The sequence below is a fragment of the Fistularia commersonii genome, chromosome 1, assembly GCF_037954325.1.
Source record: "Fistularia commersonii isolate RoL2024-O1a breed Wild chromosome 1, RoL_Fcom_v1.0, whole genome shotgun sequence".
NCBI lineage: Eukaryota > Metazoa > Chordata > Actinopteri > Syngnathiformes > Fistulariidae > Fistularia > Fistularia commersonii.
In genome coordinates, this window is record NC_141284.1 from 5,460,693 (window position 1) to 5,588,532 (window position 127,840).

General features: G+C 44.5%; 14 protein-coding genes and 1 long non-coding RNA gene across 21 annotated transcripts; 5 read left to right on the forward strand and 10 right to left on the reverse strand.

The window, feature by feature from the left end:
* Positions 1 to 785: 785 nt before the first annotated feature.
* LOC147237226 (antiviral innate immune response effector IFIT1-like) lies at positions 786 to 7,564 on the reverse strand. Its single transcript, XM_086166647.1, has 4 exons — positions 7,391 to 7,564; positions 6,050 to 6,114; positions 5,501 to 5,724; positions 786 to 2,381 (listed from the first exon to the last, which is right to left on the reverse strand). Exons 1-4 carry the CDS (start codon positions 7,562 to 7,564, stop codon positions 1,174 to 1,176), a joined length of 1,671 nt encoding a protein of 556 aa, XP_086022773.1. The 3' UTR covers positions 786 to 1,173.
* Positions 7,565 to 10,960: 3,396 nt separating this feature from the next.
* On the reverse strand, positions 10,961 to 16,608 carry LOC147237227 (antiviral innate immune response effector IFIT1-like). Of its 5 annotated transcripts, none has more exons than XR_015106060.1 (3): positions 16,405 to 16,442; positions 15,975 to 16,189; positions 12,635 to 12,750 (listed from the first exon to the last, which is right to left on the reverse strand). XR_015106060.1 is itself a non-coding variant. In XM_086145398.1 (2 exons), exons 1-2 carry the CDS (start codon positions 13,629 to 13,631, stop codon positions 11,418 to 11,420), a joined length of 1,359 nt encoding a protein of 452 aa, XP_086001524.1. In that variant the 5' UTR covers positions 13,632 to 13,650; the 3' UTR covers positions 10,961 to 11,417. The 5 variants fall into 5 exon arrangements, 1 of the variants encoding a protein (XP_086001524.1); XR_015106051.1 differs by lacking the exon at positions 12,635 to 12,750 and adding an exon at positions 14,499 to 14,644; XM_086145398.1 differs by lacking the exons at positions 15,975 to 16,189; positions 16,405 to 16,442 and adding an exon at positions 13,606 to 13,650 and having other exon boundaries at positions 10,961 to 12,750.
* A 2,494-nt stretch (positions 16,609 to 19,102) lies between these two features.
* LOC147237228 (antiviral innate immune response effector IFIT1-like) lies at positions 19,103 to 21,618 on the reverse strand. The gene is made up of 2 exons (XM_086145696.1): positions 21,609 to 21,618; positions 19,103 to 20,784 (listed from the first exon to the last, which is right to left on the reverse strand). Exons 1-2 carry the CDS (start codon positions 21,611 to 21,613, stop codon positions 19,458 to 19,460), a joined length of 1,332 nt encoding a protein of 443 aa, XP_086001822.1. The 5' UTR covers positions 21,614 to 21,618; the 3' UTR covers positions 19,103 to 19,457.
* A 2,619-nt stretch (positions 21,619 to 24,237) lies between these two features.
* Positions 24,238 to 26,523, reverse strand: LOC147237229 (antiviral innate immune response effector IFIT1-like). The gene is made up of 2 exons (XM_086166773.1): positions 26,516 to 26,523; positions 24,238 to 26,021 (listed from the first exon to the last, which is right to left on the reverse strand). The coding sequence occupies exons 1-2, from the start codon at positions 26,521 to 26,523 to the stop codon at positions 24,689 to 24,691; spliced, it is 1,341 nt and encodes a 446-aa protein (XP_086022899.1). The 3' UTR covers positions 24,238 to 24,688.
* A 1,315-nt stretch (positions 26,524 to 27,838) lies between these two features.
* LOC147237230 (antiviral innate immune response effector IFIT1-like) lies at positions 27,839 to 29,964 on the reverse strand. The gene is made up of 2 exons (XM_086145747.1): positions 29,907 to 29,964; positions 27,839 to 29,302 (listed from the first exon to the last, which is right to left on the reverse strand). Exons 1-2 carry the CDS (start codon positions 29,909 to 29,911, stop codon positions 27,970 to 27,972), a joined length of 1,338 nt encoding a protein of 445 aa, XP_086001873.1. The 5' UTR covers positions 29,912 to 29,964; the 3' UTR covers positions 27,839 to 27,969.
* An 869-nt stretch (positions 29,965 to 30,833) lies between these two features.
* mrpl55 (mitochondrial ribosomal protein L55) lies at positions 30,834 to 33,215 on the reverse strand. The gene is made up of 3 exons (XM_086145784.1): positions 33,095 to 33,215; positions 31,833 to 32,025; positions 30,834 to 31,225 (listed from the first exon to the last, which is right to left on the reverse strand). Exons 1-3 carry the CDS (start codon positions 33,136 to 33,138, stop codon positions 31,073 to 31,075), a joined length of 390 nt encoding a protein of 129 aa, XP_086001910.1. The 5' UTR covers positions 33,139 to 33,215; the 3' UTR covers positions 30,834 to 31,072.
* A 32-nt stretch (positions 33,216 to 33,247) lies between these two features.
* ctns (cystinosin, lysosomal cystine transporter) lies at positions 33,248 to 38,849 on the forward strand. Its single transcript, XM_086145760.1, has 11 exons — positions 33,248 to 33,300; positions 33,867 to 34,070; positions 34,408 to 34,486; positions 34,990 to 35,080; positions 35,925 to 36,028; positions 36,318 to 36,455; positions 37,113 to 37,212; positions 37,368 to 37,487; positions 37,578 to 37,748; positions 38,194 to 38,311; positions 38,424 to 38,849. The coding sequence occupies exons 2-11, from the start codon at positions 34,004 to 34,006 to the stop codon at positions 38,567 to 38,569; spliced, it is 1,134 nt and encodes a 377-aa protein (XP_086001886.1). The 5' UTR covers positions 33,248 to 33,300; positions 33,867 to 34,003; the 3' UTR covers positions 38,570 to 38,849.
* A 532-nt stretch (positions 38,850 to 39,381) lies between these two features.
* trappc8 (trafficking protein particle complex subunit 8) lies at positions 39,382 to 57,754 on the reverse strand. 3 transcript variants are annotated; one of them, XM_086145705.1, is made up of 30 exons: positions 57,448 to 57,754; positions 54,873 to 55,082; positions 53,555 to 53,638; positions 52,154 to 52,243; positions 50,985 to 51,159; positions 50,241 to 50,394; positions 50,031 to 50,124; positions 49,452 to 49,702; positions 48,987 to 49,102; positions 48,747 to 48,897; positions 48,502 to 48,602; positions 48,223 to 48,328; positions 47,680 to 47,811; positions 47,368 to 47,592; positions 47,094 to 47,199; positions 46,096 to 46,290; positions 44,990 to 45,162; positions 44,811 to 44,885; positions 44,633 to 44,738; positions 44,326 to 44,480; positions 43,774 to 44,213; positions 42,303 to 42,459; positions 42,131 to 42,227; positions 41,969 to 42,037; positions 41,821 to 41,879; positions 41,501 to 41,707; positions 41,316 to 41,417; positions 40,841 to 40,980; positions 40,468 to 40,557; positions 39,382 to 40,317 (listed from the first exon to the last, which is right to left on the reverse strand). In XM_086145705.1, exons 1-30 carry the CDS (start codon positions 57,602 to 57,604, stop codon positions 40,068 to 40,070), a joined length of 4,467 nt encoding a protein of 1,488 aa, XP_086001831.1. In that variant the 5' UTR covers positions 57,605 to 57,754; the 3' UTR covers positions 39,382 to 40,067. The 3 variants fall into 3 exon arrangements, with proteins under 3 accessions (XP_086001831.1, XP_086001839.1, XP_086001846.1); XM_086145713.1 differs by having other exon boundaries at positions 50,049 to 50,124; positions 57,448 to 57,735; XM_086145720.1 differs by lacking the exon at positions 53,555 to 53,638 and having other exon boundaries at positions 57,448 to 57,745.
* Positions 57,755 to 60,261: 2,507 nt separating this feature from the next.
* Positions 60,262 to 66,445, reverse strand: commd2 (COMM domain containing 2). The gene is made up of 6 exons (XM_086145773.1): positions 66,257 to 66,445; positions 63,459 to 63,536; positions 63,036 to 63,118; positions 62,099 to 62,173; positions 61,894 to 61,992; positions 60,262 to 61,151 (listed from the first exon to the last, which is right to left on the reverse strand). Exons 1-6 carry the CDS (start codon positions 66,321 to 66,323, stop codon positions 60,942 to 60,944), a joined length of 612 nt encoding a protein of 203 aa, XP_086001899.1. The 5' UTR covers positions 66,324 to 66,445; the 3' UTR covers positions 60,262 to 60,941.
* Positions 66,446 to 67,211: 766 nt separating this feature from the next.
* cdca8 (cell division cycle associated 8) lies at positions 67,212 to 68,634 on the reverse strand. Its single transcript, XM_086145822.1, has one exon. It carries the CDS (start codon positions 68,588 to 68,590, stop codon positions 67,757 to 67,759), a length of 834 nt encoding a protein of 277 aa, XP_086001948.1. The 5' UTR covers positions 68,591 to 68,634; the 3' UTR covers positions 67,212 to 67,756.
* Positions 68,635 to 69,943: 1,309 nt separating this feature from the next.
* lmnb2 (lamin B2) lies at positions 69,944 to 80,586 on the reverse strand. Its single transcript, XM_086145651.1, has 13 exons — positions 80,196 to 80,586; positions 76,922 to 77,058; positions 76,666 to 76,822; positions 76,411 to 76,536; positions 75,810 to 75,908; positions 75,208 to 75,279; positions 74,902 to 75,027; positions 74,339 to 74,559; positions 73,648 to 73,867; positions 73,451 to 73,558; positions 73,242 to 73,361; positions 73,046 to 73,123; positions 69,944 to 72,927 (listed from the first exon to the last, which is right to left on the reverse strand). The coding sequence occupies exons 1-13, from the start codon at positions 80,406 to 80,408 to the stop codon at positions 72,892 to 72,894; spliced, it is 1,713 nt and encodes a 570-aa protein (XP_086001777.1). The 5' UTR covers positions 80,409 to 80,586; the 3' UTR covers positions 69,944 to 72,891.
* Positions 80,587 to 84,774: 4,188 nt separating this feature from the next.
* Positions 84,775 to 87,684, forward strand: rpl36 (ribosomal protein L36). Its single transcript, XM_086145664.1, has 4 exons — positions 84,775 to 84,839; positions 85,755 to 85,849; positions 86,516 to 86,650; positions 87,559 to 87,684. Exons 2-4 carry the CDS (start codon positions 85,757 to 85,759, stop codon positions 87,646 to 87,648), a joined length of 318 nt encoding a protein of 105 aa, XP_086001790.1. The 5' UTR covers positions 84,775 to 84,839; positions 85,755 to 85,756; the 3' UTR covers positions 87,649 to 87,684.
* A 2,348-nt stretch (positions 87,685 to 90,032) lies between these two features.
* Positions 90,033 to 104,485, forward strand: pde6d (phosphodiesterase 6D, cGMP-specific, rod, delta). Its single transcript, XM_086145678.1, has 5 exons — positions 90,033 to 90,295; positions 99,542 to 99,630; positions 101,064 to 101,189; positions 102,274 to 102,379; positions 103,170 to 104,485. Exons 1-5 carry the CDS (start codon positions 90,246 to 90,248, stop codon positions 103,249 to 103,251), a joined length of 453 nt encoding a protein of 150 aa, XP_086001804.1. The 5' UTR covers positions 90,033 to 90,245; the 3' UTR covers positions 103,252 to 104,485.
* Positions 104,486 to 105,998: 1,513 nt separating this feature from the next.
* phb2b (prohibitin 2b) lies at positions 105,999 to 113,070 on the forward strand. The gene is made up of 10 exons (XM_086145692.1): positions 105,999 to 106,113; positions 107,541 to 107,673; positions 108,897 to 108,981; positions 109,239 to 109,318; positions 110,511 to 110,695; positions 110,801 to 110,930; positions 111,656 to 111,759; positions 111,843 to 111,920; positions 112,031 to 112,110; positions 112,505 to 113,070. Exons 1-10 carry the CDS (start codon positions 106,000 to 106,002, stop codon positions 112,530 to 112,532), a joined length of 1,017 nt encoding a protein of 338 aa, XP_086001818.1. The 5' UTR covers position 105,999; the 3' UTR covers positions 112,533 to 113,070.
* Positions 113,071 to 117,802: 4,732 nt separating this feature from the next.
* Positions 117,803 to 119,097, forward strand: LOC147237240 (uncharacterized). Its single transcript, XR_015106079.1, has 4 exons — positions 117,803 to 117,836; positions 118,232 to 118,331; positions 118,467 to 118,580; positions 119,065 to 119,097. It is a non-coding gene; the product is annotated as an uncharacterized LOC147237240 (long non-coding RNA).
* The last annotated feature ends 8,743 nt before the right edge of the window (positions 119,098 to 127,840 follow it).

Consider the following 127,840-nt stretch of genomic DNA (forward strand, 5'->3'; position numbering starts at 1 on the left):
AATGAGGAAGATAAGAGAGGAGGAAGGAGCTCTGACAGAAACGGCTCTCATCCTCCTGTTATATCTGAGGGGTTGGGTAAGTTTACACTTCTGGAGAAACGAAACTGGTGTAAGGTGTGGTGATGGACATGACAATAATAACATCGCTATTCCTGTTGTTGTTGTGTTTGAGACAATGGAGTTAGGTGTGGGATGGAGAGCGAGGAAACACCGACACCTTCCTGCTGTGAGATGAACGATAACGGAAAAGTGAATCTCACCTGTGGAACGGTCGGAACCATCAGGATGTCACAGTTGTATTCGAACAAATGGCCTGCTGTTATTATATATTTATTGGCTTGATCTGCCACATGAACATGTGTCACTTCTGTGGTGGAGCATTCACCGTTGTGTTTTTCTTTGCACATTAAACATTATTTGATCTGCATTTTAAAATAAAAGCGTTTTAAAAGTTCAAGCTGTTTTCTATATGAGGGTAATAAAGCCTGAGAAAATGTATTGAAAAAGGATTAACTTAAAGTAATGTCTATTATCTATCTATTAATGTATCTACTTGTTTTTTGCACATTATTTATTATTGAAACTAGTTTGGGGTAAATATGTGTTGGCGTTTGACATGCGTTTGCAATCAGCACACACCACCTGAGTTGGATCAAAAATGCAAAAATGTTTGATTGACAGGAGTGCTGACTGCATGAGAATCATGTTGGTCCTCGATAGACCTATCGACTTCCTTCCACAACACACACACACACTATGGAGACTTTTGGTTCACAGGCTTTGGAATAGAACTTTATTAATTTCAAAGGAAATTCTTTTGCTGGAAAGCTCCAACATTAGATATATATATATTCACTCACAAAGTTTATTGGTATAAAGTCCTATGAACAGCGGAGGACGCACTTTTGCAAACGAAACACTGGCAAGAAAAAAAACTCAGAAAAAGTCAGTAAAGATAAAATTCAAAAGCAGTACTTAAGAACAACCCAATCATAGAATTATTCATCCTATTCTTGTTCACTTGTTGTATGTTTGCGGCTGCTATTTGCAGTTGTTTTCTCTTCGCTGTCTCTTTGATCCTCATTAATATTTTAAAAGCTGGGGGGGTTTGAATATTGGAGTTGAAATCAGGGATGAAACTGCAGTCCCTGCATGGGCTTCTGGGTGCAGACACTAGGGGGCCTGTGGCTGAGGCTCCTCGGGCTCCTCCAGGTTTTCCAGAAACTCCTGGATATCCTGCCATCCTGGGGTCGTCCCTCGTTCCACGAGCTTCCTCAGCATGTAAATGCTGCTCTTACGAAAGAAGGACTGGATGGGGATCTTTGCCGCCATCTGATGGTACCGGATGGACTTCTTTGTTTCCCGTCGCTCATAGAACAAGTACTTTGCGTACTGGTTGTAAACCACTTGCAACTCAGCAGGCTCCAGCTTCTTCTGGATCAGCTCCTGGTAGATCTGTTCAGCCTTGGGCATGTTGCCAGAGTTGGCGTAGATGTTTGCCAGATTTATTTTCTTGACCATACAGGAGTGGGGGTAAAGGGAAATGACCTCCTTGTGGAGGAGCACTGCTCTATCCACCTTGCTCGGGCTGAGGCGAGACTCCCTCCTGGAGACGATCCTCCAGTAGTAGCAAAGGGCAGCGCATCTCTTCAGGTAACGTTCATCTGGATGGTTTCTCAGAGCCTCCTCTGCCAGGTCGATGGCTTCATCCAGGAGCTTCAGGTTTCTGTAAACTCTCAGCAGGGGTTTCAAACCGCCGTAGCTGCTGACCGGGTTCTCCAGGACCCTGGCCACCATCTCCAGGGCTTCATCCTTCACATCCTCCCCTTGTTCTCCCCGTAGCTTGATGTTTTCCACAGCTATGCGTATGTTCTCTGGATCCAGCTCTAGAGCTCTTCTCAGTTTCTCCACGATGTCTGGATCCAGTGGTCCATCACAATGCTTTTTGCTTTTCAGTAAGAGCATTACCTGGCTGGTGTGGCAGTCCGGCAGGTCGGGTTGCATCTCCAAAGCTCTATCGAAGTATTCGATGGCCTGAAGTTGCTTTTCTGGACCAAACTTCATCAGGCTCCAAGCCTTTTCGGCACAGATCTCGGGATGAAGCTCACCCTCAGTTGGCGGAGGGTATCTGTCCAGCAGGGCGGCGACCATGGACAGGTACTCCTGACTCTCCTCTTCCTGTCCCTGGTGGTGGTGCAGCCAGGCCAGGTTGCCATAGTTGACTATCAGCCAGGGGCCGTCCTCTTGGCCGCGCCCAGCCCGGCGGAAGCCCTCGGCAGTCTCGCTGAAAAATTGGTGGGCGTCGTCATGGTGACCAAGCTGGTAGTGGATGTACCCCTGCAGGTTTTTGATGTGACCCAGCCAGCTGTTCCCCTCTTCAGTGCCGATATCCTCCAGATTTTCCAGGCGACGTCGATAATTTGCAGGATAGGAGTCCAGGTCCCAGTTGAAGTGGCACTCAAGGTCCTCCAGCTTGGGACTCGGGGTCGACGGGTTCTGGGTGGCACTGATGAGAAAAAAATCACAAGGCAGAAGGTGTCAATGACCACCAGGGCGGCACTGTGGGATCTAGGAGTTGGGAGGTTCCCCTTTCAGAAGAGGAGGACCAGGATGAGGAGGGTAGAACCAACAGCGTACTGAACAAACCAAAGAATCCAAATCCAGGCATGATCATGTACAGAAACCAGAGGCCGCCCAAATTAATGTGGAGCCCTAGAGCAGATTTTATTTGGCACTACCTCCCATCCGCCATTTTACATAAACTTACAAAAGATATAGAATAGAACTTTATCAATCCCGAAGGATATTTTTTTGCCCCTCCTTGAGCTGCCACGTGGTGAAGGGCCTTTAGCATCCCAGTGATCCTTGCAGCTATGTTGTCGGGGCTTTATGTCCCTGGAGGGTCACCCAAGGCAAACAGGTCCCCAGTGAGGGACCAGAAAAAGCATGACTCAGAAGACCCTCATGAAGAACAGCATAATTGGACCCACGACTCAGTACCTGCACATTGGGGTTCAAGACTGCAGACAAGAGGGTGTGCCCTAAGGAAGGCAATACCCACAGAACACACACACACACACACATACACACACACACACAGGAAAAGAAGTGTTTTCAATCCAAGGCAAGACAAGAAGGCAGGGAAGGAAATCGGGAAGGGGACAAAGAGGAGAGGGGTGTGCAGAAAAAAGGTAAGGAGGCAGGGAAGAAGGGAAAGATGGAAAAAAGGAAGGAAGGAGGGGGAACTGTACCGAGAAAGAAAGGCAAGAAGAGTGAGAGAGGAGGATAAGTGAGGAAGAAGGAGCTGTGACAGTAACAGGTCTAACCTCATCCTCCTGAGGCTTCTGGTCATCTGCCAGTCTGCGCACCTGCGACAATTTATATATGAGGGAGGGAGGCGGAGGGTAATTTTATATTTTGATAGAAACAAAACCAAAACTCAGAAAGGTGTATGCGTGCACACACGCACACATTTTCTTTTATAAGGTGTGGTTATTCAGACTACAATTATAAAATTGTTATTACTGCGAGGGGGGGGGGGAGTTTACACAAAATTGCCCCGAATGCCCTGCCTCTGGCCCAATGACAGCTGGGATCGGCATCCAGATGAATTCTAGAAAAGGCTCCCCCACAGCTCTGAGTGCATGAAAATGAAAGAGAGGCAAGGGTAGAAGAGGTGACTATTGTAGACCACAAAGTAGCACAAGTTAGTAAAAGTGAAGTGAGGAAGGCATTGAAGAGGATGAAGAGTGGAAAAGCAGTTGGTCCTGATGATATACCCGTGGAGGTGTGGAAGTGTCTAGGAGAGGCAGCGGCAGATTTTCTGACTCGATTAGAGAGTGAGAAGATGCCTGAAGAATGGAGACAAGGTGTGATGGTGCCTATTTTTAAGAAGAAAGGGAATGTGCAGAATTGCGGCAACTATAGAGGGATAAAGTTGATGAGCCATACAATGAAGTTATGGGAAAGAGTAGTGGAAACTAGACTGAGAGCAGAAGTCAGCATTTATGAACAGCAGTATGGCTTCATGCCTAAAAAGAGTACTGCAGATGCAGTATTTGCATTGAGAATGCTAATAGAGAAGTACAGAGAAGGCCAGAGGGAGCTGCATTGTGTTTTTGTAGACCTAGAAAAAGCATATGACAGGGTGCCAAGAGAGGAGCTCTGGTATTGTATGAGGAAGTAGGGGGGGCAGAGAAGTATGTTAGACTGGTGCAGGACATGTATGCTAGCTGTGAGACATTGGTACGGTGTGCAGTGGGGGTAACAGAGAAGTTCAAGGTGGAGGTGGGACTCCATCAGCGATCAGCTCTGAGCCCCTTCTTGTTCCCAATGGTGATGGACAGGCTGACAGATGAGGTTAGACAGGAATCCCCATGGACCATGATGTTTGCAGATGACATTGTGATCTGTAGCGAGAGCAGAAAACAGGTCGCGGAAAATCTAGGCGGGTCGGAGGTATGTGCTGGAAAGGAGAGGAATGAAAGTCAGTCGCAGCAAGACATAATATATGTGTGTGAATGAGAGGAACTCGGGTGGAACGGTGAGGCTACAGGGAGTGGAGATCAAGAAGCTGGAGGACTTCAGGTACTTGGGGTCAACAGTCCAGAGCAACGGAGAGTGTGGAAAAGGGGTGAAGAGACGGGTCCAAGCAGGTTGGAATGGGTTGAGAAATGTGTCAGGGGTACTATGTGATAGAAGACTATCAGCCAGAATGAAAGGAAAGGTGTACAAGACATTGATGAGACCAGCGATGATGTATGGCCTAGAAACAGTTACAATGACGAAAAGACAGCCGGCCCAACTAGAGGTTGCAGAGATGAAGATGTTGAGGTTCTCTTTGGGAGTGACCAGGATGGATAGGATCAGGAATGAGTCTATCAGAGGAACAGCACATGTTAGATGTTTTGGAGAGAAGGTCAGAGAAGCCAGACTGAGATGGTTCGGTCATGTACAGAGGAGGGATGGTGAATACTTTGATAGACGGATACTGGAATTGGAGCTGCCAGGCAGGAGGTCTCAAGGAAGACCAAAGAGAAGATTTATAGACGTAGTGAGGGAGGATATGAAGGAAGTTGGTGTGAGAGAAGAGGATACAGAGAAAAGGGTTAGATGGAGAAAGTTGATTTGCTGTGGCGACCCCTGAAGGGAAATGCCAAAAGAAGAAGAAGAAGTAACAGTATTACCTGGCTGCTGGGAAACTTCGGCATGCTAGGCTGCATCTCCGAGGCTCTATCAAAGTATTCGATGGCCTGAAGTACTATTTCTGGACCAAACTACATCAGGTTCCAAGCCTTTTCGGCACAGATCTCGGGATGAAGCTCACCCTCAGTTGGTGGAGGGTATCTGTCCAGCAGGGTGGCGACCATGGACAGGTGCTCCTGACTCTCCTCTTCCTGTCCCTGGTGGTGGTGCAGCCAGGCCAGGTTGCCATAGTTGACTATCAGCCAGGGGCCGTCCTCTGAGCCGCGCCCGGCCCGGCAGAAGCCCTCGGCAGCCTTGCTGAAGAATTCGTGGGCGTCGTCATGGTTACCCAGCCGGTAGTGGACGTACCCCTGCAGGTTTTTGATGTGACCCAGCCAGCTGTTCCCCTCTTCAGTGCCGATATCCTCCAGGTCTTCCGGGCGCCGTCGATGACTTTCAGGGTAGGAGTCCAGGTCCCAGGCGAAGTGGCACTCAAGCTCCTCCAGCTTGGGACTCGGGGTCAACGGGTTCTGGGTGGGACTGATGACAAAAAAATCACAAGGCAGAAGGTGTCAATGACCACCAAGGCGGCACTGTGGGATCTAGGAGTTGGGAGGTTCCCCTTTCAGAAGAGGAGGACGAGGACGAGGAGGGTAGAACCAACAGCGTACTGAACAAACCAAAGAATCCAAATCCAAGCACGATCATGTACAGAAACCAGAGACCGTCCGAATCAATGTGGAGCCCTAGAGCAGATTTTATTTGGCACTACCTCCCATCCGCCATTTTATATACACTTACAAAAGATATAGAATAGAACTTTATTAATCCCAAAGGATATTCTTTTGCCCCTCCTTGAGCTGACACGTGGTGAAGGGGCTTGTGCATCCCAGTGATCCTTGCAGCTATGTTGTCGGGGGCTTTATGTCCCTGGAGGGTCACCCGAGACAAACAGTTCCCCAGTGAGGGACCAGAAAAAGCGCAACTCAGAAGACCCTAATGAAGAACCGCATAATTGGACCCCCGACTCAGTGCCTGCACATTGGGGTTCAAGACAAGAGGGTGTGGCTTAAGGAAGGCACACACACACACACACACACACACAGGAAAAGAAGTGTTTTCAATCCAAGGCAAGACATGAGTGCGGGAAGGCAGGGAAGGAAATCGGGAAGGGGACGAAGAGAAGAGGGGTCTGCAGAAAAAAAGGTAAGGAGGCAGGGAAGAAAGGAAAGATGGGAAAAAGGAAGGACGGAGGAGGAACTGTACCGAGAAAGAAAGGGTGACAGAGGAAAATAAGTGAGGAGGAAGGAGCTGTGACAGAAACAGGTCTAACCTCATTCTCCTGAGGCTTCTGGTCATCTGCCAGTCCGCGCACCAGCGACAAATTATATAAAAGGAAGGGGGGCGGAGGGTACGTTTATGATTTGAGAGAAACAAAACCGAAACTCGGAAAGGTGTATGCGCGAGCACACGCACACATTTTCTTCTATGAGGTGTGGTTGTTCAGACTACAACAATAAAACTGTTACTGCGAGGGGGGGGGGGATACGTTTACAAAAAATTGCCTCAAGTGAGTGAGTAAATGGTTGTCCCTTAGTATACATGGTCCTGCGATTGAGTGGCAGCCAGTCCAGGTTGTACCCCACCTCCGGCCCAATGACAGCTGGGATCGGCATCCGGATGAATTCTAGAAAAGGTTCCCCCACAGCTCTGAGTGCAGGATAAGCTGCAGACGCTGGATGAGTGGACGGTGTGTTGGAGTTACACTCGTCATGCACTAGCAATCAGCGCACAACACCCGACTCAATCAATAATGCAAAAATGTTTGATTGACAGCTAGTGCCAACTTCTTTAGAATCATGTTGGTACCCGATAGACAGATGTAAGGAATAGTAAGGAAGTCGAAAATAAAGGGAGGCAGGGAATGAATTACGGAAGGGGAAAAAAAAGGAGACGGGTCTAGAGAAAAAACTGTAAGGAGACAATGAAGAAGGGAAGGGTGGAAGAGGAGGGAGAAGAGGAAAAGGGAGCTGCAGGGAGATGGAAAGCAGGAAGAATGAGGAAAATAAGAGGAGGAAGGAGCTCTGACAGAAACGGCTCTCATCCTCCTGTTATATCTGAGGGGTTGGGTAAGTTTACACTTCTGGAGAAACGAAACTGGTGTAAGGTGTGGTGATGCAGATGACAATAATAACATCGGTATTACCCTGGCGGTCATCTCCTGGGCTTCATCCTTCACATCCTCCCCTTGTTCTCCCCGCATCTTGATGCATTCCACAGCTATGCGTGGATTCAGGTCTACAGCTCTTCTCAGTTTCTCCACGATGTCTGGGTCCAGCAGGTCCATCACAATGCTTTTGCCTTTCAGTAACGGTACCATTGGTACTGACGACATACGGGGTACCAGTGGAAATTGGGCTACTGTGGGTCGAAGAATAAGAAGAAGAGGAGGAGTGCTTGTTCGCAATCAGAGAGAGAGGAGGGAAGGAAAGAGTCTGGGACCGAGAATAGGGACTTTGAATATCAGGACTATGACAGGAGAAGGTAGAGAGTTGGTCAACCTGATGCAGAGAAGGTGGGTGGATATACTGTGTGTCCAAGAGGTGAGGCTACAGGGTGGACGGGATGAAGCTCACCCTCAGTTGGCGGAGCGTATCTGTCCAGCAGGGCGGCGACCACGGACAGGTACTCCTGACTCTCCTGATGTGACCCAGCCAGCTGTTCCCCTCTTCAGTGCCGATATCCTCCAGGTCTACCAGGTGCCGTCGATAACTTTCAAGGTAGGAGTCCAAGTCCCAGGTGAAGTGGCACTCAAGGTCCTCCAGCTTGGGACTCGGGGTCGATGGGTTCTGGGTGGCACTGATGAGAAAAAAATCACAAGGCAGAAGGTGTCAATGACCACCAGGGCGGCACTGTGGGATCTAGGAGTTGGGAGGTTCCCCTTTCAGAAGAGGAGGACCAGGATGAGGAGGGTAGAACCAACAGCGTACTGAACAAACCAAAGAATCCAAATCCAAGCACGATCATGTACAGAAACCAGGGCCCGCCGAATTAATGTGGAGCCCTGGAGCAGATTTTATTTGGCACTACCTCCCATCTGCCATTTGACATACACTTACAAAAGATATAGAATAGAACTTTATTAATTCAAAAGGATATTCTTTTGCCCCTCCTTGGGCTGCCAAGTGGTGAAGGGGCTTGTGCATCCCAGTGATCATTGCAGCTATGTTGTCAGGGGCTGAATGTCCCTGGAGGGTCACCCGAGACAAACAGGTCCCCAGTGAGGGACCAGAAAAAGCGCAACTCAGAAGATCCTCATCAAGAACCGCATAATTAGACCCCCGACTCAGTGCCTGCACATTGGGGTTCAAGACAAGAGGGTGTGGCTTAAGGAGGGCACACAAACATACACACACACACACACACACACAGGAAAAGAAGTGTTTTCAATCCAAGGCAAGACATGAGTGCGGGAAGGCAGGGAAGGAAATCGGGAAGGGGACGAAGAGAAGAGGGGTCTGCAGAAAAAAAGGTAAGGAGGCAGGGAAGAAAGGAAAGATGGGAAAAAGGAAGGAAGGAGGAGGAACTGTACCGAGAAAGAAAGACAAGAAGAGTGACAGAGGAGGATAAGTGAGAAGAAAGGAGCTGTGACAGAAACAGGTCTAACCTCATTCTCCTGAGGCTTCTGGTCATCTGCCAGTCCGCGCACCAGCGACAAATTATATAAAAGGAAGGGGGGCGGAGGGTAAGTTTATGATTTGAGAGAAACAAAACCGAAACTCGGAAAGGTGTATGCGCGAGCACACGCACACATTTTCCTCTATAAGGTGTGGTTATTCAGACTACAACAATACAATTGTTATTACTGCGGGGGAGGGGGGGGGGGGACGTTTACAAAAAATTGCCCCGAGTGAGTGAGTGAATGGTTGTCCCTTAGTATCAAGGCCCTGCAATTGACTGGCAGCCAGTCCAGGTTGAACTTCCCTCCACCTTCTTCACAACACACACACACACACACACACACTCAGTGTCCAGACTTTTGGTTCATAGGCTTTATTGGCTCACACTTCTCAGAACAGCAGACGGCGCACTTTCCTCTTGTGGTTCTGTGTTAGAGAAGCCTCTCATACGTTGGCATTATGTAAAACAAACCCCAGGGTTTCCCCTGTTTGCTGGTTGTCGTAATCAAACTCTATTCTAAAGGGGATTATTCTGAGAGCAATTTAGATTGCAAAATTTGTTGCAAAACCCCAGTTTGCTATAGTAAGGAAGTTGAAAATAAAGGGAGGCAGGGAATGAACGGAAGGGGGAAAAAAAAGGAGACGGGTCTAGAGAAAAAAATGTAAGGAGACTATGAAGAAGGGAAGGGTGGAAGAGGAGGGAGGAGAGGAAAAGGGAGCTGCAGGGAGATGGAAAGCAGGAAGAATGAGGAAGATAAGAGAGGAGGAAGGAGCTCTGACAGAAACGGCTCTCATCCTCCTGTTATATCTGAGGGGTTGGGTAAGTTTACACTTCTGGAGAAACGAAACTGGTGTAATGTGTGGTGATGGACATGACAATAATAACATCGCTATCCCTGTTGTTGTTGTGTTTGAGACAATGGAGTTAGGTGTGGGATGGAGAGCGAGGAAACACCGACACCTTCCTGCTGTGAGATGAACGATAACGGAAAAGTGAGTCTCACCTGTGGAACGGTCGGAACCATCAGGATGTCACAGTTGTATTCGAACAAATGGCCTGCTGTTATTATACATTTATTGGCTTGATCTGCCACATGAACATGTGTCACTTCTGTGGTGGAGCATTCACCGTTGTGTTTTTCTTTGCACATTAAACATTATTTGACCTGCATTTTAAAATAAAAGCGTCTGAAAAGTTCTAGCTGTTTTCTATATGAGGGTAATAAAGCCCGAGAAAATGTATTGAAAAAGGATTAACTTAAAGTAATGTCTATTATCTATCAATTTCAAAGGAAATTCTTTTGCTGGAAAGCTCCAACATTAGATATATACACTCACCAGACACTTTATTAGGTACATCATGCTAGAAGCGGGTTGGACCCCCTTTTGCATTCAGAACTGCCTCAATTCTTCGTGGCATAGATTCAACAAGGTGCTGGAAGCATTCCTCAGAGAGTTTGGTCCATATTGACATGATGGCATCACACAGTTGGTGCAGATTTGTCGGCTGCACATCCATGATGCGAATCTCCCGTTCCACCACATCCCAAAGATGCTCTATTGGATTGAGATCTGGTGACTGCGGAGGCCATTTGAGTACAGTGAACTCATTGTCATGTTCAAGAAACCAGTCTGAGATGATTCCAGCTTTATGACATGGCGCATTATCCTGCTGAAAGTAGCCATCAGAAGTTGGGTGCGTTGTGGTCATAAAGGGATGGACATGGTCAGCAACAATACTCAGGTAGGCTGTGGCGTTGCAACGATGCTCAATTGGTGCCAAGAGGCCCAAAGAGTGCCGAGAAAATATTCCCCACACCATTGCACCACCACCACCAGCCTGAACCGTTGATACAAGGCAGGATGGATCCATGCTTTCATGTTGTTGACACCAAATTCTGACCCGACCATCCGAATGTCGCAGCAGAAATCGAGACTCATCAGACCAGGCAACGTTTTTCCAATCTTTCCAATTGACAGCTAGTGCCAACTTCTTTAGAATCCTGTTGGTACCCGATAGACAAATCAACTTCCCTCCACCTTCTTCACAACACACACACACACACACACACACACACACACACTATGTAGACTTTTGGTTCACAGGCTCTGGAATAGAACTTTATTAATTTCAAAGGAAATTCTTTTGCTGGAAAGCTCCAACATTAGATATAAATTCACTCACAAAGTTTATAAAGTCCTCTGAACAGCGGAGGACGCACTTTTGGAAACGAAACACTGGCAAGAAAAAAAACTCTCTTTTTTGTTGCATTTATTTCATGTATTAATTGTAGGTTATAAGTGATTAAATACAGTTATGTGAAAGTCAGTAAAGATAAAATTCAAAAGCAGTACTTAAGAACAACCCAATCATAGAATTATTCATCCTTTTCTTGTTCACTTGTTGTATGTTTGCGGTTACTTTTTCCAGTTGTTTTCTCTTCGCTGTCTCTTTGATCCTCACTCATATTTTACAAGCTGAGGGGGTTTGAATATTGGAGTTGAAATCAGGGATGAAACTGCAGTCCCTGCATGGGCTTCTGGGTGCAGACACTAGGGGGCCTGTGGCTGAGGCTCCTCGGGCTCCTCCAGGTTTTCCAGAAACTCCTGGATATCCTGCCATCCTGGGGTCCTCCTTTGTTCCATGAGAGACTTCAGGGTTGAAATGCTGCTCTTACGGTAGAAGGACTGGATGGGGATCTTTGCCGCCTCCTTATGGTACAGGATGGACTTCTCAGACTCCTTTGACCTGTTGAACAAGTACTTTGCGTACTGGTTGTAAACCGCTTGCAACTCAGCAGGCTCCAGCTTCTCCTTGATCAGCTCCTTGTAGATCTGATCGTTCTCGGCCCTGTCGGGAAATTTGGCGTAGAGGCTTGCTAGATTTTTTTTCTCGTCCAGACAGGAGTGGGGGTAAAGGGAAATGACCTCCTTGTGGAGGAGCACTGCTCTATCCACCTGTCTCGGAATGTGGCGATGCTTCTTCTCAAAAATGATGTCCAAGTAGTAACAATGGGCAGCGCATCTCTTCAGGTAGCGTTCATCTGGATGGTTTCTCAGAGCCTCCTCTGCCAGGTCGATGGCTTCATCCAGGAGCTTCAGTTTTTTGTAAATTTTCAGCAGGGGTTTCAAACCACCATAGCTGCTGACTGGGTTCTTCAGGACCCTGGCGGCCATCTGCTGGGCTTCATCCTTCACATCCTCCCTTTGTTCTTCCCGCAGCCTGATGTTTTCCACAGCCATGCGTGTGTTCTCTGGATCCAGCTCTAGAGCTCTTTTCAGTTTCTCCACGATGTCTGGGTTCAGCTGTCCATCAATATACTTTTTGTTTTTCAGTAAGAGCATTACCTGGCCGCTGAGGCACCCCGGCAGGTCGGGTTGCATCTCCAAAGCTCTCTCGAAGTATTCGATGGCCTGAAGTTGCTTTTCTGGACCAAACTTCATCAGGTTCCAAGCCTTTTCGGCACAGATCTCGGGATGAAGCTCACCCTCAGTTGGTGGAGGGTATCTGTCCAGCAGGGTGGCGACCATGGACAGGTACTCCTGACTCTCCTCTTCCTGACCCTGGTGGTGGTGCAGCCAGGCCAGGTTGCCATAGTTGACTATCAGCCAGGGGCCGTCCTCTGAGCCGCGCCCGGCCCGGCGGAAGCCCTCAGCAGCCTTCCTGAAGAATTCTTGGGCGTCGTCACGGTGACCTAGCTGGTAGTGGATGTACCCCTGCAGGTTTTTGATGTGACCCAGCCAGCTGTTCCCATCTTCAGTGCCAATATCCTCCAGGTATTCCAGGCGACATCGATAACTTTCAGGGGAGGAGTCCAGGTCCCAGGTGAAGTGGCACTCAAGGTCCTCCAGCTTGGGACTCGGGGTCGACGGGTTCTGGGTGGCACTGATGAGAAAAAAATCACAAGGCAGAAGGTGTCAATGACCACCGGGGCGGCACTGTGGGATCTAGGAGTTGGGAGGTTCCCCTTTCAGAAGAGGAGGACCAGGATGAGGAGGGTAGAACCAACAGCGTACTGAACAAACCAAAGAATCCAAATCCAAGCATGATCATGTACAGAAACCAGAGACCGCCCGAATTAATGTGGAGCCCTAGAGCAGATTTTATTTGGCACTACCTCCCATCCGCCATTTTACATAAACTTACAAAAGATATAGAATAGAACTTTATTAATCCAAAAGGATATTCTTTTGCCCCTCCCTGAGCTGCCACGTGGTGAAGGGGCTTGTGTATCCCAGTGATCCTTGCAGCTATGTTGTCGGGGGCTGAATGTCCCTGGAGGGTCAGCCAAGGCAAACAGTTCCCCAGTGAGGGACCAGAAAAAGCGCAACTCAGAAGACCCTCATGAAGAACAGCATAATTGGACCCCCGACTCAGTGCCTGCACGTTGGGGTTCAAGACTGCGGACAAGAGGGTGTGGCCTAAGGAAGGCAATACCCACAGAACACACACACACACACACACACACACACACACACACACACACACACACACACACACACACACACACACAGGAAAAGAAGTGTTTTCAATCCAAGGCAAGACAAGAAGGCAGGGAAGGAATTCGGGGAGGGGACAAAGAGGAGAGGGGTGTGCAGAAAAAAGGTAAGGAGGCAGGGAAGAAAGGAAAGATGGGAAAAAGGAAGGAAGGAGGGGGAACTGTACCGAGAAAGAAAGGCAAGAAGAGTGACAGAGGAGGATAAGTGAGAAGAAAGGAGCTGTGACAGTAACAGGTCTAACCTCATCCTCCTGCGGCTTCTGGTCATCTGCTAATCTGCGCACCTGTGACAATTTATATAGGAGTGAGAGAGGTGGAGGGTAAGTTTATGATTTGAGAGAAACAAAACCGAAACTCGGAATGATGTATGCATGCACACACGCACACATTTTCTTCTATAAGGTGTGGTTGTTCAGACTACAACAATAGAATTGTTATTACTGCGAGGGAGGGAAGATTTTACACAAAATTGCCCCGAATGCCCCGCCTCTGGCCCAATGACAGCTGGGATCGGCATCCGGATGAATTCTAGAAAAGGTTCCCCCACAGCTCTGAGTGCAGGATAAGCTGCAGACGCTGGATGAGTGGACGGTGTGTTGGAGTTACACTCGTCATGCATTAGCAATCAGCGCACAACACCCGACTCAATCAATAATGCAAAAATGTTTGATTGACATCTAGTGCCAACTTCTTTAGAATCATGTTGGTACCCGATAGACAAATCAACTTCCCTCCTCCTTCTTTACAACACACACACACACACACGCACACACACACACAATGTCCAGACTTTTGGTTCACAGGCTTTATTGGCTCACACTTCTCAGAACAGCAGACGGCGCACTTTCCTCTTGTGGTTCTGTGTTAGAGAAGCCTCTCATACGTTGGCATTATGAAATACAACTCCCAGGGTTTCCCCTGTTTGCTGGTTGTCGTAATCAAACTCTATTCTAAAGGGGATTATTCTGAGAGCAATTTATCCTTGACAAGCGTTTGTTACTTTGCAAAACCCCACTTTGCTATAGTAAGGAAGTCGAAAATAAAGGGAGGCAGGGAATGAACGGAAGGGGAAAAAAAAGGAGACGGGTCTAGAGAAAAAAATGTAAGGAGACAATGAAGATCGACAACTACCTCACAGGCCGGCCGCAGTACGTGAGGCTGGGGAACATCGCATCGGACACCATTGTGAGAAGCACGGGGGCGCCACAGGGGACGGTCCTGCCTCCCTTCCTGTTCACGCTCTACACCTCAGACTTCAGGTTCTCCTCGCAGTCCTGCCACCTGCAGAAATTCTCAGATGACTCTGCCATCGTGGGCTGCATCAACAGAGGCCAGGAGGAGGAGTACAGGAGCGTGGTGGACAGGTTTGTGGAGTGGTGTGGACTGAACCACCTCCAGCTCAATGTCACAAAGACAAAGGAGCTGGTGGTGGATTTCAGGAAACAGAGGACCCATCCGACCCCAGTCACCATCAGGGGTACAGAGGTGGACATTGTGGACAGTTATAAGTACCTGGGTGTCCACTTGGACAATAAACTGGACTGGACTATTAACACCAACGCCAGCTTCAAGAAGGGTCAGAGCCGCCTGTTCTTCCTCAGGAGGCTCGGATCTTTCAATGTCTGCAGGACCATGCTGCAGATGTTCTACCACTCGGTGGTGTCCAGCGTCATCTTCTACGCTGTTGTGTGCTGGGGCAGCAGGCTCAAGACAGCTGATGCTAACAGACTCAACAAGCTCATCAGGAGAGCTGAATCTGTCCTGGGCGTGCAGCTGGAGTCTGTGGTGCAGGTGTCAGAGAGGAGGAGGCTGAAGAAGCTCCTCAGCATTATGGACAACATCCATCACCCCCTGCATGCCACACTGACGTCCTGTCAGAGCTCTTTCAGCCGTAGACTGATACCACCGAGGAGCTCCACTGAACGCCACAGGAGGTCTTTCCTCCCTGAGGCGATCAGACTTTTTAATTCCTCTCCATTCAGCCGCCGGCAACCATAACAACCTATCTTTAACTTAAAAACAAACAAAAATGTGCAATATCTCATTTCTGTGCAATATTCAGAAACTGTGCAATATTTCATCTCATAACAGCTACACTGTGCAATATTTCATCTCATCTCATAACAGCTACACTATAATGTTCCCTTCTATCATACTATTGTGCACTCCTTACCTCACTTGTTACTAAGACACTTATAGTTTTATCACTGCTTACTAAGACACTTTATAGTTTCACTGAAACACTTTACAGTTTATAGTTTATTTTTATTTCTAATTCTGCCTTTCTTTTATTATTTATTACTGTTATATTTTCTGTAACTCTGGCACTGCAATTTCCTCCGGGATTAGTAAAGTTGTTCTTATTCTTATTATTATTCTTATTCTTATTCTTAAGAAGGGAAGGGTGGAAGAGGAGGGAGGAGAGGAAAAGGGAGCTGCAGGGAGATGGAAAGCAGGAAGAATGAGGAAAATAAGAGGAGGAAGGAGCTCTGACAGAAACGGCTCTCATCCTCCTGTTATATCTGAGGGGTTGGGTAAGTTTACACTTCTGGAGAAACGAAACTGGTGTAAGGTGTGGTGATGCAGATGACAATAATAACATCGCTATTACCCTGGCGGTCATCTCCTGGGCTTCATCCTTCGCATCCTCCCCTTGTTCTCCCCGCATCTTGATGCATTCCACAGCTATGCGTGGATTCAGGTCTACAGCTCTTCTCAGTTTCTCCACGATGTCTGGGTCCAGCAGGTCCATCACAATGCTTTTGCTTTTCAGTAACGGTACCATTGGTACTGACGACATACAGGGTACCAGTGGAAATTGGGCTACTGTGGGTCGAAGAATAAGAAGAAGAGGAGGAGTGCGTGTTCGCAATCAGAGAGAGAGGAGGGAAGGAAAGAGCCTGGGACCGAGAATAGGGACTTTGAATATCAGGACTATGACAGGAGAAGGTAGAGAGTTGGTCAACCTGATGCAGAGAAGGTGGGTGGATATACTGTGTGTCCAAGGGGTGAGGCTACAGGGAGGACGGGATGAAGCTCACCCTCAGTTGGCGGAGCGTATCTGTCCAGCAGGGCGGCGACCATGGACAGGTACTCCTGACTCTCCTGATGTGACCCAGCCAGCTGTTCCCCTCTTCAGTGCCGATATCCTCCAGGTCTTCCGGGCGCTGTCGATAACTTTCAGGGTAGGAGTCCAAGTCCCAGGTGAAGTGGCACTCAAGGTCCTCCAGCTTGGGACTCGGGGTCGACGGGTTCTGGGTGGCACTGATGAGAAAAAAATCACAAGGCAGAAGGTGTCAATGACCACCAGGGCGGCACTGTGGGATCTAGGAGTTGGGAGGTTCCCCTTTCAGAAGAGGAGGACCAGGATGAGGAGGGTAGAACCAACAGTGTACTGAACAAACCAAAGAATCCAAATCCAGGCATGATCATGTACAAAAACCAGAGTCCGCCCAAATTAATGTGGAGCCCTAGAGCAGATTTTATTTGGCACTACCTCCTATCTGCCATTTTACATACACTTACAAAAGATATAGAATAGAACTTTATCAATCCCGAAGGATATTTTTTTGCCCCTCCTTGAGCTGCCACGTGGTGAAGGGGCTTGTGTATCCCAGTGATCCTTGCAGCTATGTTGTCGGGGGCTTTATGTCCCTGGAGGGTCACCCAAGGCAAACAGTTCCCAAGTGAGGGACCAGAAAAAGCGCAACTCAGAAGACCCTCATGAAGAACAGCATAATAGGACCCCCGACTCAGTGCCTGCACATTGGGGTTCAAGACAAGAGAGTGTGGCTTAAGGAAGGCACACACACACACACACACACACACACACACACACACACACACGCAAACACACACACACACACACAGGAAAAGAAGTGTTTTCAATCCAAGGCAAGACATGAGTGCGGGAAGGCAGGGAAGGAAATCGGGAAGGGGACGAAGAGAAGAGGGGTCTGCAGAAAAAAAGGTAAGGAGGCAGGGAAGAAAGGAAAGATGGGAAAAAGGAAGGAAGGAGGGGGAACTGTACCGAGAAAGAAAGGCAAGAAGAGTGACAGAGGAGGATAAGTGAGAAGAAAGGAGCTGTGACAGAAACAGGTCTAACCTCATTCTCCTGAGGCTTCTGGTCATCTGCCAGTCCGCGCACCAGCGACAAATTATATAAAAGGAAGGGGGGCGGAGGGTAAGTTTATGATTTGAGAGAAACAAAACCGAAACTCGGAAAAGTGTATGCGCGAGCACATGCACACGTTTTCTTCTAAAAGGTGTGGTTGTTCAGACTACAACAATAAAATTGTTATTACTGCGGGGGAGGGGGGGGGGACGTTTACAAAAAATTGCCCCGAGTGAGTGAGTGAATGGTTGTCCCTTAGTATCAAGGCCCTGCAATTGACTGGCAGCCAGTCCAGGTTGAACTTCCCTCCACCTTCTTCACAACACACACACACACACACACACACACTCAGTGTCCAGACTTTTGGTTCATAGGCTTTATTGGCTCACACTTCTCAGAACAGCAGACGGCGCACTTTCCTCTTGTGGTTCTGTGTTAGAGAAGCCTCTCATACGTTGGCATTATGTAATACAACTCCCAGGGTTTCCCCTGTTTGCTGGTTGTCCTAATCAAACTCTATTCTAAAGGGGATTATTCTGAGAGCAATTTAGATTGCAAAATTTGTTGCAAAACCCCAGTTTGCTATAGTAAGGAAGTTGAAAATAAAGGGAGGCAGGGAATGAACGGAAGGGGGAAAAAAAAGGAGACGGGTCTAGAGAAAAAAATGTAAGGAGACAATGAAGAAGGGAAGGGTGGAAGAGGAGGGAGGAGAGGAAAAGGGAGCTGCAGGGAGATGGAAAGCAGGAAGAATGAGGAAGATAAGAGAGGAGGAAGTAGCTCTGACAGAAACGGCTCTCATCCTCCTGTTATATCTGAGGGGTTGGGTAAGTTTACACTTCTGGAGAAACGAAACTGGTGTAAGGTGTGGTGATGGACATGACAATAATAACATCGCTATCCCTGTTGTTGTTGTGTTTGAGACAATGGAGTTAGGTGTGGGATGGAGAGCGAGGAAACACCGACACCTTCCTGCTGTGAGATGAACGATAACGGAAAAGTGAATCTCACCTGTGGAACGGTCGGAACCATCAGGATGTCACAGTTGTATTCGAACAAATGGCCTGCTGTTATTATATATTTATTGGCTTGATCTGCCACATGAACATGTGTCACTTCTGTGGTGGAGCATTCACCGTTGTGTTTTTCTTTGCACATTAAACATTATTTGATCTGCATTTTAAAATAAAAGCGTTTTAAAAGTTCAAGCTGTTTTCTATATGAGGGTAATAAAGCCTGAGAAAATGTATTGAAAAAGGATTAACTTAAAGTAATGTCTATTATCTATCTATTAATGTATCTACTTGTTTTTTGCACATTATTTATTACTGAAACTAGTTTGGGGTAAATATGTGTTGGCGTTTGACATGCGTTTACAATCAGCACACACCACCTGAGTTGGATCAAAAATGCAAAAATGTTTGATTGACAGGAGTGCTGACTGCATGAGAATCATGTTGGTCCTCGATAGACCTATCAACTTCCTTCCACAACACACACACACACTATGGAGACTTTTGGTTCACAGGCTTTGGAATAGAACTTTATTAATTTCAAAGGAAACTCTTTTGCTGGAAAGCTCCAACATTAGATATATATATATTCACTCACAAAGTTTATTGGTATAAAGTCCAATGAACAGCGGAGGACGCACTTTTGCAAACGAAACACTGGCAAGAAAAAAAACTCTTTTTTGTTGCATTTATATCATGCATTAATTGTAGGTTATAAGTGATTAAATACAGTTATTTTAAAGTCAGTAAAGATAAAATTCAAAAGCAGTACTTAAGAACAACCCAATCATAGAATTATTCATCCTATTCTTGTTCACTTGTTGTATGTTTGCGGTTGCTATTTGCAGTTGTTTTCTCTTCGCTGTCTCTTTGATCCTCATTAATATTTTAAAAGCTGGGGGGGTTTGAATATTGGAGTTGAAATCAGGGATGAAACTGCAGTCCTTGCATGGGCTTCTGGGTGCAGACACTAGGGGGCCTGAGGCTCCTCGGGCTCCTCCAGGTTTTCCAGAAACTCCTGGATATCCTGCCATCCTGGGGTCCTCCCTCGTTCCACGAGCTTCCTCAGCGTGTAAATGCTGTTCTTACGGTGGAAGGACTGGATGGGGATCATTGCCGCCATCTGATGGTACCGGATGGACTCCTCAGACTTCTTTCGCCCGAAGTACAAGCACTTTGCATACTGGTTGTAAACCACTTGCAACTCAGCAGGCTCCATCTCCTCCTGGATCAGCTCCTGGAAGATCTGTTCAGCCCTGGGCATGTTGCCAGAATTGGCGTAGATGTTTGCCAGATTTGTTTTCTTGACCATACAGGAGTGGGGGTAAAGGGAAATGACCTCCTTGTGGAGGAGCACTGCTCTATCCACCTGGCTCGGGCTGAGGCGAGACTCCCTCCTGAAGACGATCCTCCAGTAGTAGCAAAGGGCAGCGCATCTCTTCAGGTAACGTTCATCTGGATGGTTTTCCAGAGCCTCCTCTGCCAGGTCGATGGCTTCATCCAGGAGCTCCAGGTTTCTGTAAACTCTCAGCAGGGGTTTCAAACCGCCGTAGCTGCTGACCGGGTTCTCCAAGACCCTGGCGGCCATCTCCTGGACTTCATCCTTCACATCCTCCCCTTGTTCTCCCCGCAGCCTGATGTATTCCACAGCCATGCGTGTGTTCTCTGGATCCAGCTGTACATCTCTTCTCAGTTTCTCCACGATGTCCGGGTTCAGCCGTCCATCAATATACTTTTTGTTTTTCAGTAACAGCATTACCTGGCTGCTGAGGCAGTCCGGCAGGTCGGGTTGCATCTCCAAAGCTCTCTCGAAGTATTCGATGGCTTGAAGTTGTTTTTCCGGACCAAACTCCATCAGGTTCCAAGCCTTTTCGGCACAGATCTCGGGATGAAGCTCACCCTCAGTTGGTGGAGGGTATCTGTCCAGCAGGGCGGCGACCATGGACAGGTACTCCTGACTCTCCTCTTCCTGACCCTGGTGGTGGTGCAGCCAGGCCAGGTTGCCATAGTTGACTATCAGCCAGGGGCCGTCCTCTGAGCCGCGCCCGGCCTGGCGGAAGCCCTCGGCAGCCTTGCTAAAGAATTCGTGGGCGTCGTCACGGTGACCTAGCTGGTAGTGGATGTACCCCTGCAGGTTTTTGATGTGACCCAGCCAGCTGTTCCCCTCTTCAGTGCCAATATCCTCCAGGTTTTCCAGGCGACGTCGATAATTTGCAGGATAGGAATCCAGGTCCCAGGTGAAGTGGCACTCAAGGTCCTCCAGCTTGGGACTCGGGGTCAACGGGTTCTGGGTGGGACTGATGAGAAAAAAATCACAAGGCAGAAGGTGTCAATGACCACCAGGGCGGCACTGTGGGATCTAGGAGTTGGGAGGTTCCCCTTTCAGAAAAGGAGGACCAGGATGAGGAAGGTAGAACCAACAGCATACTGAACAAACCAAAGAATCCAAAGCCAAGCATGATCATGTACAGAAACACAGCCCGCTGAATTAATGTGGAGCCCTGGAGCAGATTTTACTTGGCACTACCTCCCACCTGCCATTTTACGTACACTTACAAAAGATATAGAATAGAAATTTATTAATCCCGAAGGATTTTCTTTTGCCCCATCTTGAGCTGCCATGTGGTGAAGGGGCTTGTGCATCCCAGTGATCCTTGCAGCTATGTTGTCGGGGGCTTTATGTCCCTGGAGGGTCACCCAAGGCAAACAGTTCCCCAGTGAGGGACCAGAAAAAGCGAGACTCAGAAGACCCTCATGAAGAACTGGACTAATTGGACCCACGACTCAGTACCTGCACATTGGGGTTCAAGACTGCAGACAAGAGGGTGTGGCCTAAGGAAGGCAATACCCACAGAACACACACACACACACACACACACACACACACACAGGAAAAGTGTTTCCAATCCAAGGCAAGACAAGAAGACAGGGAAGGAATTCGGGAAGGGGACATAGAGGAGAGGGGTGTGAAGAAAAAAAGGTAAGGAGGCAGGGAAGAAAGGAAAGATGGAAAAAAGGAAGGAAGGAGGGGGAAGGGGAACTGTACCGCGAAAGAAAGACAAGAAGAGTGACAGGGGAGGATAAGTGAGGAGGAAGGAGCTGTGACAGAAACAGGTCTAACCTCATTCTCCTGCGGCTTCTGGTCATCTGCCAATCCGCGCACCCACGACAATTTATATAAGAGGGAGGGAGGCAGAGGGTAATTTTATATTTTGATAGAAACAAAACCGAAACTCGGAAAGGTGTATGCGCAAGCACACGCACACATTTTCTTCTATGAGGTGTGGTTGTTCAGACTACAACAATAAAATTTTTATTACTGCGGGGGAGGACGTTTACAAAAAATTGCCCCGAGTGAGTGAGTGAATGGTTGTCCCTCAGTATACATGGTCCTGCGATTGAGTGGCAGCCAGTCCAGGTTGCACCCCACCTCCGGCCCAATGACAGCTGGGATCGGCATCCGGATGAATTCTAGAAAAGGTTCCCCCACAGCTCTGAGTGCAGGATAAGCTGCAGACGCTGGATGAGTGGACGGTGTGTTGGAGTTACACTCGTCATGCATTAGCAATCAGCGCACAACACCCGACTCAATCAATAGTGCAAAAATGTTTGATTGACAGCTAGTGCCAACTTCTTTAGAATCCTGTTGGTACCCGATAGACAAATCAACTTCCCTCCTCCTTCTTCACAACACACACACACACACACACACACACACTATGGAGACTTTTGGTTCACAGGCTCTGGAATAGAACTTTATTAATTTCAAAGGAAATTCTTTTGCTGGAAAGCTCCAACATTAGATATATATATATTCACTCACAAAGTTTATTGGTATAAAGTCCTATGAACAGCGGAGGACGCACTTTTGCAAACGAAACACTGGCAAGAAAAAAAACTCTTTTTTGTTGCATTTATATCATGCATTAATTGTAGGTTATAAGTGATTAAATACAGTTATTTTAAAGTCAGTAAAGATAAAATTCAAAAGCAGTACTTAAGAACAACCCAATCATAGAATTATTCATCCTTTTCTTGTTCACTTGTTGTATGTTTGCGGTTACTTTTTCCAGTTGTTTTCTCTTCACTGTCTCTTTGATCCTCACTCATATTTTATAAGCTGAGGGGGTTTGAATATTGGAGTTGAAATCGGGGATGAAACTGCAGTCCCTGCATGGGCTTCTGGGTGCAGACACTAGGGGGCCTGTGGCTGAGGCTCCTCGGGCTCCTCCAGGTTTTCCAGAAACTCCTGGATATCCTGCCATCCTGGGGTCCTTTGGTCCATGAGAGATTTCAGGGTTGAAATGCTGCTCTTACGGTAGAAGGACTGGATGGGGATCTTTGCCGCCTCCTTATGGTACATGATGGACTTCTCAGACTCCTTTGACCTGTTGAACAAGTACTTTGCGTACTGGTTGTAAACCGCTTGCAACTCAGCAGGCTCCAGCTTCTCCTTGATCAGCTCCTTGTAGATCTTATCGTTCTCGGCCCTGTCGGGAAATTTGGCGTAGAGGCTTGCTAGATTTTTTTTCTCGTCCAGACAGGAGTGGGGGTAAAGGGAAATGACCTCCTTGTGGAGGAGCACTGCTCTATCCACCTGTCTCGGAATGCGGCGATGCTTCTTCTCAAAAATGATGTCCAAGTAGTAACAAAGGGCAGCGCATCTCTTCAGGTAGCGTTCATCTGGATGGTTTCTCAGAGCCTCCTCTGCCAGGTCGATGGCTTCATCCAGGAGCTTCAGGTTTCTGACAACTGTTTGTTGTCAAGGATAGATTGCAAAATTTGTTGCAAAACCCCACTTTGCTATAGTAAGGAAGTTGAAAATAAAGGGAGGCAGGGAATGAACGGAAGGGGGAAAAAAAAGGAGACGGGTCTAGAGAAAAAAATGTAAGGAGACAATGAAGAAGGGAAGGGTGGAAGAGGAGGGAGGAGAGGAAAAGGGAGCTGCAGGGAGATGGAAAGCAGGAAGAATGAGGAAGATAAGAGAGGAGGAAGGAGCTCTGACAGAAATGGCTCTCATTCTCCTGTTATATCTGAGGGGTTGGGTAAGTTTACACTTCTGGAGAAATGAAACTGGTGTAAGGTGTGGGGATGGACATGACAATAATAACATCGCTATCCCTGTTGTTGTTGTGTTTGAGACAATGGAGTTAGGTGTGGGATGGAGAGCGAGGAAACACCGACACCTTCCTGCTGTGAGATGAACGATAACGGAAAAGTGAATCTCACCTGTGGAACGGTCGGAACCATCAGGATGTCACAGTTGTATTCGAACAAATGGCCTGCTGTTATTATATATTTATTGGCTTGATCTGCCACATGAACATGTGTCACTTCTGTGGTGGAGCATTCACCGTTGTGTTTTTCTTTGCACATTAAACATTATTTGATCTGCATTTTAAAATAAAAGCGTTTTAAAAGTTCAAGCTGTTTTCTATATGAGGGTAATAAAGCCTGAGAAAATGTATTGAAAAAGGATTAACTTAAAGTAATGTGTATTATCTATCTATTAATGTATCTACTTGTTTTTTGCACATTATTTATTACTGAAACTAGTTTGGGGTAAATATGTGTTGGCGTTTGACATGCGTTTGCAATCAGCACACACCACCTGAGTTGGATCAAAAATACAAAAATGTTTGATTGACAGGAGTGCTGACTGCATGAGAATCATGTTGGTCCTCGACAGACCTATCGACTTCCTTCCACAACACACACACACACTATGGAGACTTTTGGTTCACAGGCTTTGGAATAGAACTTTATTAATTTCAAAGGAAATTCTTTTGCTGGAAAGCTCCAACATTAGATATATATATATTCACTCACAAAGTTTATTGGTATAAAGTCCTATGAACAGCGGAGGACGCACTTTTGCAAACGAAACACTGGCAAGAAAAAAAACTCTTTTTTGTTGCATTTATATCATGCATTAATTGTAGGTTATAAGTGATTAAATACAGTTATTTTAAAGTCAGTAAAGATAAAATTCAAAAGCAGTACTTAAGAACAACCCAATCATAGAATTATTCATCCTATTCTTGTTCACTTGTTGTATGTTTGCGGTTGCTATTTGCAGTTGTTTTCTCTTCGCTGTCTCTTTGATCCTCATTAATATTTTAAAAGCTGGGGGGGTTTGAATATTAGAGTTGAAATCAGGGATGAAACTGCAGTCCCTGCATGGGCTTCTGGGTGCAGACACTAGGGGGCCTGTGGCTGAGGCTCCTCGGGCTCCTCCAGGTTTTCCAGAAACTCCTGGATATCCTGCCATCCTGGGGTCCTCCCTCGTTCCACGAGCTTCCTCAGCGTGTAAATGCTGTTCTTACGGTAGAAGGACTGGATGGGGATCATTGCTGCCATCTGATGGTACCGGATGGACTCCTCAGACTTCTTTCGCCCGAAGTACAAGCACTTTCCATACTGGTTGTAAACCACTTGCAACTCAGCAGGCTCCATCTCCTCCTGGAGCAGCTCCTGGAAGATCTGTTCAGCCCTGGGCATGTTGCCAGAATTGGCGTAGATGTTTGCCAGATTTGTTTTCTTGACCATACAGGAGTGGGGGTAAAGGGAAATGACCTCCTTGTGGAGGAGCACTGCTCTATCCACCTGGCTCGGGCTGAGGCGAGACTCCCTCCTGAAGACGATCCTCCAGTAGTAGCAAAGGGCAGCGCATCTCTTCAGGTAGCGTTCATCTGGATGGTTTCTCAGAGCCTCCTCTGCCAGGTCGATGGCTTCATCCAGGAGCTCCAGGTTTCTGTAAACTCTCAGCAGGGGTTTCAAACCGCCGTAGCTGCTGACCGGGTTCTCCAAGACCCTGGCGGCCATCTCCTGGGCTTCATCCTTCACATCCTCCCCTTGTTCTCCCCGCAGCCTGATGTATTCCACAGCCATGCGTGTGTTCTCTGGATCCAGCTGTACAACTCTTCTCAGTTTCTCCACGATGTCCGGGTTCAGCCGTCCATCAATATACTTTTTGTTTTTCAGTAACAGCATTACCTGGCTGCTGAGGCAGTCCGGCAGGTCGGGTTGCATCTCCAAAGCTCTCTCGAAGTATTCGATGGCCTGAAGTTGTTTTTCCGGACCAAACTCCATCAGGTTCCAAGCCTTTTCGGCACAGATCTCGGGATGAAGCTCACCCTCAGTTGGCGGAGGGTATCTGTCCAGCAGGGTGGCGACCATGGACAGGTACTCCTGACTCTCCTCTTCTTGACCCTGGTGGTGGTGCAGCCAGGCCAGGTTGCCATAGTTGACTATCAGCCAGGGGCCGTCCTCTGAGCCGCGCCCGGCCTGGCGGAAGCCCTCAGCAGCCTTGCTAAAGAATTCGTGGGCGTCGTCACGGTGACCTAGCTGGTAGTGGATGTACCCCTGCAGGTTTTTGATGTGACCCAGCCAGCTGTTCCCCTCTTCAGTGCCGATATCCTCCAGGTTTTCCAGGCGACGTCGATAATTTGCAGGATAGGAATCCAGGTCCCAGGTGAAGTGGCACTCAAGGTCCTCCAGCTTGGGACTCGGGGTCAACGGGTTCTGGGTGGCACTGATGAGAAAAAAATCACAAGGCAGAAGGTGTCAATGACCACCAGGGCGGCACTGTGGGATCTAGGAGTTGGGAGGTTGCCCTTTCAGAAGAGGAGGACCAGGCTGAGGAAGATAGAACCAACAGCGTACTGAACAAACCAAAGAATCCAAAGCCAAGCATGATCATGTACAGAAACACAGCCCGCTGAATTAATGTGGAGCCCTGGAGCAGATTTTATTTGGCACTACCTCCCACCTGCCATTTTACGTACACTTACAAAAGATATAGAATAGAAATTTATTAATCCCGAAGGATTTTCTTTTGCCCCATCTTGAGCTGCCATGTGGTGAAGGGGCTTGTGCATCCCAGTGATCCTTGCAGCTATGTTGTCGGGAGCTTTATGTCCCTGGAGGGTCACCCAAGGCAAACAGTTCCCCAGTGAGGGACCAGAAAAAGCGTGACTCAGAAGACCCTCATGAAGAACTGGACTAATTGGACCCACGACTCAGTACCTGCACATTGGGGTTCAAGACTGCAGACAAGAGGGTGTGGCCTAAGGAAGGCAATACCCACAGAACACACACACACACACACACACACACACACACACACACACACACACACACACACACACACAGGAAAAGTGTTTCCAATCCAAGGCAAGACAAGAAGACAGGGAAGGAATTCGGGAAGGGGACATAGAGGAGAGGGGTGTGAAGAAAAAAAGGTAAGGAGGCAGGGAAGAAAGGAAAGATGGAAAAAAGGAAGGAAGGAGGGGGAAGGGGAACTGTACCGCGAAAGAAAGACAAGAAGAGTGACAGGGGAGGATAAGTGAGGAGGAAGGAGCTGTGACAGAAACAGGTCTAACCTCATTCTCCTGCGGCTTCTGGTCATCTGCCAATCCGCGCACCCGCGACAATTTATATAAGAGGGAGAGAGGCAGAGGGTAATTTTATATTTTGATAGAAACAAAACCGAAACTCGGAATGGTGTATGCGCGAGCACACGCACACATTTTCCTCTATAAGGTGTGGTCATTCAGACTACAACAATTAAATTGTAATTACTGCGGGGTGGGGGGGGGGGGGGGGTATGAGTGAGTAAATGGTTGTCCCTCAGTATACATGGCCCTGCGATTGACTGGCAGCCAGTCCAGGTTGCACCCCACCTCCGGCCCAATGACAGCTGGGATCGGCATCCGGATGAATTCTAGAAAAAGTTCCCCCACAGCTCTGAGTGCAGGATAAGCTGCAGACGCTGGATGAGTGGACGGTGTGTTGGAGTTACACTCGTCATGCATTAGCAATCAGCGCACAACACCCGACTCAATCAATAGTGCAAAAATGTTTGATTGACAGCTAGTGCCAACTTCTTTAGAATCCTGTTGGTACCCGATAGACAAATCAACTTCCCTCCTCCTTCTTCACAACACACACACACACACACACACACACACACACACACACACACACACACACACACACACACACACACACACTATGTAGACTTTTGGTTCACAGGCTTTGGAATAGAACTTTATTAATTTCAAAGGAAATTCTTTTGCTGGAAAGCTCCAACATTAGATATATATTCACTCACAAAGTTTATAAAGTCCTATGAACAGCGGAGGACGCACTTTTGCAAACGAAACACTGGCAAGAAAAAAAACTCTTTTTTTGTTGCATTTATATCATGTATTAATTGTAGGTTATAAGTGATTAAATACAGTTATGTTAAAGTCAGTAAAGATAAAATTCAAAAGCAGTACTTAAGAACAACCAAATCATAGAATTATTCATCCTATTCTTGTTCACTTGTTGTATGTTTGCGGTTGCTATTCCCAGTTGTTTTCTCTTCGCTGTCTCTTTGATCCTCACTAATATTTTAAAAGCTGGGGGGGTTTGAATATTGGAGTTGAAATCAGGGATGAAACTGCAGTCCCTGCATGGGCTTCTGGGTGCAGACACTAGGGGGCCTGTGGCTGAGGCTCCTCGGGCTCCTCCAGGTTTTCAAGAAACTCCTGGATATCCTGCCATCCTGGGGTCCTCCCTCGTTCCACGAGCTTCTTCAAGATTGAAATGCTGCTCTTACGGTAGAAGGACTGGATGGGGATCTTTGCCGCCATCTGATGGTACCGGATGGACTCCTCAGACTTCTTTCTCCCGTAGTACAAGTACTTTGCATACTGGTTGTAAACCACTTGCAACTCAGCAGGCTCCATCTCCTCCTGGATCAGCTCCTGGTAGATCTGTTCAGCCCTGGGCATGTTGCCAGAATTGCCGTAGATGTTTGCCAGATTTATTTTCTTGACCATACAGGAGTGGGGGTAAAGGGAAATGACCTCCTTGTGGAGGAGCACTGCTCTATCCACCTTGCTCGGGCTGAGGCGAGACTCCCTCCTGAAGACGATCCTCCAGTAGTAGCAAAGGGCAGCGCATCTCTTCAGGTAGCGTTCATCTGGATGGTTTCTCAGAGCCTCCTCTGCCAGGTCGATGGCTTCATCCAGGAGCTCCAGGCGTCTGTAAACTCTCAGCAGGGGTTTCAAACCGCCGCAGCTGCTGACCGGGTTCTCCAAGACCCTGGCGGCCATCTCCTGGGCTTCATCCTTCACATCCTCCCCTTGTTCTCCCCGCAGCCTGATGTATTCCACAGCCATGCGTGTGTTCTCTGGATCCAGCTCTACAACTCTTCTCAGTTTCTCCACAATATCTGGGTTCAGCCGTCCATCAATATACTTTTTGTTTTTCAGTAACACCATTACCTGGCTGCTGAGGCAGTCCGGCAGGTCGGGTTGCATCTCCAAAGCTCTCTCGAAGTATTCGATGGCCTGAAGTGCCTTTTCCGGACCAAACTCCATCAGGTTCCAAGCCTTTTCGGCACAGATCTCGGGATGAAGCTCACCCTCAGTTGGCGGAGGGTATCTGTCCAGCAGGGTGGCGACCATGGACAGGTACTCCTGACTCTCCTCTTCCTGACCCTGGTGGTGGTGCAGCCAGGCCAGGTTGCCATAGTTGACTATCAGCCAGGGGCCGTCCTCTTGGCCGCGCCCAGCCCGGCGGAAGCCCTCGGCAGCCTCGCTGAAGAATTGGTGGGCATCGTCATGGTGACCTAGCTGGTAGTGGATGTACCCCTGCAGGTTTTTGATGTGACCCAGCCAGCTGTTCCCCTCTTCAGTGCCGATATCCTTCAGGTATTCCAGGCGACGTCGATAATTTGCAGGGTAGGAATCCAGGTCCCAGGTGAAGTGGCACTCAAGGTCCTCCAGCTTGGGACTCGGGGTCGACGGGTTCTGGGTGGCACTGATGAGAAAAAAAGAAAAATCACAAGGTGTCAATGACCGCCAGGCTAATGCTGTGGGATCCTGGATTTGGGAGGTTCCCCTTTCAGAAGAGGCGGAGGGGGAGGAGGACATGTGGTTCTGCGCCCCATCTGCCATTTAACACACACTTCCATCGATTTTAATAGTTTTTGCCATTGTTTTTAATTTGGCCATTGTTTTACATTTGAATCTATGGGAGATATTACATTTTAAGAGGTAATAGTAATAACTAATTATTATCTCAATCAGAATCTCTTTAATTTCTAAATGTACACAGAAGTGTGACACAGTATGAGAGCGCCATAAAATATAATTTAATATCATTTTATTGAAGTTGAATTTTCTCTACTTCTCAGCACTCCCTAGAGGCCACAACACATTTAGCATTTGCCCATGTGACCTAATGGGCCGACCAGCTCTGCAGGGAATGTGCACAGAACACACATCCACACACACACACACACACACGGGAAAATAAAGAAACATTGGAAGCAAGGAAAAAGGGAAGGATGGAAAAGAGAAATGGGAAATACAGAGAGAAGTAAAGGAGAGGATGGAGGACCTGTGACAGAAACAGCTCTCACCTCATCTTCCTGCTGCGTCTGGTTATCTTGCCCTCTGCACATTGGTAACCCCTTATATCTGAGAGGGAGGGAGGCGGGGGGAGTTTATATTTCTCGAGAAAAGGAACTACAAAACCTGGAAAGTGCATGTGAATGTGCACACGATGGCTTTCAACAAGTCGTGGTTAAGCAGATGTTAATAATAACATTGTTATTATTGTTGTTGTGTTTGAGACAACAGGGATTGGATGTGGGATGGGGAGAAGGCCCAGTGAGAGCCCAGGCAGTGAAACACTGACACCCTCCTGCTGTGAGGAGAAAGATAACACAAAGTTGAGTCTTACCTGTGGAACGGTTGGAACCAGCTGTATTTTAACAGAAGTTAACACAAGTTTAGTGGCTTGATCTGCAGGAAGAAATTTATTGGTCACAGCAGCACAACAATAACAATAAATATGAATAGATATAAAAATAGGAGAGAAAATTAAAAGGACAAAGAAAATAAGGATAAAAATAGATAACAGAATGAGGGGCAGGGTTTAGGCCAGGGGTATTAAGATCCGAGGAAGTTGACTGTCAGTTTTGTGTTGATGTTCAAGGAATAAAGCTAGAACTCACCTTCACCTCCACGATCCCTCCTTCTCAAACACTCTTCTACTTTTATTTATATTCATATTTATTGTTATTGTTGTTCTGCAGTTACAAACAGATTTCCCCTATGGGGTTCAATAAAGTATTATCTTCAGTTTCCATCCACACTAAGCATGCCCACCCACAGTGCCGATGAACCTTTAACTCCACACAGTCTGAACCAAAGATGAACTAGGAGAGGAACATCTTCAAGAGACTAAACAAATTTAGCTGCTGTATGAACTTAATGATGCATCTTTAATTCATCAAATTCTTCAATTTCCCTCAAAGACAAACTTTCAGAGTCAATCACACAACTTGACATGTTGAAAACTATTTAATAATTGAGCTTTTCTACCGATAATCCGTGAGAGGGAACAGACTGGGAGTTCATTGAGGCAGTGGTTTCCCTGCTGCCCCATAGATCACTGATATGCATTTCAGAGTCCACTTCAGTGGAAATGATCCAAACTCAGCGCTGTCTCTGAGGTCAAATTCAGAGCTGAACAGAAAGAGTTTATCCAGGACGCTGAGTGTGCCACGCTCTATGGTTGAAGTTACTTCTTCTTCCAGAATTGGCTGTACTTGTCGACCTTGAAGTCATCTTCATAGTGTTCAGCTCCCGTTGTCTTCTTCGTCTTTTTCACTTCTCTCTTCTTCTGCCGAGCTCGGCGTTCTTCCTCCGACAAAGTCGATAGATCGACCGGCATCTTTCTCACACACACACACAATCACACACAATCACAAACACACACACACACACACACACACACACACACACACACACACACACACACACACACACACACACACACACACACACACACACACACACACACACACACACACACACACACACACACACACACACACACGACCCAAAACTGTTAAATCAGGCCCTGGCAGAATTGTGACAGAAATTAATGACATCCATTTTTTTTTTTCATTTTAAGGGTTCTTTTTCTGACTATTGATGAGTTCTTGCTGATACAGAGAACGTTTTTATTTCTTTTAATTTTGTATCAATAAAGTCATTTCATGCATCATTTTCAGGTAGTTATTTTTTATCTTGATATTTTAGAAATATTTTCATATAATTTCCTGTTCCCAGATAATCAACAAATTGTCAGGTACTTCTATGCTTATTTTAAAGGGAATTTTTGAACTAACATGAGATAATTTCACTTCTTTATGTAATATTTGAATTCAAATCTTTGTCCAGGACAGCACGACATTTTAACATGCACCAAAAGATATGTGAACTCTTCACTGGGCTGACACTATCTCCGGCAAAAGGCAGCAGATACTGTCGCTTACCATGAGGATGCGCCTGGGTTCCTTGTATCGGATGTTGATGGTGGATCCATCTGGACGGACCAGCATCACTGGGTAAAGCCTCTCATACTTTTGGCGGCTATAGCGGACCACCGAGGTCCTGTTGGAGTTCATCTGAGGAGTGTGTGTGTGGAGGAGGCGTGGGGAGTGAGGAGGAAGCAACAGGAAACCACACCTACCCGGCGGATGTAAAAACAAAACAAGAGTTAGCAATCAACCATAAAATCACAGTGATCCAAAAATGACACATGCGGAATGAAGGTTGGGTGCAGAGAGACCGAAGATGGGAGGGAACAATGAGGTTACAGGGAGTAGAGAGAAATAAAGTGTAGGATTTTAAATTCCTAGTCAACGGTGCAGAGCAACGGAGAGTGTGGAGCATGTCAACTATCAGCCAGAATGAAAGGAAAGATGTGAAAGATAGTAGTGAGACGAGCAATTTTGTAAGGTTTATTGGAGACACAGAGCAGAGGACAAGGGGCAGCATAGATGAAGGTGTTTAGGTTCGAGGATCGATCGGATGAGGAATGAGTCCATCACAGGGACAGCTAATGTAAGATGTTCTGAAGATGAGGTCAGACTTAGATTGTTTATAGAAAAGGGCAGTTGAAGATCTGGGTAGTAGGGTTGAGGTTTCAACTTCAAGAATAAAATTAAATTAAAAAAAAAAAAAAGTCTGAACAAATATCACTGACAGAACTTGAATTTTAAACAATCACAACCACTGTGCATTGATAATTGTATAAGATTCTCAAAATGTTATATTGTTCAGATAATTATTTTTCTATTTACTTGTCCAGTATTAAATATTTATATATATTTCAAGTTTTTTTTTAATTTTTTTGTCGATACTAGCACACTATTTTCCTTATTTTACAAATTATATTTTAATTGTGTTTCTTTAGTGCATCATATTTCAATGTTTTTCATTAAATAATTTATTGTAATATTTTGATTAAATGTTTATATCTATCTTCCCCTTTGATTATTATTTTTATGTCTTTTACCTATCTTTCCCTTGTATCTTAATTAGCATGTATCCTCTAACTTACCGGTAGCATGTAAATTAGAGGAGCTATGTAGCTATATTGAATTAGCTCTCTTGTGTACGCTAGCTGTATTAGCTAACTTGCTCTTAATAGTGTGCCATTACGCGACAACTGAACCACACCTTTAACACGATGAAACACCGTGAAAAGTAATACAATTGTAAATAGTCAAATATTTTTTCCGCAAAGTCCTACCGTGACAAGAGATTCCCGGGACCTCTGAACATCGTTAACCGCATATTGACATAGAACAGCCAGGCGAAGGTGGACCGGAAGCCGTAAGTTGAAACCGGAAAGGGTGGAATTAACGTCCGGTCGAAACAGCATAAAGTGCAGAAGCGTTCCGTTCCTACCTGTCATGTGACCGGCAACACGGAAGACGAGTAAACATCAGTGGACCGGTAGGTGCTGATTTTTTTTAATAATTTATTATCTTTAGCGTCAGACAAATTAAATTGGCGCATTCGAGATTATGAAGCAGCAACACGGAATATATGATTTGCTGGGTTCCGTCCCAACAAAGGGATTTTCTGACAAACCGTACATTTTGTTGTCGTTGCTCCCAAATGTCTGAAATTACTAAAAAAATATATTGCTAATTGATTTGAGGGCAAACGTCTGTAGAGGAAAACACTGAAATCTCGATTGTTTAAATGTTTCATACCCCTATTGGTACAAATACCGTAAGGTTGTTTTTCTGTTGCTGAGAGACATTTAGTTATTTGGCGAACCTTCCAGTAACCCTTAATGACTTTTAAAAATACATCTGTGACGTTATACAATTCAGAAGAAGCAGAGATTGCTGTATCAATTACTATAGGCCTGAAAAAAAATCATCATCCCTAGCATGATATTTTGGGAAACTGACATTATTTTCTTTGTTTGTTTACGTCAATCTCACACCTCCTGGACATGTTTCCTGACGTTTAAATGAATCTTCTTGTTCTTGACCTGCTGCTGCGACTAGAGGCCCCAGATGTCCCAGCAACAGGGTGCATTGTAAATCTGGCTTCACGGTGACCTCCTGTCATTTTCGTGTGTCTGTCTGTGGACGTGGTGCACGAAGGCCTCCCAGCAGGTCCGTGGCGTCATCGGCCCACCAAGATGGCAAGGTTGCCGCCTCCCGCCTGGACCCTGCTGATGCTGCAGTGGATGCTGAACGGCATCGCAGGTGACCGATGGACTCTTGAGACTGTTCAGGGATCAAACTGTGTCGTAGGAATTCCGTCATCAACAACTGGGGGAAAAAAATACTCATGATGTACCGTGGAAGTTTGACCTTTCAGAGCACTGGTGGTAATATTAGAATATTTTGTCATTGCTTTTGGCAAGCTTTTCAGATAATGAATGAATTATGAGTGTTTGCATTTCCTTTTTAAAATTGGGAAAAACTAAAGCTAAAAACCACACCAAACACCCCATACATTTTTCTATAAGCTATCAAAAAATAGCCTAAAAAGGAGGATAGAAAGTTTTAAATAATATACATTTCTCCCCCCCCACTGTAGAATCCAGAGTGCGTTTGGTCACACCGGGCATCGTCACACTGGAGCAGAATTCGACGGCTGATGTCACCATCACATCCAGGTAGTGATCACACCACGTCCTTCGCTCTGTGTTGTTGCGTTCAGCAGTCTGTTGTTGTCCTTGTTGTTTTTCCTCGGTCCCGTCCTTACCTGTCTTCTCTTCAGCATTTTATTTATTAATGAGTGCTCATCCCATAACCCTGCAGCAAAAGCACACAGTTACAAAGTAAATACACACCTAAAAATATTGAAATTCAGATCCTGGTAACTTTGAATATTATCAATTAGATCATTCATAAATAGATATGACTAAGCGTTTGATAAAAAAAAAACACCTGACAGTAGTATAATTTGCAGCTACAAAGGGTAAGATGTTGCAATAAGAATGGGATTAATAATGTCAGTTATGTTATATTAAGGTATTCTTGATAACATTGATAGTCTTATTTGTTTCAGTCATTATAATCTCTCTCGACATTGCATCATAGTCATGGAACAAGTTTTTTTTTTTAAAGTGTGTGTGTGTGTGTGCGTGTGTGTGCGTGTGCGTGTGTGTGTCATCAGTTCCCTTCTCAACCAGTCAGCTGTGATTCAACTCAATGTGACCTACAGCTCAAAACCCAACATCTCTTCCATCATCGCTCTGCCAGAGCAGGTAACGGGGTAAACAAATGCAACTTTGGTCTCTGTGGAGGGGAGAGGAAAACGAACATTCTGAAAGTAAACCAAAAGTCTTTATTCTTCTTTTTTTTTTTTTACATATGAAGATAAGATAAGATAAGAACAACTTTATTAATCCCGAAGGTTACAGAAAATATAACAGTAATAAATAATAAAAAGAAAAGGCAGAATTAGAAATAAAATAAACTATAAACTATAAAGTGTCTCAGTGAAACTATGAAGTGTCTTAGTAAACAATGAAAGCCAGTGAACCCAAGACGTCTGCCACTGGCTGCCATTTTTTGTCAAATTTCAGGATTTGAAATGTGATATTTCTTGGTAATTGTAAGAGAATGTCGTGATTGAAGTTATTTCTTTTTTATAAACAAATAGAAACTTGTTTGGGTAAAATTCCTCAGTAAAACAGACAAACAAACAAACAAAAATTTTTCCAAGACTTGTAACCTGTTGCGTTTTAGAAGTTTAGGCCTTTAAAAATCCAAGTTATCAAAATATTGTCATAAAACAATCAAAAACACGCCTTCCCACTGACATTAACAACACCTGGGTTATTTAAAAACCTGGGATATTCGCTCGTTGTTTGCTTGAAAATCCTGAAAATAAATCAGTTACTGAGTAAAAAGTTTACTTTTATTCTGTTTATTATATATACTTGTTTTTTTTTTTTTGCACCAACAAAGAACAGAAGTTTGGTATGACTCTGTGGCGACCCAGCTGGTAATCCTTGTCATAGCGGAAACCCAGTCTGAATGCGTCAAGCGTATTTTCAGATTTTACGTTGAGGGAAAGCAGTTAATTCTCTCCCTTCTTCCCCTCAGCTGTTGCTGCCGGTGGAGAAGACCTCCGTCACTTTCAGCGTAAAGGGCGTGGGCGTGGGTCAGGTGACCGCGTACCTGATCAGCAACCACACCGAGATAAGCAGGTGTGTGAGCGTCACCTGCGAATGACAAGACTTTTCTCCATGGAAAAAGAGTGATTGCGGCATTTTTATCTTCCATAAGAGTCATTTGTTGTTTTCTAATTTTTTTTTTAAATCTGTTAAACATCTGATAATCGCATGCTTTTGAGGCCCCGCTTTCGGGCTCCAAGAGAGATCCACAGACAGACCATGATTCTTTCAGATTATCCCAGCAACATAAGAGAGTGTTGATTTCCGGTCTATTTCAGTAAGATAATATCACTGATAATTATTTGAAATTTCTCTCTGCCAGTTTCCAAACGAGGATCCGCTTCCTGGTCGTCCGTAGCAACATCCTGTCAGTGGTCAGCGCAGTGGTCGGCTGGATGTACTTCGTGGCCTGGTCTGTGTCCTTCTATCCGCAAGGCTGGGAAAACTGGAGGAGGCAGAGGTGCTCTTCTCTTCATTATAAAGATTTATATATTTGCCATTAGCATTTTTTTCTTTTTAAGTGTTTGTGGAAAATGAGCGCATGCGTGAGTGGAGCCAATTTGAGCCAGTGCTCTGATAGCTCCTAGGTGAACGTAAGAGGAGGCTCGGAGCTGCTTCGGTAGCAACTTTTAATATGGACCCCATGGAACGCAGATCCAACAAACCCAGATTTGCACTACTAGTGTGGAATATCAGTGATTGGATTAATAACTGGGTGTCCAACTATTTCTAAGCTCTTCAAATTGGGTGTCAGATTTGCTTAACTTCCATTCTTTCATATTCTATACCACTTATTCTTCAGTAAGGGTCAAGGGGGAGCAGGAGCCTATCCCAGCTTTTATTTGGTTCACCCTGGATCAGGTCACCAGTCACTCACAGGGCAAACATAGATACATACAACCATTCATACTCTTCTAAAGAGACGTGTCTGGGACTGTGGTAGCAAACTGGAGAACCCAGAGGAAACTCAAGCAGACACAAGGGGAGAACATGCAGAAAAGCTCCCAGGAATTGAACCTGGTTGCTGTGAGGCTAAGCCGTTAACAGCATCGCCTCATTTGCTAAACAAAATAAAGCAATTACCGATGATGCTGATGTTTTGTTTGTTTTCGCTCAGCGTTGTGGGTCTCAATTTCGACTTCCTGGCTCTCAACACAATGGGCTTCTTCATGTACAGTGTCTTCAACATCGGGCTTTTCTTTATCACAGATATAAAGGTACGTGTCAAAACATCGCCTGCGGCTGCAGCGGGAAATTTCAGGAATTCAAAAGATGCGCTTTCCTTGAAAACTTCATGACAAACCAACAGAGCTGTAGTACTGCCTTAGACCACCGGGAGGTCAGCTCTGTTTTCTCTCTTCCTCCTCTGCAGGAGGAGTTTTTAAGGAGTAACCCGAACGGAATCAACCCCGTCCAAGCCAACGACGTCTTCTTCAGCGTGCATGCCCTGGCACTGTGTCTGGTGTACGCCCTGCAGGCGACCATGTACGAGGTGAGCACCCCCCACCGAGCAACCCTCGCATAGGGAGAATTTGTATTGGGATAAACACAACATAGATTATGGTTTGCGTCTGTGCTCCAGAGGGGAGGTCAGAAGGTGTCACGGACAGCCCTGATCCTGCTGCTGATCGGCTTGTTGTTTGCCCTGGTCAGCCTGTTCGTCGCTGTCGCCAAGGTGATCACTTGGCTGGAGTACCTATACTACTTCTCCTACATTAAACTGGGTGTCACGCTGGTCAAATATGTACCGCAGGTGAGGAACCGCCCTGGTGTGACAGCGAAACTGTTCTGAAACTCACTATTCATATTGCTACAGCTCCCTACACCAACTAGTGGCTGCAGCATGTTTTTTTTTTGTTTTTTTTTAATAGACCTTCATAAATGGCCATAAGAACATATATCAGTACTATAGAGTTATAATGTACAAGTTCTCTCTTTGTTGGTTGTCCATCTTCATCCCACAGTGCAAAGAACAGGCTGTGGGTTCTCTGAAGACTTTGTCCGTAGGTGTGAATGAGAGGGTTACCAGTTGGATGAAATAAATTCACCGCCCTGATACTTTCCGCTGACCGGCCTTATGCATTTCATTTCTTAATTCTCAAACATTCCTCCGACCGCTGTTTTAAGTTCACCTTTGTTGCGCTCTTGAATGTCTGCCTTTTTCTATCTGATGTAAATAATGGCTGACGCTGTTCCAGGCATACATGAACTACAAGAGGCAAAGCACGGAGGGCTGGAGCATCGGCAACGTGCTGCTGGATTTCACCGGGGGCGTCCTGAGCATCCTGCAGATGATCCTGCAATCCTACAACAACGGTGATCACCGACCCTCAGTGCTTCGATTCCACAGAATCATCCTCTGACACACTATGTGTGTGTGTGTTTTGCTGTAACGCCTCTCCGGTGTGTGTCTCCCCCCCTCCCCCAGATGAGTGGATGCTGATCTTCGGGGATCCTACCAAGTTTGGCCTAGGCCTTTTCTCGGTGTTCTTCGACATCCTCTTCATGGTTCAGCATTACTGTTTGTACGCGCAGCGGTCACCGTACCAGCCCCTCCCGCAGGAGCAGAACTGACGTAGAACCAACAGTCCAAGTGCCGTCTGACGCCCCCCGCCCCCCAAAAATGAAGAAAACTTAAAATTTTTTTTTTTTTTTTTAAAGATACATCTCTTACTGGGAAGACCAGAGAAGGGACTCTGGGCTCTTTAAGAGCCAGATTTAATCATCCAGCACAAAAAAAAAAACAAAACCTTGGATTGTTGGGTGTGAGGAGAATGAAATCTGTGTATTTTTGTAATGACAGGGGCATTTTTAGAGGAAATGGAACACGAATAAATAAATACTGTAAACCATCCTGTCAAATCTTATTTGGTAAGGTGGTCTTTCCTCCATGGAGAAGTTACTGCTAGGGTGCGAAGCTTCATCATGGTGCCAGGAGATGAAACAACGTGAAGGTGACCATCCTTGTATGCTTTGTTGAAAACCACTGCGTGCGCCTGGGGGGGGTTGCATTGGAACGAAGTCTAGAAAAACACCCTGGTGCTATTTAGAAGACTTCCAGGCAAGCCAAAAGCAATCATGTTACTTTGTCCAAAAGCATTATTTCTTATCACTGGAGTCTTCACAGTAACACTGTTCAAGGTGGGTCGGGTTCTCCAGGTCCTGTCTTCCTCCCACAGTCCTAAGACAAGTCGGTAAGTTCATTTAAGACTCCGTATTGTCCACGGGTGTGGATGGCTGGATGTCTCCGTTTGACAGCTGACCCATCCAGGTGAATCCTCTCCTTCAGCCCCACTAACAGCTTGAATTGGTTCCAGGTTGGACTGAATGACTTCCGAACCTGTTAACCAGGCACCTGCTCCGAGACATCAGTCTTAACTACCTCCTGAAGTATTAGTTATATTTTTATTCTCTATTTACATCAGATTTGTTATATAAATATAATACATCATTTTCAGAAAAGCATATCAGAACTTGATCGTGATGTAAGTGAAGGGTCAAATCACGCGCGTCAGATGCCGACTGGAGAAGATCGACCGCGTGCAGGCGAGTGCGCGTTAGCGTCCCTCGAACTGAGTGACGGGCGGGAGGGCGGGGGAGGGGACAGTCTTGTTCTCCCGTCCCGTCCGAATGGCGCCACGGTGAAGTGTACAATATTCAGGATGTAAACAGCTCGTTCCAGTCAGAGTAACTGATATTTTGGAGTAAAACTAAATCATCTGTCCGTTGTGAAGCCGGTCCCACCACGCCCCCCACCCCCTCCAGAGTTCAGAGGTCGGATTCATTAAAACAAACATGATATCAAACTGAAGGCCAGTCTGGTTGATGTGATGTGATGTGACGTGGACACGCTCACACACACGCACGCACGCACACACACACACACACACCCTGTACAGACCCGGCGGGTTGTCCTTGTCCGTGGCCGCGGCGCGGCTGGCGTGAAACGTTCTGGTTCCATCCCGTGCATGGAAACTCGCAGGTGATTGGCTGATGAATCTTAACACTCCTATTAGATCTGCGACGATGGGGAATGGGTAACCTGTGGCTGTATCTCCCGGGCTGCGGCGGCTCAGGCGTTGTTGTTGTTGTTGTTGATGATGATGATGAGCGCGGGGCTAGCCGCCTGCTGGATAATCTCACCAATGGCGTCCTGCAGGGCCGGCTTGGCAAAAACCCGCGGCGTGTTGAGGTTGTAGACGCCGGCCTGGAGGAAGCAGGCCCGCAGGCTCAGGCACAGGACCTCACGCGGCTGCAGCTGCAGCGTGTACTGAGTCTGACCCACCCAGGTGAACGAGGCGTGGGCCTCCGACGACTCGCCACTGGAAGAGGGAACGAACGTAAACCACACTACGTACAGCAATGGGGCTCGGCGACATATAAACATGAAATACACCATAAACCTGTGTTGGATACTGATGAGTAATATGTAGTGTGTGCTAGAACCCCACCAGCTGTCAACCAGTCCTCACCTGCCGCTTTTGTGCCGTAGGTCAATTATGACGTCGACTTGTACCAGTGAACAGTTGGACAGGATCAGGGAGACGGGGACCACGCAGAGGCTGCGGATGAACAGAAGGAGGCAGTTCACCCGGGATTGCTTTGACTTCCGTAATCCGTCTGCGTAGGGTGTGTTCCGGAGCTAGTCTCGGCACACATTTTATTCAACAATTTCCTTCGGGATAAATAAAGTTTTTCTTATTCTTATTTCTCAACTCAACATAACCAGCAGCAGCTGTCAGTCTCACAGGGTTTATTGAGATCATCCTGCCACAGAATTTAGAATTTCCTCCAAAAGGAGGAAAGGCCTCACAAAACCAATACTTCTACCCCCCTTCCCCTCACCTCTCCCGGACAAATGAGTGCGTGTAGGTCTCGGGATAATGCATATTGGTTTTGACCAGCTGAGACAGTTCAGCGGAGGGCACGATGGCCGGGGGAGGCAGCTCCGACTTGAACTTGAAGAGCACCATTTCCTGAGCTTCCTGGAATGACAACGACACACACACACACACACAAAATTAAACAGGGAGACATGGCAACTCATGAAACAGAGGTCATCTATCGTTAGGTTTGTCTAACATTAGCTCTTCTGTTCAGTGGGTGGGCAGTATGTTAAACCCACCTGTCAATCAAAGGGACTGCCCAACCATGCACTCTCCCAAACCTTTTGCAATGATATAATTTAGAACTGTTTTTTTTTTTTTTTTTTTTGAAAGAGAACTGTAGCTTAGCACATAGTTAAAGTTGCGAAGTAATTTTCCAGATCCGGATTAAGCTTAGTCCCGGATTCATCAGAGTTTCAGGCCTCAAATGGTACCTCCTTCGGGGCCAGAGACGAGGCCTCCTTGCCGATGGTCTGCAGGGCTACGTGGAGCTGACCCTCCAGGATCAGCTGCTTGTTGTCCTCCACGACATACGCCTGCACAAACACACGGTTAAACTTCAGCCCTGGCTCATAGCCTCCGGCCAGCTTGCGGCTAGGGCCGGCTCCATCGCGCCTACCTTCCAGATGACGATGATGTTGAGGTCAAGCTCGTTACACCTCTTCACGATGCCGGTGACGTCGGAGGACCTGTCGTCCGCTGGGGCGGAGCCCTGACCCTTGGCGCCCTGGGGCGTCCTGGCCAAAGCCGCATCCGTCTGCTGTGATTCTTGTGGCCGGCGGCAGCGGAAGAAGAAATCCCCGCAGGGTGTTGCCGAACTGATGATCTGGAGAAGAAGACGGTATGCGGGTCGGTCGGGAAGAGAGAGTCGCAAGACACGGCGTCAAGATCGTTTGGTTGGATCTTCAGAGGAGGGAAAAAAAATGGTGTGAAACCTACTCGTTCGTTCCCCAGATTCAGGTCCGCGAAGGTATACTTCCTCAGTGTGTCGGAGGTAGCTGGAATGAATCAGGAGGAGCAAAAAAAAAAAAAAAATCAGGGAAAAGACCGAGCAAGGAGGAACATGTGTGTGTGTTTGCTGCGCTACCTTGGAGGGGTTTGCACCGCGTGGCCCTGAAACACAGCTTGGCTCTTTCTCTGCTGGTGAGCTTGCAGTCTGTGGGTGGGTGGGGGCAGAGGCAGGTTATCCATCCATCCATCCATCCATCTCCACACACAGACAGAAATGAAACAACACACACACACACACCTTTGTCCTTGGCGGGGTTGATGCACTTGTGGAGACGCCAGTGTTGACTGCTGCTGGACACCTGGACGATGTGGAACTCGCGCACGCCAGCTTCACTCTGAAGATCGAAGAGGAGCTCAAATTACGAAATTCATATGGGAGTTGGGTGGGTGCCGGATGCCCAGTCTCTCACCGTGTTGATGTTTTCCACGTCGATGAAGATCAGCGTCCCCCCGCTGTCCTTGTCGTCCAGGCCGTGATGCGGCTCAGCGCTGCTGCGGCAGGCCGACGCCTGCACGCTCAGGGAGCGGCTAGCGCAGATGAACACTGTGTGGCGCAACACCCGGTGGCTTCATGTGGATAGAGGAAGAGACAAAAAGACGAGGGGTGACCACAGTGAAAGAGCCGCGCTGACTGGAGGGTCACGCCACAGGCCGACGCCGAAGAGGAATTCAGAGTACGATTTTCATGTGGAATCCCAGTTTTTGTCACTCGGCTGAGAGGCCTGGTTAAATCTGGACGAATCACCTGGCAATAACGTAGCCACATATACAGACATCCTACCGTTCACCAAGGTCAGGGGTCGGCAACCCGTAACACTCAAAGAGCCATTTGGACCCGGTTTCATCAGAAAAGAAAACACTGGGAGCCGCAATTACTTTTTGAGGTCTAAAATTAAAAAAAAAAAAAAAAAAAGGTACCACTGTATATATTGCTTTTTTATTACCTTTACACTTTGTATAAATAAGTGTGTAGTGTGTTGCTTCTGAAATTCACAAAGTATTACAGAGAAAATTAAATCTTATTTATGTAATGAACTCATTTTGAGCTTTGGGCTTTCAGAGTGTTTAGTGGAGCCTTGACCAGAATTTTAAAAATAAATCGGGAAAAAAAAAATCACTGTGTCAGTAAACAATAAAAAATAAATATTTGCAAAATATCTTCATAAATATCTATTTTATCTGGTTTATGGGACTTCTGCTCCTGAACTTCTGCGCACAGCGTCTGCAAATCGGGACTTTACCGGCTGGCGGGTCTGCCGGCTTCGGCGAGTGTGACGTTATTTTGAGCGGCGAAAAATAATAAATATAATTTTATTTAATATTTCAAGATCACAATAATCTTCCAACTTAGAACTAAAAGTTAAAAAAGGAATTAACACAAATGGAATATACCTCAATCAAATATTTATCATTTATTTTCCCAAGCCACTCGGAGCCGCAGTGTAAAAATGAAAGGGCCGCATGCGGCTCCGGAGCCCCGGGTTGCCGACCCCTGATCTAGGTCATCCCCTCTACTGACACGCTTCAGTATTCCTCCAACATCCCTCCAATCACTGAAGGCCTGTGCCTGCTGCACCCTTAAAAATAAACATCCCACTAATGATATGAGATTCAGAAGCCCTGCTTTTACTTTCCAGAATAAAAAATGAAGATAGATAATTTCACGGAATTTCGAGCTGATTTTTAGGGAAATGTTCATGCAAATCTGAACAGATTTCTGACAGATTTTTTCAGAAAGGAAGAAATACTCGAGCCGGACAAATGTCAGACAAAAAAATTAACAGGATTATTGCCGAACCGTGACTCGATAAGAGGTTTACAGAGCTACTAGCTACTAGCTATTGGCGCCCACCAGCTGTGTATGTTCCCTGGTGTGTTTACCTGATTTGTAGCCCTTTCTCCGCGCTCTCGTAATAAAACAGGAAGTTGATTTCATGGACCCCCTCCTGGTCGGGCCCCCGGAGCCAAAGGGGGAGCTGCGTGGACTCGCCCGGCAGCAACGTGTTGCCCTCTATTGGGATCTCCACCACGCCTGACACCTGGCTGAAGTCCTCCGCCGAGACCAGCACCTCGGACGCCACTGAGCCAGGCACCGCCCCGGGGGGCGTGGCCAGCGTTTTGTAAGCGGAACAGTTTTCCGCCGAGGTGGGGCTGACGGGCGTAAGGGGCGTGGTTGCCTGGCTGCCGAAGGTGAAGAAGTCCGGATGCGTGGATGCCACCCTCAGGCCACGCAGGGCAACGCCGCTGACGTTGCAGAACTCCACGTAGGCCTTCCGGATCTCGCCGCATAGTAGGGCAGTGGGAAACTGCAGGAAGAACACCTGTCGGGTGCGCGCACACACGCAAGCACGACATCTGATTATTCCTGCCTGTCGGCAGATCATAGTTACATATAATATCGTCAGGTGTAGTACTGTAAGTCATGGGTAGTACCTCCATGAGGGGCATCGGCAATGTGATGATCGGCTCAAGGCGCCGATCGGGGCCATGCCGCACTGACATCTTGTCCTCTTTGGTCTGGTTGAGTCGGGGGCCCTGGATCTTCAGGTCCTGTTTGCCGCGAACCATCAAGTCCAGCTTCTGCTGTCCTGTGAAAAGCAGAGCAACGTTTCAAGCGGGGGCCGATCTGTTTTGTACGTCCCCTCACGCGAACGTATGCGGGAACCCTCGGGTCCAGGAAATATGATGGAACAAAACACGCACGAAACGATGGGCATATCGGACGCAAATGTGCATTTACCGTCACCGCTGGGAGCCGTCTCTCCAGACGACGCGGCGGCCAGGTCGTACACCACACCCACCACGTTCAGCTGGCCGGTTCTGTGCGGCAGCAGCCTGAGTCGAGCCTGGGGACACACACCGGATCACATCCAGCTCCACACCACTGAAGGTTGAGCGCGCTGCTGAGGTGCACCTACCGTTTTAGTTTCCTCGAAACCCAGATGGAACTCGGGGATGGTCTCTGTGGTGACGGTGTCAACACTCTGCGTCGCCTGCAACATACAGAGCGCGCTCGGAAAAAAGCTCTCCTCGCTCCGCGCCACCCGGAAACATCAGAAATCGTACCCCCCCCCCCCCCCCCCCGAAAGCGCCTCACCCCTTTCGCCAGGGTCTCCTCGTTGGTGACGACCTCACACTCCGGCTCCTGGGTCGCCTTCACCTGAGACGGAGAGGTGGCGTCGGCGGTGAACCGCCACTGGAGGGACAGGTTGGACAGCACCAGGGGAACCTTCAGGGGGTTCCTGAACACCACCTCAACGATGATGGGCTCTGCCGGCAGAGACAGGGAGAACGCGGTGAACGGGGCGGATCGTTCCAACTGTCTAGACAAGTGTTAATAGCGACTGGCTTCTAAAGTAGAGATTCCCAAATCGTCGGCCGCAAGGTGATTTTCCGAAATCTCCTGTCTGATGATCTGGCCGGCACTTAGTTTGTCCTGCATATTTGACAGACTGAACGGATTCAACACGTCATTGCAAGTTGTGTCATTGAATGATAAAATATGCCGATTCAAAAGGAAAGAGGAGTCTTTGGACTGCGCAAGTCGAGAAGGGCGGGATTGACACGTTTCCTAGGCTGGGGGAGCTCATGGAGGAAAAATGATCCGATCCACCACAACCCACCTTCAAGCCCCCCTGGGACAAATGTTTCCCCGACTCAAAGACTCCGGAAAAATATGACTGGGAAAGATTGCGAGTCACTGTAACGGCCATCCGACATGGTAGACGTCCTAAGACAAATTTCAATTCTAAGGCACTTCCTGACTTCTGGATTTCAGTCATCAGCCATCCAAGGTCACGCTGAACGTACTGATGCTGCTTAGCTCTACATACCAGGGCGAAAAGACACTTTAACGACACTGACATATATAAAAAGTAATAAAAACAGAATGTGAAAGATGATCTCCGAGTGGCCGTATCCAAAACTAAACCCCTGTGCTCCGTGCATATTGCCCATCCATCTCATTAGGTGAGATAAGCCCTGAAGCATAGACAAAATAACAAAATGTAAATTTTCACTGTAGCGATGTTCACATGTTTACGCAGTGCTGCAGTTTATTGCTATTCCTTGGACTGATTGTTATGCTAACATGTAAAATCATATCATGGTTGACAGGGCTGATTTGTTCTTTTGTGCTGTTGTTACGTCCCTAATTGTTTACGCTTATAAGAGTTCGTGAACCCCTGCTTGGAGACCTGTTACCTTCTACCACCGCCAGTGGGTGGCGCAGGTTGTCCGTCTGGCTGTTTAGGTAGCACTGGGTGGGTTGGAACGTCCCTGGGACCATCCCCCTATTGGCTGTGGCCACCAGCTGCTCCTCCAGTCTGCACCACATGGCGGCCAAATCCTGGTCGTACTCCTGGTCCAGGGACACGTGCGTGGCGGCCTGCTTCTCACCTGCGCACATTGGATCGATCAAATTCAAAACAGATGTTTGAACATGCCGGGAGAGGTTGTTCTCATCAGAACTACGAAATTATCTACAACCTGTTAGCGGCCCACATCGATGTGTCGGTCATGTGACATCACCAAAAACCTGACCAATCCGTGATGCTGGGTTCAAATACAAGCTGTGACATCAGGGTGTGTGTGTGTGTGGTTTTGATGTCGACGACACACTGTTTGGTTATTAACCAGATCAGTGGTTCACTAAGTTTTTAAACCAAGATTCACCTCATAAAAAACTTGATTCTCTAAGAATCACCATGATAACCAGTGTAAAATAATTAGGTAGGTAGGCCAAAATAGTCCGTATGCGCAGTTCAATAATGAGTTTTTATTCCTGATTTGTACAATTAATATTATCATCTGTCATTTTAAACATCATGAATCCTACATGGTGCTACATGGTGTAGCATCAACACACAAGGAACCACACTTCTATAAATAAATGCTACATTTATGTATCTATATTGTAAACTGTACGATAGACTGTACATTGGGGGGGTGATTTTGATAATAAAACATCTGACCGACATTTTGATTCCTAGCTGAAGTAAAATACTGAGTGAGTTAGAAAGGAACATGGCACAACTCTGCCCCACAAATAAAAAACAGTGTAACAGATCCCAAAGAACCTGGGCATTCGTCAGTTCTGCGCTGTCAATCCACATGTGTATGTATGTGTGTGTGTGTGTGTATATCCAAAAAAAAAAAAAAAACCTTCTCCACGCTGAGTCGTGCACGCGTGGCATCCGTACCTTCAGCCTGGCGCCGTTCGTGCCCGAAGTAGACCCTGGTGGCCGAGCTGTCAATGCAGGGCAAAGGTAGGTCGGGGAGGCCGGCTTCGTTCCCCCCAAGCACGCTCTGGAGAGAAAGAAACACACACAAACACACACAACTTTTTTTAACCCACTTGACAAAATACAATGCAGGGATTTTACAGAGTTAGGATTATTTTCTTCAATTCGAACAGAAATGCATGGCCTCGATTTTCTGGATGCGGGGTTTTACTGCTCGTACAGAGCCGCTCACCTTGTAGACGTAAAGATACTCTCGGAGAAAGGCCCCCTGCTGCGTGGCGGTCTGCCTGCTGTCGTTGGTTAGAATCTGGCGGAAGGCCGCCACGGCGTTCTCCGGCTGGTGGAGTGTGAAGGACTGGCGGCCGATGGTGAAGTTGATGTGGTCCTCGGCCAGTGTCCAGGAGCGGCCCTGGTACACCTGCATGGCCTGGCAGTAACAGCGCAGCGCGTGCCTCCTCTGTGACGAGGAAAGACGAGGAAACATCAGGAGGAGGAGGTGGAAACCTGGAGGTTTTCTCGTTCAGCCTCAAACATCATCGCTCACCTGTCCCGCTTTGCTGAAACGGTGGCCGGCCAGGATCATGTGGAAGGCAAACTTGCGCAGCATGCGGTTGCGCATGTTGATAAAGCAGTGGGCGGCCTGCTCCAACATGAGGGCGCTGCGCAGGTCCGAGTCCTGGGGGCAAAAATCAATTTTCAAATTTCCACAGTGGATTATTTTCAATTGATTTCTAGGTTTTATTTGTGTTTTTAGCAAACCACTGAGAACAAATGCGTTCCAAGCAACTTGCTTTTTAAGGATTTGTTGTACTACCCACTGTGAGCACAAGGTGGGTCCAACACCATCTCAAACAGATGCAACTCCTATGACTGAAAATTCTACATGGACGTTTTCAAGAGATGACTAAAATAAGGTCAGAGAACAAACAAAAACAGACTACTAAGACTATGTACATGGAAAGTAATCAATGCAGTGATCAAAACCTTGAATAAATTGGTTACTCGTAGCTGTGTATGTTAGATGCAAACTTTTTTTTTCTTGAAAGACTCGTCAGGCGAGCGGAGTGCCTCCTCTGGTCTCCCTCACCTCGCTGGTCATCTTGATGAGGAGGGTTGCTGCCTCGGAGTATTTGCCCTGACTCTTCAGTATCTCGGCACTGAGCAGGGCGCAGCGTTCGGCCAGCACCATGTTCCTGAGGAACGCAGAAGAGGGAGGGGTTAAGACGTCCGGCACATGTCCATGAAAACTCGTGGGCTTCAATCAAGGCCTCGGAACCCCAATGTATAATCCGACCGGTGGCTTCAACGGGACCGACTGAAATGTTTTGCAAGGGGTTAAAGCACATATAATGTGATGATGCCGTACTTGCAAACATCTCTGTAGGTCTGGATCGCCGTCTCCATGTAGTGGGCCGGGTACTGTCTGGGAGCTGCGGCCTGCAGGAAGGCCGCCACCGCTGCCATCTCCTGCAGGTGGAAGGTCGGGACGAATGGAGTGGTCGGGAAAACCAAATGGATGGAGGACAATGAGAGTCGCGCTCAAGGTTTGGTCTTGTTTAAACTTAGATTATGTCCCTTTCTGTGGAAAATAGAACAGAACTGCACGCTCACCAGGGCTCCGGCTGCGTACAGCATGGCCTGGTCTGACAGGAAGTCCTTCTTGGCGGTGTGGTAGCAGCTGTAAGCCAGCTCGTAGTGCTGGACCAGGAAGCACAGGTCGGCCATCTTCCTGATCTGGAGCTCTGGGGCTTCTGGAGGATACCTGGGAGGGCGACCGAGGCCAACAGGTCATGCATTTTGCCCTGCAGTATCAGTGAAAAAAACTACATGCGAGTTGTCCCCGGTGCTTACAGGAGGCCACATGTGCTCTTTGGCTCACTGATGCTCTTCTCCGGAACCTTCCCCCCGCCAAACCACTTCTTGGTCGCGGTGAACAGGGAGCGACTGAGGCCCTTCCTCGAAACCAGCTGCGCACAGAGAAAGGTCGGCTGAGGTCACATGACACGGGGTTGAAAAGGCATTAATCATGGTCCAATCAAGGCAGGACGTTCTGAGGTTTGGTGTGACTTCCAGAGGTTTTTTAAACTTCTTGTCTGAAGCCCAATGTAATACATTACAACTGTAATGCAGGTGACTTGGCGCCCAAGAGTCCGTTTTAGGTGCAGCAACAGTGCCCTCTCCTGCCAATATGAGGAAACCACAGGATGCGTCGACGCATTTGGAGCGTTGTCGTTTCAAAACCGCCCGAAATCCGTGTTCTGCTACCCTTCACCGTGCAACATACAGGTCCGTCGCATCATACGCAGAATGACGCACCTGGTCATTCAGCTGCCTGATGTTCTTCTCTATGTGGGGCAGCAGGCCTCTGAAGGTGAACTCCTGAACGAACTGCCTGATGTGGTCATGGTCGGTCAGGGTCAGGCAGGCGCCGTGGCTCCCCGCGCCCCCCGCCTGACCCTCTGGCTCCCTTCCGGATTTCTTCGGCTCGCTGCTGATAGCGCTGAGGGAGTGTAAGCCCTCCGGTTCCAGCTGGAGAGGGTGGCTGTCGAGGCTGTTCGGCACTCCGTCTTGGCGGAGAAAGTGTAGAAATGAATCCCATACAATCGCAGATTAACACAATTTGTAAATCCTCAACCTACGATTTGATTGCTAACGCACAGAAATATGGTTATCGTTTACTTTAGAGGGAAAGTGTGTGCCACGACACGAGATGAACAGACTTGGAGGGATCGAAGACAATCCAAGGTATCATTTAAGTGAGAGTTAGGGTTTAACATGGACCAGTCAACTGTTAATCTATCGAGCTATCTATCAATCAATCGATCAGTTAGTTGAGGCTATGACTGGTTGTCGAACTGGGATAGCATAGTTTCTTGAGCTGTCTAGTTGACAGACCTTTGTCTGTTAGGTTACCATCTGTGTCAGGCGCGCCCAAGTCGTTCTCCACGCAGGTGGCGTTTGCCGCAGGACCCAGATCATCCAGCAGATCCTGCAACGACGGACTCCGTGTCATAACACCCGGCATGCTTGGCGAACGGGGCAGGAGTGAAACCAAACCAACAAAGAAAGTGACGAATTTGCGGATGTTTTGATTCAAAAGCTGACCTGGCTGTGCAGGTCGTTCCTGTGCAGATACTGACTCCAGGGGTCCGGGATCTGCTCCTGCTCCTTGGCTGACAGGGTGCGAGAGTTCATTTTTAACAGGTAACAGCCCTGAGGGCCGTATCTCTGTTTCATATCCTCGTACACTGTGTCGGCCCTGGGTGGGGATAGCGAGTGAACAATTAGCATAATTTTGAAAAGTAATATATGTATTTACATATACTGCATTTTTTTTTTTTTTCTTTTTGACTTTTTTTTTAATTTTACTATTTATGTTCACATGTTCAAAATTTTGATGCTGCTACCCCATGTGCCCCCCAAATGCCCCTCGGGGACAAATAGTGTTTATGATTCTGATTCTCTTCTAATGACTAAACATGTGGCATCACAGGACTGTTTGAAACAGTAATTCCTTATTTAATGAGAAATTATGTTCTTTCTGATAGGGAAACGGGGGGATGTCTGAATTATCCTTTTCCACTTAAAAAAAAAAAAAAAAACTAAAAATCCACATTGGAATTACCTTGAAATGAGTGAAGCCTTGCCTAAAAACTGATAACCAATTACCTACAATCCCCCCCCCAAAAAAGATCAAGCAATGACCTGAAAGTCAGCATGAAAGATTTGCACAAAACAAAAAAATGTCGAAGAATTTACAGACTATTTAACAAACAAAAACAAAAAAACCCCGAACCCAAAAGACCCCAAAAAGGTCCGCCATAATTACGCCACGACTGGGGCACATACCTCTGTTCGTTGCCCTCGCTCATGTCGTGCAGTAGGACGTAGTATTTGAGCGTGTTGGGGATGAACCACTTGGGGTTGGTGTACTCTCCGCTGTGCTGTATCCGGTGCTGCTCCTGGGAGAGCTTGAGAAACTGCTCCACAGGAACGGCCTCCGTGGAGGACACCACCAGCAGGCCTGGGCGATTCGGTCATCAAGGAAACACTAAAGTACTGGAAAGTTCCATCTTAATAACGCGCAGCCGTCCGGAATAGCTGCGATAATCTGGAAATTCAATACTGGGTAAAAACTAAGCCCTGATAGATTAACCATTTCTGGTCATTGGCCACTGAGGAGCACCAGAAGCGACGCCTTTTCAAAACAGCTAAATCCCATGTAAGATTTTGTTGTTTCTTTTTTTACTTAATTGTGATAATTTAACGATCAACTAAGAAAAAAAAGATTTTGTCAAAAAAATAAAAGAAATGAAACAATGTGCTGCATCCTGTTTCCCATGCCTTTTTGAGAATTTCACAGACCGAAAGATTTTGCTTGTGCAGCAGATCATTAGCTTAGCATGAGCCCTTTACCAAATGTAATTAATCAATCCACTGAACACACTGCTGAGCAGGGAAAATCCACTCCCACTCTGGGATTTTCAGCTCCCAAAAGTGAGCGTTCGGTCCCAGGCGTAACCGGGTGGAATTATTTGAGCCCCCCCAAGAGATCCAATACTGGGTGTTGATTCGAGAAAACAGAAAAAACAATAAAGACAAAATCAAGGGAGAAACTGATGAAGACAGATTTTGTCTTCATCAGTTTCTCCCTTGTTTCTCCTGCCACTGCAATTAGAAGAAGGGGGGGCAATTTATCACCTGGAAAATAACAACCAAGCAGCGAGCAAATTGCGGTCGTGTGCGTGAGATGCCTTGTCTTGTCTTGTCTTTCGCTACACGGTCAAAGTGAAATTAGAGGTGATCGAAATACTGCGGCGTTAAATCGTCTATTTTGGCAGTGAGTGTTGCAGACAACGTGCAGCATTATGTCGTAAAAACCCCATCGTTGACAGGTTTTTTTTCCCCCCACAGAGGGCGTTACAGATACTTCCTAAGAGATTAAAATGGAACCACTGCATGCTGCGTGACTCCCTCCCCTCCTCCTGGCGTTCTCCTAGAAGTGCGAGGAAGGATACAGGCGAGGTAGTGATTGAGGAACTCGTGGTCGGAGGCGGGCATCGACTGCAGGAAGTTCTCCCTGTAGGTCTCAAACCAGGGCGTGGTGGCTAGACATGGAGGAGGACAGCAAACACCAACAGTCAGCAAAGTTGTTCTTCATGATTTACTGATTTGCCCACAAATCATGGAACACCTCGAGTCTTTCAATCCCACTCGCTGCTAAGTGGAGTCACTAGACCAGGGGTCGGCAACCTTTACCACTCAAAGAGCCATTTGGACCCGTTTCCCCACAGTATGGAAAATACCGGGAGCCACATAAACTTTTGAAACTTAAAATGAATTAACACGGCATATAAGGTTTTTTTTTTTTTTTTTTTTTAGGCTGTACACTATGTTTAAATAAAATATGTGTTGCATTTTTTTAAAATCAATGAACAACTGCAGAGAAAACAAAATTGCATTTCTGCACGCGGCAAAACATTTTGAACTCAGAAAAAAGACGTTGGGTTGAAGGTTACTTTTAAGCAAAATACTCAATGTCTATTTGAGTCCTTGTATTTATACAAAAACGAAAAAAGCCAAACTTAAATTATCCACTGCCGGCAAACCAAAAGTTCCATCCTTTTGCTGCATCCTGTCATCCTTTAACAGGTGCATGCAGAAAGAGCAAAAAAAAAAATTTATTTAGATGTTGCATCAAATTTAAAATTACTTCTGATAAATTAACAAAATAAAATACATTTTAATTAAATACTCAATTGTTTTCAAAAGCCACAAGGAGCCGCATCAGAGGGATCAAAGAGCCAGGGGTTGCCAACCCCTGCACAAGACCATCGCTCGCTGTCTGAGCTAAATCATAAGCGAGCGCTCCAAATGAATTTCAAAACAAGCTAAAATGAATGAGTGACTTCCAGGTTGTTCATATTACTGCCATTATTCCCCAAGGGCCTTCAATTGCCAGGCAAATAATAGCTTTTACCTCTAATAGGCCGATCTAGAAAGTTCCCATCCAATAGGAAAGAGGCCTTTAACAGGAGGTTGGTTAGGAGTGAGGAAGTCCATAGAAATGTGCTGTCATGTGGTTTCCCCCCAAACCATGATGGAAATTTATTTAAAAAAAAAAAATTGAAATTGAAAAAAAAAAAAAAACCACAAAGTGCCGGCCACTCAAACAGAAATAATCGGTCATGTGGCATCAGGGGAAATCACCTGGGGAACTAGCACAGATGTTCTACAGTGATTGACAGGGGATGTGATTGTGCTTTCACACAGTTGGGGGGAAGGAGGATCCACCACCGCTTGAGGAGGAAGCAGAGACACCCGGCAGGAAAGTGCAGCTAAGTGGGATCTAGCGGGGGGAAAGGGGGGGAGGAGGAGGTGTCGCAAGAGGACCAGCACCCAGGACCAGAGGCAGATACCTGTGAGGTTCTTGGAGGTGCTGAGTTCCAACAGTGTCTCTCTCCAGGCACTGTACCACGGCGTGCTAGCTTTAAGAGAGTGATCTGACAGGTGGAAGCAGAGAGCCCGCGGCTGGTGTTAGTCGTGTCGCGGTTCTGCACTCAGCACAGGCGCTTAGAGATGAAGGTGGGGTGGTGGCGATAGCAGGGAGCCGTGAAGTGATCAGGTTTTGCAACAGTGATGCCTTATTTTAAAGAGAAATCACACCGTGGAAAAAAGGTCGTCCCGGGTGTGCAACCTAGAACACCCTTAGGAGCGATAACTGAAACTGTTCACGCCGAGCCCCTAATTCTCACTGCCAGGCTACAGCAACCTGTGTCTCGTCTCTCGGTTCTAGTCAGCCACCCTTGTTTTTAAGTGGCCCAAATATGCTGGGTTCAAACAGACAGAGCTATGGACTATTTGCACAGCGTCGCTCCCACTTGGTGGCAAACCCGACCGAAACTTGCGGAGTTAAGAGTCAGTCAGGTCACTCGATAGACAAGATTAGAATGTGTGCGGTAGCTAGTACCCTTAGAAGGTTCACAGTCTGATTCACACAATTGACTTAAGTTGTTGTCTGCCTAGAATCTCTCCAGGCATTTTCTCCCCCTATTGACACTAAATTTACCGTAGGTGTGAATGAGAGAGCGAATGATTTGGGTGTTCCTCTCTTTGGCCCTGTGATTGACAGGTGACCCCCATCTGGGTTAAACCCCACCTCTCTCTCGAACACCAGCGGAGATGGGCCCTGGCGCCCCAATGAATAAATGAATGGATTACATGTTAAGTTAACTGGGGATTCTTTACCTACTTTTGAGGTTGTTTCACAGTAGCAGAGCAACAGGGGGAGGAAGAGAAGCAACAGGATGTGAGGACAAACAACCAGCCTCTCCGCTGTTGAGGGGTATCCCCTTTCCGCTGAGATTTAAGGGCAGTGACAGATTATAAGATGGCTCTTATTCCCAAAGTTTTCCCAAAGTGGGTGAAGGGTAGAAAAAAAAAAAATGCGCACGGGAAATCAATAAAGTGATTAAATGGCGTATTATAACAGTACAACATTCACCAATCAGTCTGGATTTTGCATCTAATAAATCAAGGAGTCAGACGGTAGCACCAAGAGACATGTCATTCCTGTGTCATGAACACACACACAAACACTCCTCCAAGCGTTAAATGTCAGGTTATTAATAAAATCAGCCTTTTAAAAACTACATTTGTCCAAATGGGTTCCAAAAGGTGAATCCCGCCGAAGTGTGGCCAAGTGCCGGGCCAATGCGTGCCCCCAGAGGTCCTCACCGTTGAAGTGGAGCTCGTACTCTCCCGCCGAGATGGTACTGGCCACGGCGCCCTCCTGCGGCTGGCAGGACAGCACCACCTCATTGAGCAGTTTGCGCTGGGCGGGGCTCAGGGCGACCGTCGCCGGGCTGGGGTTCGTCACGATGTTGTTGATGCAAATGCGCAGGTTCTTCACTGCTTGCATCTGGTTGCTGGGGTCTCGGATGTGACCTGGAGGACGAGACCACGGGATGCTGTCATTTTTGAAAAGAATGACTTGGAGTTGCACTGATTCATGACCAGTGCCTCACATAGGTTTTCTGTAAACAAACATCACTTCCTTCCTGTGATCAAGAAGAACTGTGTGTATGTAATCATCACAGATAAAGATGTCACTGCTACAAACTGCGATCGATCGTTTTTATCCAGGATGAATGCTCTTAAATAGAGGTTTAACCATTTTCCATGACATTTGTTTATTTTAAATGTATGTTTTTCAACACTTTGTAAGTACATACACTTAGTACTTTCACACACTTAAAACATAGCTGATACCAGAGATGATTGATTGGGCTCCCCTTTCTTCACCAGTGACTCAAGGCATTGTCATTTTTTTAATCTATTTTTTTTTTTATAAATCATACAGATATAAACTGGGGACGCCATTTCGAAATTTCCAGCGTTTTGGGGCATGGCATTTAAGACCCCGGCAGGCCTACATGAAAATTATGCTCCAAAAGAACTATGATGAAAAGTGCTCGCACCCAGATTGAGATCTGTGTGAATTATTTAGAAAAGCCGGTGACTTCGGCCACAATCACTGAAGCATCATAACTATATTCAGGCAAGAGAGTTTAAACTGTTTGGAAGATGATCTGATTAGACCACACTCTGATTTTAGATGAGTGTTCTAAAGGAAAATAAAAAGGGATCATCCACATCACACATAGTCGGAAATAGAAGGCAGCCAGCTGAACACGCTGTTGTCTTGGCAACTGGGGACCTGACCCATCTGCCGGACACACGTCGGCACTCTTCAGACATCCTCGAATTTGCGTCTTTTTGTCGTAATTCTCTTACATCTACTGAAGTACAATACTTTAATTCCCCCTTTTCTTTTTACCAGATGAATCGTAACACCTGCTCAATCACTATTTCGTGACCACAGATTCATGTGACTAAATCGAAAGATATATATAAGCGACAATGGTTGCGTTATGCGATCAGCGCCGGCGTTGCTTCAAGTCAGTGATTTCGGGAGGGGGGGGGGACACACCAGGAGGCAAAAAGTTGTTTTCTAATTTAATCGCCTCGAGAAAAAAACAATAAACAAAAAAAACAACATCAAGCAGTGAGGCGAAACAGGCGTCGAAGCTCGACAGCGAGCCAAACCTTGAAGCCCGCAGAGAAAAGATGGTTCAGCTTCACCCTCTCTGAAATGCCCCGGCAGCTTTACCTTTCAGCAAAACCACTAAGGTCGGGCAACCCTTAATTTGTTTTTTTTTTTTTAATCTAAAATCCACATTTAAATTGCATTGGGATTGAGATATTATGCAACCAATCAACTTACAGTTATCATTTCCAGCTTATTCTTTTGCACCATCCAAGATTTGAGCCAACTTTTTTTGTTACTTGCACCCTGAATAGCATCTGCAGGCACAAACAATATCCACATTTTCACCCTGACCTCACGCCAATGGCGCCGTATGGTACTCTCATATAAACTATTATGCTGTAACGGCATGGATCCCAAATCTGACCTGCCTAATTCGGACAGGCGCTTCTAATTTAAATAAACCTGCAGCACCCTAATCCACCTTGTTGTATATTCACCAGTGGGAGTGGAGGCCTTTGGAAGGATTTAAGATTTTTCTGGAAAGTTCTGAAAAGGAGGGGCTTTGTTTTGTTCATCAGGGATCAGTGTGATATCAAAATATTGAAAATGTCCCATGACTTTGCTGCCAATATGTAAACAACCTGTTTCCTATACCTCGTCTAAGCACTGGGGTTAACCTGATTATCAATTACAGAGGTCAGCACCTAGGTCTTATTTATTTATTACACAGTGATAATACAATCGTTAGGATGGCAAGGTGTCACCATATCTGTCTGAAGCCAGACTCGGTGGGTTTCAAAGTGCACAGTATCCAGATTACAATTTAACTCGCTTCTTGTCATCAATTCTGTGGCGCCAAATGTCACACTTGTGGAAAGAGGAAGTGACTGTTTTGGGTCGGACCTTGTTCGATACCTCGGCTGTTCCCTGAGCCCCGCGTATTACAGTCCGGTTAATCCGAGATTATCCGGTAGGTAGGACAAGGGCGGGGCTGACGTGCCGGGACTGAAAGTTTGCCGTGGAATCGCTCCACGGCAGCGGGAGACTCGCCCCTGCGGACTTTATTGCCCACTTGTCAACACTCAGCTGCTTAGTCACAACCCAGTCTGCTAGCCGAGTCTGTTAGCATCGAGCTAATGTCAAACGGAGCCCAGCCCCGAGGCATCGGCCGGCCGCCCCGGCCCCACCGGGCCGAGCCCCACCGGCTGCGGCTTCCCCGCGAGAGGTTCGGCCGTCAAGACCAGCCGGTCACGTACTCACCTTCGGACTTTAGCCGACAGAAAGGCCGCAGCAGCTCAGCGAAATTCAGGTTGTTCTTGCGAGTCGCCCTCTCCGCTTCTTCGCTACACAAGACAGCCACCATCGGGACGAAGGAGTCCTGGACGAACTCCTGCACGGACTGGGCGCACTGGGCCATGGCGAACCGGCCTCAGAAGCTGCTGGGACACCGAACGAGATCGACCGCGCCGTACTTTCCGGTAAAGCCCGGCTGTTACATCGCTGGGGATGAGTCCCGTTCTAGCAGCAGATGACGGCCATATTGAATTCGCCAACCTACTTCCGGTGTGAGTGAGAGGGTCAGGTGACGCGTGACACCGGAGACACACTGAGGCCGGACCGGGATTTGGTGTGGGGAAATAAGCAAACCAATAAATGTAGACAAATAATTGAATAAATATAGATAAATAAGTTAATAATCAAATACAAAAAAGTAAATCAATACATATAAATAAGTAAAGAAATATATAAATTAATAAAAAAAACTAATTAATAAATAAATATAAATTTATAAGTAAACAAATAAATAAATAATTAAATAGATATCAATAAATAAGTAAACAAATAAATAAATAAATAAATAAATAAATACATATAAATAAATATGAATAAGCAAATAAATAAGTAAATAATTGAATATAAATAAATAACTAAATAAATACATGTTAATAAGGAAATCAATAAGTCTAAATGAATAAGCAAATAGATAATTTCAATTAAAATTGAGCATGTTAGGAGCCCAGTCCTTGACGATCAAGGTGACAGAACATCATATAATAGATCTGAAACACACAGAGTCACACTCTCTCTCTCTCACACACACACACACACATACACACACACACACACACACACACACACACAAGCTCTCTCTCTCTCTCTCTCTCTCTCTCTCACACACACACACACTTAAACACAAACACTCACACAAACCTCTATACTGCGTGATATTGGCAATGTGAGGTTTTTGGGGAGGTCTTTGTTTTTCACATTCATAAATGAGTTTCATGACCCTCATGTGTATCTGGGTTGAGGGACATTTATTAAGAATTTTAATTTGAAAAGTTTCAGGTGAGAAAGTCCTGAATTGACATCGAGAATGTTGTCAAAGTTCTGACAAATGTCAGGAAAGTTGTTCGTCAGAATTACAATTGATGTAGACACAATAGGTTTCAACGTGGAAAGTCAAAAAATAAATCCCAATCCTGGGCACATTTTGACAAAAAGTTCAGAAATCTGAGTTCATGTTGAATGACATATGAGCTTTCTATAAAAATTTATCACAGGAAAAAAAGGCAGAACTCAGTTTTCGGAAACAATTTTTCTTTCAAAGACTTTTCGGGGGGGATTAATTATTCAAAGGCATCCTTATGAGAACTTTGACTGCGCCAAGCAAGGAGGCAGGAGAAGAAAAGAAATCCTACAGCACTGTGAGATTTCTTAAGTAAGGGTAAATATATGACTGACACATAAATCATAGGGATGCATAACAAAGCTATTTGCATAAAAAAATTATGGATAAAAAAAATAAAGTATGAAGTACACTGGCAATGACACTGGACTTGGAAGGGCATTATCTGAACCCGAATAGTGTTTTGTTATTGGATTTCTGTGCTCATCACAGCTTGTCCATAACAAACACCATGTTCAGGCATAAAGGTGTCCATATGTGCACTTGGCACCAACACACCTTAGGCCACAGTTCCTTGATCGACCTTGTGGTCTTGTCGTCGGACTTGCGGCCACATGTCCTGGACACTTGGGTGAAGAGAAGGGAGGGGCTGTCAACTGATCACCACCTGGTGGTGAGCTGGCTCCGATGATGGGTAAGGATGCCGGTCAGACCTGGCAGACCCAAACGTAATGTGAGGGTCCGCCGGGAAAGTCTAGCAGGGTCCCCTATTAGAAGGAGTTTCAACTCCCAATTCCAGTAGAACTGCAATCACGTCCCGAGGGAGGCGGAGGACATAGAGTCCGAATGGGTCAAGTTCTGTGCTTCCGTTGTCGAGGTGGCAGAGCGGAGCTCCGGCACCTGTTGGGGTGGCGACTCTCGAACCCACTGATGGACTCCAGCGTCGAGGAGATTGTGCTCCATCTACACTATGTACAGTGGGAGCAGGGCGTTGCTGATCTCAACGTGAGACGTTGCAGATTGGTGGTAGGAATACTTCCGAGACCTCCTCAACCCCACTGAAATGCCTTCCAATGAGGAAGCAGATGCGGGAGACTCACCTATTTCTGGAGCTGAAGTTGCTGAAGCAGTCAAAAAGCTCTGCAGTAGCCAGGCCCCAGGCTGGATGAGGTCTGCCCTGGGTTCCTCAAGGCTCTGGATGCTGTAGGTCTGTGCTGGCTGATACGCCTCTGCCGCATTGCATGGATGTCGGGGACAGTGCCGCTGGACTGGCAGACCGGGGTGATGATCCCCCTTTTTAAAAAGGGAGATTGGAGGGTGTGGTCCTGCTCTAGGGGCATCACACTCCTCAGCCTACCAGCAGGAGTCAGATGAGGTAGTTCAGGCATCAGGTCAGGATGCCTCTTGGACGCCTCCCAGGGGAGATATTCTGGAGGAGACCACGGGGAAGACCCAGGACACGCTGGAGAGACTATGTCTCCAGGCTGGCCTTGGAACACCTCGGGGTCCCCCTAGAGGAGCTGGACCATGTGGCAGCGGAGAGGGAGGTCTGAGCCTCACTGCTACAGCTACTGCCCCCGCGACCCGACTCCGGATGAGCGAGGGAAGATGGATGGATGGAAATAAGCAAACCCAGACAGACCACTTACAAAAGATACTTAAACTTGTTTTTGTAAGATTTTAATAATACCTGGACATGGTTAGAAATGTAATCAACATTATGAAGAGTTCAATAATGGCAGAAGTCCTTGGGGGGGGGGGAAAAAAAAAAGAAAAAGAAAATTTATGTTTCGTTTTATGATTAAATATTGATGAAGGTCTGGGTGAGGTGGGGGGGGGCTGGCACTTCAGTCTTCCTTAGAGGCAACCGCACACATACATGCCAAAGGTAATAATTTCCTTGACTTTCAGCGCTGTTTGTTAAAACTATAGCCATTTGGCTCGTCCGGGAAACAACTTTCTAATGACGCATGGACATTATAAAAGAAATTCATGTCTGCTGGAAAAATATAAAAATAATACAAATTTCATGGTTACAGCTCCCAGTTGATCATCTGACCTGTGTTTTGTGTGTTCGCGGCTGTAGCAGAGACCGATGTAACTGATTTGGCGACATTCATGTGTCACTGTATATATCTATTATGCAGAATTACAAAACACTGAATCTTGACTTTTGACTTGTTGGGACACAGACACCCTGAACACAGAGTCAATCAATGTCAGATTGTTCTTTGTAAACACCGGTAAATGTCTCTCGTCTGATGGGTGTCAAGTCACACACCAGCATCAAGAAACTCCATCCTGGTCACATAGGCACATGCTAACTCCATCTGCAATATCAACATCACTTGATGTTGCGTAGGATGCGGCGAGCGTGGCTGGTCTTCATGGCGTCCAGAGCGGCTTCCAGTGTGGAGACCAGGTGCAGGAGGGTGCGGAGGTCTGCCTGTAAGACCCTGCTAGTGCGTTCGGGTCCTGCATCGCCATTGCTTGTAAGGAGAAGCCGCATCGTCAGCATGGGGATAACTTGATGATGTAAAGAGCGGCTTGCCAGCTGGGAGGGAGGGGCCATGGGAAAGAAGTCACATGGAGAGAAAAAGAACTGTTAAAACTATGAATATGCATAAAAGCAGCCAAGATGTACTTGGGGATAACTTTTTTTTTTTTTTTAGCTGCTTTTTTTAGCTGCTAGTCGTACAGTTTCTAAAATTCATCAGCCAGGGGTAACAATATTCGGAGGCATGAGGAACAACTCATCAATCACAAGCCTATGACACCCTATTTTCAAGCAAGATTATCTTTTTTTTAAGGAAAATGTGATAATTGTTAGGCAATCTGACTGGATGACTGAAAGAGAGTGAGTGATTGACTGCCTACTGTGCACGATTCACTTTGAACAACAGAGAGCGGCGGCATGTTATCAGGTAACATGTTTATAAACACACAAACACACGGAAAAAGAACGTCTCGTTGCCAATGAGGACAGATCAAGCTTATCAGAGTTAAAAAAAAAGTAATCCAGAAAGCTTGATATCAAGGGCGATATGATGGTTTAGAGTTCAACGCTGTCGCCGTAGCATCAGAAGGTTCCCAGTTCATATTTGTTGGTGGATTGGGTTCAATTGATCAATGCTGCAGCGACTGAGATTTTTTTATACATGGAGTTATACACACAACCTTTCCCATAATTCATATAAGTACTTCAAGTGACAGAGCTCAGCACACATCCATTTTGCATTCATGACACAGTCCTTTCTTTTTTTACGCAAGTATATAAACCTGGAAAGCACACACACCTGTACATCTAGTCTCCATTCAATGTTGTGATAGGCGGGCAGGTTGGAGGGCAGCAGGCTCAGGATACTGCGGATCTCACGCTGGTGTTGCAGGTATGTCTGCACGGTGACAAACACTCTTAGGACCGGTCAGGAGGGGAAGAGATCTGGTTCGAATTCTGGTCGGAATATGGCACTCTGTCACTGCATTGGCAAAACAACTCACCTGTAACAGGATCTGGTTCAGCTCTTCACCGAACTCAAGAACCAGGAGCGAGTCCAAGAAATCCTGTTCAGAAATCTACAAGCACACACACAAATGACACAAGATTATGGGTTATTTATGTAGGGTTTTTGTTACCATTCGAAAACTATATTAATAAACACTGTAAATGTCTTCTTAACGCTTCAGTAAATCATTCAAATGTTCCAAATCATACAAATGGTCCTCACTTAACGCCGTACTCTGTTAACGACGACTCAAGAGTTACGACAGGCTTTGCGATAAAATTAAAATACCCGCGGAATGCGCAGGCAGCGGAGTTGTGAGTGAGTATGTATTGTACGCGCTTACCCACGCTTATAATTGGCCTATATTCATGCAAATATAAACAAAGGGAAAAAAGGTAACTAGCACGATACAAATGGCCGATGTGTATGGAAATACTGTACCATAGTACGGGAGAAACGGTGTAGTGACAAACTCGCTTCACAATAGACCCCTTGGAACATAACCCCGTAGAACCCCGAAGATTAAAATATTATAATGTAGAAATATTTACCTGCCTTTACCAATTTTACTTTCCTTTTTTCCACCATATCCCGCTCACTGTTAGGGTAATTTCAAGTTGACTTTAGTGGATTCATTCTGAACATTTTACAAATTTTCTTGCAAATACTAATAGTAATTCATTACCGTTTTACTGCAAACTTTTCGGCTCCGTCCTACTTGTTTATAGGTAATTACTTGCCAATTCTCAGGGGAAATTACAGGTCAATTTTAAGTTAATTAAGTTTTTTTTTTCATATTATTCCATGTTGCGATACATAACTTCTGAACTGGAAGAAGAATTATTCTTGGTATTCAAAACTGACCATGAATTACCAAAAATTATAGAAAACTGGAGTGTGTGTGTGTATATATATATATATATATGAGTCACCATGTGCTTGGAACACTCGGTCATCAGGTACATCAGGCCTTCCACACCATGCTGCACCATTTCCACAGGAACACATAGCTTCCCTGTAAGCAGCAATGGATTATTTGCTTTGTAATCGATAAAAGGTGTCAAGTGTTTCGATCACTTGCTCAGTCCTGTTCAAGAATGTCACTTTAAAAGACTTCCTAAGTCTAAGTGCTGTGACAATGTAATAGTCTGGCACTCTAGAAGAAATTTTAAGCGCCAATGGGTCACCTTCCCGTCCTCTTCCTCTCTGCCTTACCAGGTTAATTCCTACTAGTCTGACCCTGAATTTTAATGACTAACAATCTGCCATCATGTCATGCAGTTATTTTGTGTTGCAGTGGCTTGTCGTAGCGGGGGTGTATTTGGTGGTATTGGTCGTGGGGAGGTCTGTCTTACTTGCTGCCCCCTCATAAATCTTAGGGCTGGTTCCTTTCCGCAGGAACTCCAAGGCGATGCGACCGAATTCTCCAACCACTGGAAATAAAACACACAAATAAGACCAGTCTTTTCAATATATCCTCACGTGACATCTATCTTTCAGATACACGTCATTATCAGAGAATAAAATGTACAAGTCAATATTCCATATGTAAAATATCATATAGTCTTCTTAAGTAACTGATACCAGCTGGGATAATTAGTTTATCAATTCATTCATTCATTATCCATAACATTGCACGGTGGGATCACGGGAGGACCGGAGTCCCAGCTGGCCTTGGGCTGAGTGGAGGGGTTTAACCTGTATGGGTCACCTGTCAATCAGTGCGAGACTTCCGACCATTCACTTTGTCATTCACACCTATTGACTGTTTTTGGACCGTGGGAGGGAGACAGGGAACCTGGAGAGAACCCAGTTAGGGAGAACATACCCTGAGAGAACCCACTGGAATCGAACCATGTGACTTCGGTAATACTCTCTTACTGGTCCGTCTTGCCCGATGATGACAATCCTGCCTCTGCTACTTGTGTCTTACTGTAGCTGTAGAATCCAATCCTTGATCCACACTGTCTGCCCCAGTCAGAGCAGGTGAATCCACAGGCTGGGGTTGTAGATAGAGTGCTGGCTTCATGTCTCCTTGCGGGTTTCTTCATCCATCTATCAGTTCGGTCTTCTTCGAGTTTGCACACCTTGTTGGCAGAGCCTCCTCCAGTTGGGTTGACTTCAGGCTGCACTTCTTCGGTTGGTCTTTGTATCGCCTTTTCTGGCCACCAGCAGAGCGGCGGCCAAGGTGTAGTTGGTCATAGAGAACTTTGCGTGGGAGGCAATCTTTGGGTATCCTGATGACATGGCCAACCCAGTGGAGCTGGTGCTGGTTGACTGTGGCCTCGATACTGACCCAGTTGGTCTTGCGGAGTATCTCCTTGTGGGGGGCGCGGTCACTCCAGGATGCACTGTAGGCATCTGATGTGGAAGGCCTCGTGCGTACAGTGTCCATGTTTGACACGTGGAGAGGAGTGTTGTTAGAACTACTGCCTGGTAAAGAGATGCTTAGTGTGGAGGTGTTTATTCTGAAAGACCCTTTGCCTGAGTCGCCCAAAAGAAGATGATACCTGACTGATCCGTCGCTGGAGAGGAAGCTGTCGAGGTATTTAAAAGATTCTGTAATTGCAAGGGGCTGGTCTGAGAGGTTAGTGGGTGAGGTGGGGGAGTAGCCTTCCACTGGCACAGTATCTCGGTCTTTGCTACATTTACAGAGACCCAGTCTTCCATCGGCACTTGCAACAGCTGTGAGAACAGCTTGAAGTCCATCATAATCCCACTGTCCTTCTTGATTTCATGTAGCAGCAGCGTCACAGATAGCAGGAAGATATTAAAAAGTACTGAAGCAAGGATACATCCCTGACACACACCAGTACAGACCCTAAAAGGGTCAGATTCCTGGCCTCCAGAAGTGACACGTGCCATCACTCAAGTGTGGAACTGTCAGAGGAGTGTAACAAATTTTCTTGTGCAGCCAAATTTCAGGAGGACACTCCATAGGAGCTCCCTGTTGACAGTGTTGAAAACCTTTGTGAGGTCAATGAACGCCATGAAGAGGTCCTGTTTTTTTTCTCTGCACTTCTCCTGAAGTTGCCTTGCTGTAAAGACCATGTACACAGTGCTTCTGAATCCAGACTGTGATTCGAGCAGCTGCTCCTAGATGTTATCCACCAGTCTGCAACATGACTTTGCCGGCAACCAGAGGTAGTGAAATGCCACGGCTGTTGCCACAGATGGACTTATCTCCTTTTTCTTTGTAGATGGTGATGATGGTTGCGTCCCTCCACTGTTGAGGAACTGTTTCTTGCTGCCAGATGTCTGCAATAAAGAGGAAACCTCCATATTTGAAGATCTCTGCAGAGGCCTTGTTGTTCTTCAGCAATCTTATTGCACATCCAACCTCCTCAAAGGTTGGTGGGAGATCGAGGTCTTTAATAGTGGGGTGATCAGGTAACTCATCCAACAGGGAGGGGTCTGTTGAGGAGAGCCGGTTCAGGAGGGCTTCAAAGGGTTCTTCTCATCTGTTGATGATGATGAGCTTCTGGTCTTTGAGAAGGGTTGTACCATCAGAAGCCTTCAAGGCAGAGACTGAGCAATTTCTTGGGCCATAGATATTTTTCACAGCATCATAAAAGCTGTGCATATCTTTGTTATTGGCATTGTATCTCATTAGCCTTGGACATCCACCACTTACTCTGCAAGGCACGCAGTTTTGACTGCAGCTCTCTCCAACATGTCTAAAGTATGGATCACCTGACAATCTCTGCGAGACATCCAACCATTCACTCTGTCATTCACACCTATTGATTGTTTTTGGGGTGTGGGAGGGAGTCGGGGGAACCAGGAAAGAACCCAGACAGGGAGAGCACACACTAAGAGACTCACTAGAAAGTAACAATGTGACTTCTGTGAAACTGACCACACATGACTGTCAGTAACTGCTCCTTCGTCGTGCTATTAGCCAAATATTCTCCTTCCCTCAGCTATCTGGATCGGAAATGACGTATGTCGGCTCGGCTCGCTTGATATGAAGACTTATTTCTTTAAAGTTCCCGTAACTGGTTTTTGGTTGTGTTATTTGTGTCAATATTGCAATATTTCCCCAGAAAAAAAGCATAGTTGTCCTTTTCTGTACAGTGAAGCGACAGAGCTTCACCCCCCGAGTCGAGGTTCGTCGGTCGTTACCGACTACGTTGCCGACAACCGCGTTTACCTGCTCCGTCGACTTTGGGCAAAAATGACAGGTGTTCTTTATGGTCCTCCGACAAAACAAGCAGCATCTTGAGCGGGGGTGGAGGATTTCACAATGTGAGTAATAAACGGCTAAAAAAAACCAAACAAAACAAAAAAAAAATCACCCCGGAAGCAGAGGTGATCCGTTTTGCTCGCCCCGCCCACACGCTCTTCTTCGGCGTATTTCTCCCACCGCTGGTTTCTTACGGGCTTTGTCGCCCCCTGCTGGAGAGATGGCGAATTACAACATGCGTTGTCGTAGGCCCGCAAGGTTTCCCGCAAACCTCTTTCCGCGTCCTTGCGGATTAATAGTTACAACAGTTAGGTTATTTCTACCTACCACCTGTCAGACTAATGTTTTCTTTTCCCTGCTTTTCTATGCGTCTGGAAACTTTATTGTGTCCAATGAGCTGTTTCCAGATTCATATTCAAACACTTGAAAATGTTCAAGTAAAAATCCAGGCGATTCATAGATAAGATTTATGAATTACAGTAATTGTTGGCACAGGCTGTTTGCACAACAGACTGACTGAGCTGGAACAGTGGAGTCAGTGCAGGAGGGGATATATCTGCTGATGTGCTTGGTAAGCCCATCCATGTCCTCTCCATAGGGCTCATAAAGTGCAGGCCAGTCTCTTGGATCAAAAACAATTCTTCAATATCTCTAGGACATTCTCTGTCCACCAACGATGTCTTTAACTTAATAGGAAAAAGGGGTTATAAGGGTGTCTTTGCACTTTTCCAAATTTATTTTACTCTTAGGTTTCCCTTTTTCCGTTATCTGAAATAGACTTAGACTTATTTGCCTAGGACTACACTGATTTGTGGTAAAAAAGAGCTAGCTGTTTACTATGCAAGTGCACTTTACTGACAATTTCCTGCACTCAATAAATGTTGTTGAAACCATATCGAAAAGTGGACATAGGGTAGGTCAGCAATAGAAACAGATTGGACTTGGGTTCGGACCTTTTACTTGGAGGACATTTAGTAACTGGACTTGGGTGACTTAATTGAATACCCCTAGTTTACAGCATTTCGTATCAGACCAGCGGGTAAAAGTCAAAGTTTGCAATTAAAACAGCATTGTTCAAAGAGCCTCTTCATACCCGTATAAACAGTAATTCTAAGTAATGAACATTCTTCTAGTCATCCAACTCCCAGGTGTCAAAATGAGGCCATATGAGCTTCAGAACACATACATAATTCTGCTTTCAAAATAACCATTCCTTGAGGGTAAAGAAAAACTTAAACAGACCCACAGAAACCAAACTTAAGAATACAAAGAAACCTTTCTGACAGGAGAGGTTACTTTAATTACTGACAGTCGCTAAAGCACAGTCACTAATATTGAACATGTGGAATGGCAAATAAAGTTTGAACAGTTTTAATAGAATCCCCAAAAGTCTTAAAAAAAAGAAGAGGCTGAAAAATATAAGTTCTCAAAGGTTCTGTACAAGGTGACCTGTAGGGCGGAAGTCATTCAGGGGGCTCCGAACAGAGACGTAAGGCGGTTCTGCAGCATCCGGATCCCCCTGACGGCAGCTTTATCCAGAGCCTTCAGGTCCACGGAGTCCATCTGGCTGGCCAGCAGCTGGATGCTCTCCCCGGTTCCGACTGGGACGTAGACGACGATATCCTCAGCGTCGGCCTCGATGGGACAGCCGTTGACGGCGATGCTGTAGACTCGCTCCTTGTGGCGGGGCACCCTCGCGGCGGGGGTTTTGGGGAGCCGCGGGTCGAAGCGCGGGGTGACCAGGGGCGTGGGGCCGATGATGGAGGAGTCCAGTGCGCTCCGTGCCGGCGTGATCAGGCGGTAGCGGCTCGGACGGCCCACGGAAGAATTCCGCCTGCAACCCGATCTGGCCGTGGTCCTCTTGGAGGCGGTCGGGGGCTTCCGCACTGCGCGGCTCTTCTTCACCGTAGCCGGGGCGCCTCCGTCGTCGGACGCGGACTTGGTTCCGGCTCTTTTCCGCGACGACTTCTTGACGGATTTAAGCAGCACGGCGTGGTCCTCGGCCACGACGCTCTCCACCGCCGCCGCCTCCTCCTCCCTCCTGGCGCTGTCCACCTCCGCAGCCACGGGCTTGTCGCATTTGTAGTACTCCATCCAGTTCATGAGGCGCACCGCCCTGGGCAGCTTGATCAGCGCCATGTTGTAGCTGTTGTCCACGTCCTTTTGGAGCTGGTTGGCCCTCTCCTTCATTTGGCCAACTCGGGCTTTCACCTCGCTGTCGAAATCGTCGAGGAAGGCCTCCAACTTTGCCGTTTTGAGGTTCTTCTTACGTTTGACGGAGGTGTTTTTCCTGGGCGCCATGTTTTGTTACCGCTGTCAACGACCCGGCTCTGACTAGCAACGGCGACGGTTAGCGGGGAGATTTCAAACTGCGCGCAGGGGGCGGGGCCAACATTCAAAGACGGATTTCTCTTCCGGCTACATCCGGTTGAGGCCTTCACTGCCCATTTTTCCGACTGGGAAAAAGCTAAACTATCACATTTGCGTCCAAAATTTACAGTCTATTTTACCCTTCGGCTACTTTTTCCAGAGGTTGCCCCAACAAATCAACTTCCTCCAACTAACCATATTCTCTGTATCCTCCTCTCTCACTACGTCCTTAAATCTTCTCTTTGGTCTTCCTCTACACCTCCCATTGCAGCATCAGTCTACCAATACATTCAACCATCTCAGTCTGGCTTCTCTGACCTCTCCAAAACATGTATCATGTGCTACCCCTCTGATGGACTCATTCCTGATCCTATCCATCCTGGTCACTCCCCATGAGAACCTCACATCTTCATCCCTGTGACCTCATGCTCTGCTGTCTGTCTTCTCCTCAATGCCACTGTCTCCAAAACTTACAGCATCGCTGTCTTCACCACTCTTCTACACCCTTCCTTCCAATCTAGCTGTTTCTCTTATCTCACACATCACTCTTGCTCTCACCGCGGATCACGATGTGTTCTGCAAACATCATGGTCCATGGAGAATCCTGGAGAATATTTTATTTAAGGTGCCTTGCTCGACACTCAATGACACTGTATGGACATATATACACAAAGCAAGGATTAAAAAAACAACAAACATATCATAAAAGTGACAAAGTGGTAAAAATAAAAAAGGAAGTGACAAAGCAAAGCAGTTGGTGTTGGATAGAATTGGCAGCTTTTAACAGGTGTTTTGAAGTTGGGGGTGGGTGACGAAAATTAATGTTTGTATTGTGTGAATTCATTCACACTTCCTCTTTCAACTGATTATAACAGGAAGCTGTCTAAAGGAATTGAACAGATATCAACTCACTCCTGTGCAAAGTTTCACCAGTTTATTCCAAACAAGTAAACTATGAACAGCGTAGGTTTGCAGTGGATAATTTTTTATCTCGTCTTTGCTTCTTTACTACAGCTGTGTCGAATAAGGCCTTTCAGGAAGAATCTACGAGATACATACATACAAGTATGTTGACTTCGTTGTTTGCATTTACCAACAGCACCTGAACACCCCATGACTAAGACTATATATTTGAACCTTTACCATGTGACACAGGAGTGCTGACCCCTGCGCCACCATTTGGAAAATCGAGCAGAAAGTATTTTCATCAACGACAGAACCTTGATTCTCCGGGAGGTTCCCAGGAATCAAATAAATAAATAAAACAAACACTCATGGCCCAGATGAATATATGTAAAACATTTATTGTGGGTACAAAAAGTAGTTCAACAGTTTATTATGAATGAAAACTGACCCCACCCGCCTCAAAGACGAGCAACACGAAAGTCTCCGCTCCAGTGATTAAAACGTGGGTGCCTATGAACGTTTCAATATTCGTTCAGGAACATTTCCAATATTCACATTTGTCAGTTCCTCCTTTGGTTATTATTTTAATGCGAGGGTGTTTGGGATTGGAGGCAGCCAGTTGATTTGACTTTTTCCTTTTTTGTCTCCACCTTCTACAGCTCAAATGCTATCTACGAATACAATACATTTCAAGAACAATCTAAAGACCATGCATACTAATATGCAACAACTTCTGGAGTGTTTTTCTTCTTTTTCTTACAGTTGAAAGCTCTCAGTATTTAAGTATAAGAACTGAAAGGTTTCTCAGTCAAACACACAACATGTGTGTCTTACTTTCCCAGTCAATCTGAATTTATCAGCATCGACCTTACACAGTATGTCAGCCCCCCACCCCGCCATTTTTTAAATTGGGCCGACGGGTCGAGGAAAAAGTAAAGCACCTGGGACAACCCTACATTTCAGGCCCGGGAAAAGTCCATTACCTTCAACACCCGACTTTTTAATCACCCGAGAGATCCTAATGCACAAAATATATGAAATAATTACTGTAAACAAACTGATTACATTTTCAAAAAGACTATTAAAAAAATTACAGAGGAACGGCATAAACACAGAACAGAGCGGCCCAAGATGGCACATGAGCGTCATGGACAATGAGCAACACTCGCACAACAGCGACCCCTGTAAAAGTGTCTGTCACCGCTTCACTTGTGTGTGCAAGAAATTAAAAACAGAAGAGGAGGTCAGTTTCATATTTCAGATTGGCGGAGGACAGGAGAGGGGGGTATAAAAAATAAAAAGTGAATGTGAGGGTTGATTTCATTGGTGATTCTGGAGCCAAAACTGGGGAAATCAAGGTGGGACAAGGAGTGCTCCTAAAGGCAGACTTGTCCTGTCGTGATCCCTTGACGACTGTGACCTCACAACTGAGGTGTGGATACACAGGAGCCTGTTCCACAGCTGGAAATCTATGTTTCGGCGGCACTCTCTATACAGGAGGAGCGCCCGGATCTGCGCTTTGCATCACATGATCAAAGTATAGCTTCCTGTTGTTTTTCGTCATCAGGACTTTTGTGGTCTGATCTAGAACACGCAAGGAACGAGAACTCTCAGCTGATTTGATCAGCCTTTCACAGATTAATTGGTTATCAGTAGATGAGAACCTTTCCCGATGAGTATTTCACACGTGAAATATCCAATCCTAAATTCCCAGCTGGACACCGACATTTGGTTGAATGTCAGTTTGGACATTCAATGAACGCTTCGCACAATGCACGGTATGTTTTTTATCTACCTCCCTCAAACTTATGTCAGTGCCCACGGTGGAGGTCATTGTAGGACCCCGATGTCTGGGATATAGGATTTTAGTCAAACAAATATTTTTGTTCGCAGCTTGAACCAACAGTCCATCAAACGTCTTTTGCGATGTTCGACCGCCATCTGGTGCCACTGCTGGTCACAAAACATTCATCAGTATTGTGTGCTCAAATCAGCTCAAAGTGGCTAAAAGACATCTGTAAGTTATACAAATGTTTTTATTTTACTCCCAAATAACTCCCAAATATCAGTATCAGCCTCCGGAAATTAGTCAGGCTCCTGCAGCCCTGAGCTGGCAAATATCGAACTGAGCGTTGACGGGAGCAACAGAACAGCAGTTCCTGCAATGCATTCGCCATAAAAGGAAAAACCTGAGAAGTCTTAAAAACAGACAATACTGATCTTTCACCACCTGACGGCCGGAACAACCAGGGGACTGCTGACCAGCTCTGTGTGCTGCCCTTTTTTATTTTATTTATTTATTTACTTTGCGGTGTGCTATGTCTTTCATACATTTATTTTTTTCCCCCCAAGAAGAAATCCGACAGACTCGGCTGTCGAATCGCGCAAAAATGCCAACAAGGCCATGTGGCAGAGCTTCCGGCAGGTTACAGTAAAAGAGATACAGACTCTGTACGTTCACTATCAAAGATAATCATTCAAAACTAATCTGTAGTGTTCCTCTTGAGAAGGCCGGTAAAAACACGCTGGAAAAGACTCAGGCTGGCAGACGTGCTTTCGGACAAGCTCACATTTGGTGGTTGCCGTCTTTCGCAGAGCGAAGAATAAGCGTTGAGGAATATGAGCAGGGTTCTGCGGCTGGGGTCACGCGACCCTTTGCCTGGACTCATATCTTCAGTCACAGGCTGAATTTGAAAAGCTGAAGGAGAAAAACGCGTACTGTATTCCAATCCAATACCTATGGGAGATAAACCTGTGCCCAGAGAAGCTAGCTGGACCAACCTTGAAAAATAAATATCTTTAACGCCAGTTTGTTTTTACGAAAAAGAAAATTTGTTCATGCCATTATTTCAATTTTTGACGGCTGGATGTTGGAAGCCCTTTTGTCACAACCTAGCAAGTTCACTGACATTAATTGTGCAGCTTTGTGATACTAATCTGCTGCCAATGAACAAGAAATTCCAAAGTCTTACGGATGAAGGAGTTGAAAAAGTGAATGCCCTCCAGTAACTGGCGCTCTGAGCGACGGTGGAAGGGGCAAGGGGAGTTTTTGGTGAACGCCTCCCCTGTCCGGCTTCACGGGGTCCACAGATACCGACATTGCAAAATGACTGACAGGTTTGACTCTTTGAAGTCCAGAGCAGTAAAAACAGTCCATTCAGCCCAGAAATTTGTAAATCGTCTTGGAACAATAAAGTTGGGGGGAAAAAAAAACAAACAAAACAAAAATGAAATGACAAGGAGAGGGACAGGATCAGATCAGAGTGGCTCTGAGATAAAAATGTGTAAATTACTGGGAATTCAGAGTGAAGATGACGAGGAAGTCTTCACATGATGGCACACTCTCTGGAGGACACCTTGCCCTGAAAGCAAACACAAAATGATTTAAAAGGCCTTTTTAACAGAAATCAACAACAATCCAATGGCCAAAGGGAATCACTCAAGGCTTGATGCAAAGGAATGAAAGGCAAGTGCACTCACGGTTTGCTCCACCTCCTCCTCTTCCTCTCCATTCTCCATCTCCATCTGAGTCTTTGTAACGGTCCTGCTGGCGACATCCTGAGCACAACCAGCACATGCACGCACAATCAAACACACGAGCGCGCGCATTTCAGATAGCACATCTACAGCCAGGATGGGTTTCAGAAGAAAAATCAAAATATACAGATGCCTTTACCTCGCCATCAGCATTGGTCAAAGTGGTGATGATGTCACTTCCTGTGCCCCAGGAAGCCTGGCTCTTCCACAACAGGTCAGTTGGTGGACTGTGAGCCACACCAGCATCGGCAGACCACACCTGGACACGCGCGGAGTAGCAATTCAACACATCAATATAACAGGTGTTTTGAATCTCTCTTACGCACACACAAACAGCAAATGCCTTACTGTGACTGTCTGTCCGGCCTTGAGAACAAACTTTGGGGAGAACTTGTAAACAACCTCTTCCCCACCATCAACCTGCCTCTTCAACCTCCAGTTGCCCAAAGGCTGGTCCTGCAGCAGAGGAACACCAAGTGTGAAACTTGAAACGGACAAGCTCGAGATGGGGCTCAAGCCAAGGGAATAAAATAAGACGGAACTACCTTGTCGGTGTCGTTGGCCAGAGTGACGGCGTTTCCGTCCATGTCGGTGGGTGAGATGGTCACGGCCCCGCTGGACGTGGCCTCCTCTGACACCAGGAGCTGCTCCCCCATCTCGGCCACATCTGCTCCCTCAACCCTCTTCCTCTTGGAGCGAGAGGACGAGGAGCCCGTTACCCTGGAAACCGTGACTCGGGCTGTCGGGCTGGGGGACAGCTTGAGCCTGATAAGGAGCACACCCAATTGTTTTATTACTGAACAAAAATACCACCATTCACCATTTTTGAGCTTAACGACCCTGATAGCACTCAGTCATTAAATCTTCCATAGAAATTATGTCAAAACACCTATTTCTTCTTAAAGCTTGGGACTTGGTACCAAACAAGCTAGTCTAGAGCCCCTAAACTTTTCACTGATTTTTTTTTTCTTCTTTAAATACACTACTGACTACTGCCTCCAACCTCAGTTATTCTCCCATTCAGTATACAAACAATGTAACTATCAAATCCTAATTTCATCAGGATGGAGCGGAGGTGCTCAGAATGAACAATGCTCTATGGCGGTTAATGGGCCAAGAAAGGAACAAGATAAACAATAGGTGCATTCAAACAGAGTGAAAGTGACACTAAGCAGTGGTGTGAGCCAAGACGCTACTCTGTCCGTCCAATGGAAAAAGGAGGTTGGTGTCAGGTACCTGTGCTCCTCCCCCTCCAGCAGCTTCCTGTAGGCATTGATCTCCATGTCGAGGGCCAGCTTCACATCCAGCAGCTCCTGGTATTCACTCAGCTGAGCATTCATTCTGTCTCTCAGCTCGCTCATCTCCTGCTCTTTCCCTTCGATGATGCGGCGGTGGCGGTCTCTCTCTGCAGACAGTATGTCCTCCAGCTCTCGTATGCGATCCTCAGAGGCAGTCGCCTGCAGACACATGTAACCGGAGAAAACAGAGTGCCGCAGGGGGGTTAGAAATTGCCGTCCGGGGAACCAAACATTCCTGGTTTGATTCCTGCTCCTTCCTGTCCTGTTGAAGTGTTCTTGAGCGAGAGACTGAACCCCTAATTGTTCCCCCGGCACTGTTACTTAGCTGCCTTCTACTCATGGTGCATCCATTATGTATTAAATGCAGTGGTCAAATTCCACTAATGGTGTGCTCCATGAATAACTATGTCTTCTTCTATAGTGAGTGAATCAAGAGTGAGGGACAGCGACTTGGAGTAGTGTGTGAATTGGAGATGGGGAGGGGGGGACACAGGACCATACCTGTTTCTGCAGGGCGCTCAGCTGATACCCCAGGCTCTCGATTCTTGTGCGAGACTCCTGCAGCTCCTCTCTGGCAGAGCTCATTGCCTTGTCATTGATCTCTGAGGACACCTTGGCATTGTCCAGCTTGGGGGAGTGGGGAGGCAGAGTGTTTAAGCATTAAGATAAGATAAGATAAGATAAGATAAGATAAGATAAGATAAGATAAGAACAACTTTATTAATCCCGAAGGAAATTGTTGAACAGGAGGGAAAACACATGCGTGAGCGCACAGACACACACGAACTGCTGATAATCATTAATTACCTTGGCCTGGAAAGTCTGCTCAAGTTCACCCTTGTAAACGGAGACTTGTTCATCATGTTGCTTCCTCAGGTCCTAATGGGTGTAAACATACACACGCACAAACACTTGTTCATGCAGATTCTCCAATAAAAGGCTTGAGGCCAAATGCAGACCGCATATTTCCTTACGGTTGAGATCAGTTGTCTCAAAAGGTTACCTTAAGAGAAGCTACATTTCCACATTTTATCTAAACTGTTTTAGGCGGTTCACTGCAAATAAAATAAAAAACATGCCCTTTTTGGTGGGATGGAGATATCAATTGTGGGTATGATGAATGTTAAATATTAGGTCTAAAAAGGGATTTTTTTGCTGTTATAATTTCTTCAAAAATATATGAAGGTGGAGCGGAGCGGTTTCCTTTTTTTTTTTTTATACAGCCCTATTTCTAATGAATTCTTGTCGTGCCTGTTTAGTCTCACCCCAATCGAACTGATGCTGTGTACTGACACTATTTCACATACGTTACAGACACGTGTACATATTGGTACAATTTTCCATCTGTTTTTGACACGGATCTTTTCAAGCAATGACAATGGAAATGTTCATTTTAGAGCCTCCTGTACCTGTAGAGCCTGTGCCAGTTTGAAATCGTAGTCCTGTCTGACTCCTGAGTCCACTTCCACAATCCTCTGCTCGTGTCGGCGCCGAGACTCTCGCACCTCCTAAACATACACACGAAGAAGGGGAATTAGAATGTGAGTTTAAGTGTATATCACATATAATTCACAGGATGTGTATTTTGTAAAGACAGCTTTTACTGAAATTGTGTAAAGAGAAAACTCAAGTAACATTTACTTGGTCATTTCAAGCAAAAAAAAAGAAGAGGGGGCCTTTTAAAAACTTTTTCCCCATCGAGTGCGAACTATGTAACGGGGTCATATTTTGTGCATTCAAGGGGGGGGTGGAATATTATTGAGAATATCATTCTCCATCCATCAGATGCTGTTTATCCTGCACTCAGGGTCACAAGGGAAGAACATGCAAACTCAACACAGAAAAGTCAGAATTGAACTAGGGTCCTGCATGCTGCAAGGCCGAGGCGCCAACCACTGTTCCACCGCAACCCCGAGATTATCATTAAATTAAGCAAATTGAGCAACTGAAATAGACCATTGCGTGTTTTGTTGTCGGACTATGTGAGCAGGCAGAACAAGCAGGTCGTACCTCTTCAAACATGCTCTTTCTGAACTCCAGCTCCTCACCCAGCGACTGGCAGCGGTTTTCCAAGTCAACACGCATAAGAGTCTCTGCCTCCAGCTGGCGCTTGGCAACACCATGGCTGTCCTCTGCCTTTAAAAAAAAAAAAAAAGGTACATAAGCACAATGAGCACACAAACTAAAATGACATTGCCAAATACTTGGTATCATTCAAAAACTGTTTTTTGGGCAGTCCTCTGATTTTTCAACACATGCACGAACCTTGGCCAGCAAACTCTTGACATCGGCGAGCTCTGAGGATAGAGAGGCGTTCTGGCTCAGCGCTGTGGTCAGGGCTGCTTCACTTTGATTCAGCTGGCCTTCTAATCCAGTGGCCCTGGACAACGCTGCAGCAAGATCACTGTCCTTCTTCTTCCCACTGAAACACGTTGATGGAGAATAAAGTGACTGTCACCAGCGACTGAGCCGCTCCCTGGCCTAATCTGACCTTGCACAATGTGATCCGTGCACTAATTACCTGCGTGTGGCTTCTTCGAGCTCAGCCTGAGCCTTGCCCAAGTCAATCTGAAGTCTGGCTCTTTCCTTTGCAGTTTCATCCAAGACCCGCCGGGCGTCAGCTAACTCTGCCTCGTACAGAGCCTTCAGACCCGTCACCTGGAGAGGAAGACACCAGAGCAATTACCAGATGTCCTGCCTTACATAAATTATTGTCATAACTTGCAGATTTACCTTCTGGAGTTTCAGAGAGAAGACAAGACTATACAGAGCAAACAGAAAGCTAAGCCCATGGTGAACCAGGGTCTCATTTTAAGTTGTTTTTCTCAAAGTGCAGTGACCAAGACTGTTGTATTGAACCTGAATGACTGATCTCGTGCAGGGGTGCCCACACTTTTTCGCCTTGTGCGCTACTTTTTAAATGACCATGTGAAAATGATCTGCATTGATCTGGAGAACTGCGCACAAAGCCTGACCCCCCCCCAAAAGTTATTTAGAGTTCTTCCAATCAACATGAATATATCACAAAATTGTCCTGGCTATGGAATCTAATGTCACATTCAAAAGAATATGGCTTCCCCGGACTCAAAAAAAGGGGGACTGTTTGGTATACTACTGATAACTTATTCATCTCTCTTTGCTTCCTATTCATTTTTAACATATCTGATTATTTTTATATGTTTTACGGAAGGTTTAAAATACATGTTTCTAACCAGACATGTTGGGTTTAAGCTACATACATATTCACACACACATGCACACATTTTTTAAAGACATTCTGTTCCCCTAATACAACATTATAATGTATTTCTGAGAAAAGTATTACTGTGCTATGAATGAGCTGTTTGTTGTGGGGCCTTTAGGTTTATTACCAGCACACAACCTCCGGTCACGGTGTCAGTTGTTCACTATAGAAGATCGGTTTAACGCGTCAAGAACTGTAGTCCTGCTACGTACATGCTGTGCAGCTGTTGCTCACCTGTTTTTTCCCCACATCCAACCACGAAAATCTAATTAGAGACATTACTGCTTGGATGTCAGTGATCTGGAGAACTTTCCCCACTTTTTATCCCTGCCGATACCGGGGTCGATTCAGTGCATGGCTCACATGAGTTACAAGTTAACAGAATTATTATGTGATGCAGATTCCATCAACACAACATCACAGACCCATACGGTTTACAGATTTACAGCAGCAGACGCTGTGACGTCACTGTGTCTTTTTCCTGAGGTGTTTGTGGCCCTATGACATCTCGGCTGCAATTGGGATGGGCCTATGGTGTTAACAACTCATTTTGGCCATTATGACATCATAGCTAAAGGTTGAATTGGGAGCAATGGCGAGGTTGGATCGTTCTGCTGGAGGGTGTATTGGAAGATAATGCAACAAAACGCAGAGGCACATAATCAACATTGTTGATAAATAATCACGCAGACAAGAGGAGACACTATGTTTTAACTGTTCTACTGATAAATAAAAAGTCCGGAGTGTGAAAACACTACCAACTTGTTTTCATTCGATCACAATTGCGACTTTCTTTTGCCTCCTCCCCCCATCAGCGGCATGTCCGACATAGCTACCCACATCACAGGAGAAAATCACAGACCAGCATTCTTAAAGTGGGAGTTTCTGTGGAAATTATCCACACTTATTTTTGGCATGTTATACTCAAACAAGGGTGTAATTTCCAGTCATTCATTCAGTCCCTGCGTCCGTGGGTTTTCCTTTGACCATAATCAGGTTTGCTGCATTCCCTCTACTTCACACCTCTGGCAGGGAATGCGGCAAGAGACTCAAATCTTGACAGTGCAAACCCTCCCCTGGTATCACATGACGGCAAGGCTCTATAGCGAAGGCCACAAAATGGATAGTTGGCTGTCTTTTGCGATTCAATTCTTCAGAAGGTTACAAGGGACTTTTTTTTTTCATAACTCTGGCACAAATTTGCAAAACAAACATGTTTGTTTCTGCTAGTAGTTAGCAGAAATCTATGCGGTAATTCTTCTTCCAAATATTAAAATGATCAAATCCTTGCTACTTTCTCCATAGTTTTATAAATCATGTCTGAAGTTTTGTACACTTCACTGTTTCCTGACCAAAAAAACTTTTAAACTAATCTACATCAGGGGCTGTGCAAGACAGACTAGCATTTTTTCAAGTGACTAAATTCAAGAAAGCATCCCTGATGTGACCTCAAAATGTAATTTAAAAAAATTAAAAAATTTATGGACATTAATCCTTTTTTCCCAAAATCTCCACTGGTGATACTTAGATTCTTAGTTGAAGGATATTCTGGGGATGACTTGTTTTTGGTAGTCTTTAATTTCACAATTCTTACATGTTGTCTTGCAGACTTTTAAAATCAAATAGTAATAATTTTATTCACTTTCTATCTTTCAAATACTTTCTCATCAATGATTTACTAAGGATAAGAAGTGACCAAAGCAGTATTTCTGGATATGTTCCTGATCTGAATCAGCTCATTTGCATTTGACACAAAAGACTTCACTGACACATCTCACATTGTCCCCTTAACAAAAAAGAAAGTATCTGAATCATCTTGAAACACATGGTAAAAAAGTGAATCAATTAAGTTTCAGTATGATTATCTTCACAATTTTGAACAGCATTATCTCTCCGATTCACCCTTGGCTTTGCCAGCTGACTTACTTGTGTCAGTTTGTTGTTTTAATCTACCTTTTGCAGACTCTTTATGTGAAGTTTGGGAGGCCAGCTATCCTGCTGGTAGACCCAAACAGGTGTGGCTGCAGGGTACAGTACCATAACAAAATTCGGAGCGGTGGGAAAACACCCCACCAAACATTTCCCCCGAGTTTTCAATTAACTGTATCGTTTTCTTAATCAGTTTTAAAGTTTAACGTTTAGCGAATATGAGATCAGTGAAGATAACCGTTGGCCATATTTTCAGATTGGCGCGCATGATCCACCGCTCGGTCGTCACAGCCAGATAACATTTTGAACACGAGTCCGGGAATGAGTTAGCCACATGGCTAACGCTGCCAAACTTTTCCACGGCAAAAGACGGCGGTAAGTGGGGTTGAACGCAAACTAACTTCATGTAGTCAGGGAGCGCGATATTTGAAATGGCTAGTTAGCTTATTTTATGGCCGGTTGCCAGTCACACTGGTGCCAAAATTAGCCTGCCGGAATCCGGTTCAGGTTTTCAACCGCAAAGCACAAAAAGCTAACAACCGAACTGTGTGAAGGGGACTCATAATGCTTCGTGAGGCTAATCGAATGTTAACCGGCAAGCGAGTGTTTGACTTCGGCTCACCTCTCTCGTGGTCACCTCCTCTTTCTCGGACACTTTGACCATCAGTCGGTCATTTTCCAGCTCCAAAGCGCGAACCCGGTCGATATACACGGCAAGTCTGTCGTTCAGATGCTGCAAATCCTGTTTCTCTTGCAAGCGAGAGATGCGGGTCGGGGAGAGAGGTGTCGAGGCCGAAGATCGGCCAGCTTCACGGCTGGGGGGTAGAGTCGCCATAGCGGCTTTCTTTAAACAAACCGGGGTTCACAACTTTTTCGGCGGTAAAAATAAAAAAAAAATACTCGCTCTGCCCTTCTAAAAGCGGAACCGGTGATGCTAAATGGGCTCAATTAACTGCGCGAATCAATGAATGAGTCGTACGGTCATGCAGTGTCCCACGGAGTTGGGAAAAAAACCCAATGCTGTAGTTCCAAGATGGCCGACACAGCGGCCAAGACCCCGCCAAAAGCCGATGGAGCTTCCGGTACCGCAAAGGACGATGGGAAAGAAAGAATAAAAGCCACATCGAAAGAAATGAACACGTTTCTCGCCACCATCACTTTTGCCAGTATATATATCTTAATATATTGTAGATAAATTAATGAAAAGTACATGTAAATTAATGAAAATTTGAGAAATATTTGAAATACGCTGGTGTCTGATGAATGATCTATTTTTTTATTCATTTTGTTATATGCATTCTCTGCACTGTTTAGAGAAAACAATGTCCTATTCTTTTTTCTTTTCATAATTTTTATTGAACATATCAGTGATGTTCTATTGTAAGTCGCGTTGGATAAAAGCGTCTGCCAAATACAATGTAATGTAATTCAATGTAATGTGCAGTCAGGGGAGGCAAGAGAGGGCGTGCCTCACTTGCCAGTCTTGGAAAGAAAAAAAATGTATAAAATGAAAAAAAAATTCAAGGGTTGTATTTATCAATTTTATATAAATATTATATTTTTTCAAATTTGCTGCATTTACTGTTTAAACACTGAGAAGAGATGTATGGTGAGGCCGCCGACTGTTGAGCATGCTTACTGCTGGCATGCTCTGCACCATTGACAGTAGACAGTATTGCTTTCTCTTTGTATGTCGCTATTAAAATGTTTAAACACTTTCCCCATATGAACTACATTTTCAACGGCTTGCGGTGTTTTTTATTGACAAATGTATGTAAGTTACTACTTTCTTGTGCAAAGGGATCATAAAATGTCTCAGAAGAGCCGCTAAGTGAGGCACGCAGTTCTCCTGCCTCATGGTTGGGGGAGCTCATGATTCCAGGGCTTCTTCTTGCGGCTCCTTGGCTGGGGAGTACAGTGCCTCACCAGCCATGAACCTCACCGCACGTCACTGGAACACATATAGTATAAACAGACAAAACACATGAACAAACAAACATGGCTAAATAGACTCGAATGTCAATTATATAAATAGGCATGAGGAAACATAAGAACATTCATTTTGTATGCAATCAGTTAACTGTTAGAGTAAACAGGATTAAAGGCCTGTGAGAAATGTTTAATTCTAGAAATAAGGGGACAAAAAATTATAAATTAAGATAATAACATTAATAGTAACAATAAAAAAAATGACAAGGTGAATGCAATATGTATTTAACTCAGTGGATCTAACAGAATATCAGTCATTAAACTATGTTTTTTGGATTTTTCCATAAGTTTTAAGGATTTTTATATAACAATGTCATATTTGTATTGCTTATAAGTTGTTTTTTTCTGTAAAAAATAACAGGGGCAAGTTTAACATTAAGTTTAAAGTTTAACATTAATCTTTTCAGAACAGCCATGCCAAAAAAATTTGAAGATGAAATCAGGTGCAATGGCCAGCTTGTTTTGTGTTTTTTCTTTTTTTGTTCATTTGTTTTTGGTCAAGTCCATGGCCATGAGTTCAATCCTTGATACTTTGTGTTACGTTACCCCCATGGACGACAGACACATGGACTTGCATGTGGGGTTTATTCAAGGGTGTAACTTGAACGAGACCGGACGCCGACTGCAACCATGGGTCCGACTTAAATACTTGCTTGGTTAGTTGAATTCCTTTCTGGTGTGGCGTAGTCTCCAGGCGCAGAGGATAATTGCTGTGATTACTTTGCCGCTGGTCCAGGGACCCAAGGAATCGTGACACTCTGCTTTGGCATGGCAATGTGTTATAACCAAACTTTTTTTTTCTATAAATAGTCTTTCAATTCCAAAACCGTCACAGTGTTTAAAACAATCAAGAGTGTGGCCAGATAATGTATTTGTATGTGGTAATGTTGGGTTACCTCAGAATTTTATTATTTTATTGATTTCCTTTTTTCATTGCAGGGATTGATGTGTTAATGTTTTATGATAATGCTTACTGTGATGTTTGATTCAAAGGACTATGAGTGCGTTTTAGCACCTTGGACTGACAATGAAATATAAATAAGCACTGAATATAAAGAGGATATGATATTAAGTTGCGAGCTTGGAGAGGAAAGTGACTCACACAGGAAATGAGACAGAACAAATCTGCTGAAACAGCAGTCAGTAGATTGATCTGGGCAGCAGCTAGCCTGAACCCAGCATCCAAGGGGGTCCATGTGTGCAGCACCTGGCTTTGTTGGGCTCTAAAAGGACTGTTGGCAGAGTAGTATCAGGTACCACATGGGCAAACAATCACAAAACAAAGGCAAAAACTGTGTGGAGTACACATTTTCATGTACACTTGCCTTTAACATGCAGTTCTTTATTTATAAACACTATAAACAAAAATATATTAAAACATTGCTATTGTGAAGTATGGCGCTTGAAGACTGACTTGAGTGTGATCTCACTTGAGAGTGAGGTTGTTAAATTAGGAGAGAGATGCTGTATTCATGGCAGAGGAGATTCTCCAACCTTTCCCATAATACAATGGGTTATGACAGCGTTGGTGAAAAAATACAGCTACTTTCAGAAATGGAAGATGATCTCTGTCCTGGTCAGTCGCTGAAATAAAGTCCTAGATACACCAGCAATGTTTTTCCCATAATAAACTCAAACATACCCATGACGCTAATAAAGAAACCCTTTTTTAACTTTATCATTACATGATATGAGATACGATATGAAAAACAGAAATATAGATGATACTAAAGACCAACTCCAATTAGCCCCTCTGAATGGGGTGTTTTAAAGCCACAGGCTGGTAACAGGTAATAAATCGTGTGTCATAAATATCAATAAAGTATACGCAACTCAATAGAGCGTAAACATAGTTACAATTCTTTTCCGCGTTCCAAAATGAGAGCTTGTTTCTAGCGATACAGCAGCTCTTCTGCACAAAAAAAATCATTATTTTCTAAATTTTCAAGAATTTATTTTGTGTTATGCGGAATGCAGTGCTTACAGGATAAGCTTGTTAATAAGGTTCACTGTAAAAGTAAATTTCAATTCAATTAAATACAAATAGTTATACTTTTTTTTTTACCATAACATAGAACATTTCTCCTTGGGGGTCAATAAAGTAATTCTGATTCTTTTATGTACATGGCATTTGTCCAAGCGACTGCCCCAAAGCAGCAATGGTCATGTGTTAAAACAATCATCAGAGAATTAAACAACTAATCAAATCCAACAGATTATTTTATTTTCCATATAGAATCATTGAGAATAAATTGAGTATTAATATCATTTAATATAATAATATTTAATGATTATTTCAGATCTTAATACAAATGTGTATCTGTCTGATGAAGGACTGTCAATGGTTTCATAATTTGAAAAAAGCGATTTAGAAAATACTAATAATGTATATAAGATATATCTATGTCAAAATATTGCAACGGATAATTAATGTGTGATCCATATATATGATTATAAACTCTAGACTACTGGCTGTAGTCATCACATCTCTGTTCTCTGAACAACCTAAATTTGTCCTACAAATTTCCATCGTCACCAATTTCTTTCTCAAGAGATGATAGAACATTTGTCTTACTTTTACGCAACAAAAGAGATGAACTCTGTGTCAATATTATTTTAGGCCTGGCCAAGTTCTTCATACACAAAAACCGAGTGCAAAAATGTTCCCCCAATTTTACGTTCTTCTTAAAGGATTTTGAATTATATTAAAAATCCTTAAAACTTATGGAAAAAAAATCCGAAAAATATACAGCTCTATGACTGATGTTCCCTTTGAACCATCAAGTTAAATAAGTATCATATTCCCCTTGCCATTTATTTATTTATTTCATTTGTTTTTATTCATTTTTTTTCCTAAAATTAAACATTTCTCACAAACCTTTAATCCTGTTAACTCGTACTGTTCAGTGAATGCATACAAAACGAATGTCCTTATACTTCCTCATCCCCTTTTGTATCATAGACATTCGATCTTGACTTGCCATGTTTTTGTACATATATTTATCTGTTTATACTATTTGTGTTCAATAAAAAATTGTATTAAAAAAATCCTACATTTGTCCAAGGAGGGATGTTTTCTTACTTTATAAGGGGAATTTCAAGAGGAAGTGACGTTCCTTGGACATTGTTAATCGAATAACCCCCCCCCCCGGTCTTCCGGACAGCAGGGGGCGCTCTCTTTCCTGACTCGCCACACCGACTTCCGGGAAAAAACCTCTAATGCCCCGCCTCTCACAGCTAACATTCCTTCCGGCTTGACCGCCATTACAGAGAGCAGGTACGAAATCAATGTTTGAACCTTATAACTACATCCTATACACAATCTTCGCCATCCTCTTATTTCTTGTGACTTAATATTAACTACTACGATATATTAACTTCAACAAAAGTCCATGATTGATATTGGAACGACAGAGCATGAAATATTAGCCTAAATTGTGAATTGCAACATGAGCTTCCCTCAGTTCGAATTCTACGCTTAACACACCGACAGCTAATTGTACCTAGCCACTGAATTTATGGCTTATTCTCACTAGTGATACACAGCATTGCCACAAAATGATTTGTTTTTTTAGTGCTCTTGAAGTTAAGTTGCAACTTAGAATCCGTTAGCATGTAGCCCTGGGATTCTCCAGTCATCCGCGTCCAGGGTAGATGTTATTTTAGCAAAGTCTAACTCTTGGAGCACGATTCAGCCTTACGCCGATGTCCTGACAGTCACACCACCCTAATTAAACACTTAATATAAAATGAAATTACACTTGGTCAGTTGGGTTGTATTGTAGCATCTGGGACACCTTGCGCTCACGTTCTCCGTTCTGTAGTAAATTTGTGCTTTTGAATTTGGTGTCAGTCCCTTTAGCACGACGTCGCTTTTGAATCGTAACGTACCATGAAGGCGTGCCTTCATTTGAATTATTAGAGGCAATATTAGTGTTGCTAGTTTTTCTAAAGCTCGCTGCTCCCCAGCATGCAGGTTAAACACAACTGTTTTGAAACGTCTACTCTACAGACAAAAGGTAGTTAGGAAGTGGTTGGCTATAGAAAATTCATGGTTATCTCCACCGGTATGCGTTATGAATGACGTGCTTAAATTCTTGAGCAATAAATGGCATAACCACTATGAAAGAGGAGCTGCTGAGTATCTTCCCAAGGTGTGTGATTTGTGCTAATGTTGTATGATCTCTTGCAGATATGGCAATTCGCTATCCCATGGCCGTGGGCCTTAATAAAGGCCACCAAGTCACGAAAAATGTGACTGCTCCCAAACACAGTCGCCGGCGTGGGGTGAGTATGTATGTTGTAACAACACCTTGGGTCTGTGATTCAAAGCAACCTGGTGCAATGATTGGACTGAAATTAAACAAGTTCTCCAGAATTCTCATATTGTAGTTTGTCTGCTTAGATATACCTGTTCTCTCCATTTTCCTGCAGGTTTTTCCATTCTCAGTCTTAGTGTTCAGCTTTTAATTTTTTTTTTTGTTCAGATGAAACTTGTATAGCTATGTGGCTCTCTTAATGTCTAAATAACCCCAGAAAGGGAAAACCTGCAGCAATGAACTGTGGTGTCTTACTATGCTTCGACATGCTATTGCTCCTGTCGAGAGCAAGTAATTCTAAAGTGGGAACCCATTCTTGAAAAATGTTCTAATAGATGTTACAGTGCTAAAAGTGCTGCAGAACTTAATTTAAATTGGTATACATTTTTTGATTTAACAAACTGAATGGTGTCCCTGAACCTTGGCATTGTTGTGAAATATTATATTGGGATATAACAAAAATGTGCCACGATAAAAACACCCCAATACCACCTGAGTCTATTTACAAATCTGCCTCAAAATATATAGATATTCGATTATTGGTCTGCATACTGGTGTTGAAATGTCTTGTGGTATCTATATAGGAAGTAGTGGTTACTAACACTGTTTAACAGTGGTTTTCTTTCCACTGCAGCGTCTGACCAAACAGAGCAAGTTTGTCAGGGACCTAATTCGCGAAGTGTGCGGATTTGCCCCATATGAGAGACGAGCCATGGAGTTGCTCAAAGTGTCCAAGGACAAAAGAGCTCTCAAGTTCATCAAGAAGAGGGTGAGTATCTTGTTAAGCAGTGACCGTACTAGATAGATTGTTGGCCCAAGTCAATGACCAAGATGGTCACATCTGGATTGAAGTCATTCTATTAAACAGGCTTTATATGAGTCCTTGTTTGTGAGAATTACAATATTCACTATTTACTGATTTGATGACAAGGGTTTATTTGTTTTTGGTGCTGTCATCAATGCTCGAAACAATTAAATGTTCTGCAGAACGTACATTTTATGGAAAATTTGGTATCACAAGTCTCTGAAAGGTTACCATGGTAACCCCAACACCCTATAACTCTTTGAAAATAAATCAAAAAATCAGGTGGTAATTTGTCGAGTGATATGGATTAATTTTTTTAAGCAATGTTTTTTGTAATATGGCTGATGATCCATTTTCTACCCCCGCTTTGTCCCACTCCAGCTGAAGGCTATCTTTGTCGTCGTCCTGCGCACTAAAACCAACAAAGTCATCCTCTTAAGGGATCTGATATGTTATGGTCTGATGTGATGAGGCTAAATGTTTTGGTAGCATGAACCTCGTTAGCCCTCAAAAAATCCATAAATTTGCCGCATCATTGTTTAAGCCGCAGTTTTCAAAGCGTGTGAAAGAAGTAGCAGTTTATAAAAATTACAGGAGCTGGGGAGAACAGAAGACGGTTCAAAAATAGATGATAGTCAATTGCCATTTGTTAGGGTTTTGATAAAAATGTCCCCTGATGAGTGAAATTTTAAGTCACTTGACTGGGAAACTGATGGTCCATCTTATTTTTTACTGACAGTCCCCTGGATGAGACCGATCTCAGATTAGATATGTCAACCCTACTAAGTTTGTGCCGTGTTTCATTTGAACGAACACGGTGCCAAACAACAGTGGGCTCCCTCTTGATATTCTCCCCCTTTTTTTTCTCACAGATTGGCACTCACATTCGGGCCAAGAGAAAGAGGGAGGAGCTGAGCAACGTGCTGGCTGCCATGAGAAAGGCTGCTGCCAAGAAGGACTAAACTGTCAGTCAATAAAAGTTAAAACTATTAAACTCACACTTTGTCTCTTGGTTCTTCTTGCAATCTCATACTTGTCCAGCTGGGATGTGAAATCGGGATTACACTGAACCAATGTGCAGTGACCTGGAAAAACATTGGAGGGCAGCATTCTATTGTGGAAAAAGTGGAAGACGATGCTTGATTGCTTGCTGTCTGGTGGAGACTGAAAGTGCTGATTGACCCCCCCCTGCACTGACAAACGGCACATTTTGGAACCTTTTTTCTGGGGACGGCTCTAAATGTGGCTGTCGCATGAAAGGCTGCTAGTTATTTTTGGCTCAGCCTGACTTTCCCAACACCATTATTCAGTGTCTGGAGCCTTGTGATGTACAAAGGGAAGCTGCGGGAGAAATGCGACAAGGTGTTCTGCTGCATTGGCTGCACTGCCAAGCTAAAAGTAGCCTGGGCTCCGGATAGAACACAAGAATGTCTCAATCGTTGGACCATCTATTTTTAGAGGTTGCTTAGAATAAAATATTCCAACTATTTTTATCTTATTTTTTTAAGCTTCATGTGGTATTGCAGACTTGTTCATACCTCGGTCACATCCATCAGGCTTTTTTGATCAAGAGATGAACAAACCTAGTTTAGCAATTTTGATAGAAAGTGATGTCACTGGAGTCTCATTGCCTTTTAAAAACTAAGCTGTCAACCTCAGCTGTCAATCAGTAATAACACCTTGACATGACTATCACCACTTCAATCTTAAGTTGAAAAATGTTGATCTGCTTGCAGATTTTATTAACAGTTCAAAGATAGTATAATTGACATGGTAAGTACGAGATAGTTATGCGTGATTGAATAGATAAATATGTATCCCGTTATTTGTTGGCTCAAACAATAAAGTGACATTCAATCATGAGTGACTGGATGACAGACAAAGGTAAGGCCTGTCTTTGTAAATATGAGACTGGTATTTTACAATCCCGTCCACAGGATTACACTTGAAGCACTACTGGAAAACATCAATCCCCAATTTCCAAATGCATGTCCAACCCTACTAAATTATTGTACAGATTTTTCAAATAAGTTGTTTTTTTGACATTTTAAAAACAAATGCTTTGAAAATAGCTAGAAAATTCTAATGCTTTGCTGTCATCAGGAAATGGAAGATTTACAAAAATCGTATCATTTCACATTGCGTATAAAAATGACAACTAGATCATAAATTACAATTTTCAGTCATGAAAAATTATTAAACTAATTCAAATGAACATATATAGTCTATGTGTTTGTTTCTTCTTTTCATTTTTTCCTTTTACAGTAGGCATTTGCCCTTGAAAACGATGAGTTCTCCTAATTTTACCTCTGCCGGATGTTCAGTAATTTTATGCTTAACTTGGTATGACTTAAAATCACACACATATGCGCAAACACAACTTGCATAAATGCTTGTGGAGGACTCACAACAAAACAGGAGATTGGAGATCAGGGAGATGACAGAACCACTGATTCATCGTGCACTCTTGCTAAGTGCACGAGGACAGTAAGTTCACTGTGACAGAGGAATTACACAGGTGTAAGGGCATTACTGATACCTTCAACTCTTAAAACTGGATCTGATGGAGGAGCAGAACAACTTACAAATGAGCAGAGACTCAATGACATGCTGTAGAAAAATGAAAACAAGTATCACTTCACGAGGGCTCATAAAATTGGCACAGACTGTTAATGTAATTATTATCAAATGTAGTTACTATTATATATTACTTTCATGGCATTACCCTCAGTTCAGAGTTTTAGTCTAAATATATATTTATTGATGTTGGATCCATTCTACGATACTTTGCCACTCCATGTGCCCTCCAACTGTCCCTTGGGGACAAATAAAGTTTCTCTTATTCTGATTTTGAGATGTCCCACATAGAAAATGATGACTTGATCAAAGAACGTAAATATTCACTGATCAATCAATTTATTAATATTACCCCAACCTCAGCTCTAGCAAGTCATCATTTGCAACTCTTAACTTCGATTTTGTGCTAATTTTTTTATTACTGCCATTTGACAGTAATCACATCGCTACTGATTTGTGACGTATTTGTGAGCAGGTTATGTAAAAACCAAAAAGACTGTCGATAATCAATCTAGTTGGTTATTTTATCGTAAAAAGTAGCTTGCATGACTACTTTGAGATGACTGTGTCCTGAACAAGCCCCTCAGCGTGTGTGCGTTCATGTGTGCGCGTGTCTGTGTGCGTGTGCCGTTGCCCCTGGTGACGCGTCTCTATCCAGTTTACACCCGCCCATACATCTAATTCTCGGCTTATGATTGGCTGTTTGTTGTTCACCCGTGCTCCTGATTGGCCAGGCTAACTGTCCGCCTTTTAGCTGGGTATATTTAGCTGATTGCATTATCGGATCAGCCTTAACCCGCGGTTCAACAATATAGAGTTAAGTACACATACTTTATGTAATTTTCCGGCTAGAATCGGCAGCGGCAGCAAGTTAGTTAGCGTCGCCGTCGGCTAACAGGTGAAGCTAACACAAACAGCGGCGTTGTTGCTTCACCGGGTCTGGATTTTGTCAGCGAGGGACGAAAAACATACGGTCTCTGAAATGTCTTCAGACGAAGACAGGGCCAAGGAAATCTTGAAAGGCTTCAAACTGTATCCTTTTCGCGAAAGACGCTGTTTCGGTAATGTCCTGCATTTGTTTGAAACGGTTGCGAGATATTACCCGTGTGTGCCCGCCTTGTGCCGCTATCGGACATTAGCAATAGCAACATCTTGTTACTGTGGACTGTCATGGTACAGTATGGTAAGCTAGCTGCTTAGGCTAGCCTGATAGTTTGACCTCCCTGTCCACGATACTTCTGGAGCTCGACTTTTCCTGTGCTTTCTTTTGTTGTTTTTTTTGAACATTTCCTCTCACAGTAATAAAAAGGCAGGGCAACGTTAGCTCACATTTCAGTGACGGCGAGAAATGCTTTTATTTCCCTAAGGCTAGCCAGCTTCCGCTAGCTGCTGAGCTGCAAGAATGGGGTGCAAAGTGCTGCAGGCTGTGGACAGAGGTGTTAGTGGCTGACGCGGGTAGTCAAAACTTCAACTTCTGTGTTTACAAACTCCTGGCTTTTGCAGTAGATAAAGTACTTCTGAAGTACCGAGTACTTCTAGACCTTACGTGGCTTCTCGGTGCATTGCCTTGAGCAGAGGATCTAACTCGCATGAAAGTAAATGGGGGGGTAAAAAAAAAAAACAATCAAGTATCCCCTTTATACACACACACACACACACACATACATATATAAACACAGGAGATGTTTTCACGCAGTCAAGATGATCATAAGAATGTATATAGTGCTGACACCAGAAGATGAATATCTGGTGAATTTTCTGATTAAGTATATTCTAACTTCTGTTAACCATAACGCAAAAGTGTCCCTGACAGTTTTTCCAATATCCACTTGTATCATCAGATTGAAAGGAAAAGTCACTTATCAAATATGCAATGCCAATTAATCTTGTTTGCCTTCTGAATAATCCGGAGTAGTTTGAATCTTCCATAATTTTTTATTGTTGTTAAAGGCTTTGCTTTCAGAGGTGTCCCTCAAATATTCAAAATATGGCAATTGCATTATCTTGCTGTGATTCTAGTAGTTAGGGGGGGTTATGAGAAAGAAATGATGAATATTAAGTACACAGTCATTTTAGGGTAATTTCTTGCCAATTTTTTCAAACACTCTTATCTAGTATTTGAGTAATTATTTTCAAATTTCAAGTGATTGTTAACTGATTGTTTCAAAAAGCTGCTATTATGAAGTATTCGATTTTTATTAGTATTTTTTTTCCCCAGTACTTCAGGGGTTTTTGTTAGTTTTATTGGTCACTAGTGAGCACACAGTTTATTATCCTAAATCCATGTTAGATTTATTGAGGGGAAAACCAAAGTTTACCAGGACATTTCTCTCTAATATTATTAATTGTCTGGTCCAAATCACCAGGTCGCCAGAATATACCTGTGCTTGTGAGTTAGAGCTTGATTTCTCATTACTTGATATCAGCTTTTCATTGATACACTGGTATCAGCTTGTTTGATAATCCATCTGATAAAAGAAAACTGTGCTTGTGTTAATTTTACATTGTGCTGTCACACAATTTCTCCAGGAGACAGCTTTGTTTTGGACCCAGACTTTTGATTGCCCATCTGTCTGAACAGTCACAGCCGATTCATAAATATCTGCTCTTTTCAGAGAACGCCTTCTAACAGAATCAGTTCTTGCCTTTTTTTCAGCAATTCCTTCCTCTTTTTCTGTTCAGTTATCAATTTCTTACTACACAGGTTATTTGTTTTCATTGCTTTAAGACAAAAACCCCAATTTTTCTCAATCATTACATTGCAAACCAATTGAATCCTGAAAGCAGAATTAATTCCTAAAAACAGTCCCTGCCACTTTTGCCTGGTTGAACGGGCCCAGCTTCAGCACCCTGGACAGCGAATTGCTGCCAGTCATGCTTTTAGATCTTCAAGAGTAGATGCCAAGTATGCCATCGACCCCGAGGGTGCAGACTCTAATAAGAATTCTGTGGTGGTGCAAACCACACCAATGCCTGACTGTCCGTGTATGATTGGAAGTATATCCGTCCTGCGAGGAGTAAGCCATCAGGAAGTGGTTGCGAATTGTAACCCTTGTCCAATGAGCTGCTTTGGCCTCTGGTCAACTTTTTGCCTGCACTTCATTTGGAAAATTCATAAGGCGGGTACCTTTTGAGAGTTGGGTCCCTCAAAGCACGCTTTTTGTGTGACTGTGAGTCTTGGGTTGTCTGTTACAGTGCTTCCATTCAAAACGGAGTTTCCTGCTTCTTTGGACCCCTATTTGATTTTTATTTTTTTACGCCTATTTAAAGCCATGTCCTTTCACATTTACTTGTGTGTGTGTGTGTGTGTGTGTGTGTGTGTGTGTGTGTGTGTGTGTGTTTGTTTTTGCAAACCTTATGATTTCACTGGCAAATTGTTCAAGCAACACACAAAACTGCTGCTGTTATATAAGGGTTTTTAATGTGGAAATTGGCCACGTCATGTTTTCGTTTATATATTCAAACCGTTTCAAAAAGTTCCACTGTGTGTCCTGCTCACTGCTGAAGTGCTTCTATAACTGTCGAGTTTGTTTTAATATTAATTCTTTTTTCTTCCCAACATTGTTTTAGAATGCTTGTTAAAAGCAGGTCGGACCTCTTCTGCGCCCGAGCTCTGCTTTGGGAGCGGGGCCGAGAAGGCGAGCTGCTGTGTGCCATATTACATAAGAGGAGTTGAGCAGGAGTTGAGGCTCAGTGCTTTCTAGCAATGCAAAACATGAGTCTCCAACATATGCGAATGAGATGTGTCACGTGAGTGGCGTGTCCGTTTTGTGGCCTCCGCTCCCGTTGTGTGGTAATTCCTAAATCCACGATTTAGAGGAACAGGGATTTACTGCCTTCTGCCTGTCCAGCCTTATTTAAGCAATTCTGCATCAGCTTCGTATCGCCTTTCAAGTGTATGGATTGTAATAAGCTATTCATGTATAAATCAACAGTGAGAGTTTTTTTTTTGTTTAGTTTTGAAATGCTTTTAAAAAATATGGTTGTCCAGAGAGCTGGCGCCCAGATTCAGAACTGATGCCATTTGAAATTATATTGTGTGGTATTTTCTGGGAAATGGCAGACAAAATGACTAAAGTCTCAGTGTGAAAGAAGGTGAAAGAAAAGAAAAACTTGAGCGTGTTTCTCCTCCGATACACCGAAAACAGTGTCATTCAAATCAGTTTTGCGGTCGTTCTGCAGCCCCCGCTGACAGGAAATAAAAGACGCCCACGGGCATGAGCAGAACCATTCGGTTCTGCCTCCAAGAAGCAAAGATTTTGGATCTGCAGAGATTTGTTTAACTGGCTGAAAATAAAACAGCCAGAGGCTCTTTGGGCTGGACTGAAACACGGTGCTTTGGTCAGAGGGTTGGAGAGTGTAACCAACTCTAACTCTCAGCTTCTACCTCTAAAAAAATTCCATAAGGACCACAACCAACACTTATTTCCTTCACCTAGATCAGAGATGATTCAGTCGATTGTTCAGTTTTAGAGCCCGAGACAGTGCTTAAACAATGTCTCTGTCTTGAGAGATAATTTCCTGCTTTTTAGGAAGGGCATTTTGACCTCTCCTTCTTCAAGTACAACTCCAAAGTAATCATTGTGTAAAAGTACTTTTCCGGATCTCTAAAGCTGTGAAAAATATTGCGTGTATTTTAAATAATTCAATAAAGAGCATCCTCACGCAGAGGGTGTTGGAACAGCTCAAATGAATGAACTAATTTTGTAGAAAGGACAAGATTGCCCAGCTTTGGAGGGAAATGGGTTCAAATTTAGCCGCAGAGACTCAAGTCAGCGCTTCCTCGGAAAGAGTCTGCAGCCTCAACCTGAGTGTCTGGAAGAACTTTTCCATCTGCCTCCAGTAAAGGCTAAGGCTGGAACAAAGTAAGCCATTAACCTGTCTTTAAAAATATCGCAGACTAAACACTGACAGAAAGGTTGTCATGGGGGGCTCATTAACCTGTGTGTGTGTGTGTGTGTGTGTGTGTATATGTGTGTGTAGTGTGTATGATCTGACACTGCTTGCTGTTTTTTTTTTTTTTTTTTGCAGTCACCCTGGCAAATATACACACACACACACACACACTTACATGTGCAACAGACCCTGGGGAGGCTAGCCTCAAAGGGGGGGAGCCAAGTAACATAAGGCCACACGTTTGTTGTGTTTGGCTTTAAATGTATGATTGTAGAATTTAGCAGGCTGTTTTTTTTTTATTAATTCAAAATATATATTCATACACAACAGCCGTCAGCTGTGTGCCTGCAGTCTGTTATTACTGCTGTTATAAAGGCTTTCTGTCGGAGGGAATAATTGAATAGACATTTTAGATATTAATTAAATGATCCGCTGGAAATTTAGATAAAAACATTTTTGATTGCACCCCAGTTATCACTTTATTGCTTTTTGTCCCCTACTGATATTTAGATAAGTAATTGGTAAACCGTTAAATGATTTTCTGCTGAGTTGCGTTTGTTAAATGCTCTTTTTTTTTTTTTTGCTTATTTCTGCGGGGAAGTTCTAAATCATTTTTGCTGGATAGTGATTGCGGTTACTACTGCAAGCCTTGGATTGTTCTGGAAGGTGTGGATGATGACGAGTTTGATGGAGAGTAGATTAAGTTAGACTTGAGAGGATTAGACAGTTCAAGTCAGCACACTTTACTAGAAAGACAGCGGGGGAGGTTTGGGAGTTGGGGGTTGGAGGTCAGGTGGTTTGGGAGGGAGATGCTGAGAGAGGTGCATGAATAGTCCATATTTTGCGGTTTCATGGTCGCTGTTCCCAATTCCACAGGTTCAGTTGGTTCTTTCTCCGTGGAGTCATCATGTTTTCCAGGTTCTCCTGGTTCTCCGTCTTCCTCCCATAGTCCATGAGCATTGAAGACTCTTAAATTGTCCATAGGCGTGAACAAGAATATGAATGGCTAGATGTCTCAATATGCCACCGTGTGATTGACAGGTGACCAGTCCCGGATAAAAACCCACTTCTGAGCCCAAAGTCAAGTGGGATTTGCTATTAGATATTAACCCTCTCACGCTCAAATTAAGTTGTAGTTGCAGGAAAAATCTGATATTTGGCTGTCGCAAATCTGCAACATCTGCCTGGAGAAGGTTAAATTATGTTAATACAAAAAAAAACAAAAAAAAAACAGTATTATTTATTTATGTTTTCAATTCATATTCTTTTACGTTCCAAAAGAAAACTGCCACAAACCTAGATTGGTAATTTGTTGATTTTATTACATTTTTACCCAGCTTGTGGTATATATACCAGAGGGTTTTTTGACAAACTGCTTTATTTTCACTTGTTAAAGGGTTACAATTTATAAAACCACATGAACTGGCTCCTACACACCCTCAAAACTCTGCAAAAGTGACCGTACAATCACAAACATACGCAAGGCATTTCAAAAACCCAGAGGATCTACTTCAACTTAATGTCGAGTGAGGAAAAAGTTCTCGAAATGATTGAATTGAAATATTTACCTCATGAATTTGCAATGTGAATTAGACGCATGGCTTTTGTCCTGAAGCAAACATTATTTTGCAAATCAGTAATCAAACAATGGCAAATGAATATTATTAGATTAGTTTTTGCTGTATCCCCAAGCCCTGCTGCAGAATGAAGGTGGTTGGGGTGTATTATGGAGGCAGAACTTTGAACTATTTCATCTTTAAAACAGGTGCTGTTCAAAGCCCAGGGCTTTGACTTGGACAAATGGCAAACGGAAAGGAAAAAAAAACAGGCCCCTGTAACAGTTTTGAGTTTGTTTAGGAGGTAATTGTGGCGTTGATGGGGGAGGGGCAGCAGTGGGCGGCGGGTAAAGGCCTCACAGATGGTTTGGAGTCAAGTGTGTGCGTGACACTAAGTAGTGCCTGAGTGTGACAGGATGCTGAGTGGAGAATCTTCTGGAACACGGGGCGCCGTCCGTCTGACAGCTGAGGACAGGGCTGGACTTCTCCGGCTTTAGTTGGCATTACCGAGTGTCTTGCCGGCGGGCCGACAGGTGGGAGTTTTCTCGTGCTGCCTGCTTTAAGCAGATGAAGCTCCAACCTGTGGTATCTCGTGATTTTAGCATAGCAAAACACGCATCAAAATATGATGAAAACAATAAATTTTATTCAAGGTGTCTTATTCAACACTCAATGTTCAGAAATATACAAATACACAAATACAGATTCAAAGAAACAATGAAGATAAAACGATAAAAGTGACAAAGCGGTTTAAAAAAACATAGATGCACACCTATCCATATATAAAATATATACACACACATATAAATAAATAAAGTGACAGCATTGGGTGTCAGGTGGAATAAGTAGCTTTAAACGGATGGGTTTTTGAGTAGTGATTTGAAGTGAATTGGGGTGGTAATGAATTCAAGGAATGGGGATCAAAATGCTTTGCTCTGGGGACAGACAAGGAGGAAGGGGATCTGACGGAGCGAGAGGGGTTTGAAACATGGAGGAGGTTGGACAGGAATAGGGGTGCGAGGTTGTGGGTGGTCTTGAATGTTAACAAGAGGATTTTGAATTGAATACCAAACTGAACAGGGAGCCAGTGGAGCTGTTGGAGGACAGGCGTGATGTGGTGGAGGAAGGGAGTTGGAGTGATGATACGGGCAGCTGGGTTCTGGACCAGTAGAAGTTTATGAAGGGATTTGTGAGTGAGGCCGAAGAGCAGAGAGTTGCAGTGGTCCAGACGGGAGGTGATGAGGCTGTGGACAAGGATGGCGGCAATGTGGGAGGGCGGGGGGAGGGGGGTAAATTGGATTTTGTGCAGATGAGAACCTCGGTTTTGTCACCGCTCAAATTGAGAAAGTTTAGGGTGAACAAGGTTCTTATTTTGGAGATGCAATCAGTGAGCAAGGTGGGTGTGACAGTGAACTGGGGTTTTGTGTTGAATGTTGAATTTGCAGAAGATGTTGCAGAGGGGACGAACGAAGATGATGAAGAGGACGGGCCCCGGGGCTCTGTGGAGCTCTGTCACACACCTGTAGTGATGGGGTGAAGGGATGAATTTGAAAGATTTAAGTTGAATCAACCAGGTAGGTAAGGCTTTAACCAGTCTAACGGAGTGCGGGTGATGCCGATGGACGATAGCCTGCTAAGAAGGGTGGTGTGACAGATGGAATTGAAGGCTGCACTCAGGTTGAGGAGAATGAGGATGGTAAGGAGTCCAGACTCAGCTGCCATAAGGAGGTCATTGGTGAGTTGAATGACCGCTGTGAGCTGTATGATTTAATCCATTCATTATCTACACTGCTTATCCTGTTCATTTGGGAAGAGGGGGGCTGCTGACAGTGGGATGAGAGACAGTCTTTCCTGCCAATCTCAATCCCACATATGACATTTCATAAAGACGGAAAATTAGGCAGCAGGGTGATGCAGTGGTTGGGGCTTCCTCATGAGAACAAGGACCCTGGTTCGATCCCAAGAGGGGGCCTGTCACAAGTTTGCTTGTTCGCCTTGTGTCTGCGTTGGTTTACTCCGGGTTCTCCAGTTTCCTCAGTCCACCATCCGAAAACATGCAGTAGGTCCATTTGAGACCCTAAATTGCTTAGATCTTTGAATGAGAGAGTGAATGGTTGTGTGTCGCTTGGCTGAGACTGGTTCAGGGTGTACCCTGCTAGATAATAAATAAATGAATGAATGAACACTGGGAAAACACGGAATGGTAACCGGAAGACTTTCGGTTGGGTTTTAGTATATCTGACATGGAAGATAAAAGAGTAGTACTTACTACTTACTACTGCTTGTGTTACAAAGAGAGACTAAAACAGAAAGGAAGGTGTTTGTCGTGACAGTAAACGCAGTTTGGACGAAGCAAAAAAAGTAATGACTGTACTTGTTTACATAAGTAATCCTACATGGTCATTTCAAAGAGATAGAGTTATCAGATAAACACTTTCTCTATGACTCACCTTGAGCTGTTGTGTAAACGCAGTATATTGTGAGTATTAGTGTTCACTCTATGTATTTATTTTTGTTTTTGTCTTTTTTTTTTTACTGAAATGTCAGTAAGATATTTATGGGGACCCAAGGGAGCCTGGTTGTTGGTACAGTCCTGCAGTTAGAGGGTCTTTGTACAAATTTGTAACAAGCATTGTTCCTTGCGTTTACCTCTCCTGCTGCAGTTATTTTAAATGCTACTCCTTCTGATGAAGTCATATTTACCCCACCACCATCGCTCACACACAAACATGGTGCAGTGTGGGCGGTTGCCATCGTCCCTGCTTCTTGTTTGCCCACGTACAACCTCCAGGTGACACCCTTTCCTTCTGTAGTGTATTTTTAACTTTTTGGGTTTTAGCAAAGTTCACGCCCACCGCAATGCAGAAATGCGTGAAACAAAGTTCTACGTCTTTCATCCTGTCCCTTTTTCCAGGTTCCACAGTGTCACCAATCATCTCGCAACAATGCCGCCATATCGCATCCATTCTGGCTAAGTAGCATTTGTATCACAAACACTTTCTGCTTGCTGCTCAGAGCCCGTGAGGGTAAATCAGGGTTCACTTTGTCGTCTCATCTCTTATTAATGCCTAAAGCCTCCTTAAATTGCCCGTGCTTTTCCGATACCTCCCTAGTGTGTAAGCTGATGGATCTGTAGTGCATTGCATGCTGGGTAATGGCTTCACCATCGACGTTTTAAATATGGCCTTGGCCGAGTTGAGTAGAGTGAGTCTCAGTGACCGGTGGCAGCTCCAGGTCCTTGTATGCGCCTGTGATTGACGCATCGCATTGTTTTTGTTGTGACTGCTGTGATCAGAAACAGCTGACAGGCTGATGCAACAGCAAGCGGGGACACCTTTATCTACACGTTCTTCAGCGACACACGTGGACACGGGGTCACCTTAAGGTGCTCAGCCCTATCACCAGCCATTCAGTTCAAACACAATGAGCTGTGTCTCGGTATCAATGGTAGTTTTTCTGGAATGTTGCGTCCACCAAGTGCATGAGTTGAACTCCGGTGACTGCTTAGCCTTGTTTGCTGACAGAGTTCATTTGATAAGAACTGTGGTCGGATGGAAAAACTCCCACTGGAACTGGATTGATATGATTCTGGACACAAATGAAGTCGATAAGACAAAAAAATGATATCAGGGGACAGTGTCTCTGTGCTGGTTGGGAAGCCTTGTCTTTCTGTCTTTACCTTCAAGCAATCCAGGAAGTTTGAAATCCATTAGCTTAAAAAGTGGATTCAGTGAAAAGACATGTTCTTGAGACTTTTAGATCCATCAGGCATCAGATCAAACTGACCCTCCGCTTTCATTATCACCACTTAACCTTCTCCTGACAGAAACTGGATGAACCTTCGAGATGCGGAGACGGGCAAAGTGCTATGGCAAGGAACTGAGGACCTCTCTGTCCCAGGAGTAGAACATGAAGGTATGTCCTTTCTCCCACGTGGAGGGGTTTGTAATGGTGCGTCTAGTGTTTCTTTCTGCAATAACTTCCACATCTCTTTTACACAGAGCTTATTAAAATAGGATATTTTACTAGTCCATGTTTATCAGTTATATAAATGAAAACAACTCTGAACATTATCATTCCATCAGTGTTACAAATTATTAGTGTTTTTTACATGTGCAGTTTTCTGCAGTGCTTTTGAAACCTCCACATGTTTACATTAACTTATCATGAAATTGCAGCATCTTAATGTTGATAAATGTGTATATATACATATTCCTATAATTTTTGCTATAAATGCCATTCAGGAATTTCATATCAACCTCATTTTGAATGTTTTGAAGTTGCCCGAGTGCACTAAAAGTTAAATGCTATTCTAATATCTTTACATTTATCAATATCTGATATATTAAAAATATAGATGTCAGTTAAAGATATTAGTTACCAAAAAAGGATGGAGGAGTGACTTTTATATGTCAGATTAGAAACTACTATCATATCAAAAGCTACAAAATGAAACAGAAAACAAGTCAGATGAACATGGCGTGGAGCAGTCATTATTGGTTACACGGAATACTTAAAGTACTAAGTGGATACTAACGCCATGAGAATCTGTGTTCCCTATCTGAGTCTCAAGTCTGTATCTCCTTGTGAAAGATCTTTTTACAGCACAGAGATGGTCGGGAGCCAAAAAAAAAAACATCTTGTGTCCAAAATGCAATCATTGGTCTAAAATAGAAAATGCGTGCCTTTAAGCAGACTTTGGCGAGAACATTTGAATCATGCGACACAGTCATACACAACAGTATGTAGGCAGGACAGACAAGTTGAAATCCTGTTTCACTGTCAGTACCATGATATAGCCCGCGGTGGTTATCAAACATCGTCGTTCCAGGTTCTGCAAGGCTCCTGCAGTTTGTGTAAGAGGCAATTTTTAGCCATTGCCATGAGAAAATAATCAGAAAAATCTATTTTCATCAGCTGTCATTTGAGGGCACAAATAGTGTTTGTATCCATTTTTATCCTCCCGTCGGCAGTTGCTATTAATACTTACAGTTAGCGTAGGTCTGTCTATGAATAGTCACCGGTGTGTTTTCTTCTTTTGCCGCTGCAGAGCATTGTCGGAGCGGGCCTTCGGGCTGGAGACCGCTCAGACGTTACACGCCATCGCACAGGTGGTGTCCACGTGATCCGACACGTTTTTGTCAATTTCACAGAGTCCCTTTGAGTGCAAAGAGATAGGAAAGTGCCCCGGAAACAAAAGTTAGGCTTTTGATCATCACCTTGAATTGGAACCTGCCTCAATTCCTTTGTCTCTACAGCCATTCAAGTCTTTACAACAATTAACTGCAATTGTCACCATGGCTACCTGTACCATGCTCCCTCACTCTCTTTCTCCACTGTCTTTCCAGCCCGCGTCCCCAAGAAGATCCTGAAGTGTAAAGCGGTCTCCAGGGAACTCAATTTCTCTTCTTCTGAGAAACTGGAGAAGTTCAGGCTGGAGCAGAAAGTCTTCTTCAAGGGACAGTGTCTAGAAGGTAGTTGGACAAAACGCTCACTGTTGACCGGGACAACCGTCCGATCAGAGGGCTGCCGGTTCGATTGTAATGCCTATATAGCATTTGTCTCGGATCGAATGTAGGATCTCAGAAACCATTTGAATCAAGACCAGAATTTCTCACTGTACAAAAATATGCAACATTATTTTAAAAAAATAAAACAGAAAAATCAAAAAGGCCCATTCATTTACCCTGTGCAAAAATGACCAGGTACTTCCCCGAGTTTTTTTTTTTTTGAGGCATTAGGAGATTGATCCTACCACTCATGGCCCAACGGATCGATTCAGGCCGAGTGGAAGGATCGATGCTGCAGAGGAAAGTCGTCGTTGATTGTGATTTCACAAAATGACTGCTATTCAGAAGTGTGTCAAACTGCGACCTTAAGGCAACGGCTATCGCAGCAACATTCTTTTTTGGGGTGGGTGCAACGGTCACCGTGCATTAACTCAGGATATATTTTCAGGTTGATGCCCGCACTCTTTATGAGATCATTGAGAATCATCTGGACCCGAAATTATTAACTCCTGTTTGGTGCCAGAGTGGAAGTAGAATCAATGATGACCTCGGTTTACAGAAACCTTGTCAATTCCCATCCTGGAACACTCCCAAATACCTCCTTTTATATTTGTTATATTTTAATTGATGCTTTGTATTTATAGTTATATACCTCATCTGTTACTGAATTTGAAAATCCATTTGCCCAGGTCTGATTACTCCCCTTATCCCCCCTGAATCTGCAGAATCTGCAGGAATCTAAAATATATTTTTCTCAGTCGTTTAATTTATTTTTAGAGGCTTAGAGAACGTGAGTCGCCTCAGTTCGCCAAGGATCTTGTCTCTTCATTGTGAGTTGTGTGTTTGTATGTGGCGGCCCCGTGAGGCCCTCCTGTACATTGTAGAGGTTGCAAAGGGCCCCTGGGAAAAGCACCATCCATCCCTGCACAACATGTTTGTGTTTCAGGTTTCCACCAGAGATGAGAGGGGGAGACAAAAATTGTGAAATCTATATTTGTAGCATTTGTGATGCACTAACTCACACTCCTCCCTGCGTCCCCTGATCCAGAGTGGTTCTTTGAGTTCGGCTTTGTCATCCCCAACTCCACCAACACATGGCAGTCCCTGATAGAAGCGGCCCCGGAGTCCCAGATGATGCCAGCCAATGTTCTAACGTGAGTCCAGGCGTCCTCTGTCTTTGCCTCTTTTCGTGTAATCGACACTTATGGTGCAACAGCAAAGGTCACAGTGCCTCCTGGAGCAGCGAAAGGAATCAAATGACCTATTCACCAGGTGCGGGATATTAATAAAAAAAAAAAATGGGGGGGGGGGCTTAACATTGAGGAAAATTTTCTCCCTGAAAAGATTTGACACCCCAGCACCAGTTTTCTTAGCAGAGCTCCCACAGAGGAGGAGGGCGAGGAGGAGGCTCCGTCTGGTGGAGCTGCAGGATGCGTTGAGGATACTGATTTGATTCAATTTAGTTCACTGTTTTACTCCATGAGCAAAAAGAAAAGACAGGGCCATCTGTCGACTCCCAACATTTGCTTTCCGTTTAGTTGAAGCCCTGTTAATATCACGCCTTTTAGACTCACACAGCCCATTTGAGTCGCCCCCTCCTGGCTACTTGAAAGAATACAGTTCATGCCACTTTCATTGTAGGTTTAGCTTGACCAGGAATTTCATCTTCTGAATTTCACATTCTACCATGTATTTCAGTCTGTTTTTTCAATCGAGTTTCCAAACAGATGCAATGAGTCTGAGTTAAGAATCTCTGGGAGGTCCTGAAATCTCTGGTAAAGACGGAGGAACCCTCCAGGAATAGTATTTATAATAAAGAGAATTTTTGATCAAACCTTGTATTGACAGTGTTGATGACAGCACAAACTCGTGTATTAATGTGTTGTACAGTTGCAGCAGATGCCCCAGATTGCTGATTCGAACCATTTCCCATTTGTGTTCCAGTGGTAACGTGATCATAGAGACAAAGTTCTACGACGACGACCTGCATGTCAGCACCTCCAGGGTACGGCTTTTCTATGTCTGACTTCTGGTGTCCCGACTCCACCTTCCGACATGCTGACGTCTGGCCAAGGTCTACATATTACCACGTTTAGCCACAGTTTACAGCAGTGAACGGCTCATTTGGTGACTCAAGGGGGCATGGGGGGAGGGGCAGCATCCTTCTGACCCCTCAGTCGGTACAGTGAGCGTTGCGTTTGGGTGTTCTCTTGTTTAATGTCGACCTGAAAACGTTTAGACCTTGGGAGGAACGGGAAGGGAAAAGGGAGAGGACTCCGCCTAGTTTCCTCCGTTCAAGGAGTCACCTCTCTCTGCCCCCTCCCCACAGACTGTTTCATTGTAAATACATTAACACCAATCGAAGTCAGCCAGGGGGCCACTCTGTAAATGACACAATTTCTGCTTTTTTTTTTTTTTTTTTTTTTGTTGCTGTTATTTTTAAGATAAATTCTGCATTCCAACTCCGAGGTTGCATTTACTCAGGAACTGAACATTAGCAGTGTAACCTTCTGTCAGCTGATCTCTCCGTTCCAACACCGAGCTGCACATCAGTGTTGAGGGAAGATGCAGCCTGTTAATAAACAACCCGCAACCCCCACCCCTCCGGCTGTGTTCCGTTGCAGTGGTGCCCTCGGATTCCTTTTAGCTGCTGCCAGGGGGGCAGGAAACTGCCCGAGAGCTTAATGGTGGTCTCTGTGAGGCCGAAGCAGCCCTCTGAAGGAGCTGCCTCCTCGGGCTGCTTCTGCAGAGAAACACACCGTCCTCTAATGGTCAAACACTTCCTGACTACGTCTAGAGCTGGGGTTTTTGATGTAGCGGAATGGGGGGGGGGGCATTTTTGTTTTCTTTTCTAATTCCAGTCGACCATCACAGCGGCCGGAGTGCTTCTCATCTGTTGTGTTTGGGGGGTAATAAACCTGATGAAGTATGTGTTTTTAAAGAACATTCATCAACAATTGGAATTGTCAATATCGTTCTCGTATTTTCAAATTTGTTTGAAGCCTTCACATTTAGATTAAATCTATTACAGTTCAAACTGCGCATCATTTAGTTCACCGGTTTACAACTTTGGCCCAGACGCCACCCAAATGTCACCAGTTTGCATTTTGTCATGACTATCTACAGCTTTGCTTCCCCCTCAAATGACGGCTGTGGTGTATTTGCTTGTTTTTCTTAGCTGCTAACTGAGCTGTGTAAAATAGACTTGTGTTTTAATATGACCTGAGTTGTGGATTAAAATCATCCAAATGTTGTAATAATTACATGTGTGCATTTGTTTTTTTTGTGCCACATTTAAATCTAAGATTCCAGTCAATAGATTTCTCCATCTGTTTAATCCACATTCCCAACAGAGCACCAGGACTGTAAGGACGTTTGACGTTGTCGTCTAATTTCATTGAATTTGAATAATGATGTCAATAGACATTGATTGGCATTTTTTTTAATTATTAGCACAATACCAAACTGTCCAGATTTATTCAACATTGATATTTCTCCTGTTAGTTATAAACTCATTTGGTGGTATATTGATTTTTAAAGTGAACATTATTGTTAAAAAGATGTCACTATGCAACATCTTGTCACAGATCCTTAACAGTATCAGGACTTGAAGAATAAAACTTGTCTCCAGATTTGTTGCATAAATTTAACAATTATGATTTTTTTTTAATGCCCATATATCATGGCTGTCTACAAAAATCCAGAATCAGTCAGAATAACTGACGCAAAGTCAGTGGCACAGTGCTGCGATGAGTTCAGCAGTTTGTGATAAACAAACATAAGATAGTTAGTTTCGAACTGTATCGCCTAGAGGTTACCATGGATATTGCTTTTTAATTACTATAATTTTTTTGCTGTGGTGTTTTTCAGTACCTTGAAATTCAATTTTCATGCAGCTGCTGAGGTTCATAATTATACCGCCGCTGTTATCAGTTAATGGTCCAAGAAACAATTGTGAAAAATGTAGGAACAGTGTTGTGTTTGTAAAATCCGCATCAGATTTTTTTAAACTTCAAAAAGTCACGATACACTTATCACTTGAAGTAATAGGCATATATTTAAAAATTAATACTGAATGAATTCATGATCTGCCCTTCATGTTTTGAAATTTTGTCTGTGTCTCTGTAAGGCTTTGGCAAATAACACTAAATAATTGTGTTGTCATGAAAACTGATTGTGCAGAGGCAACTTGACAACTGTTTAAGAACCTTGCAAAGATAAATTGAGTATTGCATGGTAAACTAATTCTGACTTTTCTGATTTAAAAAAAAATCCCATTTCGAAAACAAACAGAAATGTACAAGTGTCTTGAAGCTTTCAAATCAACTCTTTTAGCACTGTCAGACAAGTGCCACATATGCAACTTGGGTCTGCTCATGGAACCCTTTGTCTGGCTGTGATACACTGTGTACACTTTATCATGTGCACATGAATTGCTAATTGCTCAATTTAATTTAAAATGTATATGTTTTTTATAGATTGGGGTTTTATGAGACAGATTTCAGCACACTTAAATATACTGTTTTAATCTGTATTGTACACAGACAAGCACAGACTGTACAGAACAAATCTAAAATGAAAGGCCAAACAGACACAAGAGTCGCTGTAATTTTTTTAAATGGTGTGTATGTATGTTTTTCCTGTTATTTTTTTTAATACCTTTGTTGAAAATTCAGACAATTTCTCAAGCAGCTTAGATTTATTTCAACGATACATGATGTGTTATTGTGTAAAATATGGTATAAAACTAAGGAAAAGAGATTGGTTCATGAACATGTTGGTCTCACACTTCATTTCCCAGCAAGCTTTGCGGCACGACAGGAAGTGGGTGGGAATATCTCGACCTTGGAGTTTGACGTGCAACAGCATGGCGAGCAAGGAGCCCAACGTAAGTGTTTGAAATAAATGCTTCTCATAACGAGACTTTTGTGCTGCTTAAAGTCACTTTAACAGTCGCTTTATGTATTTTGTAAACTTAATATCTAACCCGGGGAACGTAGTGTGGAAAAGCGAATGCTCGGCGTTAGCCGGGTTCGGTCAGCTAGCATGGGTTTAGCATTGCTGCTCCCTCATGCAATGCTAAACTTCATAGTCGTGCGCTGTTTTAAAACAAGGTCATTTATAAACCGCGTTGGCTGGTGGTTATTTATCCTCCTCAGTTTGGTCCAAGGAGACCTTTGGTAGTTCGGTCTGGAGAACCGGGCGGGTTAATACAGGGCGCTTATGGCTCGTAGTCCCGGTGAAAGGTGAGCCCAGGTTCCCTTTGACGATACAAAGGGTCGGTCCCGGCCGGAGCCCGCATCCTCCTAAACCCGAGTTACAAGGTATTGTTTAAATTGCGGCGTTGTTTCCTCCCAATCTGTTTGTCGGATTAAAATAGCATTAAAATAGCATCGTAAAAGGCGTTATTAGCACCGGTGCTAGCCAGCAGGTATGCCAAACATTAGCTAAACTCAAGCTCAAAAGCACTTCAATATGGTTGAGCTTTCAAGATGTCTTTTCTAGCTAGTGATTATTCTGAGTGTCCCATTATGTGTTTCATAACATTAATTGTCAAATGCCATCCACTTTTTTGTTTTGTTTTTAAATTCTTTGGATATCTGATGTTGAACAGTTTTTGGCTTTTAAGTGTTGATTGACCTCGGTGTGATGGATAGACCCAGGGCCTCCTGGGCACAAAAACAACAAAAACAGAAATGCAGAAGGACTCCCTGTTTTCCAGCATCTCAGCCCGTTCATCGAAATATATTTGCTTTCCTAAATGTAATTGTACAATATAGAATTACCTTCGCTAGGAGTTGGTGACAAGGATTAATCTTTTTTCTTAAAAGATAAAGACACACATAATTTAACTTTTGACCTACTGGCGTTATTATTTTTGAATGTATGACCGATTAATGTTATGTATTTTGGAAACTTTGACACCTAACTTTCACATCTGATCAGTTAATGAGCTGTACTCCAGACATTGCTTCGAGATCAGGAGGATTTCAAAATTTTCACAAGGTCTTATCTTCACTGTCCAGACACACTCAAACACACACACAGTTACTGAGTCGGTCATGAATTCAGTGAACATCTAAATACTTGTCAATGTACTTGTTTGCAGTTGTAGATCCTAAATAAAAGTCTGTTATGAGCCTAGACAGAATGACATTTATGACAGTGACACATTGAAGCTGTTGTGATTTAATAAATATCTCTACAGAAATGACTGACATTGCTTCAAGGCCAGGAGGATTTCTAACTTCTCGCTGTTTTCTCTTTGCTGTGAACACACACACACACACACGCACACACACACACACATTCTAGCGCTTTGCTCAGCACCTTAGGGATCTGGCTGGGAGGATGTCATCGTCTGGGGGCAGAGGGGCAGGATTTGGGCTAAAGCTGCTGATCGGAGCTGGTGCGTTGGCATACGGTGTTAAAGAAGCCACCTACACAGGTAAACACACACACACTCACAGTGTCCCCACCTGGTCTGGAGAATCCCTAATACCCCACACTATAAAATAAGATTAAATCATTTGTGTATTTTTTTTGATATGTGTAAACTGATTTAGTACCCTTCTTTTAATCTTTCCTATCTGACCTTCATAAATAAATAATCATTTCTAGTTTGTAGAATTAATAAGAAATCTTTCTTAGTTAAATATTTTTTAGGGCGGTGTGTGTGTGTGTGTGTGTGTGTGTGTGCGTGTGTGTGTGTGTCATATCTTTAGTTTTGTCACAAGTTTTAATCTGTCTAATTTGTAAGACACTGTCTGCTGTTGTTTAAATTTCTCAGATGTAATCATCATATTTTCTTCTGTTTTTAAATCGTGATTAAGCGAAGGGGGAGCAATCTGTTGGAAGATGGTGAAATTGTGTATCACAATGTTTTACATTAATATAATCAGGAACTCTGTCTTAATTGATAAGTACAATATATAGTGCACTCTGGGCAAAGTGAAATACAGACAATAAAAATTTGCTTTTGTAATAATGAATTTGCACAAATGATGCCCTCTACTGTGTATGAGTGTGAACTAGACAGTAGTTGGATTATTTCCAATTAGGGCTCTGGCTCTGAACTGTAAAGTTAGCTGTCAGTGATGGCTGTCCTTGCTGGGATTTCCTGGACGGACATGGACATTTTGATTTTGTATCATACAAAAATATTACAAGCAAAAAATGTCATTCATTGGCGGCAGATTAACTAGCAAAAAAATATTATTAATCTCAGCTTGAGTTAATTCATGTGAATTATGTAATGTGAAGTTGTACTGCTTCAATTTTTTCAGGTGATCACCTGAGGTTATCACCATTAGGTTATCAACCTCTTGCAGTTCCTTGTTGAAGGCGTAACAGCCAGAGCAATTGTCTTTGGAACCAAACATTCCTGGTTCAATTCCTGGCTCCCCATAGTGTGTCAAAATGTTGTTGAGCAAGACAGTGAACTCCTAACTGCTCCCCTGGCGCCGCTAGATGACAGCCAACTGTTCATGGTTTATCCATGATGAGTTAAATGCAGAGAAGGAATTTCCCACAAGGGATTAAAAAAGTATTAATTATAAACTATAGTATAGTAGTAAGTAAAGTATAAAGTTCCAAAAAAAAACAACTTTTTTTAAAATTGGAACGTGGACTTTTATTTTCCTGACAACAGTCTTGGTTCTACTTGCACAGTGGAGGGCGGTCACAGAGCCATCATCTTCAACCGGATCGGAGGGATGCAGATGGATACGGTCCAGGCTGAGGGGCTGCATTTCAGGTGAGGTCAGCCTAGGTGTTACTGGGGCGGCGTGGCGTCCTTGGAACCGAACATTCCTGCTCTGATTCCCGGTTCCTCCTAGCCTGTCAAAGTGTTGTTGAACAAGACACTGAACCCCTAACTGCTCCCCTTGCGCCGTTCCTTAGCTGCCTTCTGCTCATAATGCATCCATGATGGGTTAAATGCAGTGGTCAAATTTTGCTGATGCTGTTCTTTATGTATAACTGTATGGGACAACGCATTTCTTCTTCTGCAAGGCTGCCGTGGTTCCAGTACCCCATTATCTATGACATCCGAGCCAAACCCAGGAAGATCTCCTCTTTGACCGGCAGCAAAGGTAACACCACCCAGGAAACAAAAGAAAACACATACCCTACACTTTTACAGCAACACAAACATACCCCCCCCCCCCCCCCCCCAGCGTGAGGGTTTTCGGCATGTTTACGTGGAACTGAACAAAGCTGGCCTTGTGCCGCCCCGCCATATAATTTTTCTATAGCATTCCAATGTTCCACCGTCAGAGCAAGCTGCTCCGACTTTCTCACACATGCACACAGCAATTAATTGACGCGACCTCCTGCCTGACTGGAGAACACGGGCTCCCCCGTTTTCAGTGTTCACAGGTTTTGAACAAGTACTCAGTAACTATTTGTATGCAGCTAAACGTACCTGTTCGCTATAAGAGATCCTCTTTGTGGGTAATAGGTTATATGTATGTGTTATGGAGAAAACAATACAGAGGTTTTCTACACTGATATAATGTCACCTTTATGATACTTGTGTTAAGAGCTTTAAGTATGTTCAGTTTTTACTTTGTTTTCTGTTTCTGGTGAAGGACTTAGGGGGATTTTGCTAGAATATTATGTCCTTGAATGTCAGGTTTTCATACAATGTGCAGTGTTTTCACTGGAATTTGCAGTATTACAGATTTTTTATTGTTTTATATAACTATCTTAAACAATCACATATAAAAATATATCTTTATTGACATTAATTATCAGGTGCGATACAGTACCTCTCAACTTCACTTACTTGATGCTTTATTGTTGTCACCTGTATATTTGCTATTGTAATTTTGGAGACCTCTAGTAAGAGAATGTCCAAAATCAGGCAGTTCTTACTTGTTACAAACTCATTTTTCATGTTTTTTCCCAAACACCCCGGTGTGACCTGGATACCACTGGGGTTGGGGGTGGAGTTGTTATGCCTGTTGTTTGTCTTGGACCTGCTACCAGGCCACACAGCACATAAACCAGCCAGCTCGCTCTCTGCCCTGGCTAAGATCTACCAAAGGTGTTTCTGTGATGGCTAATGAAGCGGAAGGGCGGTCCTTTTGCAACAGATGTTCGCAGTTCCACAATCTGACCGCCAGGCAGATTTGCACTAGCACCCGCCACCTCCTCTCAACCCATCCATTTTGGATGAGCTGTTAGTTTCCATCCAAACACAGTGTTTTCCTTCAGGAGACACACACAGGGTCAAGGAAATCTCCACAAGGTTCTATAATATGTGTGTCTGTGCGCCCACAGATCTGCAGATGGTGAACATTGCGGTGCGAGTGTTGTCCAGGCCCATGGCGACCAACCTTCCGTCCATGTACCAGCAACTGGGGAAGGACTACGACGAGCGAGTCCTGCCCTCCATTGTCAACGAGGTCCTCAAGTCAGTGGTGGCAAAGTTCAACGCCTCGCAGCTCATCACCCAGCGAGCGCAGGTACCCCTCCCTCCACTCCCCCCCCTGAACGAATGAACGCCTCACACCTTCAGTTTGACTACAGCCCCACCACCCCCTGCATCTCCCTGTAATTCGGCATTTTAGGTGTCCCTGTTGGTGCGCAGGGAGCTGTTTGAGAGGGCCAAGGACTTCAACATCATCCTGGATGATGTGGCCATCACGGAGCTAAGTTTCAGCAGCCAGTACACCGCCGCCGTGGAGGCCAAGCAAGTCGGTAAGGCCCTGTGGTTCAGTGAAGAAAAGAAAAAGAGGAGTCTGCCCTTTTTTCAGACTGTCGGGAGGAAAGTGGTGGATCCAAGAAACCTTTCCTAGGGTTCCACAAGTACATACATACAAAGACAACATCAGCAGAAGGGTTTCCACCAGTGAACCACACAGTTCCTGAGCGCAGACCAGAGATTGCGTGTGTTTGTTTACATGTGGACTCCCTATAGAAGAGGCACCACTTGTCGGGCAGTAGCCGCAGATCCAGGCATGAAATCCTGCATAGGGCCAGCCTTTCATCGGCACTGATTTTACACACAGACACTTAATATAAGATAGCCTAATTATCTGTAAGCAGGGAAATTTTGCAAATAATAATGACAGACAGAGATATACAAGTAAGGATAAAGATACAAATGAACAAGGCTGTTTACAGTACATTACAAACAAACAAAAAATATTTAAAATGCGTCTTCTTGCCCATCTTACATCGAGTAACCAGTTTGCCAGTATTCTCAGATTGTTGTCCTGGCATTAATCTTCAACCCCAGTGCAGCCCCTGTTTACACAAAGTCTGGCGGCGACTTGAAACAATCCTTGCTGTCATAATGAGGGGTACTTTACACACTTCCCAACCCCTCGCAGCTGTCCACCCTGTGCAGAATATGCAGCTACAATTTCTATTTCTTGGGCTGTATTCTGTACTAATGTTGCATGTGCGTGTTTTTTGTGTAGCCCAACAGGAGGCCCAGAGAGCCCAGTTCTACGTGGAGAAGGCCAAACAGGATCAGAGGCAGAAGATAATCCAAGCCGAAGGAGAGGCGGAAGCTGCTAAAATGGTGACTGTCCTTTTTTGCCCTGGCTAACTGTCTCATGTCATTTGACATACGTGAGAGAGTGAACTATTTACCATGTGTTTCAGTTGGGTCAAGCCGTGACGAAGAACCCAGGCTACCTGAAGCTTAGGCGAATCAGGGCAGCGCAGAACATCGCCAAAACGGTCAGTCTCCGGTTCTGCTCTCATTGTGTGATCAGAACATTTGGTTTCAATACCAGCAGAAGACAGCATGGTCAGTCATTTGAGGTGCAGTTGTGCTTTCTTGTTCCCAGGTGTCGTCATCTCAGAACAAGGTCTATCTGAATGCTGACAGTTTGGTCCTCAACCTACAAGACCAGTCTTTCTTTGACAAGTAGGTTGCCCCCCCCACCCCCCCCTTACACACACACACACACACACACACACATACTTGAATATCATGCAACACTGACAGTCAGGTGTCAGGAGACACGGTGGGTAAATATTGAAGTACTCAACATTTAAGTTTGCCTTAGTTACTAGACCATGATTACGTGGGGTGCAGTGACCCAATGAGTCCACTAGAGGGGTTGTTCTTTTTATTTTCTGCCACTGCCAGAACCAATTTACACCCCATCATTGACAGAAGGCATGTTCTGCTGCCTGGATAAGGGCAGGAATCTGGTCCTTGTAGAATAACATTAGTTACATACACACACACTTCTGGTGGGAGTCCTGGAAGAACACATTTTGCTGACCTGTTAATAAAGTGTGGTGTTGTCTTTCAGCTTGTCCAATGCCCAGAAGAAGAGCTGATGTGGCAGCTGTGATGGGGGGAGAAGAAGGAAGAGACAGCACTGTTGGCCCCTGATACCAGCTTCATCTTAACAGACTGGCTTCTGCTCGTGGCTCCGGAACCACCAACCTACATGACGCTGGACCACAATGAAGCGCTTTGTTTTCTTGTTTGTTCATTTTTTTTTTTTTTTTACCCCTCTTAACATTTAGGCCTGTGTTATGAAAGTTTGTCAGTGAAATGTGTACATAAACCCAAACAGTGAAGGAAAAAATCCGACTCAATGGTTTCGTTGCCACACATTTCCTGCTGTGTAAGGTGTATTGCTAGGTCTATGAATAATCAGTGCTGTATTAAACATGACTGACAGGCTGTTGCCTCTGAATCATCTCATATTTTCTTTATCTGACTGCCATCAAATTCCATCCTTCACTGTGCCCCCTATTGGCTCCTCTGTCAGGACCAGAGAATGTTGCTGTCACCGCTGCCGTTCAATCTCCTGCAGCTAGAAAAAAAAAAACGTGCAGTCGAATTTAATTCATAAATAAACCCTTATTCTAGGTAAAGACTTGTCAGGCCATTTGTGTCTACTACTGAACTGCTGATTTCAATAGTACACTGGCTCAAATTTAGCATATTAAGTAATGCTCTTTACAGGAAATGAATCAGCCCTCCCTCCCCCACCAGCAAATTCTTATTGGTGTATGTCAGTCACTCCCATTTTTCTTAAAATAAATATGCCTGAGACTCCTGAGCCTTCTCCCTCTCAGGATAATAACTTAAAATAATTAACTTTATTTATAGCACTTTGCTGTAGTCTAAGCTGCAGGGTCGCAGCAAGAAGGTTCCTGGTTCCATTTCACTGGTTCACTGCTTTCTCTGGGTTCTCTCCAGGTTCTTCATTTCCCTCCCAAGTACAAAAACAGTCAGAAGGTTCACTGAAGACTAAAGGTGTGCAGTAAAGTGTCCATAGGTGTGCAGTAAAGGGTGAGTGGTTGGATGTCGATATGATTGACAGGTGATCCATCCAGGGTTAAACCCCTGCCTCTCACTCAATGTCAGCTGGGATTGACAACAGCCAATATATACTAGGCATAATGTAAAGGGATGGGCCACAGGATCACACATAGAAGTGGTAGACCACTTGGTGCAAAGCAGAACTAACTGCGTGACCGTGGACAGGTCCCCACTTGACCATCACACACCACCGGCTGAGAATGTTACGAAAAAAACAAAAAACAAAAACAATTTCTTTTTGACAGGATTTGTGCATTTTCAATTCTGTCTGTTTTGTTTCACCCTTTCAGCTGCTGCACTGGCCAATACAGAAGAGTCCTGCATTTTCTTGTGTGTGTGTGTGTGTGTGTGTGTGTGTGTGTGTGTGTGTGCGCAGACATGCCAAAAGAACCAGGTGAGCCAACTCTGTTAAAAATATGGTGGTGGAGGTTGTCGTGGAAACAGCTTGGCTGCTGATAAAAGTAGGGCAGTTGATGCCACCTGGAGTATTTGTGTGTGAGTATCTGTGTGTTTGTGTGTGTGTGTTTTAGGGGGTTGGGTCTACCCAGCAATGCAGGTACATTTTGACAGATTTGGTCTGAACTAATTTGCTGCTTTAACCAAAACAGGAGCTCTAAGTGAAAAACTGTTATTAAATGATCAGTACACAGTGATGGACTGCGGAACAAGGTGGTTCCAGCCAGGAAGAATAGGTGGGTAGGTAACAAAAGCATTGAAAATTCATAAACAAGCAGTCACATTAAAAAATAAAAAAATGATTGGACGTCATCTCTAGATAAAGTTAAATTTAAATCCTAGAATCGGAAGCGGAAGTGGCCTTATGCTGTGTGTCTGGGGAAAAACAGCATGGCTGCCATAAAATAAGATTGTCCTATTCTGAAATCAAACATTGTTTCATTGATGTTTGAACATTGATCACTTAGAACTCAATAAAGGGAACAAGATAGTCCTTGTCCTCAAAATGAAAAAAAAAAAAAAGATCTCCAGATAAAGTTAAATTTAATCCTGGAACCGGAAGCGGAAGTGGCCTTATGCTGTATGTCAGTGGAGGGGAAAAAAGTATCTGTGAGTATCGTAAATATCAGTTTGCTTGTTTTTAGGTGTAGTGACTCAAAATCTTTGGTTTGTAATTGGGACCGGTGTTGAATTTCCTATCATCCTCCGCTTCCGCTCCTTAGAACCGGAGGTCCTGGTCACCCGTCCGTGACGCCGACGGATGTCCAGCCTGCTTCCGGTATACTTCGGTCCAGTAACGCAGGGTCCTCCCTGCGGTGTGTTTGATCCCCTCGAACTATACAAAATGTGTTTTTCAGTAGATAACAAAGCGACTCCGACTTTCATTTTTGCGTTGTTCAAGAATATCCAAATAACCTTAATAAATATGAACCCAAGTAAGTTTCCCTGCGTGTTCACTGGGAGAACCCGGAAGCGCCGGGGAATACCGAAGTGTTTCCCTCCCTCGCCTCTTCTCTCGCGGTTGTCCGTCCCCCTCTGTGATTACCAAGTGACCTCATTACTATGGAAACAAAGCTCTCTGGTCGGAAAGAGGAAAAAAAAATCCGACCCTGAGATGTTTTTTTGTTGTTGTTTTTCCTGCGCGGCTCTATATGCAGTAATTGCGGGGAGCTGCAGTAACTCCGGTGGCTGTAGTACCAGCTTCCGCCACATGAGGGAGACAGAGCACATGTTTGTGTGCGTCAGTGTGTTTCTGTACTGAATGTGAAAATAAGGCGTAAAGAAATATCTGGTTTCTTTACGCCTATATATCTATGTACCTTATTTTCCCCATTATAAGGCGCATCGGATAATAGGGCGCACCTTCTATGGATGGCCTGTTTTAAATCTGTTTTCATATATGGGGTGCACCGCATTATAAGGCGCACAGAATAGAAACTACTGTAGTGGCTGAGGTTTTGTTATGCATCCACTAGATGAAGCTGCGCTAAGAGGAATGTCAACAAAACAGTCAGATATGTCGGTCAGTCAAACTTCATTACTAGAATACAAACCAACGTTCTGACAACTCCATTCACTCCCGAAACAAGTTAGTGCATTCACAATAAGGTACCTTACGTGCAGGTAGCTCTTGAGATGAGATGAGATGAGATGAGAGCAACTTTATTAATCCCAAAGGAAATTGTTGTGCCAGAGTTTCAAGTAAAAAACATAACAGTAATAGATAATAGTAGAAAGGAGGAAGAATAAGAAATATAATGAAATATGAATTGTCTAACTGTTAGCAGTAACTACAAAGATTGAAGATTCCCTGCGGCTGAGGGAAGAGGAATTAAAAAGTCTGATGGCCTCAGGTAGGAAAGACCTCCTGTGGCGTTCAGTTGAGCTCTTTGGTGGTATCAGTCTACGACTGAAAGAGCTCCGACAGGACATCAACGTGGCATGCAGGGGGTGATGGATGTTGTCCATGATGCTGTGGCGCTTCATCATCATCCTCCTCTCTGAAACCTGCACAACAGACTCCGGCTCTACTCCCAGGACAGACCCAGCTCTCCTGATGAGCTTGTTGAGTCTGTTGGTGTCAGCTGTCTTGAGCCTGCTGCCCCAGCACACAACAGCGTAGAAGATGGCGCTGGACACCACCAAGTGGTAAAACATCTGCGGCATGGTCCTGCAGACGTTGAAAGATCTGAGCCTCCTGAGGAAGAACAGACGGCTCTGACCCTTCTTGATGATGGCATTGGTGTGAAAGGTCCAGTCCAGTTTATTGTCCAAGTGGACACCCAGGTATTTATAGGTGTCCACAATGTCCACATCAGCACCCCTGATGGTGACCGGATTCAGGTGGGTCCTTTGTTTCCTGAAATCCACCACTAGCTCCTTTGTCTTAGACACATTGAGCTGCAGGTGGTTCAGTCCACACCACTCCACAAACCTGTCCACCACGCTCCTGTACTCCTCCTCCTGGCCTCCGTAGATGCAGCCCACGGTATTTAAATACTTACCGGTATTTGCGCCGCCTTTTTTGAAAACAATGTTTTCCAACTCCATTGGTCACAGTTCAAAGCTTTTCATAAGACGAAAGCACCAAGAAAGACTGCCTCTAAATTCATTGATGTTCATGACACTACCTAGCGCTGTTGCCCTCATTCGAATAGTGACTGTAGAGACGCTTTTACTTGCTGCTCTCTGTTCAACAACCCACTGTCAGAGTTTGTCCTCCAACTGTGGCCATCTCGCTTTGTGTCCTCGGAAACTGTTTAGCCTTCTTTACTTGGCGCGGGTCATCTTGTTGGGACTGTAAGTCCCCTTTACCATTTTTTACGCTGCTACTTCGGCGACGCCGCCTGACTACGGTAGCCATAATTAACCAATATTGATTCATATATGAGGCGCATTGGATCATAAGGCGCACTCTCGTTTTTTGAGAAAATTAAAGGCTTTTAGGTGTGCCTTATAGTGCGGAAAATACAGTGTTTATATGGTGGCATTGTGTAGAGCAGGCAGTCCTCTAATCAGAGGGTTTGCGGTTCGATCCTCTGTCGTGTCCCCCCCCCCCCCCCCCCCCCCCCCGTCTGCAAGCTTAAGTGTCCTTTGGAAAGACACCGAACACCTGAGATGATCCCCACGGTCAGCTCCAGTGCCTTCCATGTTAGCTCTGCTGAGTGTGTGTGTCAATGTAAACCAGTGCAAACCGCTTGGAAAACACAAGGTGGTGAAAGTGGTCTGGAAATGACAACTATTTGCCACATCTACACTCTTCCAATCATTTCTTTTAATACAAAAGAAGAAACAATAATTTTTTTGCTTGGATGGAGGTTTTTTGTGACGCTTTTCGCCCGACATCAGCCCAAGTGTCTATAACATGGAGGTGTCTGCTGCAGGCTGTATGCAGTATGTGTTCACAGCAAATTATACCGGTACTTACTGAAAATATTTTTTTGCATGTGAAAATCCCTCAAACTGCCTGAGATGTTTAGTCGTAAAATCACTTTGGATCCATCAGCCTTAATAAGAGAGATCAGAAGAGCTGCCCTCTTGTGGTGCTGCTCCTCAGCATAAGGAGGAAGGAACTCCATGCTTTCTCTTATTTATAGGAGGTGCTGTAGCTGGTGCTGTTGCTGCTCCAGGGGGGAGGCATATAAAAAAATAAAAATAAAAAAAAAACAGGGCACATGATAGAACAGGTCGAGTATGCTGAGGACATAGGTGAAGGCGGTAAAACAAAGAGGAATCACTGGCATATCTGCTTCGGATTTCGAAATGAAAAAGGAAGTGACCACAAGCGAGACTTTGAGTATGTAGAAATAGGACACTGACCAGAACTGAGCTGAACCTGAGAAATGTTGCAGGTCAGGTTTTATTCGTATTATTGATGGGAAACTGGGGAGAAAAAAAAATGACTGGTTGATTCAAGGTGGCCGGGTCGAAGGTGAACAGGAGTTTCACATGACGTTTCCATGCGAGGACTAATATGGTTGTTCCGGGCAACTAGAAACTACCAGGCGCTGGAACTGAGTGATGTGAGATGGTTAGAGATGCATCCAGTGTTTGGCAGTAATTTAACATTGGTTAATGCAATGAATTTTTACATGCTTTTCGTGAGTAAATGCTTAAATGTTTTGGACAAGGAGATACTAAATTATAGTGTAGTGTCGTATATTTGTTCTTGTAGTCAATACCTCATTATGAAAACTTTCGTTTCACCGGATCCACTTTTGTTGTGATTCCCCATATTGTCCACTAGATGGCGCTGTTCTAGCTTTTGTCACCAGCGGCGCAAATGTACGTGTGAAGCAGATCGTCATCATTCTGAGGAAAAATTCCCGCTGGAAAAAAAAAATGGGGTCAGAATTTTTTGATTAACACATGTCAGAATTATTAGGGGAAAAAAAAATCTTCATTTGTTTCCAAGGATACAGAGAATAAAGATAAATATATCTTGTCCAAATTTGTAAACAATGAAATCCCTCTTTCCAAAGTGTGGCCCTATGGATTCTGTCTCTTGCACATCAGCAAGAAGTGGCGTGGAATGGGAACTCTCCAGGAAAGAGCGGGAATATTTGTCCCAGGAGGAGGAGGAGGAAAAGGAGGAGGTGGTACAGCAGTAGAGAATCAGAAACCCGGGGGATGGGAGGAAATATATGGAGACAAATTCAAAGTCAAGGCAGCCTTTAGATAAATGACACAAGCAGCTGCGTCTCCGACACTTTATTGCTTCCATGATCGTTCCTAATCACCTGATCTGGAGCCAGTTTGTCCCGTAAAATCATAAACTGGTTTGACTCGCCTTCCTTTTATAAAATCAACGAAGCACAATAAAAGATTGCAGACAGAAGTCCCAGCCAAACCACATCAGAAGAGTTTTGTAAGCATTAAATGAAGCTGTCAAGACGGGTTCATATTTAACCACTATTTTATTCCCCTTCATTACCCTTTTGTGTATTTTTAACCTCCCCACTCTGAGATTATGCAATTATTTAATGTTTTTTTGATATGCATGACAGAATCAAATACATATATATTTGTTTATTTAAATGCATTTTATATTTTCAAATATTTTTTACTCTCTTTTTGAAGGAAATTGCATGGAAAAAACACAGCTGAATTGGGAATCTCTGGCACCTTCATCTGGACAAAAGCCGCCACTGCAGCATATTCCCGTGGGGCTCCACGAAAGACGTCATGTAGATGACGGTCATGTACCAACACGTTGAGGCTGGCCCAGATTTTCCCGCCTCCAGGGCTTTTACAAATGTTTAAGACACCTTTTTTCCGTCTCCCCCTTTGCTTTGGCCAACCATCAACCACTACCTAATTAATCTGTATCAACAATCCCAATGACAATTACTGTATCCTCTTTATACATCAGCTCCAGTGCTAGTTTAATCATCACCTTGCCTAATAAAAATGTCAACCGAACAAAAGTGAACCAGACGGTGACCGGGAGCAAAAAAAAAAAAAATTGCAGCGGGAGCTCTTGTTTCAAGAGGTTCTAAAGCTTGACTCAAAGGCCCGCCAAGCCGGAGTTGCATCGGAGTGCAGGCCGCAGCAGGCCTCCGGTGGGCTTCGCAGGAATTCGTCTGACCTGTCGGAACCTGCAAGGCCGTGTTCTCCCAAAAACCCGCCCGCTATGCAGCTCTGCAGGCTCCTAAAACGCCCCCGGGCGTCGCTTCAGATGTTGTGTATCCGACGGAACGGAGCCGTCCTTGCCGCCTTTTTTCGCAGTGCAGGGGAATAGTGCAGCTGCACACACACACGCACACGCAGTACGAAGGTACAAAGGTGTTCCAGACAATCTGATTAAACCTTAAGTCTAAATTCTTCCTGTTCCAAATCTAGATTCGGCAACATCCTGAGCGTCGAACCTGTGACTCAAAGCAATGACATCCTGTGAAAACTGAGACAAGGTATAATTAAAGCATATTAATTAGACCCCAAGGGTGGTGGTGGGAGGGGGGGCTGGAGGGTCTCTGACCCCACAGACCGACCCCCCACTTCAATATAAATCATTCATATCTCTGTAATTATTTAGTCGATATCCATCAGCCACAGTTTTTTTTTTTGTCGGTCGCTCATCAAATTGTTTTGTGTTTTTCCTTCCAAAGTCCCAAAAAAAAAAAAAAAAATTGCAGCAGAAGATAGATGTATCTTTATTTTGAATCACACAGCTGTAGGGGTGAACCCACAAATGTAACTTCGAAGCAATCCCAAGAATCACAACTGCACCAGAGTGCATTGCGTAAAAAAAAATTAATTCGATTTTTTTTTTTAAAAGGCTGTCCAATCGGGAAAATATTCCACAATATGTATATTATTCCAATTCAACAAAATGTAACATAAGATAGTTATCCCCAAAAATAGAAACTAGCGGTATGGTCCGGCTGATTTAAATCCTCAATGCAGCCTTTGTTTGTGATATTTTACCTGCATGGTAATGTCACATCGCTTTTTAAAAGTCCCTAAAATCCAGCAGACGTTAAATTAGTCCCAATGACAAAGGGAGGAGTGAGCGCAACGGAGGGGCCGAGGCCAGATTGGAGGATCTGGAGAGGGAAAGTCTGGAAAACGCTGATGTTTTGATTCAGAGGCCTATGAACTGTGGCAGTCTTGGTTATATCGCCATCTTCCAAAAATTAATTAAATTCTTGATCCGTCGTTCTGATAAACGGCGTTTTTTCAAAACAAATTTCATGCAGGAACTAGTTGGTGAGCGGAGTGGATGAATACATTGTCATGCAGTGCAATCGGGGGAAGTTGGCTTTTTTTTTTTTTTTTAACTTTCGGTTTTACGCCATATTGGATTGTCGTGCTTTTGCTTTCATTCGTTTGCACTGTTTTTTTAAATGTCCAATTTTATCCCTTCATTTTGGCTACCAAGCATAAGCCTTTTTTCATCTATTTTTTAATTTGACTGTACTGCGTTTGATTGTCCTAGATTATGATTTTACCTGTATGTTATTGTAGTTGTGTCACATCTGCACGCTTAGACAGAATGTGCGCTCTGACTTACAGCAAAAATCACATTGTCACGCTGTAAGAACAGATGTAAGTTAAGGAACCCCATTATTATGAAGTCACAACTGCCCATTTCCACGTGCCCCCTGCTGCCGGTCATTGTAATCACAACCGGGGATATACGTTTGATCTGTGTTGCTGTCAATTTGAGCTCTTGTGCTGCTCTTTGCACCGTTGCCATGGTGATCTGCACATCATGCCCAACACGCTGGTACTTGGATTATTGATTTGAGCGGATTCGTTTGTAAACAAAACCTATGCGTTAAGTTTTCTCTTGCTCTCACTGTTTTTTTTCCTTCCCTTTCTTTCATTATTTTAAATACGTCAGTTTGTTGTATAACACACACAGTAAGAGATCATAGCAACATATTTGTGGTTCCTTAATTTCATGTTGTTCAGATATTAACTGGTCTTGTTAAAGGTAAGAAGTCAGTGTCACTAATGACACTGTCATAACACTGTTATAACACTGACATCAGCTGATGCTGACGTACTCTTCCCTTGTCTGCCACCTGTAGTCCTCTTTAAACTAAACTACGTAAGTCCGGCGTTCGTCTGACATCTCTGCTGTCTGTTCTTAGACATCCGGCGAAACGTGCCGTTACGTCATCGCCACTCGACGTCGAAGCTCGAGTCAAGTATCAGCCCATTTGTCAATATCTGATTCTTTTATCAATATCGGCCTCAGACTTTAGTATTAAACCATAAAAAAACACATTACTTTTACAGGCCATTAACTACCCGGCTCTCCGCATTCTTCCCACAGTCCAAAGACATGCAGTTGGTTGCCTAGATGTGTGAATGAGAGCATGATTGTTTGTCCTTATATGATGTGAGAAAATAGCGAATGGTCGTTTCTCTCTATTTGACGTAAAAATAAGATAGAGGTTAGTTGTATGTCTGACAAATGAAGGAGAAAAAGAGAATTTTTGTTTCCAGGAGGTGTGAATGAGAGAGTGAACGATTTGTCTCTATATGAGGCCCTGTGATCCAAGGTTTACCTCCCCTCTTGCCCGATGTGCGCTGGTAAAGGCTGCGCCTGTGCAAAGGATATGCGGTAAAGGTAATACTTTATGTGAATTAACGCTTAAGTGTTGGACTCTTCTTCATTTGAACCAGTCACTTGTTCGATAGAATGACAGGAAACCGCAGGGAAAAAAAAAAAAAAGGACATCTGAGTGAAAGCAGACGGACAGGCGGTTTTCCGTTGAAATGAACTTCAGGGTGGCGAACGCACGCCAGACTCGCCGAGAGAAACCCACCGACCGAAAGCTCCTGATGCAACACGTTCAATTATTCAGCAGAGGTTTTTCAAAGAAAGAAGAAAGAGCGGCGAGTGCCAGACAAAGTGATGAAACGTCAGACTTTTGTGTTGATAATAATGAGCGCGTTTCCCGAGTCAACCCCACCTCACCCTCCATCTACATCTGGCCAGACCTTTGGCACATTTACCCGCTCCGCTTCAGCCCCGTTAGACCGTTCAGACCAAGACACTGTTTACATTTTCACACGTGCGCGCCCTGTCAGTCACTTGTGTCACTTGGATAGAAAACCTGGGAAAAAAAAACAACTAAATCTGAGCGAACCTGAAGAAATTATCTTTCGAATCAGCAGAAAACCCTGAGATGAGTGACCGCTCCAAACTCAGATTGTTTTTTTTCACCCTGAGTAAAAACGTTTTCAGGATATTTTCCAAAAGCTTAAAAAAATGTGCAAATATTTTTTGAAATTTAACAAAAAAAAAAAAAAATCAAAGTGAAATTGAAAAGGTGTTAGAAATGACAACAAAAAAACGGATTATTTCACAGGTTATAAATCCAAACAAGCAAAGCGAAACGGTGTGTGTGTGTGTGTGTGTGTGTGTGTGTGAGACTTCCCTGGAAAATGTGAGGGTGATCCTCAAATCTCTGACGGCTCACTTTTGCAAAAAAAAGGCCTGCGAGCGATAGAAACAGGGGGTTGATGGGAGTTGAAGGCAAACCTCGCCACATCCTGCAAGCAGCTCCACGGCAACGTGACATCACACCCTGCGGGCCGGAGACCCCCCCCCCCCCCCCACCCGAAAAACTATCAGCTCATTGAAAATCTAATGTATGGATTATTCATGTGCGTTCCGATCAGAAGTGTCTCTGCACATGAGGCACCGGCACTTGAATAATTCATCAGTTGCGTCGTAACGGTCATACGAGTGTCAATCCGTGAATGACAGATCCGTTGCTGGTGGGGTTATTTATTTATTTTATTTTATTTTTTTTATTATTTTCCTCGATGCGGGATGATTCGGCGGTGGATCCCCCCCCCCCACGACCGTGTGAGGACCCACGTCGCAAAGGGGATGAGAGGATGTGCGTGATGCCGCTTCAGAACATGAACTCCTTCCCACGGTGGGACGGGAAAAGACATTTAAACCAAAGCACACGATTGTGCAGGATTCAACCATTCAAAGTGAGGAAAAAAAAAGTGGCGTTTCTGCGGTTTTCTTTCAGGTTTTCCTTTTTTTCTTTTGAAGGGATTTTGGTTTGACTTTGTTTCGAGCGTCGAAGTGATGTAATTTTTCACAATGACGGAAAATTTTGAAAAAATGTTGGGTGGGAAAAAAAAAAAATCAACCTTTTTTTTTTTTTTTTTACCCATCTCATGTCTAGATTCCTGATTATCAAGCAAGTATTTTGAACCAGTGTTCTGCCTTGGTTCTCATTCGAGAAACAGTCAGCGGGTTCGTGGAGATTCCTAAATATCGGTAGGTGAGAATGACAGGGTGAATTGTCAGATCTGTATTTGAGGCCTTCTGATTGATGGGTCAATATTTATTCCCGCCTCTCATCCCCTGTGTCAGCAGTGTTTGGCTCCAGATCGGGCGAGCAGAACGAATACAGATAATAAGTGGATAATCATTGCCAGCCCCCCTCTTGGGTTCTTTATAAATATTTTTCAGTAAAGTCTCACTCTTTGAAGTGTTTCCGCGATCCCTTCGTGCGTTCGCCATCGATGGAGGGGGTCAAGTTCCCTCGTCGGTCTGGAGAATTCTCCCACGTCTTCGGCTAAATGGAGAGCGGGGACCCTTCTAGGATGCGGAATGTCACAAAGTTGAAACAAGCTGGGGATTCGGAGAGAAAGCTAAAATTAGAAGTCGAATTGATAAAAAAAAAAAAAAAAAAAAAAAAAAAAAAAAAGAAAATTAATCGAGATTTTCCTGATTCGAATAGTTGCTTTAAAATCTGGAAGGTTTTTTTTTCTTCGCTCAAGATTTCGGAAGTAAAAGTAGATATTTTTACGTACTTCTACAAGAGTGCTTTCACGTTAAGGTGTGAGTTATTGAACCAAAGTGAAGGATCTGAATACTGATACAGGAGTATTTTGCGTGTTTCTGGTAACTGTATAGAACTGCAACTCTAAAAAAATACAGTTGGCAGCTGGTCACTGACTTTATTTGGTTATCTCAGTGCAATCATAAGGAAATGAAGATTTAATAACAATGTAAGCATTCTTTTTTCATTTGAAAACACAAATGACATTCAGTCAATGTCAAATGTGGCCCGTGATTGTTTTCCTTAATTCCATTTTGTTTTTGTTTTTTGTTTTTTTGTTTTTTTTTGTGTGTAACGACCCTTTACAAAGCAACCGATGTGAAAGCCTCTTCCTCCTCGTGCTGCAGCCGCCTAGTGTATTTTGGCCACCTCTTCCCAGGAGATCCGTCCGGGGTTGGATCTGTGTCCGCCTCCTCGTTGCTCCGCTCCGCTCTGGGTTTTCGCTGCAGCCTCTCTGCAGCACTTCTCTTCTCCTCCCACCTCCTCCGCCGCCATTTCAAAAAGCCGCCCTCTCAGCCTGCCCTGTGATGGAGGAAGAGGAGCAGAGCGAACAAGGGAAGGCGGCATTAAGGGCTCAGACTGTAGGAAGGAAGAACAAGATAGGAGCACTGGTGACCGGAATACTCCGGGAAATCCAGGCTTAGCGGACACGGACGTGTGTCCCGGGTCGAATTGAACCTCCAGTTTTTGCCCAGTTTCTTCCTTTTCTCCTTTTAAAGACACACGGCAAAACAAAAGGAAAGACAAAAACAAGAGAATATCAAAGTTATGTCACTGTCCATCACTCGGGTTTCAATGGGGCCTTCCTGCGCACATTTCTCAAAACCATATTTCGAGCGATTAATAAAGTATTGTTGTAATTATTGCCGCTTCACACATGGAGAAGCAGGAAGTCAGCCGTGAGCTATCAGGAATGTACTACAATTAACTGTATCCCATTTGTGTTGCCATGCACAAGAAACACATTCATTAATGTGAAAAAGGTGTTTTCGGGCGTCTCCGTTCTTATGGCCCCGGATCATTAGCGACTTATCGCCGACGTGCACGCCGCTTCCTGGATCCACCACCCATCCGCAAAGTGCCGGGACGGCTTTTCCTGACCGATTCCAAAATGAGTGAACCTGACACAGTGGCGTCCGAATGAAGTGCGAACCCGTATCTGCGGCGATGCCAGGGTGAAAGAAAAAAAAACAACACAAAAAAATGATTGTCGTGATCCGACATTTTTTCCCCATATGTTTGCTTGGAATAGGACTTGGATTATTGATTTTTAGTCACAGTAAACACTGTGTGTCATACAATATTATATATAAATGATTGTTTGTATTATTTGGGCGATGTAGTATTACCTGTGATGAAACATATAGCAATATTTAGTGGATAATATTGTATTTATCTGTCTGCCCATCCTTTCCTATCCTATCATCGGGAGGCCCAGCTGATGTCTCCATCTTGAGGACCTATTCTAAATATAAATATTAAGTGCACAATTTGATATGTATTTGTGTGTGTGTGTGTGTGTGTGTGTGTGTATGTGTGTATATTTCTCCTCTTCTTTCAAACTCCATATGTAAATTTCAGTTGTGATGAGGGGGTCATATTTAGAAGATCCTTCATCAGAAAGGCATGTTTATGTCAGAGCCAGATGATAGTTGAGCCTGACGCAGCTACATACACACACACACACACACACACACACACACACACGCACACACACACGCAACAGGAAAATATCTCGGTCAAAGCGGGTACTGCAGCACACACCGGTGAAAAATTATACATGTATACACACTCTGTATAAATACTTAATATATAAATGTGTGTGTGCAGGATATGTACTGTAAACATAATTACACATACTAATACACACACACATATATATATATATATATATATATATATATATATATATATATATATACACATACATACTCAAATATACAGAAATTCATATGTATGTATAGATAGATAGACAGATAATTTACAGATAATATAGCATTAGCAAAGTGAATTGCTCCTTTGTGCAACATCATCAAGGAGGAGCCTCATTCTATATCTGAATACAATATACATTCTATATTTATATATATATGTCTACTAAATCAAGTACTTTGCTCAAATATTGTGTCAGATATATGACATGTAGAGTCCAAGTAGGAACATCTGGTTAGAAAAAAGTAAACTATCTCCATTCGTTAATAAGTGCTTTACAACAGGAAGGCCCCGCTGGCCCCACTCATTAGGGCCACATCTGGTCTCGCCGCTCTCGCCGTAACCCCGACTCCAGTCCAGCTCATTACGTGAGGCCGGGCCCACATGGCTCTCTGCCACGCCGTAACTGAGCGCGAAGGTGCCAAAGGTGTCCCAGATTAGACTCCTGCCCGTCGCCGTCTAGAGCGTCTGAGAGGTTCCACCTGCCTCCTCTGGCAACGGGGAAGAATCGATGAACCCTTGTGAGTGGTCGTGGGGGAAAAAAAAAAAATTAAAAAGTCGCACGCAAGTAAAGCGCAATTTTGGAGTTAGCGGAAGGCAAGGTTTTTGTTAAAGTTTAAAAGATAGTATGGCAAGGAAACATCTGGGAGTCCACATGGAGACTCTGAACGGCCTGGCAGGGGGCCCTGACAGTCACTGATTGGTCAGGATCATTTTCTTTTACCCTCATGCTGTATTTGCTTCGACCATTGAGATGATGAGTTGAGTGTGTGTGTGTGTGTGTGTGTGTGTGTGTGTGTGTGTGTGTGTGTGTGTGTGTGTATAGAAAGCACCACAGTACAATTAGCATAGTTGCAAACAACAATGGCCCTTTAATCTCCTCAAAGAGACGTCACCAGGGCATAAAGGTTCCCGGTTCTTTCGTTCCAACTGATGTTAATGTGGGGATGGAAGGGACCCACGGAGCCGTGCCATCCCGCCGTGGAGCACAAAGACATGCATGGTTGCGTGGGATTTCTGGTTTGACTATCTATTTGTGTGACATTACCCAGAAGTGACACTTGCTGACGTGCCACAGCACCACCCACATCCCATGAATATGGGCGTGTTTGGCTGTGTGTGTCCTTCGAGGGCCTACTAGGGAGCACCTGGGAAAACTAACATCAGCTTTGCCACAACCAATGGTGCCCCCCGACTGCAGGTGCTGAAATGGGGAGGCTCGATCGGCCACCTCCGGAACCTCCGCCTCTGAGAAGATACAGCCTCTTTAGCAAAGCAGCTAAATGTGTTGAAATCCAGCACAGGAACACAGGAACGTCTTTTTTTTTTTTTTACGAGGAAAGTGGCAAGCCAGGTAACTCCACTAAGGATGACAAGGTTTCCTATAGGCATTGAGCCAGCTCTCAACCCTGGATATTCTCAGGAGAGAGATTCCTGCTGCACCTATTTCTTCCAGCCAGGTTTTGGGAGGTGCAAAATTGTTGGTCTTTTCTGCAGAAGAGTCCATATGAAATGTGTAGTCACCACTAACTGTTCTTCAGACATGCTGTTTTTACCAATAGATCATGGAAACATGCAAACGGACGTGCTAGCTTGAA

Excerpts from the sequence above, each read along its gene's own strand:
- LOC147237226 (XM_086166647.1), bottom strand. The coding sequence starts at position 7,564 with ATGGTACCGTTACTGAAAGGCAAAAGCATTGTGATGGACCTGCTGGAC. Across the intron at positions 6,115-7,390 it reads CCCAGGAGATGACCGCCAGG|GGACATAAAGCCCCCGACAA; the intron begins GTAATACCGATG and ends GTGACCCTCCAG. Across the intron at positions 2,382-5,500 it reads CGCCCACGAATTCTTCAGCA|CTGAAGAGGGGAACAGCTGG; the intron begins AGGCTGCCGAGG and ends AGGATATCGGCA.
- ctns (XM_086145760.1), top strand. The coding sequence starts at position 34,004 with ATGGCAAGGTTGCCGCCTCCCGCCTGGACCCTGCTGATGCTGCAGTGG. Across the intron at positions 37,213-37,367 it reads TCTTTATCACAGATATAAAG|GAGGAGTTTTTAAGGAGTAA; the intron begins GTACGTGTCAAA and ends CCTCCTCTGCAG. Across the intron at positions 38,312-38,423 it reads CCTGCAATCCTACAACAACG|ATGAGTGGATGCTGATCTTC; the intron begins GTGATCACCGAC and ends CCCCTCCCCCAG.
- lmnb2 (XM_086145651.1), bottom strand. The coding sequence starts at position 80,408 with ATGGCGACTCTACCCCCCAGCCGTGAAGCTGGCCGATCTTCGGCCTCG. Across the intron at positions 76,823-76,921 it reads CTCGAAGAAGCCACACGCAG|TGGGAAGAAGAAGGACAGTG; the intron begins GTAATTAGTGCA and ends AACGTGTTTCAG. Across the intron at positions 73,559-73,647 it reads TGGCCAACGACACCGACAAG|GACCAGCCTTTGGGCAACTG; the intron begins GTAGTTCCGTCT and ends CCTCTGCTGCAG.
- commd2 (XM_086145773.1), bottom strand. The coding sequence starts at position 66,323 with ATGCTGCTTGTTTTGTCGGAGGACCATAAAGAACACCTGTCATTTTTG. Across the intron at positions 63,119-63,458 it reads GATTTATGAGGGGGCAGCAA|GGAAGCTATGTGTTCCTGTG; the intron begins GTAAGACAGACC and ends TGCTGCTTACAG. Across the intron at positions 61,993-62,098 it reads TGAACCAGATCCTGTTACAG|ACATACCTGCAACACCAGCG; the intron begins GTGAGTTGTTTT and ends GTCACCGTGCAG.
- phb2b (XM_086145692.1), top strand. The coding sequence starts at position 106,000 with ATGTTGGTCTCACACTTCATTTCCCAGCAAGCTTTGCGGCACGACAGG. Across the intron at positions 110,931-111,655 it reads CGTGGAGGCCAAGCAAGTCG|CCCAACAGGAGGCCCAGAGA; the intron begins GTAAGGCCCTGT and ends TTTTTTGTGTAG. Across the intron at positions 111,921-112,030 it reads CGCAGAACATCGCCAAAACG|GTGTCGTCATCTCAGAACAA; the intron begins GTCAGTCTCCGG and ends TCTTGTTCCCAG.
- trappc8 (XM_086145705.1), bottom strand. The coding sequence starts at position 57,604 with ATGGCCCAGTGCGCCCAGTCCGTGCAGGAGTTCGTCCAGGACTCCTTC. Across the intron at positions 42,038-42,130 it reads CAACCCCGCCAAGGACAAAG|ACTGCAAGCTCACCAGCAGA; the intron begins GTGTGTGTGTGT and ends ACCCACCCACAG. Across the intron at positions 41,708-41,820 it reads TGAATCTGGGGAACGAACGA|ATCATCAGTTCGGCAACACC; the intron begins GTAGGTTTCACA and ends CTTCTTCTCCAG.
- cdca8 (XM_086145822.1), bottom strand. The coding sequence starts at position 68,590 with ATGGCGCCCAGGAAAAACACCTCCGTCAAACGTAAGAAGAACCTCAAA.
- mrpl55 (XM_086145784.1), bottom strand. The coding sequence starts at position 33,138 with ATGCGGTTAACGATGTTCAGAGGTCCCGGGAATCTCTTGTCACG. Across the intron at positions 32,026-33,094 it reads CCCGGGAATCTCTTGTCACG|GTGTGGTTTCCTGTTGCTTC; the intron begins GTAGGACTTTGC and ends TCCGCCGGGTAG. Across the intron at positions 31,226-31,832 it reads AACCCAGGCGCATCCTCATG|ATGCCGGTCGATCTATCGAC; the intron begins GTAAGCGACAGT and ends TGTGTGAGAAAG.
- rpl36 (XM_086145664.1), top strand. The coding sequence starts at position 85,757 with ATGGCAATTCGCTATCCCATGGCCGTGGGCCTTAATAAAGGCCACCAA. Across the intron at positions 85,850-86,515 it reads AACACAGTCGCCGGCGTGGG|CGTCTGACCAAACAGAGCAA; the intron begins GTGAGTATGTAT and ends TTTCCACTGCAG. Across the intron at positions 86,651-87,558 it reads TCAAGTTCATCAAGAAGAGG|ATTGGCACTCACATTCGGGC; the intron begins GTGAGTATCTTG and ends TTTTTCTCACAG.
- LOC147237227 (XM_086145398.1), bottom strand. The coding sequence starts at position 13,631 with ATGACCAGAAGCCGCAGGAGGATGAG. Across the intron at positions 12,751-13,605 it reads AGAAGCCGCAGGAGGATGAG|TGCCACCCAGAACCCGTCGA; the intron begins GTTAGACCTGTT and ends TTTTCTCATCAG.
- pde6d (XM_086145678.1), top strand. The coding sequence starts at position 90,246 with ATGTCTTCAGACGAAGACAGGGCCAAGGAAATCTTGAAAGGCTTCAAA. Across the intron at positions 90,296-99,541 it reads ATCTTGAAAGGCTTCAAACT|AAACTGGATGAACCTTCGAG; the intron begins GTATCCTTTTCG and ends TTCTCCTGACAG. Across the intron at positions 102,380-103,169 it reads ATGCCAGCCAATGTTCTAAC|TGGTAACGTGATCATAGAGA; the intron begins GTGAGTCCAGGC and ends TTTGTGTTCCAG.